A 144179-nucleotide genomic window follows, 5' to 3' on the forward strand; every position below is an offset into this window, starting at 1 on the left:
CCGAAGCTGCTCTGTTCTTGAGGCGGGTTTTCTGATTGTCGTGAGCAGGTTTGCAAGCCAACTCGAGCACTCCGACGGCCGAAACTCTATAATCGCTGTTAGGTATACTGGTGCTCCGGCAGCAATCCGTTCGGCCTAGTTACCCTTGCGGAGCAATCAGTGAATGCGACCAACAGAGAACTGGAGACCTGCACGGTTCGAGTGAGACTTTGCCTTTCCCTTGACTTGTCCTCCTTTGTTACGTCCACGATGCCGATGCCGTACAACCACACGGGTTTACGGTTTGAAAGAAAATAAGATATTTTTTTGGGGTCCGCGTGTTTTATACTCTAGCGGTACACACTCACAGGATAGAGACAAATCGGCAGACTCAGCCAGAGGGGCGAGTCCAACGAGTCGAACGAATGAGCGTTAAAAGGGAGCGATGGCAAAAAACTACATTCATTACGATTTGTTCGCTCGTTGGATTCACATGCAGGCTAAAAAGGGTCCTTTTCAGGATCACAAAATTATCTTCAATCTAAAGAGTTTATTGTTTTGTTATCACTCGATATCCCCATCTTGTTCGGCTAAACCTTTCTGTTTAGCGATTGCATTTGCCACTCGCCTCAGCTTTCACAGTTGGAAAATTTCTTCCCATCCAGCTTGTGACATATTTTACAGTAAATTACATTCAATGCAACGTACCGAAGCGCCACTCAGTGTCGCAGGCGATTTTAACCTGTAATTGAACATTTGCGATGACAGTGGTACAGTGTCGACTTTCAATGTGCGGTCATAATTTGGATCTCTATGTTTACAAAAATGTCCAACTAAATAAGTCGCATTACATGTCCGTCCAATTAGCTAAATGTCGAACTAATTGTAAATTACTGTACTTTCAATCTGGAAACAATTTAAGAGTTGGTGAAAATTGAATAATCTTGAAAGTCCCCAACTATCAATAAGCTCAGAACTACTGCCAAATTCACATACTCATCAGATCCTGGCAAACAAATTATGAAAACATCAATTTGTGTTTTATTATTATTTTGGATAATGTTTTAGAACGCATTGAACTTTATTTCCTAAACTCTTTTTTGGAAGGTTTAATGGCCCTGAAAAGCGCATTGTTTTATGGAATGGTTCCAATTTAGAAAACTTAGTACTCGTGGTTTTGAAAAAAAAACCATTTCGAACGCCCTCGATGCCGCCTTGTTCTGGATTTGCCACCAAAGCAGATTGTAAAAAGAACCAACTTTTTTCTTCTGCTACCTGCTGCCGTTTTGCGATTGCGTTTGCCACTCGCCACTCGCTGCAACTGCCTGTTGTTGTCTTGATGTGTTCTGTTCTGAATGCGGTTTTTCTTATCGTCGCGAGCAGCTTTACCAGCCAACTCGATCACTTCGGCGGCCGAAACTATATAACGGCGGCTAGGTGGACTGGTGCACTGGTACTAACGCGCTCGGCCTAGCTACCCTTGCGGGGAACTCCATATCAACACGGTTCGAGCGGGATTTTGCCTTTCCCTTCACTTTTCCTCCTTTACCATGTCCAGACATGGGTGCTTGGGTTGGTTTGTTGATGTGTTGTGATGCGAACTGATGTGGTGTACGGTTTGAATGAGAATGATCGTTACGGCAGCGGAGCGGGGATTTTTAAGCTGACTGGCTGGCTCGAGAATTACGCATGTGTGAGACTGCGACCAATGTTTCGTTAATTTTTTTCTTTTTCCTTTCCAATCGTGCTTCATTCTATTTCGCTGCTGCTCTGGTTGCCCGTTTTGGTCGGTACGATTTGAGGAGCACAAAATGGACCAATCAAAAATGGGCACATAGTGAATTTTGAGAATGCTTGATATTTCACAATTATTCAATTATTTATCTCAAGAAAAATGAAATGTTATTCGTTATGATAGATGCGTAGATATATTTCCTATCAATTGATGCAAAAACCTTTGCGATCTATTGAGAAATGCTCGAGTTATAAGCGTTCCAAATCTTGCATTTTTTCCTACTTGTTCAGTGCCTAGATTTCCATTTCACCCCCTATTTCTTCCGGTTAGAGTAGTCCTAGAGTAGTCCTACGTCAAAACTTCGTTGCATGTTTAGACGAATCGATTGTACGAATTGCTGCACAACTGTATTTGGTTCACCGTTGTTAATCACAGCGGTAGCGGCAGCAATTCGACTGTTCTGATCACAAAGCGCCTTGCGTTGATTCTGCAGTTTTTTAAGGAGTAAAGCGTTCTGCATTATGGATTGGGTATGGAACTAAAGCTCACGTTGGAATGGATAACGCGGCTGTTGGGTTGGTTTGTGCTGTTGTTGCATTTGTGGTGGATCAGTTGCATTCTCAACGTTGTTTTTTTATGAGCATTCGGCGACTAATCGATTGGCGAGGCCTTGATTGAAGTATCTTCATCGAATCCACAAAGTTCGATTGTGCCCAGGCGAGAGGTATGTCCTGCCGACACCCATTATGACATATGTATCTTGGTGTCGTTGTTCATCTGCACTTATGAAGTTTTTCACAGTAACATGTTGGTTCCGGTTGCTGAACTCGTAATTGCGACGGAACCTTGCTGCAAATTTTTACACATAGAGTCATCTACTGCTACCGGACGGCGGTTGCATAGCAGGGATTTTTTTAATGCCAATAGCTTACTAGTCGTCGAATGGGGCGGATACACACGTGTTGCAAAAAAACTTCTCGTTTTGTCAACCAGAAAACAACTGATAGCATCCATTCAATAATAATGATCAACACTGGACATCCTGATTTATCCATGTTAGGTCTTCTATAATCTTGATTATATCATGTACGGCCGCTTCCTTCTTAGTTCCATCCACGTCGGTCTGCAATTTTCAACAGATTTGATTGTGTCAGTCAAATTTCCCTGTAATATTCGAAGAAATTCATAATTCATAATAATCGAGTGGTATTTGTGTGACCAGACAAATTGCATCGCTGACTATGCCAAATAGCACACAACCCGTTGTCGCCGTCGTTCGCTCACCAAAGTTTTGCATCACGAGCGAACCGTGGTGGAATACATTCAACATATCACCGAGATCGCATTGAGCAACCTTTGGTACTTGCTATCGTTCGTCGTCCGTTGCTGCGGCCCTTCAAATAAAAACAAAAACTGTTCGTATTATAAACAGAGCTACGGAAATCCTACTTAGCCATCTTTTAGGCAAACAAATAGATTGTTCTGTTATCCGCCCGAGGAAATCACTGTCATCCAATTTGGTTAATAGTCGCGAGCGATCTCCTCAAAATTACCTCCAGCGTGACAGATCGCATCAAATCACCCACCAAAATGAAGTCGCCTGTAAAAAAAACCATATACTCTATACTCTGAGGAATCCAAGTGATTGCATTAATTTTGTTTACCCTTGGTTTTACAATATATGCCAACACGTTATTGAAATGGTTACATTCAAGTCGCAAATTCTTATCATCAGTCCACTCATACAATCGTACAGTTGAATTGATGCTAGCTAATACACGACGGTTAAACTCAATGAGAGAATAGCACGCGCCCTTGATTCCCTTCTCGCTAACTTGAGTGAGGGCTCCATCCGCGTAGTGATAGATGATAATCCTTCTTACTTTGAGTTCCGGTTCCGCTTGATGTACCAGTGCTGTGCCGACGATGCAATAAGTATTCTAGTCGTTACCCAACTTCGCCGAAGTCAGTGATATAGTATACTCCGTTTGCATGAATTGATGTGCATGTAGCAACTCGAACGTATTCTGATCGATGATAAGTAGATTGTGAATTTCAACTTCTTTTTTTTTGTTTTTTTTTTCCAAAATATATATTTTTATAAAGGCTCATATGGCGTTAGCCTCACGGGGCCGGGAGTTCAATACAATTTTTCTTATTATCTATGTTAGTAATATGTAACCGATTACTCGCGGTTGGCTCGAGGTTAGTATTACAAGTGTTTTCGTAATTGGGATGTTGCTGTCTCCAATGCTCTGTACGTGTGCCCGACACGGGATACTTCCTATTGGGATGCAGCTGACCATTAATCAGCAACGCCCCCCTAGTCTGTACCTCATATCTAGCGTGGTGCGTCTTTCTCGACTCGAGGAATCCAGGATAGAATGGTCTCTAGCCGGCGCAATCATCAGTTCGTGTAGAGTTGTCATGAGCGGTACAACCTTTGGCTCTTGTTGAATGATCAGTGGACTGCACAACCTTTGGCCCGTGTGTCTGTAAAGAGTGTGTGTATGTATTGCCGCGACTAAGTAAAAGTTTATCGATCGGATAGGAGGGATATGAAACGGGGACACAACGAAGGAAACAATTTCAACTTCTTGACCAAACTCGGCACTACTGGCTCCTGGCTTAAGCAGTGCCATGTTGCTCGAGTAAGTTACATTTGTCGTCTGAGTTGACGCGCTCTGTCTCGAAGGAGTCAGACCACTCGAGTCCTGAAGATCCATTCGCACCGTTATAACACCAAACTATTGAGAAGCTTCCTGGTCCCATTTGTACCGTTCGAATGTGTAACTTTTGAATTTCATTAATTGTACCAAGAATAACTGAATATTCGGTTGCAAGAGCCTAACTGTCCTGATACGCTCCGGCATTAAGTGAGCACATATGATTTATTTCCTTCAGGTTGACATTTGAGAAAACCGCTGCCGAATGGTTCCGAACGGCTGGAGCTTTCGTTCAAGACTGAATGTGACAGTGCTGAGGGAAAAGAATGTTATTATTGTGAACATGTACAATAGGCCGTTTCATACCTCTTGTGCTCCGACTTGCCTGCTTCAATTTCGATATAATGAATGTCGCATGCAGTTACACACGCAAGCTGACATGAATTTCACGCGACTACACTAATGCACTTATCTTCCGGCGGATTCCATTCACATATCACCGATTCGTTGTCACATTGGATCAATCGTGCTGTTATGGAGTAACCTGAATAATTTGGCCATCGATATTCGCACAGTAAAATGTCTGCGGATCACTCAGAAAACCGGAAATTTTCGTTTTTTCCAGACAAAAACTGTACCCAATGTAGGAATCTCAAATGAAAACAAAACAGAAGTGAAAAAATAAAAAAACATCTTTCACCGATGTCGATAAAACAGTTTACCAAAATGAATCTAGTACACAGAAATACGGCCGTAATACCAGGTACAGACATACAGCTGTACTTGCGTTGTACGTGTACAGCGTTGTACAGGTACCATCGTACCATGACAGACATACTTTGGTTGTACATTGTACCGTATGTCAAACTGACAATCAGATATTTTTCCAATTTCCACCACATATTTCAATGAAAAAGGTTTTTATTTAGTGTCTAAACTATCAAACACAACAAAAAAGTTTCCAATCTGAGTTATTAACTTAAAAGAAAGTCAATGAAAAGAACGTTTATCAAGTGATTTGATTCTGCTTGTTCATGCTACCCACCACTAACCGTCTATGGCGCTGCGCACAGTACAACTGTAGCCATGTACAGCGGTAAAACAGGTCGGTACAGGTACAGCGATTGTACCGAGTTGCTTGCATGTCTCTAGCGCTGTACATGGTGACAGACATACAATTTTCGAAGTACAACGCAAGTACAGCTGTATGTCTGTCATAAGTATAAATGAGGATAGCTTTTTCTTTGACGACGTATCGTATCCGACGAATCAATATACGGATACGGCCGTAAATGAGAATAAGGCGGCGGTGACACTGGATGCAGAAAAGTGGTCGTACGAATTGTATGCAATAGTGAAGCTAAACAACCACATTGAGTTGTATTGGTGTGGTTACATTGCTTCCCCCTTGCTTCGTTCGTATTCGTCAGCTTCTATCGAACAAAATTGTTTGTTTCTATTCGTACAATCAAATTTTCGTGCGTACTCCTATCCAAAGTAACCTTAGCCTAAGGGTGTATATACGAACCTCCCACCTTATATATATGATGTCTCCCACCCTTTTAGAGACATCTTAACATTATGTTCAATTTTTAGAGCGTAAATCATCTGTCAATTTTTTCACTGTTTACATTTTCTTGCCACAAATCGTTGCCACTTTTTTCTCTCAAGTTCCACTTATCTTCTCTGGTTAAACCTTTCTCGGCTGCAAAATGTTTCTTCCATTCCAATTTCCGTAAACAAAATCCTCCAGCTGTCAAAGCACATCATGCCACCTAGCATTATTTACGGCAACTACTCATAATCAAGACGGGTCTATGGTACTAGGTGATGCCGTTTCGACACTAATTTGGTTAGGGGAGCGGTATATGAAAACAGTACGGAAAAAAGCAGAAGGGAAATTATTTGCTTGAAGCGTGAAAGAGACAGACTGATCAGGAGCGAGCTTCGGCACTAGCGTTTACAAACAAAACACAGTAGACTTCCAAGATGGCTGAAGAGTGGTTTTAGCAAGTTAGCCCACCTTAGGATATACTTCTAGGCGCCTTGCTCATAATATTAAATTAAATTGGCCACCTAGGCACACAAGACTGAATCAAACACTGAAAAAAATATTATTGATGTTTGAAAAATAAATCATTTCTTCCTGAGTGTATGACAATTGTCCCAATTTAACGAACGTTAGATTGGTCTTGTATGAAAAACATTAGCATTATTGTATCTATCTATCTTTATATAAATTTTTTTTTGTTCGTTTGTGTATGGTTCAAAAACTCGCAAATGTGACAGGGTAAAGCTAGTTGTACATATATTTGTTACGGGTGCAAATGTAATTAGTAAAAATACAGGGGCTTCATCGATAAGGAGGCAACATAAAGGTTACATAAAGGACATACAGGTTCAGTGATACTATGAAGTGTAATTCTTGATGCTAAGTTTAGACGCCATATTCTATCAACAACATTTCATTTCGTTCGACAACTCGCAAGTAGATCGGACAAGTTTTCGAAACGATCCAACAAAGGTGTTTTTTTCCACATTGAATTAGACTGTGTTTTTTTTCATCGGTTGCGCTTGCGAGTAGAGCGAAGCTCAAAGTGGTGCGCGACCGAGACGCTGAGGATACAATTCAGACAGATTCATCACACACGCCACACAGCAACGGCAAGTATAAGTTTATTTTTCTTTTGTCCTCCCATCATTCCTTCTACCATCTGTGCTCGATTTACACCATTGTTCATCTGTGTGTTAACCAAATCGGCAAACGTTGGAATTAGGGGTGTCTATTTTTCCTTGGTTTCATTACCGTTGAAATTTTATTGGAACTTATTTTCATTTTATAATTTATATAAATAAAATAAATTGATATAAATATTATCCCCAGCATAACCTTAAAATATATTTTTTTACTTATTCATTTTGATAATCATTATATTCTGTTCATATCGAACAGTTGGCCGATTTTTCTGATATGGCTGAGGGCGGAAAGGACCCCCCGTTGACACAATTGAATATTTCTGATACCGAACCTCCTCCTGAAGAGCAGGAGGATGAAGCAGAAATTGAGGTAGAAAATTCTGTTTACGAAGTTGATAGTTCCGAAGATGAGGAAATCGACGAGAAACAGGATTTTTCGTCCTAAAGAATACCCTGAAGGCTCCAAAGGCCCATTCATTGTGTACTCTAGACGAAAATCCAAACCTCTCAATGTCATTCGCATCTCGAAGGAACTAACTAAAAAATTTTCTGACGTTACCGAGATTACACGGATGGGGCCAGACAAACTACGAGTTGTCGTCTCAAGCAGGACCCAAGCGAACAAAATAACGCGCTGCGACCTCTTTGCGATTGAGTATCGTGTATACGTACCCTGTTGCAACGTTGAAATAGACGGCGTAATAACCGAAAAGGGTTTGACCCGAAAAGAGATAATCGATGGTGTCGGTCGCTTCAAGAACTCCACACTAAAAACTGTGAGGATTCTTGCATGCGATCGACTGAAATCTGTGTCATATAAAAATGACAAAAGAATTCTCAATCGGACAAACTCTTTTCGTGTGACTTTTGAGGGTTCCGCCCTTCCAAATTACGTTGCAATAGGGGCACTTCGTTTACCTGTTCGGTTGTTTGTACCCCGGGTAATGAAATGCAACAAATGTATGCAACTCGGTCACACGGCCGCCTATTGTTGCAATAAAAAACGTTGCGCAGATTGTGGAGAGAGCCATGATGAGAATCCTTGCGCGTAAGAGCACAAGTGTCTTCATTGCGGCGGGACTCCTCATGATTTTACTCAATGCCCGGTGTACATACAACGAGGGGAAAAACTCAAGCGTTCCTTAAAGGAATGTTCCAAGCGGACTTTTGCAGAAATGCTTAAGAGTTCCGTGCCAACGACACAGGACAATCCCTACTCCATTCTGCAGAACGACGAGCCTGTTGCTGACGCTCCCAATGCCGGATGTTCCGGTACATCGCAGGGTGCCATCAGGAAAAGAAAAATTACTTCTTTTCCATCACTCCCCAGAAAGAATACCGAAACTTCCCAAGTTGGAATGAAGCCTCGAACTGAACGTGCTGAGAATAGGCCGAAGCAAGTACCTCCCAGTTTACGTGGTCATGCTACCAACCAGGGGTCCTCAGCACTTCCCGGAACAACAACGAACACGTCTGTTCCATTTTCGCGGTCGAAGCAACAGCCACTACCTGGCCTGCTTGCGCTTTCAGACCTTGTGGATAACATTTTAAATGCTTTAAATATAAATGATCCTCTTAAAAGCATAGTATTATGTTTGCTTCCGGTTGTGAGAACATTTTTGAAAGAAAAATGTGGCTTTTTAGCAGCGTTCATTTCCCTCGATGTCTAATTCAGCGCAAGAGGTCAGGGATTTGACCACTGTCATACAGTGGAATTGCTGAAGCATCATCCCTAAACTAGACCAATTTAAATTTTTAGTTCACAGTTCTAACTGTGATGTATTTTCTCTCTGTGAAACATGGCTTTGTTCAGCCGACGAGCTGAATTTTCACGATTTCAACATTATTCGCCTCGATCGTAACGACTCGTTTGGTGGCGTACTATTGGGGATCAAAAAACGTCACTCCTTCTATAGAGTCACTATCCCATCGATTACAGGCATTGAAGTTGTCGCTTGCCAGATACAAATCAATGGCAAAGAACTCTGCATTGCTTCGATATATATTCCTCCCAGGACTACGATAGGCCGCCATCAGTTCTTTGATATTATCGAGGCATTGCCGGAGCCGCGGTTAATCTTAGGTGACTTCAACTTCCATGGAACAGCATGGGGGTCACTCTACGATGACAACCGAGCCACGTTGATTTATGATCTGTGCGACAACTTCAACATGACAGTTTTAAATACTGGGGAAGCAACTAGGATAGCCAACCCTCCTGCAAGGGCAAGCATGCTAGACATATCTCTCTGCTCTTCTTCATTATCCCTGGATTGCACATGGAAGGTAATCCAAGATCCCCACGGTAGTGATCACCTACCAATAATTTTATCGATCGCCAATGAATCAAAATCTAGTGAGTCAGTCGATGTTGCGTATGACCTCACGAAGAATATTGACTGGAGAAAATTTGCGGAATTAATATCTGAAGCAATCATTTCGATGCATGAACTTCCTCCCCTTGAAGAGTATAACTTTATATCAAGTTTAATTTACGAAAGCGCACTTCAAGCTCAAAAGAAACGTGTACCGGCTACCACTTTCCGACGTCGTCCTCCATCACTTTGGTGGGACAGGGAGTGTTCAAAGGTCTACCTTGAAAAATCATCCGCTTTCAAAAAATTCAGGAAAACTGGATTAGTGGAATGGTTTCGAAAGTACCAAGCTCTAGAAGCCAAACTAAAAGGTCTGATTAAAGCAAAAAAGCGTGGATATTGGCGGAAATTCGTCAATGGTTTGTCAAGGGAGAGCGCTATGAGTACTCTTTGGAATACGGCTAGGAGAATGCGTGGCTGGAACCATACCAATGAAAGTGAGGAATACTCTGACCGTTGGATTTTCAAATTTGCAAGGAAGGTTTGTCCCGATTCTGTTCCTGCACAGAGCGTCGTACGCGATATTCCGCTCGAATGCGATTATGAGAATTTTTCGATGGTAGAATTCTCAATTGCCCTCCTCTCATGTAACAATTCAGCTCCGGGGTCGGACAAGATTAAATTCAACATTTTGAAGAATCTTCCCGACTTGGCAAAACAGCGTTTGCTGAACTTGTTTAACAAGTTTCTGGAGCTGAATATTGTCCCGCATGACTGGAGACAAGTGAGAGTGATAGCCATACGGAAACCCAACAAGCCGGCTTGCGATCACAACTCGTATAGGCCGATTGCAATGTTATCCTGTATTCGCAAATTGTTAGAGAAAATGATTCTACTTCGTTTGGACAAGTGGGTCGAAACGAACAATTTGCTGTCAAATACGCAGTTTGGCTTCCGCCGAGGTAAAGGGACGAATGATTGTCTCGCGCTGCTATCTTCTGAAATCCAAATCGCATTTGCTCGCAAAGAACAAATGGCTTCTATTTTCCTGGATATCAAAGGTGCATTTGATTCAGTTTCCATGGAAATTCTCTCAGAGAAGCTTCATAATCGTGGACTTTCACCAATTCTGAATAATTTCCTGTACAATTTACTGTCAGAAAAGCACATGAATTTCTCTCATGGCAACTCAAAATCTTCTCGTTGCAGTTTTATGGGCCTACCGCAAGGCTCCTGCCTAAGCCCCCTCTTGTACAGTTTTTACGTCAATGATATGGATGATTGTCTAACTAGAGACTGCACGCTGAGACAACTTGCAGACGATGGAGTTATTTCCATCACGGGTACTAATCCCGTCGCTCTGCAAAAGTCGTTGCAAGATACCATGAACAATCTGTTCACGTGGGCCCTCAAGCTGGGTATCGAATTCTCTACGGAGAAAACTGAAATGGTCGTTTTTTCTAGGAAGAACCTGTACCTGGGGGAGACACACAAACAGAAATGCCAGCAAAGAATCAATTTTCTCCAAACAATAACCGGAACATGGTGGGGTGCCCATCCAGGAGACCTCATTCAGTTGTACAAAACAACGATATTGTCAGTGTTAGAATATGGCAGTTTTTGCTTGCGATCAGCTGCCAGGATTCATATTCTCAAGCTGGAGAGGATACAATATCGTTGCTTGCGTATAGCCATGGGGTGTTTGCATTCGACACATACGATGAGTCTCGAAGTTTTGGCAGGAGTACCCCCGCTTACTCTTCGGTTCACAGAATTATCCTACAGATTTCTCATCCGTTGCAAGATCATGAATCCATTGGTGATTGATAACTTCGAAAATCTACTACAACTGACTCCTCAGTCAAGTTTTATGTCTTTATACCATGAGTACCTACCCACGACGTGCACCCTTTACCAGGCATCTCCAACCAAGTTTGCTTCCCATACTTTTGCAATTCCTCTGTCATTTTTGATCTGTCCATGCGACAAAAAATCCATGGAATACCAGATCACCTACGCTCCAATGTTATTCCGTCGATATTTTCGGAAAAATATGGGAAAGTTGGATCTGATAAAATGTTCTTTACTGACGGTTCATACATAAACGGGTCCACTGGCTTCGGCATCTTCAATGAAAATTCCAGTGCCTCTTTCAAACTCAAAGATCCTTGTTCCGTGTATGTCGCAGAAATGGGTGCGATATACTATGCTCTAGGGATCATTGAAACACTGCCCATCGACCATTATTTTATTTTTTCAGACAGTCTCAGCTCAATAGAGGCAATCCGCTCAATGAAAGTTGATAAACGCTCATCTTATTTCCTAACAAGAATAAGACATCTATTGAGTGTTTTGGTCGAAAAATTATTCAAGATTACCTTCCGGGGAATGAGAAAGCGGACTCGCTAGCTAAGGTGGGCGCTTCAGAAGGCACACTTTTTGAAAGGCAAATTGCCTATAATGAATATTTTCACATTCCTCGTCAGGACACACTCGTTAGTTGGCAGCGTATGTGGAGTGAAGATGAGTTCGGTCGTTGGTTACACACGATTATCCCTAAGGTTTCGACGAGTGCTTGGTTTAAGGGATTGAATGTAGGTCGTGATTTCATTCGCGTGATATCTCGGCTCATGTCCAATCACTACAACCTAAACGCGCATCTCTATCGCATTGGGCTCGCAGCAAACAATCTTTGTGATTGTGGCGATGGCTACCACGACATCGAGCATATTGTCTGGTCGTGTATCCGGTTCCATGCTGCTCGCTCTCAGCTCTCTAGAGCACTGAGAGCAAAAGGCAGACAATCGGATATCCCCGTCCGGGATATCTTAGGTAGCCGTGATCCTGATCTTCTGCTTCATCTATACCTGTTCCTCAGAAACGCCGATGTCAACGTTTAATGATGTTTCCTTCGTTGTGTCCCCGTTTTATATCCCTCCTATCCGATCGATAAACTTTTACTTAGTCGCGGCAATACATACACACACTCTTTACAGATACACGGGCCAAAGGTTGTGCAGTTCACTGATGATTCAACAAGAGCCAAAGGTTGTACCGCTCATGACAACTCTACACGAGCTGATGATTGCGCCGGTTAGTGACCATTCTATCCTGGATTCCTCGAGTCGAGAAGACGCACCACGCTAGATATGGGGTACATACTAGGGGGGCATTGCTGATTAATGGTCAGCTGCATCCAAATAGGAAGTATCCCGTGTCGGGCACACGTACAGAGCATTGGAGACAGCAACATCCCAATTACGAGAACACTTGTAATACTAACCTCGAGCCGACCGCGAGTAATCGGTTACATATTACTAACATAGATAATAAAAAAAACTGTTAAAATATTGAACTCCCGCCCCGTCAGGCTAACGCCATAGGAGCCTTGATAAAAATATATATTTTGGGAAAAAAAAACAACAAATAAAAAAAAAAAAAAACCAGAAAAAAACCTAACTGTTGACAATGAACTCAAAACTGATAATTATTTCAATTTTGCATTAATTCCCATGAGTGCTGAGTGAATGTTAACTGGTTGAAAATTGAAAACGATGCATTTTAAATAAGAACTGCTATTTTTTTTCTGGAGAAGAGGGAGAATGTAAGGTGTACATGAGGCTTGACATAATTGATATCATTCCCCCTCTGTTAGCTGTTTGACGATGTATTCGGGAACACTGCTCGAAGCAACGTTTGTTGACATCCGTTGTATTGGGGCCCAGTTTCGCCACCAGAACAAGTGAGGTAAGCCATACCGAGCCATCGTCTCCCTGTGCATGGTGAACCTTGTTAAATAGGAGATAACCACCAGATACTCTTCCGGGTCATTACGATATTCACAGTATATTATCATTACGATCTATAAAATTTATCTGATGAATAATTTTCACTGCAAAACATGCATAGTCGATTTTTCATTTTGACGTAGGATTACGTCTTTCGGGAACATATTGGGGTACAAATTGAAAATCGAAAATCGAGCACATCGTGAAAATTGTCCAATTTCAAACGCTTATTACTCAGTCGTTTCATGATGGATTGATGATTTTTTTGCGTCAATCGATTTCGGCACTCCATAACAATTTTTTATATTGATGAAAATAATGTATGTCATGAAACTAACTATCGAACAATTGAAAAATCTCAACCCCTTTCCTATCGGAAATACTCTCTTTTGATTGGTCGAAATTGACGACACATGCGTCGGTTCCCTATCAGAGACATTAAAACCAAGCAACCTGGAGGAAATCGGCATTGAAAATACATAAAAGAAGGGGGAGCTTCTGCTCCCACCGAAATATGTTCCCTAACAGAGACATCTAAACCAAGGTGCCTGGGGGAAAACAACATTGCAAATACATGAAAGTAGGGGGAGCTTTTGTTCCCACCGAAAAGTGTTCCCTAACAGAGATATTAAAACCAAGGTACCCGGGTGAACTCGGCATGGCAAATATATGCAAGTCGGGGACATTTTTATATTGCATGTAAGATGAGTGATACGAGGTGTGTTCCCGCCCGAGAACGGGTCGTTCGTTTTAAGCTGTCTGTTTTGTTGTGTTCATTTTCACCCAAGGGAAGTTTATACTACGAGAAAAATTAAAGTCTATATTAAAGTAACAAGTTTTAACTGATGAGAAAAATTGATAATTGTGTACGGTATTGGTAATTATCTTATACAGTGTGGATTCGATTATATACGAAAAAAAAGTTTTTTTATTCGTTTTTTATGCATATATTTTTGGTTTATTGAAAATGAAAGAAGAATTTAATTTTTGATTAATCCCCCTAAAGCCAGAAAACACCTTTTTCACATGAATATTTTTTCCCCAGAATCTCTCAGGAGATGATAGATGATCATATTTGATGAAAAGATCCTTCTACGTGTATGTTCGAATTTCAACAATGACTGAGCTATAGAACATTTTGTTTTGTTTCGGACTCTGTTGCCTTAAACTGGCTCTACACTGAAAAGTACTAGACGTAAGCCAATTCTGTCGCCTTCATTTGAAAGATGAGTAAATTTAGTACAGAATATAGTAGTGGAACATCTGAATTAGTGAGATTAAGTAACATTTTGGAAGTGAAAATTGAAAAGTTAGTAATTTTCATCATATCTCGTTCCACTTCGGCATCTGATACACACCATCCAGAACTGTTTACCATCCTTCTATCATCATCACTCGGTAAACAGTTGTAGAGTGAACAAACAATACCGAACAACCAAACAAAACGGAGTTTACCTATGTAATTTTTCCAACATATCCAAAATTAACAGATAGCTTAACGGAATCCTACGTCAACTATTCGGTCGTGTCTCGGACACAACCCTCCTGTGCCTTTTTTCTATTTAGCTTTAATATTTTCCAAAGTATTTTATCATTCTAATTTGGGTGGAGACAATCTCAACGATATATAGACGACGCAGATCTGATCAGTCGTTCTCCTGTGATGATATGTTATACGTACGTGGGATAAACCTTGTTTTATAAATAAAGATAAAAGATTTTTTGGGTCAATAAACTTATTTATTTCAATCTGTTAAAATATAATTCAATCCTAATGTACCACTGGTTTCTGGATCCCACCGCTGTCACCACTTGTAGCACTGGTTTTGTCACCTGTCATTAAAAAGACAAACGCAGTATAATATTATCCAGCATACTAAGCATACTACCACTGGCCCGACTGGCTCAGTACTTTTTTAATTCATCTTATGTTTACAATGACAATTTCTTATTTACTAACTTAATTTTTCGGGTCGCGCTAGAATCGTACGCACACGTTTCCGTGGTGCTGACTCTGTGCGAACCCCTGTTGTATAACCAAACCGCTATGTTGAACAATCACAATTTCTTATTTACTAACATAAAATTTTTCCGGTCGCGCTAGAATCGTTCGCACAGGGTTTCCGTGATGCTGACTCTGCGCGAACCCCTGTTGTACAATCAAAACCGCTATGTTGAACTTGCCCCTGGAAATTTGACGAATAAACAAAACTAAAGTGGGGCCGGTTCGACATAAGCGGGACTTATAAATTAAATAAGGGCGCTACATCTCCCCCTACTCAATGAGTTTTAGGGGAAACTTGAAGAGTTTTCAACAACAACAAAACAACAAAAAAAAATATTGGCTTACTGTTTACATCACTTTTTTTTTCCTTTTAATTAAAACATTTGTTAAAACAGGAATATAGGAATTTATGGTTCTTTATATCAATTCATACAGTCGTTCCTCTCGTTCCTCAGCTGCTCCCGTCTTCCGTTGTGACTCATCAATTGGTTGGTCTCTGATACTAGGTGTGGGTTGCTGCTTGTCTTCTTCCGCGTTGCGCAGTCTCATCCTTCTTTCTCCACCAGATACGTGTATTTGCGGTCCTTCCCTGAACATTCCAACGGCCCAATAGTTCAACCGACTCATAAAGTTTTATTTGATTTTATTCTCGGTTGTAGTGTTTGCGTTCATTTTATTCCATGTCACCATTTTTGCCCCATTGGGTTGCATCCTTTCCTTCTCCAGCTTTTTCTTCAATCATACTGAAGTTTAGGTATATCGGCAGCAATCTTAACTTTCAATATAATGTTATGTCATCTCTTCTAGTTCAACTTCGATCCTCATTTTAGTATCATGTGAATCGTTATGGAGGTAGTTGTAGTCTTATTGCGTCAACCTTTGCATTACCGAATGCTTATTGTTGTTTTCTTCTCCATCATCTTACAGTACCCGACACCTTCGATCATTGACCTTCCGCATGACTCGTCGTCCTCTTCCTTCCTGTGACTATCCGGCTGGGATGCCGAATCACTTCTCCCCTTTTCAGCGGTATGCTGAGTTTTGACCTTGACTCGCTAGTTTGGGTATTCCTCTTATATTCTTTTTTTTTCTAAAATGATATATTTGAATAGAATGTTCTCTTCCACACATGACCCTTGTAAATTAGATCTGAGTTTAATCTTTTTTTTGGCAGACTTATCTCACTTCTTAACTAGGCGAACCTAGCCAGAATTTTCACCTGCCCCCGGGCTTCTGAATGCCAAAGGGGGACTAGGCTCTGCGGAATGCACGTATCTGCATGCTCGTGCTGTTTTAGTCCTAACCGAGGAATTGTCGGACAATCGCGCAGGTGCTAAGGATGACCGACTTTTGGATGCCGGCCAATTCCTTCTCGATGTTCAACACCTTTAGCGCTTCCAGAAGTGTCTTCGGGATAATTCCAGTTCCAGAGAGAACGACTGGAATAATTCTTGGGACCTCCCTTAGCCCCCACAGTTCCTTGAGCTCCACGGCCAATGGTCGGTACTTGCAGATTTTGCGACCGTGGGTCTCCTCCAGATTCTGGTTCAGTGGAATAGCGACATCGATGATGGTGACTTTGCGGTCGCTCTTGTCGTAAACCATTATATCTGGGCGGTTGTGGTGGATCGAGAGGTCGGTCAGAACAGTGCGATCCCAGTACAGCTTGAAACGGTCATTTTCCAGGACAGGTGCAGGCAGGTACCGGTAGTTTGGTACGTTGTCTTCCAGTAGAGCACATTGGAGCGCCAGTTGTCGATGAACAATACGGGCCAAGTTGTTGTGGCGCTCGGTGTAGGCTGCGTTGGCCAAAACGGAACAGCCTCCCATAATGTGCTCTATGTTTTCACCTGGTTGATGGCACATCCGGCAAATGTCATCAACGTCTTGATGCCAAACGTACCGCCTGCAGTTTCTCGTCGGCATTATCCTGTCCTGGATGGCTATCATGTCGGCTTCTACTACTGAAGAGAGTTCACCACGCGTTAGCCACAAATTAGATGCGGCCTTGTCGACGTGTGGCCGGTCCAGTTGATGGGGGTGGGCACCATGCACTGCCTTCTGCTTCCAAGCTGCAATCTTCTCCTCCACTGTCTGCAGATTGCAGTTTAGTTGGTACTCCGCTTGCGCCAAGTGCAGAGCGCTGTATCCTCTGTCAGCGGCGCAGACAGCCCGGTATAGCGCGTTTTGGTTGGCGCGTTCTGCGAAGTACTCGCGCAGTTGTCGTACCTGGGCAACACACAGTGCAGAAATGTCGACGATTCCAAGTCCCCCTTCTTTGCGTGGTAGTGAAACTCTCTCCAGTGCCGATTGAGGATGGTGCATTCCGGCCTTTTTGAATGCTTTCCTCATCCTCCTCTCAAGGTCCTCTAGGTCAGTTTTGCTCCATTTGACTACACCAAAACTGAAGGTCAGCAGGGGAACCGCGAATGTGTTGATCGCGCGTACCTTGTTCCCCGCGTTGAGGAAAGTCCTCAGGACACAGTTCACTCGACTCAAGAACTTGTCTCGCAGCTCCGTCTTGATGTCGGAGTGGCGAATCCCGGTGAGCTGTCGGAATCCAAGATATTTATAGGATTCGCCACGAACCATGTCTCTTATAAACTCGCCTCATAGACCTCGTAGCCTCCGGATTCGGTAAGTTGTCCTTTCAGCAGGTGGACACAGCGACACTTGTCGAGGCCGAACTCCATACAGATGTCCCTGCTTATTTCTTCGACAACCCGGATAGCTACACCTAGACGCTGACGACCTTGAGATCGTCCATGTAAAAGGTATGGGTCACTTCTTCGTGGGCGCCGTCGCCATACCTTATTTTATAGCCGTGACCGTTTCTATTGAGCGTCCTGCTGAGGGGGTTCAGTGCCAGACAAAACCAAAGCGGGCTGAAAGAGTCGCCTTGGAATATCCCCCTCTTTATCTGCAGCGTTCTAGACTGCAACACATTTTCCCCATCACTAAGGTGCAGAGACGTGCTCCACTGCCTCATCGCATGCTGCAGGAACCTAACGACGACGGGATCAATTTTGTAGAGCTCCAATACCCGGACGAGAAACGAGTGAGGTATGGAGTCATAAGCCTTCCTGTAATCGACATACGCCATGCTTAGGTTCCGCTGGTTATAAACCGCCTGGCCGACTATGGCTGCGTCGATGATGGCCTGGTCTTTGCAGCCATGCGTATTTTTGACGTAGGACTACGTCTTTCATTTCTATACTAGGGTGTAAAATCAAAGTTTCGAAAACGAAAGCGTTACGCCGGAGACCGAGATTTTGAGCGTTAATAGCTCCTAAACAACTGAACGAAATGGTATGATAAACACTTCATTCGAAAGATAAAATGTCTACGCGTTCTATATTTGTTACTTTTTGATCCAAAAATTTGTTTCAATAGTCTTAAAATTGCTTTCAAAACAGGCTATTGAAATCACCAATCGGTATATAAGCGAGCGCCGCTCGGAAATCCACTCAGTTCTAATTGAACAGCGATTGGAGCATGTTGTCGCTGTTGTGGTGAAGCTCTCCGTTTATCATGAAAGCGCGGATGAACGGTGTCACCAAGAGCCTGTTTGTGCACCCTAGGCTAGAAGGGAATCCATCAGGAGGAGAGTGATGCCACAAACGGTTCCCCGGGAAGACATCGCTACATACACATACACGCGCGGAATTCTTTCCGTTTGGATGCCATTCAGCATAGAAAAAGTTCCGGAAAGATCTAATCATTTCTGGAAAATAATCTGTCAGTTCCTCTGGGAATTTAAAAATACATTCATGTGAAAGAGTTTATTTGAATGTTTTCTATCCATGTAACACTGTGACCAAATATGTTTCAATCAAGTACTATTAACAGGTGGTTATCGAGTTAGTATTAACCACTGGTGGGCTTCCAGTATCGAGGAAAATGTGGAAATATCTAATCATTGCTGGAAAATAATCTGCTAGTTCCTCTGGGAATTTAAAAATACATTCATGTGAAAGAGTTTATTTTAATGTTTTCTATCCATGTAACACTGTGACCAAATACATTTGGTTTTGTGATTTTTCAATCAATCGCAAGTAAGATATCACCCATCAGTAAGATATTTCCGTATCCAATATTGTATGCGCCCGCAATCGATTATTGCTCAGTCGCCGAAAGTTCCGAGCTCAGAGAGTTCATTCCCCTCTAGTTTGCCTTCCAAATTACCATCGTAAACCACTCCTTCTCTCGATTCAATCACACACAAAAAGCATACTTTAGCGATGTTCTGGTGGTGAGACACATTAATTTTTCGTGAGGACATCGACAAGACAACATCGTTGCCTAACGTCCTGGAGGAGGTGGCGGCGAAGGATCGACACATACACGCGCAGAATTCTTTCCGTTTGGATGCCATTCAGCATCGAGAAAGTTCCGGAAAGATCTAATCATTGCTGGAAAATAATCTGCCAGTTCCTCTGGGAATTCAAAAATACATTCATGTGAAAGAGTTTATTTGAACGTTTTCTATCCATGTTACACTGTGACCAAATATTTTTCAATCAAGTACTATTAACAGGTGGTTATCGAATTAGTATTAACCACTGGTGGGCTTCCAGTATCGAGGAAAATGTGGAAATATCTAATCATTGCTGGAAAATAATCTGCCAGTTCCCCTTGGAATTGAAAATTACATTCAAGCGAAATAGTTTATTTTAATATTTTCTATCCATAAAATATCCATATAATACATTTGGGTTTGTGATTTGTTAATGAAGTACAGTTAGCAGGTTAGCTTTTGAAGATTATTCTTCAGAACAAGGTTTTTCGTATCCTATATTGGATGCATAAAACCTTGTGCCTCCAACGTAACGCTCTCGTTTTCGAAGTTCCCCAAATATGCATTTATTCATTCATTAAGAATGGATTTTGATTCAACTTCAAACAAATGATCTCTAAATCAACGATAGTCCTACGTCACCCTTGCGGTTATACGATAGATATAACCCACTTCCTGTTTTTCTGCATCCTTTCTGTGGGCAGAAACTTTGGCGGTTATGATGCTGCTTAATATCTTGTACAGACTCGATAGGCACGTTATCGGCCTGTACTTTGATGGGTTCAATGTGTTGCTGTCTTTCGGGAGAAGGAATGTGACGCTACGGGTGGCGAATTCAGGGAGGTTGTGTGGGTCACGTAGCACCTTGTTGAAGCACTCAGCTATCTTTTGATGTGCGACGGTCAGCTTCTTGTGCCAGAAGCTCTGAACACCATCGGGGCCCGGTGCTGCCCAGTTCCTCAGGTACCGCGAGGCTTCGCGGACATCGTTCTCTTCGACGATGATAGCTGGCATCTCTCCAATTTCACCACAACTCTCCTCCTCCCGTCTTAACCACATTTGCCCGTCGCGATGTTGTACTGGGGTCTCCCAAATACCAGCCCAGAAGTTCGTCACATCGCTAATATCTGGCAAACCTTCGCGGTAGTCGGGCTTCTCGTCGCTAATGTGGTCGTAGAACGCTTTTTCGTTATCTCTGAACATCCGATTTTGTTCCTGGCGCTTTGCAGAGTCAGAGTAACGTTTCAGCCGTTTAGTTAAGACGCTCAATTGCTGTACCAGTGTGTCGAGTTTTTCCGTCAGCTGGTGAGCTCCCAGCTGGCGAAGTTCAGTAGGCCGCACGATCACAGCAACTTGGCGACATAATTTCGCCGATCTGCTGCCTCTTTTGTACGCCATCAGTCTTCCAATTGCGGCGCGCTTGTTTAGGATCCGTTGCTCCAATCTCCTTCGCCATGGAGGCTCACGCCTTTCACGGAGATGTTGGAGCAGTCCGCCTCTTGGCCTAATACGGTATCCTAAACTTTTGGCGGTCGCCACAGCAGCACAGTAAACTTTCAGTTGCAGCTCCTCCATGTTCTCAGCATCAACCAAGTGCAGCGGAAGAACGTGCTCGTTCATGAGCTTTACTGCACTTGTCAGCCTGCGGGAATGCTGCTACTTCGGGATCCTGGGGCGCGACAATGGGTCTGTGTCGCGGAACTGTGAGATCGCCTCGTCGTAGTGGAAGACCAGATCGCGTAGTAGTTGTTAATCTGGCTGTGGGTCTTCCGGCTCAGGGGGTTGTAGTACTGTGGCCTCCACTGGTGCTGATTCGCGTGCCCCACTCGCGAATGAATTGCTCAGCCGTACTGAACTTCGTCTCGACACACCGCTTGCTCTGTTTTTCATAAAATCATAAAATCTTACAGGTGTGTGTGCCTCCCCTTTTATTGACCAGGTTGAGGTTTCGGTTGTACGGTCTTCCTCTCCTTCCATTCTTGCATCTCTATCACTCTAGCGCGTTCATTCCGTGTCATGACTCCTTGTCCATTCTGTCGTTCCGCATTCGAATACCTGTAAATAAACTCTGTGGATAGAAAAACTCGCGAAACAAAAAAAAACTCGGAAAAGAAAAGAAAAAAGAAATAAATTACTATTTTTCTCCGCAATTCTGCATAACATTACATCTTCAGTCCCCTTATTTTCCTCTCCTCTTTTCTGCTCTATTCTTCGATTTTAATTATTCTTTGATATTTTTTCCATGTTCATGTATTTATTTTTTTTTTTGTATTCCATTACTCCCATTCCTATTATATATTATTCTTTATCAAGTTACCTTCGATTTTCTCTTTTTTTCTCTTTACATTTATTTTTGTACTCCCCAACAAATAGATTCTTCTTTTATTCATTTCCACCCTTGGTTTTTTTTTCTTCATTTAGTATCATAACCCTTCATCTTTTTTTTTTATATTGTCTTGCTTGTCTCTTACAATCTTTTTTCTATATAATCGATTATTCTTCAATTTTTCTTTATTATCTCTTACTTTTTTCTTCTTTATTCTTCTTCTTTTTGTTTTTACTCTGTTTACTCGTCTGTTGTATTTCCCACTTTAGAATGAGTCCAGTGCCAGCTCTTCGGTTAACTCAAAAGTTAATTGCTAACGATTGGAGAACACATTTATTGTTATATCATTGACTGTAGACTCAAAAGTTATTTGGCTTGTTATTTCCTTTTTTTCTGCCATAATTTCCCCTCTTAATCGTCCCTTAAGCTCTTCGGTTCATTCAAAATTGTTCTGCATAATAATGCCAAATTGATGAACGCATTAATTGTTATAAAATAGCTGTCAAAAATTCATATCCCATAAACCTTTTTATATATATATTTTATTTTGCCTTGTCTTCTTTGTTTGTTGTTAGTAAATACCTATTCGGTTGTATGCTTTTCTTTTCTTGACCTTTTGCTTTTCAGTTTTATACATCTCCCTAATTTTCTTTTCATTATAATTGTTTTGTTCCCTTGCAAAAAAAAATGTTTCATTTGTTTTTTAATGTTTTATCATCAAACATTTTGATACTACTTTTTTTTTTCTTTTATTTTAGATTACACATTTCTAGTTGCTATGAACTAGTATGCAACTATTGAATTTAAGTGTTGTTAGAATCCCACATTTATAAATTCTTGTTATTTTTCATTTGTCATTTATCTTCTTCTGTATAAGCTCGACTTGTCACAAAAAAAACGAAAATTTGGGTTAATTTTTTGTTTTTGTACAAAATATCGTAAAAAATGTGGTTTCAGTTACTGTTCTTTATTTCCGGTTGTAATTAAAAATTAAATTCCTTCAACTCTGTAATCCCCCAATTCTAAATGGGAACAAAAAATGGTCATATCTCCTTAAAGCTTCCCCAAAAGTCTTATCGATCATTATTGATGAGCTTTCACAGCTTCATTAAAAATTTTCTTGGTGCAATATGTTTATTTTCATCATTCTTGCTGAATATATCTCCCTCTCATCATCTTCATCATCATCATCTTCATATTCTTTTAATCTTTAATCTTTCATCTTCTTCAATATTTAGTTTTCTTTATTTATATCTTTATTGTTGGAGGTAAATTCATCTCCCATGATTCTTCTTCGCTTTCGTAGCGCTACTTCGTTTTATTTTTCTTTATCATTCGTCAATATCATCTTCATTTCGTTTTATTTAATTAATTGCTATCATCGGTATATCCCACATTTCTAGTTTCTCGTGAACTTTTATGTAAATATCGATTCATACATGCCCTTACAGGAATTCATTCCTGACCTTCCAGCCCTTCGGTACATTCAAAAGCTATTTTAGCGATTGATGGACTCATTCTCGTTATTAATTGGCTGTAGACATATACGATTCAATATCTTCATTTTTCTAAAAAAATCCCACTTCAAAGCGTGTGTGAAAGAAAGAATCACGCATTTTTTTAATTCGATAAGTACTTTCCCCATATTACCCAGTTCATACAACTAAAGTATGGGAGACATGATTGTGTTTTCCCAAACAGAATAATCAGTGCTTACAGAACTGATGGAATATTATTAATTAATAATTTTTATTTGTGTTTCTCGAGACTTTTCTCTGGTGGGTCGAATAACTCAATTAAGCAGAAGTAAAACCGTTGATTAAAATCAACAGTTTATAGAAGCATTTATCCTTACAAAATGATAACGATACAAACTAATCCAAATATGCATAATATTATTGATTACTTAGGGGTTTATCAAGATATACTGTTTCAACGCAAGAATTAGATTGTACAACTTTCTTTTAGGTACATAGTTTCCCTTCACATACATTTTATCGTACTTATTCTCAAAATATTCTAGTTGATTTAAAAATTGATTCTCCTTCCAACAGTTGATGTGAATTCATTTGGAAAAAGCTTTTTTTTGTTCTACTTTTTAAAATTTGGTTGTTTTGAGTGGAAAAAAAAATAATTGGTCCTATTCAATTTCTCGCTGTTGTCCTAAATTGTTACAATGAAATTAGGTTTTGCAGTCGTCAAAAAAAAAAAGTATTTTTTTTTTGGTTTACAGTAGTCTAACATTTATAATAAAATTTCTTTTTATGTATCCATGTTTTTTTTCCCTCAATTTCACCCAACGATTTGCAAAGTTTTGTTTATCGTGTTTCCACATATGGTTAGTTCTAACATTTTTTTCCGCTCTCTCACTTAATCAATCTTTCATTATAAAATATGTGCTTACCTTCGTTGATATTGTACATAAATGCAAAGAGGAATTCCAGAACCGGAGTTCACTTCTATAACATCCCTCAAGATGTCTGATGCCACATTCGATTCGACGTAAATGAACGTCTCGGAGCCCCAGTCCAGCGAAAACATCGATCGTGAATCAAACTTCTCAGCAGACAACGATGGCTCAACCAAATGAACTTCTCCAACCGACTCCGTGCGGGAGTCATTTTTCTTCAACATGTTTTCCACTTTGCTGTATATGCTCGACAGCATATCCTTATTGTTCGATCGATCCGAAACAAGCGATTCATTACCGGAATTTTCTTCTTTGGAGATCACTACTACAGGGGGAGGGTTTTACTTGGCTCAACTGTACTAATAATTTCCCAGATTTTTTTTCACTACGATATGTTCATTTTCGAACATCACTTCTTGTACCGCATTATGCTGATTCATATTTTTTCGATTTTCTTCTTCTTTCACTACAATCTCTGTCCACGCACATTTTCTCAACTAGGGATTCTGTTCGATTCCCAGATTACCTTCAAGGAAATCAACACTTTGTAAACACCACGATGGGTGGGCTGCTGTCCCCACTTGGACAGCATCCCACCGCTGTCACCACTTGTAGCACTGGTTTCTGGATCCCACCGCTGTCACCACTTGTAGCACTGGTTTTGTCACCTGTCATTAAAAAGACAAACGCGGTATAATATTATCCAGCATACTAAGCATACTACCACTGGCCCGATTGGCTCAGTACTTTTTATTTCATCTTATGTTTACAATGACAATTTCTTATTTACTAACTTAATTTTTCGGGTCGCGCTAGAATCGTACGCACACGTTTCCGTGGTGCTGACTCTGCGCGAACCCCTGTTGTATAACCAAACCGCTATGTTGAACAATCACAATTTCTTATTTACTAACATAAAATTTTTCCGGTCGTGCTAGAATCGTTCGAACACGTTTCCGTGATGCTGACTCTGCGCGAACCCCTGTTGTACAATCAAAACCGCTATGTTGAACTTGCCCCTGGAAATTTGACGAATAAACAAAACTAAAGTGGGGCCGGTTCGACATAAGCGGGACTTATAAATTAAATAAGGGCGCTACACTAAAGCTAAAGTGCACTTACAAATTACTATTATACTAAAGTAGAGCTACGATGGGGATTATAATAACATAATGCTAAAATTAACTGGTTCCTGATAACTAATACAGTAAATTATTTCAGCTAAACTAAAAAATATTAGCTAGAAGGATAGAGTGATTGGTTAATGTGATTCAATGGTTCTTTATACTAAAGTTCACGAAAGATTTCAAGGTGATTGTATATCAGTAAAATTATTTGAAGTAATCTTAACTAAAATAAAAAATAAAAGAAACTAATATAACAATATAACCTGATAATATAGATACTAATAGATAAATTAAAAAAAATCAAATTCAATTTGAAAAGAAAAAATTAAAAAAATCACTGATTCGCGTTTATTGAGTGAATGAAAGGAACAGAGATTTATTATTTGAACGAAAATAATCTCAAAGCGTTATTAATAATTTTGAAATGAAACTTACGGAAATTTGAAAATCTCCTTTACTTTATAAATTTCTAGTATAAATGAGCAGAACAGGGTTAATATTTTTAAATGTTCGTGAAGGTTTTTTCCGTAAGTCATCAAATATTCCCACTTTCCATTCGGTCTTGCTAAGAATGAAATATAATTTCCAATTTCATTCTTTCGCATTGGTAAATCAAAATAGACGACAACACGTAATTTGAAGAGATTATCGCAAAGCACAACTTCTGATTGAATATCGTTAATGGTGATATTCTTATAAGAACTCATTGAATCGGATTTTTCACAATCCACAAATAATACATTGTTACAGAAAACTTGTGCTTCCATGTGAGCCTTACATTCATTACAAATTTTTTTCAGGAATTGAAATAAAATTACTTATATTAGTTAAATTACGATCTTCATCTAACACGTTTATAAATATTGAAAGAAATTTCAAATCTATACTTGCTCAAAATGACATTTGTAATGCACAGATATTGAAGGACTCTCTTTATTTTCTCTGCCAAATAACAAATATTAGTTGCACAGGATACCTGTGTGAGAAATGTATTCGATTCAGCGTTATGTTTATATAAATCAAGCAGAACTTCAAAGTAATTCTGCAACCGGTATAATGAACTCATTATGCATATTGATTTGAATCATCAATGATAGAAGTATTTGCGCTAATGAGTCGAATGTGCAAGCTTCTAATAGCTTCTCTGGCCCCTGATACAGATTCTGTGGCTCTACTGTAAGCACTTTTACCTCGTCTATCTTCATCAATCTCTGCCCTCCCTCTCTAGTTTTCAATAGATTTCATTTCTTCGAATCCATTGTCCACTTCTGAAGATGCCTTCAAGTATTGTAGACAACACGACAGGGAAGAATATTTAATTATAAAATAATCTGCACGCAAATTGGGTTTACCCTCAAAGATACTTGTTTTCATTTCTTTGAATGAGTACTCAACTGCTGCTGAGGAAGCGCATGAATTAAATGACTGGAACGCGTCTATCAAGATTGCTGACCACATAGGCAATGTTTTTAGAAGTTTCTTGAATTCCGTGATACATAATGGAGCATAATATAAATTATCTCTTCCATTATTACAAGGAATGATATTTCGAAATAAATCCTCTAGAACATCATTTTCGTGTTCGTCATCATCTTCGTATTCGATATCTATTGATTCATCATGATCATAAGTGAGATTGTCAATTTGATGGGTTTGTATAGATTGGATCAGAAACTTTAATTGATGCTGCATTATTGAACCTTCTTCCTCAAATGGACTCAATGCCACAATGATTTTTTTTTTGAAGTTTTGGGAATATTTCCGTAAGTTTCATTTCAAAATTATTAATAACGCTTTGAGCTTATTTTCGTTCAAATAATAAATCTCTGTTCCTTTCATTCACTCAATAAACGCGAATCAATGATTTTTTTTCTTTTTTCTTTTTTTTTTAAATCTATTATTATTTATATAATCAGGTTATATTGTTATATTATAAAGTGACCAGATGGTCAAAGGTCTAACGCGGGACACAAAAAACAAAATGTTATGTATATACGTTATGTGAAAATAAACCATAGTTTAGCGAGTATCATTTATTCGTGAAACACTTAAAATGTGTCCTTGCAATTAAACCTGATCTGTATTATTTCTTTCTAAGTATCGTCATTCAGTTGTGATTTTTCGGTGGTTTAGATTTTGTTTACCCCTGAAACTCACTGGCTCAGTTAGAGCATTAAAGCCTGGCAAGCACGATTCAAATTCAACAATTTTCTTCAAATTACCGAATGAAATGCTCGAAAATTTCAATACATTTTTCATCCAATTTAGTGTTAACGTATGCATTAAAAAAACGGACTATTTTTGGATGGCGATGACTACTACTAAAAATAATTTAATGGAACAAATTTTCCTTAAATATTACGTTTATTAAGCCTACAACAAAAATTATTCAAGGCTGTTGATAAGCAGCAGCAGCACTGTTCCGGCCAACATTTGCTTCATTTGTGATACTTCATCAAATAAACATGCCTCTTCCTGTCCAGCATACACTAGTTCTTCCGGCTTATTTAACACATTAAGCCCTGACCGAGCTAGAGGACCAAAGATGAACTTTTCGTTTGACTCACGTTGGTCTCTGCGGATCAATAGGGGACTTTTATAAAAATCATTATAAATCTTTATAAAAATCTTAAAAATAAATCTTTAAAAAAATAAATTTTCCGATTTTGTTGCTGTCGGTTGTTGTTGACACTCTCTAAACAAAAAGTCCACTGTCGGTGCGATGAAACCAGCTCAACGTATTAATCGTTGAATGCATTGGAATCGTTCTTGAACAGTCTGACAAATAAGAGTTTTGTTTTGAGGTTCATCCATTTGAGAAAATCAACATGATCAAATTGTAATACTGAAATATATTAATATCGCGGGACATTTTTGTTCCTTTTGCCAACTGCGGGACGTTTCACGGGACGTAATCGCGGGACATTTTGTTGAAATGCGGGACTGTCCCGCGTAACGCGTCTGGTCAGTTTATTATATTAGTTTCTTTTATTTTTTATTTTAGTTATGATTACTTCAAATATTTTTACTGATATACAATCACCTTGAAATCTTTCGTAAACTTTAGTATAAAGAACCATTGAATCACATTAACGAATCACTCTATCCTTCGAGCTTATATTTTTTTGTGTAGCTCAATTAATTTACTGTATTAGTTATCAGGAACCAGTTAATTTTAGCATTAAGTTATTATAATCCTCATCGTAGCTCTACTTTAGTATAATAGTAATTTGTAAGTGCACTTTAGCTTTAGGATTGAAATATGTTTTAACAGATTGAAATAAATGAGTTTATTGACCCAAAAAATCTTTTATCTTTATTTATAAAACAAGGTTTATCCCACGTACGTATAACATATCATCACAGGAGAACGACTGATCAGATCTGCGTCGTCTATATATCGTTGAGTTTGTCTCCACCCAAATTAGAATGATAAAATACTTTGGAAAATATTAAAGCTTAATAGAAAAAAATGAAAAATCGACTATGCATGTTTTGCAGTGAAAATCATTCATCAGATAAATTTTATAGATCGGAACGATAAAATATATTATTATTTTGCCAACCAAAATATTCTCTAGAAATAATTTATATGGCAGAACAACGTTTGCCGGGTCAGCTAGGATATCATGAGCAATCATTATCAAAATCATTTAGGAAAATATTATTGAATTTTTACATAAGTTTTAAAATAATAGTAATAATTATTATTATAAAGTTTTGGAATTTCACAACATTAAGCTGGAAACTTTTACCTCCCATGTTCTGGATGGCTACTTAGAGTTCCCCTAGCACCAGTCATATATTCAACAGTTATATCATGATGTACATTTGTTTAAACAATTGGGGTGTGTCCCTTTTCTTTAGCTTCCACGTCGATATTTTGTCCTCAAAAGTCTGCAAATAGCAGTTCATAACACAGAAGTGGTTTCCTGAAACCGTGGTTCGCCTAATATAAAGCGCGGTATTTATCGTGATGATTCTGGATTTCTATGTAATATCTTCGGCGCTCATAAACATGTGAAATCCAAAGCGCTTTGCTAATTTCATCGAAATTAAGTAGGTAGGTTGCATACGACATACCAATTCTGATTGGGGATGATCTAACGAAATTTTTTATGCTTCGAAAATATAGATCAAGAAGCTTTTTTATAACAACTCGATATGAAAAACTAGATGATATATTTGGTGGAAAAAATTCATAGAAATTTCATAAGTTCAAATAAAAATTTCATCAAAAACTAACGAGGCACGTTACATGTGACATACCAATTCTGATTGAGGATGATCTAACGTGAATTTCTATGCCTTGAACATAAAAATCGATGAGTTTTTTTCTAACAACTCAGTATGGGAAACTAGATGGCAAATTTGATGGAAAAATTTCATAGAATTTCCATCAGTTCAAATACAAATTTTATAAAAAAAAAACTAACGAGGAACGTTGCATGTGACATACCAATTCTGATTGGGGATGATCTAACGTAAATTCCTATGCCTCGAACATGAAAATCGATGAGTTTTTTTCTAACAACTCAGTATGGAAAACTAGATGGTATATTTAATGAAAAATTTTCTATAGAAATTCCATAAGTTCAAATAAAAGTTTCACGAAAAACTAACGAGGTACGTTACATGTGACATACCAATTCTGATCGGGGATGATCCAACGTAAATTTATAAGACTTGAACATAAAAATCGATGAACTTTTTTCTAACAACTCAGCATGGAAAACTAGATGACAAATTTGATGGAAAAATTTCATAGAAATTCCATAAGTTCAAATAAAAATTTCACCAAAAAATAACGAGGTACGTTGCATGCGACATACCAATTCTGATTGGGGATTTTTTTTTTCCAAAATATATATTGACGTAGGACTACGTCTTTCATTTCTATACCGGGGTGTAAAATTAAAGTTTCGAAAACGAAAGCGTTACGCCGGAGACCGAGATTTTGAGCGTTAATAGCTCTTAAACAACTGAACGAAATGGTATGATAAACACTTCATTCGAAAGATAAAATGTCTACGCGTTATATACTTGTTACTTTTTGATCCGAAAACTTGTTTCAATAGCCTTAAAATTGCTTTCAAAACAGGCTATTGAAATCACCAATCGGTATATAAGCGAGCGCCGCTCGGAAATCCACTCAGTTATAATTGAACAGCGATTGAGGTACCATCGCAGGAATTAATGGATATTTCCCTAACACAGACTTCAAAACCATGGAGCCTGGGAAATTCGGCATTGCAAAATGGATACAAGCCGCGGGTACTTTTGTACTCGTTTGCGCTTTTGCAAATCGGAATATTTCCCCAAAACAGACTTCAAAATCATGAAGTCTGGGGAAACTGACATTGCAAAATAGATGCAAGCAGCGAGTACTTTTGTACTCGTTTGCGCTTTTGCAAATTGGAATGTTTTCCTAACACAGACTTCAAAACAATGGAGCCAGGAAAAACTGGCATTGCAAAGTAGATGCAAGCAGCGGATACTTCCGTACTCGTTTGAGCTTTTGCAAATCGGAATATTTTCCTAACACAGACTTCAAATCGACATTGCAAAATAGATGCAAGCTGCTGGTACTTTTGTACTCGTTTGCGCTTTTGCAAATTTGAATGTTTCTCTAACACAGACTTAAAAACCAAGGGAAATCGGTATTTTAAAATAGATGCAAGCGGGTACTTTTGTACTCGTTTGCGTTTTTGCAAATCGGAATTTTTTTTCCCAATACAGACTTCAAAACCATGGAGCCGGGGGAAATTGGCATTGCAAATTAGATGTAAGCTGCGAGTACTTTTGAATTCGCTTGCGTTTTTGCAAACCGGAATGTGTTTTCCCAACACAGATTGGGAAAATTGGTATTCCAGATCTCGGCAGTACTTTTGATAGCCCCTTGCATTTTTACACTCCGGAATGAGTTTTGCTAACACGGTCTACAATAGCGGGTACAAATGCAACGCTTTGGCTCGGTTATTCAAGACTGCATGCCCCTTCATGTCGCCAGCTTACTGAACTTCTACGCATACCGTTTGATGATTTGGCAAAATGTTGATAACTATTAGCTGCAATAACCACTACCATAATGCATGAATTGACCTAAATTGGGATTTGTTTGCAATTGAATTCGTAAATTGTTTCACTAGTTTAATCAATAATTTAATCAACAGCTCTGCGCAGCGGCGATATCGTACCCAATGAGGGGCATTCGATTTGCGATTATTGCTAATTGAGAAAACACAAATGATTACTAAGCCAACGACAGTCCTACGTCAACCTTGCGGTTATATCATAGGTATAACCCATCCATAGTTTTTTATTAGGGCACATGTGGTGTTTGCCTGACGGGGCCGGGAGTCCAACATTTTGACAATTTTTGTCTTACAACTATGTTAGTAATATGTAACCGATTTCCCGCGGTTGGCTCGAGGTTAGTATTACAAAGATCTCATAATTGGGATATTGCAGTCTCCAGTACTATGTATGTGTGGCCGACACGGGATACTTCCTATTGGGGTGTAACTGACCATTGATCAGCGACGCCCCCCTAGTCTGTACCTCATATCAATCGTGGTGCGTCTCTCTTGACTCGAGAAATCCAGGGTAGAATGGTCACTGGGCGGTACAATCTTCAGCTCGTGTAGAGTTGCCATGAGCGGTACAACCTTTGGCTCTTGTTGAATGATCAGTGGCCTGCAAAACCTTCGAACTGTGTATCTGTAAAGAGTATGTGTATGTATTGCCGCGACTAAGTAAAAGTTTATCGATTGGATAGGAGGGATATGATACAGGGATACAACGTAGGAAACATCATCACGTTGACATCGGCGTTTCTGAGGAACAGGTATAGATGAAGCAGAAGATCAGGATTACGACTACCTAAGATATCCCGGACGGGGATATCCGATTGTCTGCCTTTTGCTCTCAGTGCTCTAGAGAGCTGAGAGCGGGCAGTATGGAACCGGATACACGACCAGACAACATGCTCGATGTCGTGGTAGCCATCGCCACAATCACAAAGATTGTTTGCTGCGACCCCAATGCGATAAAGATGCGCGTTTAGGTTGTAGTTATTGGACATAAACAAGATATCACGCGAATGAAATCACGACCTACATTCAATCCCTTGAACCTTGCACTCGTCGAGACCTTAGGGATAATCGTATGTAACCAACGACCGAACTCATCGTCACTCCACATGCGCTGCCAACTTACGAGCGTGTGCTGACGAGGAATGTGGAAAAATTCATTATAAGCAATTTGCCTTTCAAAAAGTGTGCCTTCTGATGCGCCCACCTTAGCTAGCGAGTCCGCTTTCTCATTTCCCGGAATCGAGCAATGAGAGGGAACCCTTGCTAAGGTAATCTTGAATAATTTTTCGACCAAAACACTCAAGAGATGTCTTATTCTTGTTAGGAAATAAGATGAGCGTTTATCAACTTTCATTGAGCGGATTGTCTCTATTGAACTGAGACTGCCTGAAAAAATAAAATAATGGTCGATGGGCAATGTTTCAATGATCCCTAGTGCGTAGTATATCGCACCCAGTTCAGCGACATACACGGAACAAGGATCTTTGAGTTTGAAAGAGGCACTGAAATTTTCATTGAAGATGCCGAAACCAGTGGACCCGTTTATGAATGAACCGTCAGTAAAGAACATTCTATCAGATCTAACATTCCCATATTTTTCCGAGAATATCGACGGAATAACATTGGATCATAGATGATCTTGGATTCCATGGATTTTTGTCTCGTGGACAGATCAAAATTGACAGAGGAATTGCTAAAGTATGGAAAGCAAACTTGGTTGGAGATGCCTGGTGAAGGGTGCACATCATGGATTAGGCACACATGGTATAAAGACATAAAACTTGACTGAGGAGTCAGTTGGAATAGATTTTCGAAGTTATCAATCACCAATGGATTCATGATCTTGCAACGGATGAGAAATCTGTAGGATAATTCTGTGAACCGAAGAGTAAGCGGGAGTACTCCTGCCAAGACTTCGAGACTCATCGTATGTGTCGAATGCAAACACCCCATGGATATACGCAAGCAACGATATTGTATTCTCTCCAGCTTGAGAAAAACCGTCCATTTCAGTTTTCTCCGTAGAGAATTCGATACCCAACGTGAACGGATTGTTCAGGGTATCTTGCAACGACTTTTGCAGAACGACGGGATTAGTACCCGTGATGGAAATAACTCCATCGTCTGCAAGTTGTCTCAGCGTGCAGTCTCTTGTTAAACAATCATCCATATCATTGACGTAAAAACTGTACAAGAGGGGGCTTAGGCAGGAGCCTTGCGGTAGGCCCATAAAAACTGTAACGAGAAGATTTCGAGCTGCCATGAGAGAAAGTCATGTGCTTTTCTGACAGTAAATTGTACAAGAAATTATTCAGAATTGGTGAAAGTCCACGATTATGAAGCTTCTCTGAGAGAATTTCCATGGAATCTGAATCAAATGCACCTTTGATATCCAGGAAAATAGAAGCCATTTGTTCTTTACGAGCAAATGCAATTTGAATTTCAGAAGATAGCAGCGCGAGACAATCATTCGTCCCTTTACCCCGGAGGAAGCCAAACTGCGTATTTGACAGCAAATTGTTCGCTTCAACCCACTTGTCCAATCGAAGTAGAATCATTTTCTCTAACAATTTACGAATACAGGATAACATTGCAATCGGCCTATACGAGTTGTGATCGCAAGCCGGCTTGTTGGGTTTTCGTATGGCTATCACTCTCACTTGTCTCCAGTCATGCGGGACAATATTCAGTTCCAGAAACTTGTTGAATAAGTTCAGCAAACGTTGTTTTGCCGAGTCGGGAAGATTATTCAACAAGTTGAATTTAATCTTGTCCGACCCCGGAGCTGAATTGTTACATGAGAGAAGTGCAATTGAGAATTCCACCATCGAAAAATTCTTATAATCGCTTTGAAGCGGTATATCGCGCACGACGTGTTGTGCAGGGACGGAATCGGGGCAAACCTTCCTTGCAAATTTGAAAATCCAACGGTCAGAGTATTCCTCACATTCGTTTGTATGGTTCCAGCCACGCATTCTCCTAGCCATATTCCAAAAAGTGCTCATAGCGCTCTCCCTTGACAAACCATTGACGAATTTCCGCCAATATCCACGCTTTTTTGCTTTGATCAAACCTTTTAGTTTGGCTTCTAGAGCTTGGTACTTTCGAAACCATTCCACTAATCCAGTTTTCCTGAATTTTTTGAAAGCGGATGATTTTTCAAGGTAGACCTTTGAACACTCCTTGTCCCACCAAAGTGATGGAGCATGACGTCGGAAAGTGGTTGCAGGAACACGTTTCTTTTGAGCTTGAAGTGCACTTTCGTAAATCAATCTCGATATAAAGCTATACTCTTCGAGTGGAGGAAGTTCATGCATTGAAACAAGTGCTTCAGATGTTATTTCTGCAAATTTTCTCCAGTCAATATTTTTCGTGAGGTCATACGCAATATCGACTGACTCACAAGAACCTGATTCATTGGCGATCGATAAAATTATTGGCAGGTGATCACTACCGTGGGGATCTTGGATTACCTTCCACGTGCAATCCAGGGATAACAAAGAAGAGCAAAGTAATATGTCTAGCATGCTTGCCCGTGCAGGAGGGTTGGCTATCCTAGTTGCTTCCCCAGTATTTAAAATTGTCATTTCAAAGTTGTCGCACAAATCATAAATCAAAGTGGCACGGTTATCATCGTAGAGTGACCCCCATGCTATTCCATGGGAGTTGAAATCACCTAAGATTAGCTGTGGCTCCGGCAATGCCTCAATGATATAAAAAAACTGATGGCGGCCAACCATAGTTCTGGGAGAAATATATATAGAGGCAATGCAGAGGTCTTTGCCATTGATTTGTGTCTGGCAAGCGACAACTTCAATGAACTAAAAATTTAAATTGATCTAGTTTAGGGATGATGCTTCTGCAATTCCACTGTATTACAGTGGTCAATTCCTTCACCTCTTGCACTGAATCAGGCATCGAGGGAAATGAACGCTGCTAAAAAGGCACATTTTTCTTTCAAGAATGTTCTCACTACCGGAAGCAAACATAGTACTATGCTTTTAAGAGAGTCATTAATATTCAAAGCATTCAAAATGTTGTCCACCAGGTCAGAAAGCGCAAACAAGCCAGGTTGTGACTGTTGCTTTGACCGCGAAAAAGGAACAGACGTATTGGGTGTCGTTCCGGAACGTGTTGAGGACCCCTGGTTAGTAGAAGGACCGTGTAAACCAGGAGGTACTTGCTTCGGTCTATTTTCAGCACGTTCGGTTCGAAGTTTCAATCCAACTTGGGAAATTTCGGGCTTCTTACTGGGGAGTGATGGGAATGTAGTTATTTTCCTTTTCCTGATGGCACCCTGCAATGTACCAGAACTTCTCGCGTTGGGAGCGTCAGAGACAGGCTCGTCGTTCTGCAGGAGGGAGTAGGGATTGTCCTGCGTCGTTGGCACGGAATTCTTAAGCATTTCTGCATAAGTCCGTTTTGAAAATTCCTTTAAGGAACGCTTGATTTTCTCCCCTCTTTGTATGTACACCGGGCATTGAGAAAGATCATGGGGGGCCCCGTCGTAATGAAGACACTTGCGCTCTTTTGCGCAAGAAGTCCCATCATGACTCTCTCCACAATCTGCGCAACGCTTTTTGTTGCAACAGTAGACGGCCGTGTGACCAAGTTGCTTGCAGTTGTTGCAACTCATTACCCGGGGTACAAACAATCGAACAGGTAAACGAAGCGCATCTATCGAAACGAAGTTTGGAAGGGCGGAGCCCTCAAAGGTTACTCGAAAAGAATTTGTCGAACTGAGAACTCTCTTTTTTTTATAATAGATACGGATTTCAGTTGGTCGCATGCAAGAATCTTCAATCTTCACTTCATGATTGGGGATGATCTAACGTAAAAATATGTGCCTCGAACATAAAAATCGATGAGTTTTTTTTTTCTAACAACTCGATATGAAAAATTTCATAGAAATTCCATCAGTTCAAATACAAATTTCATAAAAAAAAACTAACGAGGTACGTTGCATGTGACATATCAATTCTGATTGTGGATGATCTAACGTAAATTTCTGTGCCTCGAACATAAAAATCGCTAAGCTATTTTCTAACAAGTCAGGATGGAAAACTAGATGGCAAATTTGATGAAAAAATTTCATAGAAATTCCATAAGTTCAAATGAAAATTTTTACATACAAGGGACGTTGTTTCACTATCTCACATGAAATACGTTTGCTACCATTTACGTATTAACTTTATTTGCATCCAAACTCCATGCGACCTATCGCTTGGAGTGTAACTACAGAACTAACTTACAACTAATTACAAAAGACTTAAGCTAACTTCCAAACAATTGTGTAGAGTTCTTTAATTTGTTGGGAGGAGCCAAGACATAGAGAAATAGCCAATCAATCGAATGCAGTGTTCGATGTGATTGGGGTCATGAATAAAAAATGCTTACTGCGCGTAAGCGCACATATCGCATAGTGCATATCGATTTCATGGGAAATCGTAAAGTGTTACGACTTTGTAAACTGTCGCATTTTTCATCGGAACAGAACTAGGTCTGTTTTGGTTTTAAGTTTGTCGCCATCAACTGCGCGCGTTATGATGTAAGAATGTATTCATATCGCTAGCGCATGTGGCCAGTTTTTATGGGTGATGGATATTTGTGGGAGAAAAGTAATTAACGAAGTTATGCAGTTATGCTTGTGGGAATCGTAAACATTGAAGTGCTCGCGCATGAGTCAGTTGTTAGAAAACAATTAACTGCTTATGGAAATGAGTTGACAATGGAATTTGGTATGGGATTTAGAATGGGTTTTGAAATGAGTTAGGAATCGGATTTGAAATCATGCTACAAAATTTCATCAAAAACTAACGAGGTACGTTGCATGTGACATACCAATTCTGATTGTGGATGATCTAACGTAAATTTCTATGCCTCAAACATAAAAATCGATGAGCTATTTTCTAACAACTCAGGATGGAAAACTAGATGCCAAATTTGATGGAAAAATTTCATAGAAATTCCATAAGTTCAAATAAAAATTCACCAAAAATTAACAAGGTACGTTGCATGTGACATACCAATTCTGATTGGGGATGATCTAACGTAAATTTCTATGCCTCAAACATATAAATTGATTAGCTTTTTTCTAACAATTCGATATGAAAAACTAGATGGTATATTTGAGGGATTTTTTCATGAAAAATCTCGCATACAAATTTCAGCCAAAACTAAGAAGGTACGTTGTACGTGACATACCAATTCTGTTTGCGGAAAATCTATCGTTAGTTTTTATGTTTCGAATGTGCAGTTCAATGAGTTTTTCTTGAATGTATAAAAGCCACATAAAAACCAATTGGTCTTCATAATGAAATTGTAACGTCGAAACGGACTCATAAAAGATTTTTTCGGCGAATTCGGAAATATTGCATAGAACAGGATGAAAATCATTAGAATTGATCTAATCAAACATCTTGTGAGTGTGTCGATTAAAAAAAACAAATTAGATTAATTTAATTGTCCCATTGAAATATTTCAAGAGTACAACATATTTTGATCATGAATACTGTTGTTTTCACTTAAGTATAGACATATATATATATATGAAATCCGATTAGAACTCAACAAGGAATCCGAATCTGTTGTCATATAACGCATATGAATTTTTTTCAGATTTTTTAATAAGAGAAGTATGTCAATTTTTGAAGTAAGTTACAAAACCCACACATTTTCTAAAAGTACAATTTTGGTACATTCGATATTTGCTATTTTGGTGTTTCTGTGTCAAGCTGTTAAGAAGTTATGGACGATCAAAATTTACTCCAGCGCGTACTTAAAATGTTATAGAACTCCGAAACTATTGAGGTACGTTAAAAATCCCCGGAAGTACGCTATGGTACGTTGCGTAAGCTTTCCAAAAAGCATAATATGGTTCAGATCGATAAACTTTGCCTCGCTGGATAGATTGACGTGGATCAATCGGCAAACACTACTGCTAAAGTAATAAGTCTTACAGGCACGAGTATCGTCACCAGATGTCGGCACTGTAGATTCGTCAACGCAGATTGCTTTCCTCCACGGCAGATGTCGACACTGTTCCTTCATCGCAAATTTGCATGTGCGCATGTGCCGCTGTATACATCCGTTATTCGACATTTACATTTTACGATTGCAGAAGCAGCAATCTATTCATAATTTTACCAAAATATACGGAAGGTAATCATATGAAATAATTAGAAAATTTTGCTCTACGGATTTTGGTAGGTATACACAACATTCATCTGAATAGCGTTAATTTTGAACAATTCACTAAGTGGAAGAAACGTACATATCGATTTATTTATTCCATGTAGGTCAAGAAAAGTTGCTGGTTACAAGGCGAAGATGAGTTCAACTGAATTCAACATTGGTATAACTGATATGAAGACATCCAGTCGTGTACTGAAACCACCAGGTGGAGGTCATTCGGATATTTTTGGATCATCTGAGGTTAAAGTGAATCCTCCACGACCTAATTACAATCAACAAAACTCTTCCAATATGAATACCGTAATGGGAACCACTGATCCAAACACCCAAGTTCAACAATTGAGAAACAATCAAACAATAGCTGGAATGGAAACAGATAAAGCAAGTTCCGAAGAGAGTGTTACACAGCACGCTGATCGACCTGAACAAGAAACCCCAATGAACGGTCGTACGCGTGTTCCGCCCGGTGGTTACTCTTCGGGCTTGTGGTGAAATGATGCTATTGTGACAGAACTCGACATAACTATTCTTAATTAAATATATTACGTTTTTATACGACTTTATCTAGGTGCATATTTTATGATTTGAAATATTCATACTGTTACCAAAGAATGAATCGTTCTCGCGTTTTATTAAATTACGTACAATTACTATCGATAAACATAATTTCATTCAAACCTATAGATCTCAAACTATTTATATTAACATATGTATATCGAATGCAGTAAATAAAAATGAAAGCAACACGAATGACGATCATGTGCGGTTCATTTTCCACATCATAAAGGACTTTGGAGCCAGATGGCTGCAAATCTGCTCCCAATGACGAACGTAGTTCGAACTGAAGATCCTTCTACTGACCATCTGCTAACTGGTCCATCTTTAAGGTTAGTAAAATTATAATGTATTGCAGATACCTTTTCTGTGCGGAACGGTAACATGACATCAAATTTGGAAGCAGTGGAAATGATTAAGCTTGGTTCATAATGCCGTGTTGTGCGTCACGTCGCATTGATAGTTTTTCTAGTTTTTTTCTTTTCTAAGGTGTTTCCATGAAGACGCTCTCAATAACGGATTGCAACGTTTGTGTCGTCGTCGACGTTATTTTACGTCATTAACACGTTGACTATCACGTCAGTCATCGATGACCAACACCGAGCTTTCCGTTAAGGCCGCGTCAGTCACCGGTGACTGACAGTATAAAATATGATGATAAAGGTCTCACTGCTTTCGAGCAGAAATAAGTTTTTTCTATAAGAAACAATAGCCCGAATACGTTCAAAAATTTCCATCGATTAAATTCTAATTTTCCAGTATTGCGCTTCGCATTGCTGTACGATATCAGCTTGTGGCCTGAAGGGAAAGTTGCTATAAAACCGCGTGGCACTCAACGTGTTAACAGATGTTAAAAATAAAAGAGACGCATGGCATGAATTTGAATTCGAAATTTAATCGCCGAACGACTGTTTGCTTCGTCATTGTTTACACAGAACACGCTATCTTGTGATAGCAAGTCGAAAGACTGCGTCAGAAGGGCATTATAGCAAGCATTGACGCTGTATTTTAAACCCAGCTTAGGATGATAAAAAAATAATCAATTCATACATAACATGTTCCACCTGTTAGATCGAAAACATAAAGGAAGCATTTTTATTCACTTTTAAAAATCACAACATTTCGGTCTCTACTCGCATTTCTATTTATGGGTTCGACTGTGATCCCAGGCACGATACAGCTGCACTATTTGGGTAATCGCTACAAACACATTGACAGAAAAAAGACCGTAATTTTTCGGAATTATCACCAACGAGTAACGAGACCATATTAAACCAGTAGCAGCTAGAGAAGCTGATTGGGATACTGAAAGCTGATCAGCGGGACGACGTAGATCACTTAAGCCGGCCGCTACCAAACCCTGTAAATATGTTCGTACAGTAACATTTCATATTTAACGGTATTCATCAACTTACCCATTTGAATACTGGAGCCCAAAAGAAGACGGTTTTCGGCCCTATTATTTCAAATATGTAAAAGCACGTTAGAATAAAGTGTTATATGATATAGTGAGTGATTTTTAAATAAACTACACCATTCAAATATCATTTCACGGTCATGACGGTAAACAAGGAGCTATCATGCGTCAATGTTATATAATTTGGAGGATTTGTGAAAACATATGTTTCGATACCTGCTGCATGATTCCAAAGCGGCCTCAGCTTGTTTGGAACGTAACGATCCGTAGTGTTCACTAAACCAACGTATAACTTCGACATCTCACAAAACGTTAGTTAACTAAAACCGTAATGGATATTTTGCGACTTCAATTTCTATAACGAGAATAAATTATTTTGTTTTCAATCAACCAGAAACACCTGAGACCAATCAACAAGTGAAATGAAGCTATGTCAAAACAAAAAAAAAAGAACAGGGAGCAGAGAAGAGAAGTGGAACTTGAGAGAAAAAAGTGGCAACGATTTGTGGCAAGAAAATGTAAACAGTGAAAAAATTGACAGATGGTTTACGCTCTTAAAATTGAACATATTGTTAAGATGTCTCTAAGAGGGTGGGAGACATCATATATAAGGTGGGAGGTTCGTATATAGTGTTGACATCATCATGATAAACACGGCGAATGGGATAGAAATTATGAACTGAAAATTGAATAAAATATACATATAAACGCTGAAACGCTGTGGAAAAATATTATAATGCATTTTTATCGGCTTATGTATAATGCATTATCAAAATAAACCCATATGTATTGTAATCATAACTTGCTGTGCTATTCATAACAACATTTATGGTCGTATTCTTTGTGCACCCGTGGCCGAGTGGTTAGCGTCATAACTAACATGCCGGGTGTTCGGGTTCGATTCCCGTTCTGGTCGGGGGAATTTTTCGTCAAAGATATTTCCTCCGACTTGCACTGTGATCACGCGTATTCTAGAGCTTGCCACTCAGAATGCATTCAAGGCGTGTTATTTGGCATAGAAATCTCAACTAAGTACTAATAAAAATGACGCAAGTAATACTACGTTGAGACGGCGAAGTTCCTCTAGGAACGTTAGTGCCATTGAAGAAGAAGAAGAAGATGGTCGTATTCCACCAATGATGAAAAATGTGTAATTTACGAATAAAGCTTCGCCATAGAAACTGAACATTGAATAAAAAAAATTAAAATGTGGTAAGAACTTCAGTTGAAATATTTTAAAGCATTCTCACGGGATAAATTGAATGATACAATAATTATTCGACTAAATAATGTATGTACGCTTAAAAAACAACATAAAAATATGATTTTTGAATAAATTTCTCTTTTTTCAGTTTCGAACACACTCCGTAAAAAGCCATTTTGACGTAGGACTACGTCTAACCGGAAGATATAGGGGGTGAAATGGAAATCTAGGCACTGAACAAGTAGGAAAAAATGCAAGATTTGGAACGCTTATAACTCGATCATTTCTCAATAGATCGCAAAGGTTTTTGCATCAATTGATAGGAAATATATCTACGCATCTATCATAACGAATAACATTTCATTTTTCTTGAGATAAATAATTGAATAATTGTGAAATATCAAGCATTGTCAAAATGCACTATGTGCCCATTTTTGATTGGTCCATTTTGTGCTCCTCAAATCGTACCGACCAAAACGGGCAACCAGAGCAGCAACGAAATAGAATGAAGCACGATTCGGAAGGAAAAAGAAAAAAATGAACGAAACATTGGTCGCAGTCTCACACATGCGTAATTCTCGAGCCAGCCAGTCAGCTTAAAAATCCCCGCTCCGCTGCCGTAACGATCATTCTTTGTGTGGACACCGACTGAACAACATCGTTGCTGGACGAGCTGGACGGCGAGGGATCGAGTGCCTTTCTCAAGGCAAGAGGGCGGAGGTGGTAGCGCTGGAGTAGAGTAATAGAGTAGAGTAGAGTTTTCAAAGGGCCTTTCTCAAGGCGAGAGACGAATGAACTGCAAAAGTTTAAAGTCTCTATAATACAAGACCTTCCTTCCTTCCTTCCGTAACTATCATTCTTTGTGTGGACACCGACTGGACAACATAGTTGCTGGACGAGCTGGACGGCGAGGGATCGAGTGCCTTTCTCAAGGCAAGAGGGCGGAGTTGGTAGCGCTGAAGTAGAGTAGAGTAGAGTTTTCAAAGGGCCTTTCTCAAGGCTAGAGACGAATGAACTGCAAAAGATTAAAGTCTCTATAATACAATACCTTCCTTCCTTCCGTAACGATCATTCTCATTCAAACCGTACACCACATCGGTTCGCCTAGCAGGCGACATATAGTTTCGGCCGCCGATGTTATCGAGTTAGCTGGCAAAGCTGCTCGCGACGATAATAAAACCCGCATTCGGAACAGAACACATTCGGTTCGGTGGACATCAAGACAACAGGCAGTTGCAACGAGTGGCGAGTGGCAAACGCAATCGCAAAACGGCAGCAGGTAGCAGAAGAAAAAAGTTTGTTCTTTACACAATCTGCTTTGGTGGCAAATCCAGAACAAGGCGGCATCGAGGGCGTTCGAAATGGTTTTTTTCAAAACCACGAGTACTAAGTTTTCTAAATTGGAACCATTCCATAAAACAAGGCGCTTTTCAGGGCCATTAAACCTTCCAAAAAAGAGTTTAGAAAATAAAGTTAAATGCCTTCTAAAACATTATCCAAAATAATAATAAAACACAAATTGATTTTTTCATAATTTGTTTGCCAGGATCTGATGAGTATGTGAATTTGACAGTTGTTCTGAGCTTATTGATAGTTGGGGACTTTCCTGATTATTCAATTTCTCCAATTCTTAAATTGTTTCCAGATTGAAAGTACAGTAATTTACAATTAGTTCGACATTTAGCTAATTGGACGGACATGTAATGCGACTTATTTAGTTGGACATTTTTCCAACTGTGAAAGCTGTGGCGAGTGGCAACAAATCGCTAAACAGGAAGGTTTAGCCGAACAAGATGGGAATATCGAGTGATAACAAAACAATAAACTCTTTAGATTGAAGATAATTGTGTGATCCTGAAAAGGACCCTTTTTAGCCTTCATGTAAATCCAACGAGCGAACAAATCGTAATGAATGTATTTTTTTGCCATCGCTCCCTTTTAACGCTCATTCGTTCGTCTCGTTGGACTCGCCCCTCTGGCTGAGTCTGCCGATTTGTCTCTATCCTGTGAGTGTGTACCGCTAGAGTATAAAACACACGGACCCCAAAAAAATATCTTATTTTCTTTCAAACCGTAAACCCGTGTGGTTGTACGGCATCGGCATCGTGGACGTAACAAAGGAGGACAAGTTAAGGGAAAGGCAAAGTCTCACTCGAACCGTGCAGGTCTCCAGTTCCCTGTTGGTCGCATTCACTGATTGCTCCGCAAGGGTAACTAGGCCGAACGGATTGGTGCCGGAGCACCAGTATACCTAACAGCGATTATAGAGTTTCGGCCGTCGGAGTGCTCGAGTTGGCTTGCAAAGCTGCTCACGACAATCAGAAAACCCGCATCAAGAACAGAGCAGCTTCGGTTCGGCGCTCATCAAGGTAACAATTAGTTTCAGTGAGTGGCAAAGTGTTTCTCCGGCACGTCGCATTAAATGTAATTTACTGAACAACATGTCACAAGCTGGATGGGAAGAAATTTTCCAACTGTGAAAGCTGTGGCGAGTGGCAAACGCAATAGCTAAACAGGAAGGTTTAACCGAACAAGATGGGAATATCGAGTGATAACAAAAACACAACACCAAAGGTTCTTTTCAGAACCATCAACATATTCATAAAGAGTAAACAGTAAACTAATCCATTTTTCAGGTAGATAGGTAGGTATTCACGTAGAAGAAGAAAATAAAACAATATATTTAAAATATATATTTAACAAAAGCTGTCCCGTTTGTATAGTCCTACGTCACTCCGGTTATGTCTCCGACATTACTCACCCGTCTTTTTTATTATTTATAAATAAATAATTGTTTTGATTTGTAAAAAAACAGATACAATTATTAATCACGAAAACAAAATTGATTTTTTTTGCAAGTGCAATATTTTTCCAAAAAATTCTAGGCTTTAATTTGATATATCTATCATTTGAATCGCTCTAGCAGTTCAAATGTTATGAATTTTTTAGAATAGGAAAAAGGGGAAGAAATTAATATTCCGAACTATCGGTTAACTTTGAAAAATTATAACTCAAAAAAGAAAAAAAGAACATATCTAGTTTTGAGTTAAAAATCCTCAGTTTTCAAGAAAAAATATAGAAAAATACAGCGCCGTTTTTCCCGAAACCATGTAAACTATAAAAACGGATATAATCAAGAATTACAAAAAAAAATATTAAAATTTCTTACAAGTTTGATATCTTTTCCAAAAAAGACTAGCTCATTAACTTCAATTTGATGTATCGATAATCTGAATAGGCTTAGTGGTTCAAAAGTTATGAGTTTTTGATAAAAGTCATTTTTGGGAAAAAGTGAAAAAAATCGAATCACCCCAGTAAACATTAAATCGTATTACTTTGCACATGATAACCCAACAAACATTAAATCGCATAACAAGCGTATATATAACATCATATGCCCTGAAATTTGGTTGGCATATAATGCGCCTAACTGGCATATGCATGCAAAAGTGGAGGCCATATACATACAAGGCAAATGCCTACCGAATTTGTTTGGATGAATATGCAACTTTGACCGGCTATAATAGCGATTATGTTGAAATTGAATTGCGATCTAATATGAATATATTCATGAATTGTCAAAGCACCAAATACGACTTTTGCCATACTCATATACGATTTATTACAGACATAGAAAAAAAAACAAATGGCGCAAAATATTTTCGTGAAATGTTTATTATAGCCTCACGAATCGCCATTTTTATATATCAGTATTTATGTTTGTAGACATAATAATTGTTTGATTGACTTGTGTTGGGAGTGGAATATGAATGTTTAAAATGGCACAGATTGATGTTTGGTGAAAACTGCTCCGATGTGGGTTCGTACTCCGGTCGTCCGGATTATCATCCACCAGCTATCTCGCGCGGCTATCTGAAATTTAATTCAACAGCGGTTAAAACTTTCGAATCAGAATTTCATTGACATTTCAATATGATGTAATATGTTCTTTATTAGGATCTAATATGATTTACTGTTTCATGATTTTCTTCAGCATGCAACACGATTTACTACAGTACTAAATCGATTTAAATTATACGCTTATATGACACACAAACTGCATCAGCGTAATATACGCATATGATGCGGATTAAATATATTTTACGACAATGTCCATCACAAAATTGATGTTTATTATACCGAATTGCGACTTAATTTGATAATGGTATATAAAATGAAGTTTTTACATTTTATGCGATTTCAAATATACACGATACATACTTTGATTGATATTATATGCGATTATGATTTATTCGGATTTCTTGTAAGACTTGGCACGTGCAAAATTATACGATTTAATGTTTGCTGGGAAGTTACATATAAATTCGTATCAAATCACAATCGCATAAACTATCAATCAAAATATCGATCATGTATATCTTAACCCACATAAAATGTAAAAACACGATTTTCCATGTCATCGATGGATTGAGTGGTAACATTGTCGGATCAAATCGCATATCAGTCCAAAAACCATCGCATATCGTTATATACGGCTTTATATGCGTACAAAATATGGCATATACGTATATCGCCTCCACTTTTGCGTGTATATGCTAGTTATATGCATCATATATCATACAAATGTGTCTTGGTTGTATGTATATCGCCTCCAATTATAGCTATTCATACGACTTAATGTTTGCTGGGACCCAATAAAAAAATAATACAGGTTCAATATTTTACCATAACAAAAACAAGCTACCTATTTTCACGAAAATCTGGAAACCACTATATCAGTTTGGCATGAAATGGCTGCAATAATACTGCAGTAATACTGCAATAGTTCACAATTTCAAAGTTCGCGTTTTTCTTGTTGTTTTTCATGTCTTTTAGTGCGGTCATAATAATAATTAAGATTACTGCATTTGGATTGATGGTAGAAAATATCATTAACTTCCTTGAATAGTGGATGTGATATAATCCACTTTATATATGTATATATATTACTAAATATTTTCAAACGAATACATTTGTCAAACAAACTGCAAAACTAAATACTTTTATACTGTGCCTTCATTTTTTGAGTTTAACGTTCAAAGACCCTTCAATAAAAATGGCATTGAAAAACTGAGTAAAACTGACATACAATTATGACGGATGATTGCTTCTTGATTGGCGCGTGCTCCAACTGGCGATCTGCCAATTAAAAGGCACTCCAACTAAAAAAGCGCTATAAAACTACTATTAAACTGTGAAAAATATATAAAAAATATACGATCGAAGACTCTTTTTGTCGTTTATGAGTTTGTTTTTTTAAGTTACTACTAGGCATATAAAAAAATAAGGTAAATAAGGCTAGGTAAATAAGTTTAAAAGTTAACAATTGGAAAAAAAAAATATAAAATTCATGTGAATGGAGACGACTTTTGTGTACAGCACATGCCACTGGGGCCTTTTGCTGATTAAACAAGTAAGATTTCTTCCAAAACGTCATAATTTTACAACCATTGAGTCGATTTAAAAAATCGTAATATCAAATGAAATCTTATTCTTCTATGAATCAACAACATTCAAACAAAACAAAACTTACAAAAATTACATACTACATAAAAACTTCAATTATAAAGTTTAGAGAATTTGCGACCTAATTTTCCACAATTCGCTCTTTCACACCAAATTTCTATCTTGTCGCAATTTTAAACCTCTCAAAATGAATTCTCGCGTAACTTGTGAAAAGGTCCAATGTAACATTTTAGTCAACTCGAGAAAAACGAAGTTGAAAACCCGAACATTATTCCGCGAATTGTCTTAAAAGCAATCGATCTTTATCGCTACTCTCACCACTAGCAGTCAAGAATAACTCTGAAAAACCAATCGTAACTGTTGTTCCGTAATTTGAGATTAAAGTTGAAGTTTCGGAGTGAAAAATGTTACTTTGGACGTTTTGACTGCCCGCGTTTGCACATTGGACATATTACGTTGCACGATAAGAATTTGAAACTGACTACTAAACAACAATCCAAATATCAGCATTCCGTTCTTAGGACAGATTATTATTGTTATCACTCGTTGAATTGCACTGAAATCGTTAACAACACCTGTAAAAAAACAAAAACTCAAAATGACCGAAGTACGACATCGTGTTGTTTTGACTGCTTTAGTACATTGGACGTTTCGGGCGTCGGAGGTAAGTTACGTCCGAAGTAACAGCCGGGTACTTAAAATCCCTATGTACAGGATATTTTTTGTATCGGCGATAAAAAGATGTAGAAAATAGATACGTGAACGATTGTTTTTGTAATGCATCCAATGATTGAAAACTAATAGCGTGCATCCATTAACTCGATTTGTTTACATTTGTTACATAGGACCTTTTCAAAAGTTACGCGAGAATTGTCAAAAGGATAGGTCAAAGAACGAAAAGCAGGAAAAATTAACAAATAATGGGGGGTAAATAATAAAGCAAAGGTAATCATGGATTTTTAATAGACGTCTCATAAAAATATTGAAAAATCACATTCCTTTTTTAATTTCTCTTCCAAATTTTGATAAAATTGCACTGAATAGTTAAATAAGGGCAATATTAATATTTGAATAAACTTATGTAATTATAAACATGTTTATATACATCTTCCCATCTTCTCATTCTTCATTAAAGACCTTGCGTCAAGACAGCTAGAAATCCATACACTCTCAAATCAAGTGTGCCTGAAAAAATTATATTCTTCACGTAAACAAGCGATGAAAATGTGGACACTTTTTAGTCAGTGAATTGTATGGAGCAAGGCGCCTAGAAGTATATACTAAGGTGGGCCAACTTGCTAAAACCACTCTTCAGCCATCTTGGAAGTCTACTGTGTTTTGTTTGTAAACAAAACACAATACGCTATTGCCGAAGGTCGCTCGTGATCAGTCTGTCTCTTTCACGCTACAAGCAAATAATTCCCCTTCTACTTTCTTCCGTGCTGTTTTCATATACCGCTCCCCTAACCTACTTAGTGACGAAACGGCCTCACCTAGTACCATAGACCCGTCTTGGTATGGAGTTCCACTGCTGCCCACATTCCGTTTTGCCTGCCAAGATCGGGTCGATGAAATGTCAACAATCGACCTCAAATGCTGCCACCTTGCAATCGAGTTATCGACCTTTCATATGCATTCATCGAACAACTTGACGCCACTTTTTCGCCAACATGTGCAAGGCGTCGACCTGCTTGCAGCGCTGCTTCCAGCACTGCTTGTCGCTTGTTTGTATTGGTTTCCCACAATCCAATCGACGAAAAAAACATCGACCTAACAACGACCGTAACGCTGTTACCTATTCACGATAACGACGATTAGGTATCGACATCTGGATACGGCATTAGTTTGTATGAGGCAAGCTATTCTCTATCATATTAGTCGGCCCGAATCAGTTTATATTTGCTAAAATTTGTATGAAATTTTTTTCTTGGTATAATTTTTTCTACTTAAAGTACGTTGTCATGACCATAACTTGAATTATTTTCTATAGACGTTCGGATATTCTCAAAAAAACTTGTCATTATAATATAAAATTATCTCAAAACATATTTTTTATGACATTTTTTCACCACTTGCAGGCAATGGTGATTTTCACTTACATAGAGTACTAATTTGATTAAGGAAAAATCATGTTCATTCATAATTTTCATTTTAAAAGTGTATTCATTCCTTCTGCAAATCCATACTGTCATGCCTATTCCCCACTATCGCCAACGCGGATAGTTCGTTAGTCGAAAATACTGAATAATTAAACAAACCAAATGGCATCACTGGTGGTTCTTTTTTCCACTCCGCTATACTGTCATCTCAAACAAAAACAAATGGATCATACAACTGGTGAGTATGAAATATATTTCGGCTTTTTAATTATTAATTATTTTATCTTGTCTTATCAGCTATGAATACATTCGACTCGTTTGCTTCCATCAATCGGTAAGTGAGAAAGATGATTTCTCCCATCACCACAGTGCGGATTTCCACTTCTATCACAGCAGCCAACAACATCCGTTTTCCTGCAGCAGTAACCTCCAACCCCTGTTGGCAATGCCGGGGGACAGCATTAACAGCAGCAGCAGAATTTGACTGATTCCGTTGTATAGTAGAATGAAAACAGGCGAGGTAAGCGAACGTAATCGCATGATATTTTAATGTTCGCATTTTTATCCGGATCATACAACTGGTGAGTAGGGAATTCATTTCTGCTTTTCACTTACTAATCATTTTATTTTGTTTCAGCTATGAATACATCCGACTCAATCAATCGGCGAGTGAGAAAGATGATTTCCCTCATCATTACATTGCTTATTTCTACTTCTGTCACACCAGCCAACAGCATCAGCTTTCCCGCAGCAGTATCCTTTAAGACCAGGGTGCTATTCCGGGGAACAGCATCAACAGCAACAGTATCAGGACCTGGCCATCGATAGTATTTCGAGCAATTTTCCCCATCGGAGATCCCGTGCTTCACGCACATTGCAGAATCCTCCTCAGCCACATATCTGTGTCATCAAGGGCAAGGAGGTATTCATCAATGTACTCAGTCGGATTTGAATCGTCAATCCAGACAACCCGGATGCACCGATTCCATTATATACATTATTATTTTTATTATACATGGATTTTTATTATTTTTTTCAATAAAATGATTAAAATCGATCAATGTTTTTCCTTTTCATGTTTCATAACAAACCAATACAAACAAGAGACGATCAGTGTTGGAAGCAGCGTTACATGCAGGTCGACGCCTTGCATATGTTGGCAAAAAAGTGGCGTCAAGTTGTTCGATGAATGCATATGAAAGGTCGATAAATCGATTGCAAGGTGGCAGCATTTGAGGTCGATTGTTGACATTTCATCGACCCGATCTTGGCAGGCAAAACGGATTGTGGGTAGTTTGAAACTGAGGCGTTTGAAATATTTCCTGACAGGGATGCCAGTTCTGTTTGAAAATCAAAATTAAATCCCGCCCTGTGACTTATTAAGTGCGATTCACACACAACATCCACGTTACGTTCACGTCCCGTCACGTCGCCTTACGTCAATTATTCTACCATGCAATTCTTATGAAAATATTCACATACACCGGCAACGTAACGTCCCGTCAGCATACGTTCAACAAAAACGACCGGCAGAATTTGTAGAAAGGAATAATTGACGGAGACGGAAGGTTCGTTGGGTATTTTTCTGGGCTTTAAGACTCGAGTTTTGTTTTGATTTTGATTATCACCCTTATTATAGTTTTCGAACGAATAGGATACGTACGCAAATCCCATCCTTGTTTTCGTACAAGCCATTCGTCGTATTTTCAATTTACAGTCGTAATAGATCAAGTTATTTTTGTATTACATTATCGACATTGTTGACTGTTGGGGCGAAAAAAACGACGATTTCTGTTTCGGACACCGGGTTCTTAGCAGCAATAAACACAGTTATTCTTGGTTTAGCGCAGCTTTAAACTGCAAAATATATTTAATCAAATATGGCTTCCGTGGTGACATTTATAAAATGACTCACACATTCGGTGTTCTCACGTACATGAATTTTAGGTGAAGAAATTCAACTCTTATTCTAGTTAAACAAATTCACTGATGTGTTATACTGAATAAACAAATCTTATGTTTCTAAAAGTCTAACTTTAAATCTACGAAAAATATCCTTTAGCAGTCACCTTTTCACGTTTGAACGTGTACGTTTTTTCGCGTTCGTTGGCGGAAGTAGTTTTTCTCTTTTTCTTCTTTTCGCTAACAGCTCTCACCCCGTGCGTTCGTCGTTGACATTTGACGTCAAGTTGAGTTAGGGTGACCATTTGAAACACATACTTGGAACAGTGAACCCAGCGGCAACATTCTCCCCCCCCCCCCGTAACACTGGCCATCGGTCCCAGTTTTACTTTCATACTCAACCTCCAATACAGCCAACTTCGATCTGTCTTCTCAACATCCCTCTGGCAGTTTGTACAATGTCTTGCCGAACTTCACCATCCTTCGCCGTAACAACCTCCTTAACACGTCCACGTATCCAACCATTCCTATGGATATCATCGACAATCAGGACTAGATCCCCTTCAGCTACTGGCTTCATATCACCAAACCATTTCATCCGTTTTGTCAATATTGGGAGGTATTCCCGGATCCATCTTTTCCAGAAAACATCTAATTGGTACTGAATCTGGTTCCAGGAGTTTTTAACCGCAGATACTGGATCACTGAACAGTACAGTTGGCTGACGAACACCTCTTGAGTTTCCCATCAAAAAGTGATTCGGCGTAAGTGCTTCCCCTTCATCGTCGTCTAAAGGTAGATAGGTCGTCTAAAGGTAGAAAGGTTAACGGTCGACTGTTCACAATACTCTCGGCTTCCACAATCAACGTTTCTAACCCTTCATCATCAAGCTTTCGATCGTTGTTGTACGCAACCTGCATGGCCGACTTTATGGATCGAGCCTTTCTTTCCCACGCGCCACCCATGTGAGGTGCTTCTGGTGGTATAAACATCCATTTAGTATCTGTGTTGGTGAAAGTTGATGCAAGTTCGTTGTGTATTGCATTAATCTGCTTTCGTAACAAATTCTCTGCGCCTTGGAAATTGGTGCCGTTATCGGTATGAATCTCGGCTGGCGCACCACGACGACAGACAAAACGACGAATGCACTTTACGCATGATGATTTAGACAAATTGTAGGCAACCTCTACATGGACGGCGCGATTAGTAAAATAGGTGAACAAACATATCCAACTTTTAGCCGTACTTCGACCTACTTTCACTAACAAGGGATCGAACAGATCAATACCGACATAAGTAAATGGTCGGGTGAATGACGATAGACGAGCAACAGGATGTGGTGCCATCTGTGGTTCTTTGGGCATTGCTTTTATCAATTTACACCGATATTTTGCGACTACTTGTTGCACGACTATCCCCAGTTGAGCAATATGGTAGGACTGACGAATGTTATACACCATTGTTTCCGAGTTCCCTTGACGGAAGATTCGGTGAAAATCATCCGCAATCATCTTGGTCACTGGTTTCTCCGGGAGCATTAACGGAAACTTGTCATCGAACGTAGTATGTGACGTAGCTGCGGTTCTTCCACAGACCCGTTTAACTCTATATTTATCTATTACGGGCGTTAACTGATATAAAGCACTAGTTTTGTGCTAAGTGATGCGGACTCAATCCACTTCATTTTCAAGCAAATTCATGCATGTTTTCAAGCGATTTCTTGCAATAAATTCTCAGACCACCAGAGATGCCAGATTTACAAATATGTTGGTAAATTTACAGACATATCTGTAAAACACTTTTTATTTTTGTTGCAGACTTTTTGGATATAACAATCATTCACAGGTTTTTGAAAAATAAGAAGCTCTATTCATCCCATCAAAGATATTTGACTCACCGTATGACATTTTGTATAGTTTTAATACAGAAAAGTTATTATATTTAGTTTATATCAATACACATGACGTTAGACCAGCGATATTCAATCTGCGGCCCGGCAGACTTTCTGGTTGGTCCATCTGGTGTGTATGAAGTTTGGAACTCATACACATAAGTACTTTTGCCCTGATATCATTGCAGCCTTGGTGGATATCCAAAATACCAACGAAGAAATACTGATTTTTATAAAAATTTACAACACGTATGTATGTATGTGTAGATCGTTGAAACATTTAAACACACTTACAACACATGAGTTATTTTTTATTTTATAACTAACATATTCACTAGAAATATTTTTTATGGCAGAACAACCCAGCAAACATTAAATCACATACGAAGCTTGTATATAACATCATATGCACTAAAATTTGGTTGGCATATAATGCGCATAAAGGTTATATGCATGCAAAAGTGGAGGCCATATACATACATGGCCATATACATGATTGGCAACTTTGATCGGCTCTAATAGCGATTATGTTGAATTGCATTGCGATCTAATATGAATATATTCATGAATTGTCAAAGCACCAAATACGACTTTTGCCATATCATATACGATTTATTACATACATAGAAAAAAAACAAATGGCGCAAAATATTTTCGTGAAATATTTATTATAGTCTCATGAATCGCCATTTTTATATATGAGTATTTATGTTTGTAGAAATAATAATTGTTTGATTGACTTGTGTTGGGAGTGGAATATGAATGTTTAAAATGGCACAGATTGATGTTTGGTGAAAACTGCTGCGATGTGGGTTCGAACTCCGGTCGTCTGGATTATCATCCACCAGCTATCTCGTGCGGCTATCTGAAATTTGATTCAACAGCAGTTAAAACTTTCGAGTGCATCAGCATTTCATTGACATTTCAATATGATGTAATATGTTCTTTATTAGGATCTAATATGATTTACTGTTTCATGATTTTCTTCAGCATGCAACACGATTTACTACAGTACTGAATCGATTTAAATTATACGCTTATACGACACACAAACTGCATCAGCGTAATATACGCATATGATGCGGATTAAATATATTTTACGACAATGTACATCATAAAATATATGTTTATTATACCGAATTGCGACTTAATTTGATAATGGTATATAAAATCGAGTTTTTACATTTTATGCGATTTCAAATATACACGATACATACTTTGATTGATATTATATGCGATAATGATTTATTCGGATTTCTTGTAAGACTTGGCACGTGCAAAATTATACGATTTAATGTTTGCTGGGAACGTTTGCCGGGTATATATACAGCCATTCCACGCAAAACCGATATAGTGGTTCTCAGATTTTCGTCAAAAGTCGTAATTTTGTTCTTTATCGCAAAACATTAGACCCGTATTTGTTGTTTTTTTCATTAGGGTGCCCATTTCCATTTCAGGGTGATCCGAAAAATCACTTTTTTCCACTTTTTCCCAAAAATGACAAATGAAAATTAATAACTTTTGAATCACTGAACCGATTTAGACGATCGACATATAAAACTGGAACTAATGACATAGCCTAATGACTAATGACAAAGCTGATAATTTTTTACATAACATATCTCGATATCAGCGATGCAATTTTTTCATTTTCAAAGTTAACCGGTGGTTCGAAAAATCATTTTTCCCCCTTTGTCCAAAAATGACTTTCTGCAAAAAATCATAACATTTGAACTACTGAACCGATTTAGATGATCGATATATTAAATTGAAGTCAATGAGAAAAATTTGAAAAAAAAATCACACTTGCGGGAAGATTGAATTCTAGTCGCATAGGTCTAGTTTAGTCACATAGGAATATTGATCGAAGACTTAAAACATGTTAAATTTACAAAATTATAACTTAAAAACGATAATTATAGCATCTCCGATATCGAGATATGTTAATTAAATAATTCTCAGCTTTCCATAAAAATATAAAAAAATATAGCGCCCTCTATCTTTAACCTAGAAAACTATGAAAAACTAACACAATCAATAATTACAAAAACAAAAGTTAATTTTTTTCGCGAAAGTAATATTTTTTCAAAGAAAAATAACTCGTAAGCTTCAATTTGATATGTCGATGATATGAATCGGTCCAATAGTTCAAAAGTTATGACTTTTTGTAGTGGGAAAATGGGGAAAAATTGTTTTTCGAACCATCGATTAGTTTCGAAAAATCATATCTCAAAAACGAAAAAAATAGCATCTCTGATATAGAGATATTTTATGTAAAAAATTCAGCTTTCAAGAAAAAAAATATAGCGCCCCCTAGTCCAAAGCCATGAAAACATTAAAAAACGACTACAATCAATAATTACGAAAATAGGATCCATATTCTCTGCATGTTCAATATTTTTCAATTAAAACTCATTGGCTTCAATTTGATATGTCGTATGTATGTGGCTCGAATGTTATGAATTTTTAAAAAAAGTAATTTTTGGGAAAAAGTGGAAAAAATTGATTTTTTGAACCACCCTAAAATGGAAATGGGTACCCTAATGAAAAAAAAAAATACCGGTCTAATGTTTTGCGATAAAGAACAAAATTACCACTTTTGACGAAAATCTGAGAACCACTATATCGGTTTAGCATAGAATGGCTGTATATATATACAAAATACAATGTCACGTGCATCGCGATGTACAAAGTATTAATGAATGTGAAAATTAACGTTAAAAGACATTTCTATAGATCTGCACACTTTTACAGACTTTACCACATTTTTAACAGGCATTCACATGTTTTTACAGACTTTTTTCAAAAATCATCTGGCATCTCTTCGTTCCACTTTTTATCGAATATTTTCAAATCGCAGGAAAAAACATTTACGTGACTCTGACTTCGTTTGTTTTTATTTCGTTCGGAAAAACGTTTTGTTAAAGAAAGGGAACATTAAAAATGCGTAGCTCAGTGAAAGGCTGAGATGCTCTTTCAGGGATGCAATGGTTTATTAAACAATTGACGGAAAAATGTAGTTCGTTCATATTATAATTTTAATTATTTTTGCCCTTGATAACAATACCCTTTTTATAGTGTTGATTATCATAAGAAAAATAACACTCCTGATCGTTGGATCTCTTTTGACATTTCAATTGGATCTTTTTTGACAGCCGTTTTGATTCAGTCCGCACTACCTAGGTTTTGTGTAGCTCCATTTGAGATCGTGATAGCAAGTCTATTTCATAAGGACACTCTTCCCACTGCACTGGAATTGCTGAACTTTGAACTTTGAAGAGCGCAATTTTCCTTCCGGTTGATCCAGTGACTCCGCCTGCTTTGGCCACTCTTTCTCGGGCAGACGAAGAAATTGCGGACCTCTGAACCTGTCACCAACACGTAAGGTCGTTTGCTTCATGTTTTTCTCAGCAGATTTTTGTTCTTCGAACTCTGGAGCTGGTTTTGGTTTCACACCTGCATCTTCCATTGTGAAATAGTCTGCGTTGTATAAATCATTTGCGCATTCACATGTGTGGAAATTTAACCTGTGCGTTGCTTCCTCACTGTTACCACCAAAAATGCTCCATCCTAACCTCGTTTTAACAGCAATGGGCTCGCCCTTTTTGCCTTCTTTCACTTGTAGAGGAATCGTAAGATTTACATTGTTAACTCCAATTAACATACGGGGAACAGCCTTTTTGTAGCTTACTACTGGCAGACCCTGGAGATAACGGTAACGTTGTGACAAATCTTCATAATTGAGGTTCTGTTCCGGCAATGTAAGTTCTTTCATGGTGCGAAGATCGTTGAGGTACAACTGTTTTTGACTATCAACTCCTCTAATCGAAACTCGAACTTGTTTTGAATCCGGCTCGACTCTGGTGACGTTCCCTGTCCATTTTAAACACAATGGTTTCGTCCATCCATCGATACCCAATTGTTCCACCAGGTCACTCTCGACCAGCGACAAATCTGACCCATCGTCCAAGAAGGCAAATGTTTCGATGGATCCACGTGGTCCTGAGATAATCACCGGAACGATTCGGAATAGAAGAGTTTGTTTGTAGCGTTGATGAACGTGATTCTGCACCGTAGATAAACTTTGAATAGACTGACCGTTGGAATGGTTCGAATGTAATAGCGGATGATGACGGTACTGACATCCTTCTATCACGCATTGTTTCGCATTTCTGCAGCTCCTTCTACCGTGTGCGTTTAGGCAACACCGGCATAAACCGTTAGTTTGTGCAAACTTCCATCTATCGTTTATGGAATACGCTTTGAACATGATACACTCAGCTATTCGGTGATCTGATTCTTTACAGCAAATACAAACTCGTACATTGTGGCTGACTGGTTCACTAAGCGACTCTACTTCTCTGGTGTGAGTGTTGACTGTACCCTTCTGGTGCTGCTTCTGTTGACCACTATAGCCTGCACCAACGTACATAGTTACTTTGCTCACCGCTGTGACAATCCCGTACATAAAATCGCTGAAAGTCTTGAGGTTGATAATCGTTTGCTGTTGCATGTACTGCGCCCATTGCATCTTGATGTGTGGAGGTAGCTTTTCAACCAATTCCATCAACAGAGTTGGGTTGGAAAGATGATCTGTTAGTCTGGCAGCTTCCAAATGGTCGCACAGAGTGCGTACTGCCATTCCGAAGTCAATAATGGTCTCCAACTTATCAGCCTTAGGCGGTGCAACACTTCGTACCTTTAGCAGTAAAGCGTGTATCAATAATTCGGGCCGACCATACAACCAACGCAGGGTGTCAATAACTTGCGGCACCGATTCAGGAAGAAGCAACCTACTTTTTACGGATTCGTAGGCGTGACCCTTCAAACATCGCTGGAGGCGCGCCAGATTCTCAGCACTGGAGTACCCACATGCCAGCGTGGTGTTGGTAAAGCTACTTATAAAGATCGGCCAGTCCTCTGGATTACCAGAGAAAAGTGGTAAATCGCGAGCCATCACTTGAATGGCGGCTAACTGCGAGGGGGAAAGACCTGATGCTTGCAATGCATTCGGCTGGATATCATGTTGATAATTATTGGCTCGAGGAGCACATTCAAGTTGGCCAGGTATCGATAAAGGAACCGTTAATGTAGGATGACCTTGGGAAATAGGCTCAGTCCCAATATGTTTTGTCAAACTCATATCGTATTTCGGATAAGTTGACTCGAAATTTGTTATTGGTTCTCGATATACATTTTTAGGTTGAGTAGAAAAGTTCTGATTCATGATGGGACTAACTAATGGCTTACCTGATGGCAGTACGGGGGGCACAGAGGGAAACAGTTTACTTACAGTAGTCGTTACATCGAAATTCAACTTCGGAACCGTTTTGAGAATCGCGCCAGTATATCGCTGCTGATTTCCACAGGGCTGCAAACTATTCGTCGCTCCGTCATTCGGCTGCGTCAGAATGTGCTGTCCACCTGCACAGTTCGTATTATTCCGACTAGTTAAGTTGACTTTGTCAATTTGCCTTCCACTGACAACTGATCTCCTCCGGCCGCTTCTTTACCAGTTGTGCAATTATCCGGTTGTTGTTCCACCCATTTCATCACACGTTGCAGACTTTCCCTTCGGCTCACGCGGCTGCGGTTGCTCGCTTTGTCCTGCTCCTCCTCCAGTTGTTGCTCGAGTAGCATATACTTCTCCTCCATCAGCTTCTTGTCCAAATCGATTGCCTTTTCCAACGCGCGCTGCTGTAGGGCGCGTTCCTCCTCCAGCTTCTGCAATCTCAGAGCGATGCGAGCAGAATTGTTGCTAGATTTTGTGCGAACACTAAGAGGCAGACAGTTTCGGCATGTCCACGGCCTTTCAGCAACCGAATCCGTGACTCCTGCACAACGCATGTGCCACCAATCATCGCACTGATCACACTGCACGAAATTATCATACGTAACGGGGCGCGAGCAATTCACGCAACCTCCCGTCTGATTCTTTGCCGGGGTGCGGTATAATTCATGCTCATTTTCGCGATTTTCACTCATTACGAATGTTTTAAAGATTTGTTGGGGCGAAAAAAACCACGATTTCTGTTTCGGACACCGGGTTCTTAGCAGCAATAAACAAAGTGTACGTTTTTTCGCGTTCGTTGGCGGAAGTAGTTTTTCTCTTTTTCTTCTTTTCACTGACAGCTCTCACCCCGTGCGTTCGTCGATGACATTTGACGTCAAGTTGAGTTAGGGTGACCATTTGGAACGCATACTTGGAACAGTGCACCCAGCGGCAACAGTTGACAATCAGGAGGTGTTGGTCTGTATTTTTCTTCATGACGAAGTAAAACATATAACCGTCTCCGAGGACACACAATAATTAAGGGCAACCAGTTCCGAACGGCTAAAGCTTTCGTCCAAGGGAGAGATGTTCAGACATGTTACATCATAATCTAGTGTGGCAGTGTTAAGGGAAAACAATGTTATTATTGTGAACATGGGCAATTGGCCGTTCCATACCTTTTGTGCACCAACTTGCCTGCTTCAATCGTCATCGTGGTATACTACCGATTCTTATCCAATAACAATTACTCCCCCAAGTGGAGTTGGCATCGGGATCAACATCGTTGCTTCTATCTCAACGTTATACTGTTTCCAGCCGATTTTAAGAAAGTTCTATCCTTCAAATTTATTTTGTGAGTTTTGATGTGTCGTTCCTTCAGATCTTGGTGAATAGCACAATAAGTCGCGACTCGCGAGTGCATTTGCGTTAATTTAAAAAAACACCTTATGATTCACTTGAAAACCTAAAGACTGCGAATCTCAAATCAAAACAGAACAGAAGTGTAAACAAGAAAAATATCTGCCGTCGATAAAACAGTTTACCAAAATAAAATCTAGTACACAGAAATACGGCCGTAAATCAGAATGGCTTTTCCTATGACGACGTATCGTATCCGACGAATGAATATACGGATACGGCTGTAAATGAGAATAAGGGTGATAGTGTCGCAAATATGGAGCAAAATAAAGAGAAAATCCGACATATTTTACAGTACTACTATGACAAAGGCAAAAATGCATCTCAAGCTGCCAATAAAATTTGTGCAGTTTATGGACCCGATACAGTTTCCATTTCCACCGCACAACGATGGTTTCAACGTTTTCGTTCTGGTGTAGAGGTCGTCGAAGATGCGCCACGCTCCGGAAGGCCTTTCGTCGAAAATTGCGACAAAATCGCTGAATTAGCCGAGAAAGACCGGCATAGTAGCAGCCGTAGCATCGGCCATGAGCAGGGGATAAGTCATCAAACCGTTATTAACCATTTGAAGAAGCTTTGATTCACAAAGAAGCTCGATGGGTGCCACACACGTTGACGCAAAAAAACATCTTTGACCGTTTCGACGCATGTGAATCGCTGCTGAATCGCAACAAAATCGACCCGTTACTGAAGCGGATGGTGACTGGCGATGAAAAGTGGGTCACTTACGACAACGTGAAGCGCAAACGGTCGTGGTCGGAGCCCGCTGAAGCGGCTCAGACGGTGGCCAAGCCCTCATTAACGGCCAGGAAGGTTCTGCTGTGTGTTTGGTGGGATTGTCAAGGAATAATCTATTATGAGCTGCTTTCTTATGGCCAAACGCTCAATTCGGACCTGTACTGCCAACAACTGGACCGCTTGAAGGTAGCACTCATGAAGAAGAGGCCATCTTTGATAAACAGAGACCGCATTGTCTTCCATCAGGACAATGCCAGGCCACACACTTCTTTGGTGACGTGCCAGAAGCTCCGGGAGCTCGGATGGGAGGTTCTTTTGCATCCGCCGTATAGTCCGGACCTTGCAGCAAGTGACTACCACCTGTTTTTGTCCATGGCGAACGAGCTAGGTAGTTAGAAGTTAGCCACAAAAGAGGCCTGTGAAAATTGGCTATCCGAGTTTTTTGTCAATAAGGAAGCGAGCTTCTACAACAGGGGTATTATGAAGTTGGCATCTCGTTGGGAACAAGTCATCGAACAAAACGGCGCATATTTGACTTAAAACAGATGATTGTAACTAATTTTATGAACAAATGAAAATTCAAAAAAAAATACCGCAGGACTTTTTTGACAGCCTAATATCATATGCGTTCAGACGCGGTTTACTATGACAGGTCTGGGCGGTTTGCATTTGATTTTCACATTCGTGAACAATATCCTTTACTATGTCCTCGGCCTAGGCCGAACATAACTGACGAAATATCTATTCAGCTGATTTTTCTTCTTTACTGTTAAGTAATTTTACATAGAAAATATGAATCCATGTAACAAATTTCTAAACCACAAAAACGTTAATTTATCGTGAAAATTACATGGACAAATATTTTCCGACTCGGTTTCCTCACTGAAAGACATAATCCTACGTCAAAACTAAATCACCTCCCACAACCCACAATCCGTTTTGCCTGCCAAGATCGGGTCGATGAAATGTCAACAATCGACCTCAAATGCTGCCACCTTGCAATCGATTTATCGACCTTTCATATGCATTCATCGAACAACTTGACGCCACTTTTTTGCCAACATGTGCAAGGCGTCGACCTGCATGTAACGCTGCTTCCAACACTGATCGTCTCTTGTTTGTATTGGTTTGTTATGAAACATGAAAAGGAAATACATTGATCGATTTTAATCATTTTTGAAAAAAATAATAAAAATCCATGTATAATAAAAATAATAATGTATATAATGGAATCGGTGCATCCGGGTTGTCTGGATTGACGATTCAAATCCGACTGAGTACATTGATGAATACCTCCTTGCCCTTGATGACACAGATATGTGGCTGAGGAGGATTCTGCAATGTGCGTGAAGCACGGGATCTCCGATGGGGAAAATTGCTCGAAATACTATCGATGGCCAGGTCCTGATACTGTTGCTGTTGATGCTGTTCCCCGGAATAGCACCCTGGTCTTAAAGGATACTGCTGCGGGAAAGCTGATGCTGTTGGCTGGTGTGACAGAAGTAGAAATAAGCAATGTGGTGATGAGGGAAATCATCTTTCTCACTCGCCGATTGATTGAGTCGGATGTATTCATAGCTGAAACAAAATAAAATGATTAGTAAGTGAAAAGCAGAAATGAATTCCCTACTCACCAGTTGTATGATCCGGATAAAAATGCGAACATTAAAATATCATGCGATTACGTTCGCTTACCTCGCCTGTTTTCATTCTACTATACAACGGAATCAGTGCATTCGGGTTCCTCCGGAGTGGTAATTCAGCTGAGCAAGTTGATAAATACCTCCTTGTCGTTGAGTTTTCGTGTCTGAAGAGGATTTTTGAATGTGCACGAAGCACGGAACCTCTAATGGGGAAAGTTCTTCGCAATACCATACCATGGTCAAATTCTGCTGCTGCTGTTAATGCTGTCCCCCGGCATTGCCAACAGGGGTTGGAGGTTACTGCTGCAGGAAAACGGATGTTGTTGGCTGCTGTGATAGAAGTGGAAATCCGCACTGTGGTGATGGGAGAAATCATCTTTCTCACTTACCGATTGATGGAAGCAAACGAGTCGAATGTATTCATAGCTGATAAGACAAGATAAAATAATTAATAATTAAAAAGCCGAAATATATTTCATACTCACCAGTTGTATGATCCATTTGTTTTTGTTTGAGATGACAGTATAGCGGAGTGGAAAAAAGAACCACCAGTGATGCCATTTGGTTTGTTTAATTATTCAGTATTTTCGACTAACGAACTATCCGCGTTGGCGATAGTGGGGAATAGGCATGACAGTATGGATTTGCAGAAGGAATGAATACACTTTTAAAATGAAAATTATGAATGAACATGATTTTTCCTTAATCAAATTAGTACTCTATGTAAGTGAAAATCACCATTGCCTGCAAGTGGTGAAAAAATGTCATAAAAAATATGTTTTGAGATAATTTTATATTATAATGACAAGTTTTTTTGAGAATATCCGAACGTCTATAGAAAATAATTCAAGTTATGGTCATGACAACGTACTTTAAGTAGAAAAAATTATACCAAGAAAAAAATTTCATACAAATTTTAGCAAATATAAACTGATTCGGGCCGACTAATATGATAGAGAATAGCTTGCCTCATACAAACTAATGCCGTATCCAGATGTCGATACCTAATCGTCGTTATCGTGAATAGGTAACAGCGTTACGGTCGTTGTTAGGTCGATGTTTTTTTCGTCGATTGGATTGTGGGAATTAGTTTGTGTGAGGCAAACTATTCTCTATCATATTAGTCGGCCCGAATCAGTTTATATTTGCTAAAATTTGTATGAAATTTTTTTCTTTGTGTAATTTTTTCTACTTAAAGTACGTTGTCATGACCCTAATTTGAATTATTTTCTATAGACGTTCAGATATTCTCAAAAAAACTTGTCATTATAATATAAAATTATCTCAAAACATATTTTTTTATGATGTTTTTTCACCACTTGCAGGCAATGGTGATTTTCACTTACATAGAGTACTAATTTGATTATGGAAAAAGCATGTTCATTCATAATTTTCATTTTAAAAGTGTATTCATTCCTTCTGCAAATCCATACTGTCATGCCTATTCCCCAATATCGTCAACGCGGATAGTTCGTTAGTCGAAAATACTGAATAATTAAACAAACCAAATGGCATCACTGGTGGTTCTTTTTTCCACTCCGCTAAATTGTCATCTCAAACAAAAACAAATGGATCATACAACTGGTGAGTATGAAATATATTTCGGCTTTTTAATTATTATTTATTTTATCTTGTCTTATCAGCTATGAATACATTCGACTCGTTCGCTTCCATCAATCGGTAAGTGAGAAAGATGATTTCTCCCATCAGCACAGTGCGGATTTCCACTTTTATCACAGCAGCCAACAACATCCGTTTTCCTGCAGCAGTTACCTCCAACCCCTGTTGGCAATCTCGGGGGACAGCATTAACAGCAGCAGCAGCAGAATTTGACCATGGTATGGTATTGCGAAGAACTTTTCCCATTAGAGGTTCCGTGCTTCGCGCACATTCAAAAATCCTCTTCAGACACGAAAACTCAACGACAAGGAGGTATTTATCAACTTGCTCAGCTGAATTACCACCCCGGAGGAACCCGAATGCACTGATTCCGTAGTATAGAAGAATGAAAATAGGCGAGGTTAGCGAACGTAGTCGCATGATATTTTAATGTTCGCATTTTTATCCGGATCATATAACTGGTGAGTAGGGAATTCATTTCTGCTTTTCACTTACTAATAATTTTATTTTGTTTCAGCTATGAATACATCCGACTCAATCAATCGGCGAGTGAGAAAGATGATTTCCCTCATCACCACATTGCTTATTTCCACTTCTGTCACACCAGCCAACAGCATCAGCTTTCCCGCAGCAGTATCCTTTAAGTCCAGGGTGCTATTCCGGGGAATAGCATCAACAGCAACAGCAGCAGGACCTGGCCATCGATAGTATTTCGAGCAATTTTCCCCATCGGAGATCCCGTGCTTCACGCACATTGAAGAATCCTCCTCAGCCACATATCTGTGTCATCAAGGGCAAGGAGGTATTCATCAATGTACTCAGTCGGATTTGAATCGTCTATCCAGACAACCCGGATGCACCGATTCCATTATATACCTTATTTTTATTATACATGGTTTTTTATTATTTTTCTTCAATAAAATGATTAAAATCGATCAATGTATTTCCTTTTCATTTTCAATAACAAACCAATACAAACAAGCGGCAAGCAGTGCTGGAAGCAGCGCTGCAAGCAGGTCGACGCCTTGCACATGTTGGCGAAAAAGTGGCGTCAAGTTGTTCGATGAATGCATATGAAAGGTCGATAACTCGATTGCAAGGTGGCAGCATTTGAGGTCGATTGTTGACATTTCATCGACCCGATCTTGGCAGGCAAAACGGAATGTGGGCTGTTATATCAACTATTTGGTAGAATGACGTTTTCTTTCGACTTATTTAATTTTCGACCAGAAATATGTGCTGATGCCTCCCTTCAAAATATTTTGATACAGTGAATTTACAGTAAACCAATCTAAACTGAAAATATTAGCAACTGGATATTTTTGTGTGCCATTAAATTTTCGCATGTTTCAAAACAGATAGTGCTACTAAAGTAGAGTTTTCGGAATAACTATTTCGGATATGGATACGTCATGCGATTTAGTTGCCGAAGAGAATTCATACATCCTTTTCAAACAGGATAGTATGTTTGCTGAAAGTTTTCCTCTTATGAAAGAAATCCGTAGACAAGGTAAACTATGCGATGTCACTCTCAAGGTGAGCCCTAATAACAGTGTATATGAACATTAGCAATTGACTCCCGTTTTTCGTTTACAGGTCGATAATCATTCCTTTTCGGCGCATCGGATTGTATTGGCAGCGACAATTCCCTATTTCTACGCTATGTTTACGCATAACATGGCTGAAAGTAGGATCAAAGAAATAACTATGAAAGAAATTGAACCTCAGTGAGATTCTATTATTTTGTCATACGAAGTCTGACCAAGAAGTAATGTGTGGGAGTTTTGATATACTTCTCAATATGGTATCACTTTGGCATCTGTGAGATATTCAACTTGGGATTCCCCACAACACCGTTCATCTCATTTATCAAGGGAACATGAACCGTAAGAAAGTATCCAGCTAATTGTGTAATATCATGTACATACTAGACCATCGTACAACTATAGGAACCTTTTTTTTCGAAATTTTGCGCCCCAGCATCGCTTTTCCTTCTATTTTTTTTTGGTTCCATGACATCTAATGAAGTGTGAAAAACTAGTTTAGAAATAGTCGAGAGTTCTTTCTCATGTTGGAAATCGCTACAGGTCTATTTCAATGGTAACCGTGAGACCGTATCGGTTAGTTTGCCTTATCATTACATTTTCGACAGACATCGTTCAAAAATAATGACAAATTATGTTGAACGAAATAACTAATATACATTTCACATTTGAAGTGCTTTGGAGAGTTTGATAAACTTCGCCTACAGTGGAGTGGTTAAAATCGACAACCAAAACGTGCAGGGTTTGATGGTCGGGGCATCTTTTCTCCAACTAAACAAGGTTAGAGATGCTTGTGCAGATTTTTTAAAAACCAGGTAAATTATACTATATTATGATTTAATTTTTTATTGATTTTTGCTTCATTCGAGAAAAATAGTGCTTATGTCACCGCAGTTATAAATAATTCTGTATACTACCTCTGCTTGAAATTTTTGAAACGAAAAAAATATATTTTATGTTGGCGCATTATCAATCGTGCACTTCTCAACTTTCAGATTTCATCCACAAAATGTGCTCGGCATCCGTCATTTCGCTGACACGCTTGGTTGCACTCAACTCGTGACCTCGGCAGATCGTTATATACATCAATATTTTTCAAAGGTCGCATTTGCTGATGAGTTTCTTGCACTGAATTTCGATGAGCTAGTAGATATAATACATCGCGATGAACTGAATGTGCCGTCGGAGGAATACATCTTTGAGGCATGCATGAAATGGGTTAAATCTGATCAGGAGAAACGCGCTGGATACTTGCCAAACATTTTAGCGAGCATCCGATTGCCACTGTTGTCGCCACAATTTTTAGCGGATAATGTTGCAACAGAGGAACTTATTCGAACATCACATAAGTGTCGAGATCTGCTCGATGAAGCACGAGATTTTCATTTAATGCCAGAACGGAGGGCTCTCGTATCCGCTTCACGAACTAGACCTCGATGTTGCGATTATGTTGTAGGCCAAATATTTGCAGTTGGAGGTTTGTAGTCTATTTTTTTTTTGATTCGTTATAAGGGATCGTAATGTTTCCCACAGGGTTGACAAAAAATGGCGAATCTGTGAGTACTGTCGAAATTTACGATCCTGTCACTAAAGAGTGGAAAATGGGCGAAGCAATGTCCATGCTGCGCTCGAGAGTTGGCGTTGCAGTTATGGATGGAAAATTGTATGCATTTGGAGGATTTAATGGAACAGAACGGTATGTGTACTTGCCGTTTTATAATTCTAACCAATTTTAATTCTATTAACACCATTTTTTTCAGTTTGTCAACTGTTGAAGTATATGACCCGGTTCAAAAGAAGTGGAAACAAGGTAAAACATTCAATTAACGGTATATAAAGCCAACGGTAACGGTATATAAAAAATTTCTAAACTTATGAAATTTAGTTCGCTGTTGCGAAATATATTCTTTGTTCACATTTATTGAAATAAACTTCAAAACTTCGAGGTATGTTTAATGAAATGCGCTATATAACAATGCCAATTGGAATAAGCATTGCATAAGCTATCAAACTTTGTTCAAAAGTGAGTTGTGAATTTTAGTTTCCTTCGATATGATTGTGAAGATTTTTGAAGACATTTTTTCGTATCATGTGAAGACATTTGAAATTCATTCAGTTGCTCACGAACACCGATTGTATACGACTATAAAATGGGGACAACAAGTTTGAAGCGTACGAATATCGTGAAGCATCTGGAGATTCTCGTAGGCAATAAACTACGGTCGCTTCAGTCACTGCGAAAGCATATTCCATGCTAGGTTTCTTGAAACGAAACACTAACGATATTTACTGTTTAAAATCGCTGTATTGGTCATTGGTCGTAGTGTGTTGGAATACGGGGTACAGTCCATACAGTCCACATAAATCGGATAGAACGAGTCCAGAAGCATTTTGTTCGATATGCTCTTCGTAATCTCAATTGGAGGGATAGGACGAATATGCCAGTATACGAAAGCCGTTGTATGTTGATTGACATTAGCTGCCAACATTAGCAAAGAAACGAGTACTGCTTCAACGATTACTCGTCTTTGATGTTCTGAATGATCACATCGACTGCGCAGACTTGTTAGCGAAACTTCGCTTCAACACACCACTTCGAGTGACGCGGCAGTCAGATTTTCAGAATGAACAATCCACTGGACGTCTGCTGTAATAAGTTCAACGAAGTGTCTGATATGGTGTTTAGACTTAGACTTAGAACATGAAAATGTCTGTACGATTTTTATATCGAAGATAAATAAATAAATTAAATTAAATGCCTGCACGGCATGTCGGCAGTTACATGAGTGCAATTCCGAATGAAATCGAACTAAAATTCAGATTTTGAGAACTTGTATTTTTGATTCGAACGAAATTTGTATTCCGTTTGGGTTAGAGGAATTATGAGCTTTCCACAGCATTTGGAAATTTTTTGACTCAAGTGTAACTTTTGAAAAGAGCGTATCGATTTTAGTAAGAAAAATCTTTGATAATTTATATCTCAAAAACTATGAGTCCTACCGAAATAGTGTCTTAGAAAGAGTTATAGAGTATTGATGTCCAAACGTGAAAAAATATATACTGAGAAAAAAAGTATTTTTTTATTTACAAAAAACTTTAATTTGCAATATCTAAAATACATATATGTTGAAAATTTAAAAAATTGGTACAGGATGGTAAAACTATTTTTGACAAACTTTGCGGAACATCGTTTTTTTATGAATTTTGGAAACTTCGAATTTTTGTTTATTAACAACCATTTTTAGCCACAAATTATGAATCCTGATGTGATTTAAAATAGAAAAGCTCGTTATTAATCTCCATCTAAATGCAGCCATTCTCGAGATATTTGAAAACAACATTTCTAATTTATTGTTTTTTTTAAATTTATATATGTATTTTTTATTTTTTCATATAAAATAGAAGTCAGTAGAAATCTTAAAGAATGAGTCCATGTTGGTAAAACTATTTCTGACGAACTTTGTGGAACATCGATTTTTTATGATTTTTCGAAACTTCGAGTTTTTGTATGTTAACAATCATTTCTAGCCACAAATTATGAGTTCTGATGTGATTCAAAATAAAAAAAAACTCATCAATCTCCTCCTAAATGCAGCCATTCTCGAGATATTTAAAAAATATTCCTAATTTATTGTCTTTTTTTATAGTAAATAGTAGAGATGAAACGGAAATCCGGTAATTACACGGTATCCGGCCTATCCGGCCAATAATTGCTATCCAGTCGGATCCGGTATCCGACTGGATAGCAAATATTGGCCGGATAGGCCGGATACCGAATATTAGAAAATATGAATAATGTTTCATTAACACAAGATAAACCATATCAAAATAGCCCTTTAACATCATTCATACATTATTAAAAGTAATGTTTGATTGCTGAGATGCCAGATTTTTTTTTCAAAATTAAATTAATATTAATACTGGCAAATATAGATAATTGACGATGCTCCTTAGAATCGCCACTAAATGTAAGAATCGTGATTGCGATCGATTCGGAGTGTGTTCACATAACTGTCGATTTCTTTAGCATCGGAATATTTTTCTTGAACCCTGACCCTGAACCCTGAACCCTGAACGCTGACTATATGTGCAATTTCGTCTTAATCCAAATGTTTTTATGCAGGAAAATGATAAATTACCTCGAATATACAGGAGAGGTTAGAATTTATTATTCTTGTTATTTCGTCAAACGAAATCAGAAGCCAAACGTATTGCTCCATCAAGCTATAAAGCAAGTTTTGCCGTGAAGTCTTTCAGATTATCATCCCTGAAGACACTCCCTACAAAAACCTCATCATTGTGATAGAAAATCAAGGAAATCCTGGAAATCTGGAATCCGTTTTATCACTAGTAAATAGGCTCTTTCAATATGTTTGTCGTGTTATACCGCCATGTTCATGGAATTTTAGAAATTTGCTTATAATTTTCAACAACTTTTCCAAATACATCATTATGGTAAAACTATATGTTCAGGAGTTACGTTGAAAAACATTATCGCTACGTTTTGTATTGACTCAATAATCTTTCTCTTGATTTCTCTATTTGTTGTTGGAAAATATTTTTTTAGGAAAGACAATGAGATGCAAACGGAGCGCAGTCGGTGTTGCTGCTTTAGATGAACTAGTTTATGTATGTGGTGGATACGATGGTGTTACAAGTCTCAGCACGGTAGTATTGTGTCATAGATTCGTTGGATTTTATTTTGATAGTAACGATCTGATAATCGACAGGTTGAATGCTATTCCCCGAAGACTGATTCGTGGACCACTGTTGCACCTATGATGAAATATCGATCAGCAGGTAACATTTCTCTGATATTGCATTTATTCGCATTCGCAGTTGTTTCCTAATTCACTCAACAGGAGGAGTTGCTGCGCTCGGTGGATTTGTATACGCTTTAGGTGAGTGATATTCCCATTGAGTACTGGGAAATTTTTGGTTAGGATATTTTTTACAATTGTTATGCTATTTTCTGGCTATGAAAAGCAGGGCGAAAACAAGTATGATTCTGGATCGCATCGAAGTAGAAGAATTACTTTGTTTTTATATATTTCGTTTCATCCGTTGAACAATTTTCTGAATACGTTTTCATGTTTTAGGTGGTCATGATGGTCTTTCAATATTTGATTCCGTCGAACGTTATGATGTATCGACAAATACTTGGACAAAGGTAAATGATAATTCAATAAAATTTAGTATGGTGCAAAGATCGAAAAAAATCGACAAAACGACAAAAATACCATTCTTCATCGAAAAAGCATTGCTCGATCGTTTGAAATTGGTTATAGAGATGAGATTGGAGATGAATGTATTGAGTCGAACGAAAACAAATATTTTTATTTCAACATTAATATGAGTATTGAATGTTTTGCTCAGCTGAAGCGAATATGGTACTATTCAGCGATTTTCAATAGTAATGTCTGCGTTGTTGATATTTGTGAATGGTTGTCCGCCATAGGGCGCTTGCAGCGAGCATATGTATTGGTAGTTTGTTGGGCAGGCAAAAGTGATCACTGCATAGGATTTATATGGATCGACAAGATTGAGCTTTGGTCTCGATGTGTTTGGATCTTCGTTCGGCCTTGATGAAAGCAATGCAACTTTGGTTGTCTTCGTGTATAACAGTTGCACTCGCCTGACGTTGTCCGAAGTCTTGAAGTAACGATCGAAGCCAAATTGCCTCTTGGCAACCCTCGCTCAAGGAAACGTATTCTGCCTCCATCGACGATAATGTCACGGATGACTGCTTCCTGCTCACCCACGAAATTGCTACTCCAGCGTACAAGAAAGTGAATCCGGATGTCGACTTCCAGCTTTCGACATCGCCCGCCCAGTCTGCGTCCGTGAATCTGATCAAATCACCAGCTCGCCCGTCGTAACTCAACTTCCAGTATTTTGTGCCATGTAAATATCGCACAACTCGTTTCGCTGCCGTCCAATCGATTTGCGTTGGACAACTCACTTGACGACCCAGAATAGAGATACTAATGGCTATGTCCGGTCGCGCGTGCACTGCTATCAGAGCTCCAACCAAATTCCTGTATAGCGACTCGTCTTCTAGTTTTTCTCCGCTCTGCAGTTTCAGGAATCCTTCGTCCATGGGTGTTTGAGCTGGCTTCGCTTCAGATATTCCGAAACGTGCGGCAAGTTTCTCGATGTAACCTCTTAGGCTGATACTGTACTAACCATAGACTCGATCAATCTCCATGCCCAGGAAATATTTCAATTCTCCTATAATGCTGATATCCAATTTGCGTTTTAGCTCCTCAGAGATTGCGGCTGCCACTGATTTGTCCATACATCCAAGCACAATATCATCGACGTACACAAGCAGATAAGCCAGAGTGTCGCCAACTGATTTTGTGTACAAGCAAGGATCAGCGGGGCTTTGTTTGAACCCTATACTCACAAGCACTTCATGTCGACGACGGTTCAGCATCTAGCGCTTTGTTTCAATCCGTAAATGCTCTTCTTTAAACGGCACACAAGATGTTCCTTGCCCGGGATCTCGCAACCTGGTGGCTGAGGTATGAAGAGCTCCTCCTCAAGCTCACCGTGCAAATGCGCCGTCTTTACGTCCAGGTGTATACGTGGCATATTCAGCTGACTCGCTAACAGAGCACGGAAAGTTGTTTGGCTTCTAACTGGCGCAAAAACCTCCTCAAAGTCCACTCCGTATGTCTGCGAAAATCCTTGCGCCACTAGTCTAGCTTTGAACTTTACCTTGTTCCCATTAGCATCAGGTTTTTGATTTTGTACACCCACTTACTGCTTATAGCTTTCCGGCCAGTAGGAGTAGATCCCACGTGTTATTTTTAGAATGATTAACTAACTCCTCTCGCATAGCTTCATCCCATTCAGTTGAACTTGATGACTTCCTAGCTCCCCATAGAGTCCGAGGCTCCTGGTCGACCTCAGCCAAACACGTTGCATTCATCTCATCCAGCTTCCACGCTTTCACCGCGCTTCCAGCATCTGATGCTTCTTGCTGCACGCTTCCGTCAACTTCCAAAGTATCTTCCTGCTGCACGTTCCGATCGATTTTCAGATTGATTTCCGATGTAATCGGCTGCCGAATTTCTCGCACCGATTCCTTCGTGTCCATCTCCATCTCCAAAAACTTCCCATCTCGACTAATCTGCACCTTGTCAGTCATTCGGTCGAGGAAACGATAGGCCTTCTTGTTTCAGCATATCCAACGAATGTCAGCCTGACCGCCTTGCTATCGAGCTTCCATCATTTCTCATCTGATTGAAGATGGCAATCGGTTGTATATGTAACAAGCAGTCATCACTGCTTCGCCCCAGTACTTCTTCTCCAAATTCGCCTCCAGAAGCAAACAACAGGTCATTTCAATCAAAGTATGATTTGCTTTCTCGGATTTCCCATTTTTTTGCGGGCTGTATGGTGCAGTCAGCTGCAAAATAGTAGCGTTCTCGTCCAAGAAAGTCTTCAGCCTCGTACTTGAATATTCCCCGCCTCCATCAGCTTGCAGAATCTTTGGCATTTTCCCGAACTGATTTTGCACAAGGCTCACGTAGTGGCGTATCTTTTCATAGGCTTCCGATTTATTCCTTGAGAGAATACGATCTGGGTCCCTTCACATTGCTCAGTTCCGGGTAATGAGAGAGCTGACTCATTAGCAAAGGTAGGTGCAATTAAAGGCAATATTTATCAGCGTCAAATCGCCTTCAATGAATTTTATTCTTTAGTTCGTAAAAATACCATCGCTAACTGGCAGCGCAAGTGAAACGAAGATGAATTGGGCCGGTGGTTTCACTCGATTATCCCTAAAGTTAGCCTCAAACCGTGGTTCAAAAGTCTGGAATTGAATCTGGACTTTATTCGCACCTTCTCCCGAGACATGTCCAATCACTGTTCGTTAGATGCACTACTTTTCCGTTTCAATCTTGCCAGCAGCAATCTCTGCGTTTGTGATCAAGGTTGTCACGACATCGAGCACGTTGTTTCGTCGTGCGAATTGTAACTAGTCGCCAGATCGAATATAGAAAACACCCTTCGGGCCCGAGGGAGACAACCCAATGTGCCGGTGAGAGATGTATTGGCTCGATTAGACCTTGATTACATGTCCCAAATATATGTTTTCCTTAAAGCTATAGATCTTCGTGGGTGATTGTTTCTTTATACCCTCCTTTTCTTCCTTTGCGAGTAATTGGTCCCCTTGCTATAAACAGTAGAATAAGTTGAAATGTAAATACACTATAGATATAGGGGAAAACGGGGGAAGACCGTACCCCTAAGAAAACCAATTTTCATTTAAACGTTCTTCCGGATTTCCCCTATTTGTTGTACTACATATCATTGAGTATCTAATAATCTACTACTAAAAAAATGTGTAACTTTTTTTCTTTTGGTTTTTTAATTTATTTTTGAAATGATAAAAAATTGCTTTTTATTTCGTTGGCGGGGTAAGAAGGACCACCCGCGGGGTAAAACGGTCCATGACGGGGTAAGACGGAGCGATGCTATTTTCAAACAGTTTAGTCTGGTGAAAATAACAGGAACAGTCTAAGGTACTAAATGTTTAGGGTTGTTTATAAACTACACATAAACTTCTGAAAAGGCCATCAATATTCCACGTGCAGAGTTTTGCAAATATTCGTGAAAAATTTACCAAATTATCGAAATCTATAAGGACGATTATTCGACGGCTTCCTTATGTACTTTCGGGGCATTTGTGTGTAAAAAGACGAGCAAAAATTTGATATGAAAATCATTCAATATCACGACGTATGGCGCTTTTACCCCGTCGAAAGTGGACCGTCTTCCCCCCAGAGCACCTTTTGCATTATTTTGCACTTTTCAGGCATTTTATATTACATTTTACATACCTTTTAACGCAGAAAGAACCGGAACAATCTACTGACGGATTGGGACACTGACAATTAACTGAATACACAGTTTTTGTTGGAAAAATCCTTATTTTGGTTGCCTTGAAAATAAGATCGCTTGCAACCGCAATGGACGAAAACTTTGTTTTGCTTACAATTTTAATATTTCGTGCGCTCAAGTGTTGTATTTCGAAATAACAAAAATAGGCTAATCATGCTTCTTGCGTAACATATTTGCCAAAAAACTGAGGATTTCTTATAAAACTAGAAGTGGCCGGTCTTACCCCGCCGGTAGGTCTTACCCCGTCTTCCTCTACGAATAGATTTAAGAATTGAGTTTGATCATCAACATTTTTATAATCTCCTTATATCCCATCCTTGTCCTGAAAAAAATGTCACCCTTCTAAACTCGAGTCAATCGCGAGTAATCGGTTTTCTACCTTACTAACTATATAATTAGGAGACTGTTTATATATAGTTATAAAAATATAGTTAAGAATTCGGCTCCTTCAAACTTATGAATCGCATTATAGAATGAGAACATTTTCTTTCAGTGAACATTCTGGAGTGAAAGTATGGAGTTTTGACAATTTTTATGTTTTCAAATGACTTCTGTGTTACAGAAAATATTACTAATATTGGTAACAAAGAAATCATTACAGTACTAAATATGAAATGGCAGGCAAAACTACCCTTCAAGGCATTTGGTTACAAGATGCGGAGATTTCAGCATGGTTGATCGACACTAGCTAGGATCCAGGCATCTCCAGGTTGTATTGAAACTGATCATATACTTATGCGATCAGTACCTGTAGTTCAGCTTCAGCCAATTCCTTTCATTTTTTCTTCCTCGAAAACTATCTATGAATGCATGCCTAAAAACCACACTATCAAAGTTGAGATTGAAACTGATCATATACTTATGCGATCAGTACCTGTAGTTCAGCTTCAGCCAATTCCTTTCATTTTTTCTTCCTCGAAAACTATCTATGAATGCATGCCTAAAAACCACACTATCAAAGTTGAGATCCTCGAGCCAACCGCGAGTAATCGGTTACATATTACTAACATAGATAATAAGAAAATTGTCAAAGTATTGGACTCCCGGCCCCGTGAGGCTAACGCCATATGAGCCTTGATAAAAATATATATTTTGGAAAAAAAAAGTTGAGATCCTGTGGTGTCTGGAAACAGTTATGTGTCACAAATCAAACAAGTCTCACAAGACAAATCGACAAGTCTTCAAACAAGACTACGAAGCGGCTGCGGATGGATCTGAATTTAGGATGAAAAAGAGGTTTTAGGATGAAAATGAGAAAGAGTTTGTAAATCGTTACATGACGCCAATGTTCTTGGGACGTTCTCAAGCATCAGAGATCAACGTGCATCTTTTAAAGAAGGCCTGGAAAATATATCTTTGAAGAAACTTCTGGTGTCGATGGACTGCCACGGTGTAAATTGGTTATTTTACGCGAGCTGCAACTGGACTTTTAAAATAGATAAGAAAAACTTTTTTGCTCGGATTGTTTTGCATCTCACATGATTCCAGCATGGACGGATTCAAAAAACTCGCTAAAATTTTACGAATTTTACTGCAATTTCAGCTGGGAAGAAAAATAGCAACAGGTTTGATGACTATGATCCGAAAAATAAACGATTGGATCAATTTCAGAAACCATAAGGGGCTGTCCACATACCACGTGGACAACTTTAGGGGGGGTAGGGGTTACGAAAATGTCCATGCTTGTCCACGGTCAAGGGGGAGGGGGTTTTGATAACACGTGGTTTGATTTGATTGACACGTGGACACGCTAAGTATTTTTTAAAGTAAAACATTCAAGTTAGTAGTCAAAATTGAATGAGATCTGTTTTGTATTTACACGATTTTTTGAATTTCACGCCCGCCCTGAGTACTCAGTATTCATCAACAAAAATACTGAACTGCCTGAGAGTGCTGCTCGGTCAAACATCCATATTTTTTGTCATATGACTGAACCTCTTTCCTGAAAAGTATAGTCTAAAGGTAACGCACTTGAACTAGGGTCCAATTTATTTCAATCGGTAATAGAGGCCCATTAAATCCACCAGGATAAAGACACCCAATAACACAAAGAATATTGGATTTTTGTAGTATCAAACATCACGACTTAAGTGCGGGTTGAGTTCAGCTTTTGCTCTTGATGACAAAACTGTTTGGATTTTTTTTTCGAGAACTCCCAAGGATTTCTGAACATTGAAACGAACAACAAATTCTTCCATGAGTGTACGGGCCGTATCTCTGGAGATCTATTTCTTGCAATGATGTTGTTCTTCATTGATGTCTGGTAATTTTTGTTATACGCTCCTCTTGAGTTGTCTGGAAAGTTCATGCTGCTACTGCTGATTAATTAAAAGAAAATATTAATCTTTCATGCACATGGATTAGTAGATTCGCTACAGATGTCGAAAATCACCGAAATCACAGAAACGAAACATCAAGAAAAACATGTATGTAACATGCAAACATGCAACAATGCTTGGACTACATATTAACCCATATTACGGAACCCGATCGGATTTGAAATATCGCAATCCGAACGAAATAAACTTTTGCATTCTGCATTTCAAGGTTGCAACATTTGTACAATCCGATAGGAATTGACTCGATCAGATGAAGGTGGATAGAGACACGAATTTCGGACGTTTCTTCGTGCTACTAAAAAGTAAAACAAAGAATATTTTTACCATCCATTATATCACTATTTGTTGATCTATCTTTCAACAATAGAACAAAAATTTAACGGAAAAAAATATATCCATAATTAGAAGCTGATCAAGTGAGGGGGTTTAAAAAAAGTTGTGTCATGGTGTACAAGATTCCAGCACTTCTGGTTCTCTGAAACAAACAAATCAAACAGATTCTGAATCAGTAAAGATGCCAACATCGCATAAACCTCGGACAAGTCAAAACGTGTTTTTTTAATAAAATGGGGGAAATTTGAAGAAAAAAATTGCTGTTTAAAACATTTTTTAAAAATAGTAATGTAACGAAATTATGATTTTTTTATAGAAAATACATGTAGCGTTGCCTGAACGGTCTTGGCTTTCTTTCATACAACTAAAACTCGACCAATCGTGTTAGCGTGCAACTCTCGACTCTTTTATTTTTCCGACATTAATTCTACAAACTAATTCTTCTACCTTCGAATTTCTGGGGAGGCGCTTGAAGTTACCCCGCTATATCTGCCGATAAATAATTACGCGCCGAGTAATCAAAAAATGTCCCGTGTGTGTTGAACTGCCACGAACCGAATGGAAACTTGAGATTTGTTTCACTCGCACAAAAATAACAAAATTGATGTACGTAAAAAAATGTAGACTCGGTAACAACATAATGTAATTAGAGAAGTGTTCGATTTTCGACAAGGGTGATGCACTTTTGGATCTTGACGACAAAGCGCAAGTGTGCTTCAATGAAATATGAAAAATGGAGCGAAGCATTCGCCAAGCGTCTCTACATACATATATGGAGGAATTAGGGTCGCTTCATCCCCCCTTACTTACAGAGCTTGTAATAATCTTGAAGAGGTTATTGCAAGCAGATTATACAATAATGTAATAATTAGATAAATGTATTTGATTTTTGATTTTTACTTTTCAGTCATAGGAACTTAAATGATTTTTTTTCGGTTGTTATTAAAATAGAACATACTCCCTCAACTCTGTAATTCCCCAATTCTAAATGGAAACAAAAATGGTCATATCTCCTTAAAGCTTCCCCGAAAGTCTTAGCGATCATTGTTGATGAGCTTGTACAGCTTCATTTAAAAATTTCTTGGTGCAATATGTTTATTTTCATCATTCTTGCTGAATATATCTCCCTCTCATTAATTCTTTAATCTTTAATCTTTCATATTCTTTTAATCTTTAATCTTTCATCTTCTTCAATATTTAGTTTTCTTCATTTCAATCTTTATTGTTGGAGGTAAATTCATCTCCCATGATTCTTCTTCGCTTTTATAGCGCTACTTTGTTTACATTTTTATTCTCGATAATCCCACATTTCAGTTACTCATGAACTGTTAAGTAAGTATTGGGGCATACATGTCCTTACAGGAATTCATTCCTGGTTTTCCAGCCCTTCGGTACATTCAAAAGCTATTATTGCGATTGATGGACACATTTTTGTTATAAATTGGCTGTAGACAAATATGCCTCAACATTTTACATTTTGTTAAAATCCCACTTCAAAGTGTGTATGTAAAGTTTAGAATCACACCTATTCAAATTATCGATAAGTACATTTCCCCATTTTTCCCTGTCCATACAATTAAAGTACGGGAGATATGATTGTGTCTTTCTAAACAGAATAAGCAGTCTTCCCAGAATTGACGGAATATTGTTAAATAATAATTATCCCTTCTTTGGTTCATATTTTGATGCCGGGTTCAAATTTCTCTGCTAAATTAATTCAGTCTGTGTATTACATTCTTGAAGCATTAGAAGAATTAGATCGTACAGCTTTCTTCTAGGTGCATAGTTTCCTTTCACACACATTTTATCGCTCTTATTCTAAAAATCTCCTAATTTATTTAAAAATTGATTATCCTTCCAACAGTTGATTTGTATTGATTAGGAAATAGCTTTTTCTTTTCACTTTTTTAAAATTTGGTTGTTTTGAGAGGAAAAAAAATTGGTCCTTTTCACTTTCTCACTGCAGTCCTAATTTGTTACAATGAAATAGTTTGCAGTCGCCAACAATTGTTTTTCGTTTATAGTAGTCTAGCTTTTATATAAATTTTTCATATATTACATCTAGTTTTTTAAACTTTGAACCAACGATTTGCAAGGTTTAAATCGTTCTCACATTATTTGTTTTACATAATTTACTACAATTCTTTATCCGGTTTCCACACATGGTTGCTATTCTATTTATTTTAGTGTTGGATTTTCAGTACATAATAAAAGATCATGAAACGCGGAATCTGATTTCGATACTTCATGTTAACTATGAATATTTTCCAAATATGACAATCGTCTAAATATTGACTTCTTGTACCGCATTATGCTGATTCATATTTTTTCGATTTTTTTCTTCTTTCACTACAATATTTGTCCTCGCACATTTTCTGAACTAGGGACCCTTTCCGATTTCCAGATTATCTTCAAGGAAAGCAACACTTTGTAAACACCACGATGGGTGAGCTGCTGTCCCCACTTGGACAGCATCCCACCGCTGTCACCACTTGCAGCGTTGCCTGAACGGTCTTGGCTTTCTTTCATACAACTAAAACTCGACCAATCGTGTTAGCGTGCAACTCTCGACTCTTTTATTTTTCCGACATTAATTCTACAAAATAATTCTTCTACCTTCGAATTTCTGGGGAGGCGCTTGAAGTTACCCCGCTATATCTGCCGATAAATAATTACGCGCCGAGTAATCAAAAAATGTCCCGTGTGTGTTGAACTGCCACGAACCGAATGGAAACTTGAGATTTATTTCACTCGCACAAAAATAACAAAATTGATGTACGTAAAAAAATGTAGACTCGGTAACAACATAATGTAATTAGAGAAGTGTTCGATTTTCGACGGCGCCAGTGGTTGTATGGTTAGCGTAACAGCCTCACAATCCGATCGGCCTGGGTTCAATCCCAGCTGGCGTCGTTGGGATTTTCTGAGGCGAAAAATCTCTGGTTACGTCTTCCTTCGGAGCGGAAGTAAAAGAAGTTGGCCCGGCTCATGAGTTGTTGAGTCTGATAGGTAGGAACAGGTGGAGTCGCCTCCCTGATGTCGGTGATTGGCACTAAAGTGGCGGAAATAGGCCGACGAAAAATAAGCGAAGATAAAAAAAAAAAAAAAGTGTTCGATTTTCGACAAGGGTGATGCACTTTTGGATCTTGACGACAAAGCGTAAGTGTGCTTCAATGAAATATGAAAAATGGAGCGAAGCATTCTCCAAGCGTCTCTACATACATATATGGAGGAATTAGGGTCGCTTCATACATACAGATTGTATTCATATAAACATAGATCGGATAAGTAGAACTTGAGATATCGTGTAAGCCAGTTTGAAAAAAACATGTTTCGAGAAAAACGCGTTTGAAGTTAATTGTTATGGCCGTACTAGATAAGATATCACATCACTAAAATAGCTATAACTTGGTTAATAATGAGATTTTCAAAAAGTCTCTTCTATGGTATATTCTTAAATGTCTGAATTAGAGAAATATGAAGAAAAAAAATTGATTTTTTTCATTTCAAGACTAGAATACCCTCTTAAAGAAGGCAACATTGTGCTGATTTCAAATCCGACCAGATTCCGGAATAAGGATTTATTTTACCGAAAAACACTTGAAGGGACTTATCTCAATTTGCAATTCGTTTCATAAACGCGACGAAAATACATATTTGTAGTGAATTGTAAAGGGTAAATCATTTACAAGAATGTTGAGTTAAAATAAATCTTAGCAAGTGAATGGAACCCCGAAGCAGGTTTTCACTTGAAGAAAGTTATGGCTGGGTCTGGTAGGACTGGAAGAAAATCTGTATCATAAGCTTCTACCAAGCAACTAGTTTCGATGAATTCCAACAAGTACTGCTAGCAGCTGAACGTATGAAAATCAACATTCCAGAACGCTTCTAGGGCACTTCTAAAACTCCACCCGACTTACACACTAGATATTGCTTCTTCAGATTATTAACTGTTAAGATTCTTGTAAGAACTTCAACTTACTGCATAGCATAAGGTCTGAGGGGATGGAATTCTCAAGTTGCATGAAGATGCTGAAATATTCAGGAAAAAACAGGAAGTGGGTTATATCTATGGTATAACCGCAAGGGTGACGTAGGACTATCGTTGATTTAGAGATCATTTGTTTGAAGTTGAATCTAAATCCATTCTGAATGAATGGATAAATGAATATTTGGGAGACTTCGAAAACGAGAGCGTTACGTTGGAGGCACAAGGTTTTATGCATCCAATATAGGATACGAAAAACCTTGTTCTGAAGAATAATCTTCAGAAGCTAACCTGCTAACTGTACTTGATTGACAAATCACAAACCCAAATGTATTATATGGATATTTTATGGATAGAAAACATTAAAATAAACTCTTTCACATGAATGTAATTTTAAATTCCCAGAGGAACTGGCAGATTATTTTCAGTAACGATTAGATATTTCCACATTTTCCTCGATACTGGAAGCCCACCAGTGGTTAATACTAACTCGATAACCACCTGTTAATAGTACTTGATTGAAAAATATTTGGTCACAGTGTTACATGAATAGAAAACATTCAAATAAACTCTTTCACATGAACATTCTTTGTGTGGACACCGACTGGACAACATCGTTGCTGGACGAGCTGGACGGCGAGGGATCGAGTGCCTTTCTCAAGGCAAGAGGGCGGAGGTGGTAGCGCTGGAGTAAAGTAGAGTTTTCAAAGGGTCTTTCTCAAGGCTAGAGACGAATGAACTGTAAAAGTTTAAAGTCTCTATAATACAAGACCTTCCTTCCTTCCTTCCTTTCACATGAATGTATTTTTAAATTCCCAGAGGAACTGGCTGATTATTAACTTTCTCGATGCTGAATGGCATCCAAACGGAAAGAATTCTGCGCGTGTATGTGTCGATCCTTCGCCGTCCACCTCCTCCAGCACGTTAGGCAACGATGTTGTCTTGTCGATGTCCTCACGAAAAATGAATGTGTCTCACCACCAGAATATCGCTTAAGTATGCTTTTTGTGTGTGATTGAATCGAGAGAAGGTGTGGTTTACGATGGCAATTTGGAAGGCAAACTAGAGGGGAATGAACTCTCTGAGCTCGGAACTTTCGGCGACTGAGCAATAATCGATTGCGGGCGCATACAATATTGGATACGGAAATATCCTACTGATGGGGAAAAACAATCTTCAGAAGCTATCCTGTTAATTGCGATTGATTGAAAAATCACAAAACCAAATGTATTTGGTCACAGTGTTACATGGATAGAAAACATTCAAATAAACTCTTTCACATGAATGTATTTTTAAATTCCCAGAGGTACTGGCAGATTATTTTCAGTAACGATTAGATATTTCCACATTTTCCTCGATACTGGAAGCCCACCAGTGGTTAATACTAATTCGATAACCACCTGTTAATAGCACTTGATTGAAACATATTTGGTCACAGTGTTACATGGATAGAAAACATTAAAATAAACTCTTTCACATGAATGTAATTTTAAATTCCCAGAGGAACTGGCAGATTATATTCAGTAACGATTAGATATTTCCACATTTTCCTCGATACTGGAAGCCCACCAGTGGTTAATACTACCTCGATAACCACCTGTTAATAGTACTTGATTGAAAAATATTTGGTCACAGTGTTACATGAATAGAAAACATTCAAATAAACTCTTTCACATGAATGTATTTTTAAATTCCCAGAGGTACTGGCAGATTATTTCCAGTAACGATTAGATATTTCCACATTTTCCTCGATACTGGAAGCCCCCCAGTGGTTAATACTAATTCGATAACCATCTGTTAATAGCACTTGATTGAAACATATTTGGTCACAGTGTTACATGGATAGAAAACATTAAAATAAACTCTTTCACATGAATGTATTTTTAAATTCCCAGAGGAACTGGCAGATTATTTTCAGTAACGATTTGATATTTCCACATTTTCCTCGATACTGGAAGCCCACCAGTGGTTAATACTAATTCGATAACCATCTGTTAATAGCACTTGATTGAAACATATTTGGTCACAATGTTACATGGATAGAAAACATTAAAATAAACTCTTTCACATGAATGTAATTTTAAATTCCCAGAGGAACTGGCAGATTATTTTCAGTAACGATTAGATATTTCCACATTTTCCTCGATACTGGAAGCCCACCAGTGGTTTATGCTAACTCGATAACCATCTGTTAGTAGTACTTGATTGAAACATATTTGATCACAGTGTTACATGGATAGAAAACATTCAAATAAACTCTTTCACATGAATGTATTTTTAAATTCCCAGAGGAACTGGCAGATTATTTTCCGGATCTTTCTCGATGCTGAATGGCATCCAAACGGAAAGAATTCCGCGCGTGTATGTGTGTGTGTGTGTAGCGGTTGCTTTTAGATCTTCCCGGGGAACCGTTTGTGGCATCACTCTCCTCCTGATGGATTCATGTCTAGCCTAAGTTGCACAAACAGGCTCTTGGTGACACCGTTCATCAGCGCTTTCATGATAAACGAAGAGCTTCACCACAACAGCGACAACATGCTCCAATCGCTGTTCAATTAGAACTGAGTGGATTTCTTACTTACAACTTAAATGCATTTTTATTCAGATGTTTTGCTATTTGCATACATATTTTACAGTTCAAGTGACACAGTCTGGGCTTTACATCTTTGGTTCAGCTTTTGGATTTAAAATCATACTGTTGAGCAAAAGTTCCTTATTTTTAATTTGACAGTTGTTCACCATTTTAATGGTATTGTTTGAAATTAAATTTGAAAGAGACTACTTATAAACTACTAACTAACTAACTAATAACCAACTAACTAATCTACTATATACAAATTTTTTATCAGGTCAAATTCAGAGGATCTAGATTTCTCAACAAATTTAGCTTTTGTTTCATACATAATTGCATCTAGTTTTTGGATATTAGCCTCTTGGTGTAGATCCGAGATCCTTGTGTCAAAAGGACGATCAAGAATCATCCTCAATGCACGATTTTGCGCCACTTGGAGTTTGTTCCTGTGAGTCTGAGCACATGACCCCCACACCACAATTGCATAAAGGATGGCAGGAGCTATGATTTGATTGTAGACGGCCAGTTTGTTCACCTTTGAGAGACGGGATCGTCGACAGATCAGAGGGTACAGAGATCGAACCAAAGCGGAACACCTATTCAAATTCTTCTCCAAGTGCTGACGGAAGAGGAGTTTCTGATCTATCACTAGCCCCAAATATGTTACTTCAGCGGACCACTCAACCCTTGTGCCATTCATCACCACAACGCAAGATGGAGGAGGTTTGAGTTTGGGAGACTGCCTGTGCAGGAACATGATTGTTTGGGTTTTGGAGGCATTGATTTTAATTTTCCATATGTTAGCATATTCAACAAAGCCGTCAAGGCATCGTTGAAGCCTGTTTGTAATTTCACGAGGCATCCTCCCCTTGACGGCAATTGCGGTGTCATCTGCGAACAGAAAGGACGAGCAGCCATCTCCCAGGGGAGGAGTGTCAGAGTTGTAAGGGCTGTACAGCAAAGGGCCCAGCAGACTTCCCTGCGGGACCCCTGCCTGGATGGAAAATGTGTTTGACAAACAGCCATTCAACGATACCCTGAACGACCTTTGCTGAAGGTAACACCGGATGATTTTCACGAGATAAATTGGAATGTTAAAGGAACAGAGCTTATATACAAGTCCGTCATGCCAGACACAGTCGAAAGCCTTTTCGACATCCAACAGTGCCAAGGCTGTGGACTTGGATACAGCCCTGTTCCTTTGGATGGTGTTCATCACTCTCACTAGTTGGTGGATAGTCGAATGCCCCCGTATAAACCCAAACTGTTCAGGCAGGAGGATGTTGTTGACCTCAACAATTTTTTGCAATCGGAATAAAATGATTTTTTCTAAAAGTTTGCCCAGCGCTGAAAGGAGGCTGATAGGTCTGTAGCTTGAAGGTAGAGTTGGATCCTTCCCGGGTTTGCGGATCGGCACGATCTTCGCTTCTTTCCAGATGCTTGGATAATAGTGCAATTCCAAGCATCGATTGAAGATGTTGCTGAGCAGCGAGTAGACTTTGGGAGTGAGCCTTTTCAGGATCAGGTTGATGATTCCATCAAACCCGGGAGCCTTCATATTCTTAGTGGCCTTCAGCGCTGAGCAAACTTGTTCTGCATTGACCTTATCTTCCCGAGGTATGGCACAAGGGGAGGTATCTAGTTCCTGGACGCACTGCGCAACCTGCTGTTCGAGCGGACTAGCCATATGCGAGCCAAGCAAATGCGACGATGCAATGTGATTGCCCATCGCATTCGCTTTCTCAATAGGCGCAACGAGGAAACTATCACCGACCTTGAGAGGAGGAACTGGTTTCGGATGGTTTTTCAGCACTTTGGCAACCTTCCAAAATGGTCTGGAGCGATCATCCAAGTTTTGTACGGTGCGCCCGAAGCTGTTGTTTCGAAGAGAGACCATCCTGGAAGCAATCTGCCTGTTCAGATCGGCCATCTCTTCCTTTCTGCCGAGATCCCCGGTCCTCTGAAACTGGCGTCTACGCACATTTCGCAAGCGGATCAATAGTTGAGTGTGAGAGTCAATAGCAACGAACTTACCCCTCACAGGAACACGCCGCACACACGCCACATCAGCCACGGAGATGGTGTATTGAAGTCCCTCTAATGCTTGGTCGATGTCCTCCACTGATTGCAGCAGCGGGTTCTCCTCGAGGTGATGGTTCACCATCCTTCCAAACGCCAGCCAGTTGACGTGATGGTAATCCTTTCGAAGGTAGATGGCTGGAACAATGTTGACCCCTACTTCAGCAACCACCGGAAGGTGATCGGAGCTGAGCTCGTTTACCGCCACCGGCTTGGTCAGCATGATGTTTGAAAGGAAGATGTCCAAAGTCGATGGATTTCCCGCAGGTGAGGTGAAGGTCGGCTCGTCCGAGAACTGTACCGCATACTGCCCATGTTGCGCGTGGTCGAAGAGAAGCCGCCCGTTTTGATTTTGTCGGTAGTTCCGCCAATCCTCATGGCGGGCGTTGAGATCACCCCCAACAACAAAGCGAGAAGAGGTGCGAGTGATGGCAGTCAAGTCATTTTGGAACTGACGCGCCATACTGTTGCTGTTCGGACACTGATGAGGACAGTACACGGCAATGAAATGGATGTTGCCGTTTGTCAATGCGACCTCCACACTAATCGCCTCGATGACCGACGTGCGAACGTGCGGAAGTATGTTGAGCTTCAGGCCTTTCCGTACGATGACCGCAACACCGCCCCCCCTAGAGCTGGTGCGATCAAGCCGGATGATGTTGTGATCCGGCAGCCAGAAACTGTCACCGGATTTTAGGTGGGTCTCTGAGAGCAGACCCACGTCGATGCTGTGTCTGCCGACGAAATCGGCAAACTCGATGGCTTTTGCTCTTATCGAGCAAGCGTTCCAAGTGGCAATTTTGAGAGACCTAAGAGCCATATTCAATGATAAACTTACTAAGCACATTCATCTGCTCGGGCTTGTTGCGGCACGCGCGGAGGGCGGTCGTCATCTTGTCAAAAATTTCCAGTAGCTCCGTCGGGGTGAACTTTTCGGAGTTGGTTTCAGTTTGTGGTGGGCGCCAAAATCCAGCGGGGGTGGGAGGCGAGCGCTGTCCGGCGGGCTCGCCGGAGGTACGTTGAGGAGGGGCAGCTCGATCCCGAGCGCTTGGATGAGTTGTTTGCTGAGTGGGGCGAAGCGGAGGAAAATCTTCTGCTCTAAACTTTGATTGTTGATAGACGCCTGCTTGCGGATATGTTTGAAATTTTCGCGTTTCGGGCATTGCCGGTCCGAACCCTGATGAGCGCCGCCACAGTTGATACATTTGTACTCCACTTTACCAGCTTTGTCCACTGGGCAGTCACCAGTGGCGTGGTCCTTAGCACACGTGCTGCAGCACGTGTGCTAATGAAAAAACCACACGACGAACTTGGATATCGTCGTGTGGTGAAAAAACCACACGACGATATCCAAGTTGGATTACCACTGGTGGGGTCCAATCTTAGATCGAAGCGCAGCGAAAGCAAAGTGAACTGGACTGCTCAACAGTTCGATGCCGAATGAGTGGATTTCCGAGCGGCGCTCTCTTATATACCGATTGGTGATTTCAATAGCCTGTTTTGAAAGCAATTTTAAGACTATTGAAACAAGTTTTTGGATCAAAAAGTAACAAGTATAGAACGCGTAGACATTTTATCTTTCGAATGAAGTGTTTATCATACCATTTCGTTCAGTTGTTTAGGAGCTATTAACACTCAAAATCTCGGTCTCCGGCGTAACGTTTTCGTTTTCGAAACTTTGATTTTACACCCCGGTATAGAAATGAAAGACGTAGTCCTTTGATCGAAAAAATGTATGTCTACAAAAATATGCTTTTGGTTTTTTCCTTAGAACCGGTACGAATTTTTCAGGACAATATTTAGCATGGTTTAAAAATTAAGGGTTGTAGGTCAACGGAATCATCGATCACGATGATACTGCAGATGTTTTGTTTTTACTAGGTTCATTATAGCCATCAGGCACTACCGAACCTGTAAAAGCGAAAGTCATTGGTGTTTACACGAGAAAATTCTGTTTTCAAACAAAATACTTGATTTAATTGTCTGATTTTTTGAAAACTCAAACAGCCAGCTAGCTTTAATAAAAATACTCGAGAATAAGCTTACAATCGATAACCGGAGGAATGTCCACGTGGACAACAGGGGGAGGGGTATAAGGAATGTCCACGCTTGTCCACTGAGGGGGAGGGGGGTGTCTAAAATCATGCTTCTTCTGTCCACGTGGTATGTGGACAGCCCCTAAGTCTATGGAACTTTTTGCGAGAAGCAGAAGCTTCCGAAAGATTGCAAGAAAAATCGTTGCTTTAAGTTGCGTTAATTTGATTCGAAGCAAAATGAAAATGACAATTTTGTAATAGCGTTTAAGGATCCTTTAAGACGACCAAATTAATTTATTGGAAGTTACCGACAGACGTTCATAAATTTTATTGGTTTAGCTAATCAAATGTTAAGGAACTACAACTACAGAACTAGTAGAACATTTGATTACTAGTCTACGTCTGGAATTCATCTGAAAAATACCTGGAAAATCAGGGGATTTCAGAGATTTTTTTGGGGGTTTGTGTCAACACTCTGATCATGTCCTTAAATGTTTCGGTTTAGCTACTAAACTCCCTATATTTTCCTTGGTATATGAATAAGTTCATTCAACCTAATGATGAACATATGAATTGATACTGTCGGTCTTTATTTTTATAGGTTCGTTCGATGTTAAACAGAAGATGTCGATTAGGAGTAGCGACGTTAGGAGGAAAGCTTTATGCCTGTGGCGGTGAGTATATGGATGTTCTATAGCTTCACCGGACTTTATTTGTAGGGGTAGTGGGGGCAAATTGGTCATGGGGGGGACAAAGTGGTCACCCGCTTGTTTGGTAGTATAACTATTGACTGTAGATGCCGTATTGATAGTCACCTTATGTCTGAAGAATTTAAAGTCTTTTGAGTCACCCTGTACTTCAGAAGAGCTGTCGCATGTCAAAATACAAATAAAAACATAAATTACTCTCTCGATAGCCATTCGGCCGTAGTTCTGTGCGCATGGTATCTAAGGTGTTTCTCGTGAAATTTAGTTTATTCAATCTGATATGTTGGACAATTCATCAGTTTGGACGACTGTTCACATATTCCAGGAGAGGTGAACAGATAATTTGTTTAATCTCAGCGATTAATTAGCATAGACACTATTTTCATGGTTGGGGGCAAAGTGGTCATAGGTGAATAACAACTTACAATGTTCTGTTTACTAAAGCTGATATACCTCATCACATTCTGCTCTTGAAGAAGATCCTTTTGTGGCTTTGACCCTGGATAAATATGCCACTCCAACTAAATCAACGGAACGTTATGTGTTTCTTACTACGCTTGTGTATGCAAGAGAAAATATAAATTGAGACTCTAGATGAATAGGCCAAGCTTATTTCATACATGTACCTACTATAACAAATATGATTTGAACAAATTTGGACGAAAAAAACGCATAAATCAATAAATCATTTAGCTTGATATGGGCGGGTGACCACTTTGTCCCCACTAGGTGACCACTTTACCTCCAAGCAAAAAAAAAGTTCGATTTTTCACCTTTTTTTTCTTCTAATGATGAAAAGTGTACTATTTTGAATTTTTATAGTAAAAGCCGTTTGCTATCTTGAAGAACAATGAGTTGAACTATTATATTCTTCGAGAAACGGGAATTAAATCGGTAAGTGCGTGCTGGAAATGGGCATATTCCTTAGGTTGACCACTATGCTCCCACTTCCCCTATGTTTTTTTCTGCCAAATAGAGATGTTTGGTTTAACTAGGATATTTCTGTTTCGCAATTAACCCTTTCATTCTGGAATCTTATATCCAAAAATTATATTTATTATATTTATTTATTTTGACTCAACGTCTTTACAATGTGGCCTGATTCAAAATATTCCTCCAATTAACTCTGTTCGAGGCTCTCTCCCATAGATTTGGCCACTTTATGATTTTTATTTTTTCTTATTACATTTTGCACGATTGTTAAGTCTAAAGGTGTTTGTGAAGACCACGAGGGCACGAATCATTCAACTATTCATTTGCAAGATCGTGTATACCAAAGGACAGATAACATGGAAGCCATGACCAAAATAAAAGATTAAGAGCATATCACTCACTGACAAATTTCGGAAAGCTCTATAGAATTACTATAGAACTCGCTTCAGTAAATAATCCACACCGCGGATCGTTCGCTCGCGGATAATCGAAGTTCCACTGTATAACCAAATGAAGGTATCCACAATTTGTGTTTCTGGAAGACATGCATGCTGTAATGCATACATTTTTATTTCATTTGTATAAATTTGTAGAATTGAAGAAACAGTGAAAATAAGGATTTTTGCATAGAATAAGACTGAATCACAATATAGAAAAAGAACATTTTTTTCAGGGTATGACGGGAGTTGTTTCCTCCGATCCGTTGAGGTATATATTCCAGAAAAAGATCAGTGGCAGCTAGTAGCTCCAATGAATGTCAAACGAAGTAGAGTGGCTCTAGCGGCTAATATGGGTAAGTAAGAGTTATATAACATATATATATATATATGTTATATAGAGTTATATAACATATATATAACTTATGTTCTCTTAATTGGGATGATGCTGATATATATATATCAGCATCATCCCAATTAAGAGAACACTTGTAATACTAACCTCGAGCCAACCGCGAGTATTCGATTACATATTACTAACATAGACAATAAGAAAAATTGTCTCAATATTGAACTCCCGGCCCCGTCAGGCTAACGTCATATGAGCCTTGATAAAAATATATATTTTGGAAAAAAAATAATTATATTCCATTCTCGACAATTCTCGCTTCACAATCATAACTAAATGGATTTCCGATGGCTTATATTGCACATTTGTGTGATCTCAATAGCCTCCAAGCTATGTTTAAACTATTGAAACAATTTTTGGAACCAATAAGTAACTAGCATATTACGCGTAGACATTTTATCAATCGAATGAAGTGGTTATCATACCACTCCGAAAACGGCGTTTCCGACTTGTGCAAAGAGAAAGAGAGAGAGAGAGAGAGAGAAAAAAAAAGAGAGAGAGAGAGAGAAAAAAAAGAGAGAGAGAGAGAAAAAAAAGAGAGAGAGAGAGAAAAAAAAAGAGAGAGAGAGAGAAAAAAATAGAGAGAGAGAGAAAAAAAAAGAGAGAGAGAGAGAGAAAAAAAGAGAGAGAGAGAGAAAAAAAAAGAGAGAGAGAGAGAAAAAAAAGAGAGAGAGAGAGAAAAAAAAGAGAGAGAGAGAAAGAGAGAGAGAAAGAGAGAGAAAGAGAGAGAGAGAGAGAGAGAGAGAAAGAGAGAGAGAGAGAGAGAGAGAGAGAGAGAGAGAGAGAGAGAGAGAGAGAGAGAGAGAGAGAGAGATGAGCAGTGGAGCTGCCGGCCTAGAATAGTATTGCGGGTTTACGTCCCTGTCTCTGTCGTAGAAGCGACTAACAGGTGTTAAATAAAAAATGAGATTTTTTTCAATACCTTTCAGTAACTCAAATAAAGAGCGTAAAATTTTCTTTCTCCAAAAACATTGCTCTTTGGGCTCCTTAGAAACAGTAGGCGTGTTTGGTTTTGCTAGTTTGAATTTAGTCAAAGCAAAGATGTCGTCGAAACAGCACGTGCTCCGCGAACGCATTGTACGGTTCTACGAAACGCATTTCCAGCAAGGAAAAAAGTTCACGGTCGCACATTTTAAGGAAGAAAATGTACCTGTCAGTACGGTACTTCGTATCCTGGGTTCCCTGAACGTAGAGCGGAAGGTCGGAAGTGATCGTCCGGTGACGATAATGACTAAGCAGAGGAAGACATCGTTAAAGAAGCTGTTTGACAACAAGGACGCAACCAGCTTGCGTGACGCCGTTCGGAAATATGGCTGCTCCCACGCATTGATCCATCGGACCCTCAAGATGGAAGGAATCGTCTGCAGGAAGAAGACGAGGTCGCCGGAGTACACGGAGGAGCAGATTGAGACGGTTAAATCACAGTGTCGGTGGATGACCAAAAAATACCGCGGGACGTCTTTCGTTCTGGACGACGAAAGCTATTTTCCGCTGCCCAAAACGCATATTCCAGGAAATGATAATTACTACTCCAGCGACAAGTCATCCACACCGCCTGAAGTGAAATACAAGATCAAGCACAAGTTTGAAAAAAAGGTTATGTTGTACATCGCCATTTCCGACCGGAACATTTCAAAGCCTTGGTTTAAGCCGAGCTGTCTGGCAATCAACCAACAAATCTATCGAGAAGAGTGCCTCGATAAAATCCTGATGCCGTTCCTGAACGAGCATCACGCGGATGGGAAGTACGTCTTCTGGCCGGACAAGGCGTCTTCCCATCACGCCAAGAAGACGCTGGCGTATCTTGAGGAGAAAAAGATACCGTTCATGTCGAAAGATCGTAACCCAACAAACTTGCTCCAGTGCCGCCCAATAGAGGATTTCTTTGGCTTTTTTGGTGTATAAAAACAATTGGAGGGCCAAGGACACGAAGCAACTGACTACAAGAATCCGGAATTGTATCCGGAAAATGGACGTAAGTGCCGTACAACGTTCTTGTGAGAGCATCGCGACAAAGTTGCGTCGAACAGCAGACCACGGCTCTTACTCAAACATTCACTGACATTTTTTTGAAGAAAATACATTATGTTATTAATAAAAAATACTGAAATCGATGAAAAAAATTTTTTTTTATATGTGATTGAAAAAATTCTCATTTTTTATTTAAACCCGTTAATCGGGTGACAAAGCGAGTAAGGGCGCGGTAAAGCCTATGGATAATGCACGGGGGAAATACCGTGCACAGGAGCAACGAGAGGAGTGCCGAGCACATCAGGATCGACGCCAGTAAGATCCTGATTACGACATACTGGTATGACATGGAAAACGGCCAAGACACGGAAACGGATAACATGCGACGCTAAAGGCTGACAGTCGTGCTATTCTACTCCCTGAGTAAGGAAGGGTGACATTTTCCTGAAATGGCGTGTGGGTTAATAGTACGGTTGCCCTCGTCCCGGTAACAACTTGGCAAGTCTTCGGGTACGTTCGATGCTCGTTTAGGCTTTGGCACTAGGTACTAGGCATCAGATGTCACATTCCTGACTTGCGCTGATCCGGCTCTGAACACGGTCCCCATGAACACCAGGCTCTAGCGGCAGTAATGGAGGAATACCTGAGACCCAGCAAAGTCGGGGGATCAATCCCCTGTTCCTGCCAAAGTCCAGCGGTAGTTTAACCCAGGAAGGAGGGCTGACTGGAGATAGCATCCTGAACACGATCATGATGAGGGTCAAAGAACTCGACACCTTCGTGCAGGACAAACCCAACGTGCAGAAGTAGATCAAGACCAGGATGTCGGGTATAAGATCTCTCTTGGGACGAGCTTTGAAGGAGCACGATGGACTTGTCGAAAGGACGAAAACCACCGAGAATGTACTCGCAGAAGCGTTGCAGAGAGCTGCAACTGGACAGGTGACGCCAAAGATTCCTCGAAACCGTTCGGGAAAAAGAAAAAAGACGGGTGGGTAATGTCGGGGACATAACCGGAGTGACGTAGGACTATACAAAGGGGACAGCTTTTGTTAAATATATATTTTAAATATATTGTTTTATTTTCTTCTCCTACGTGAATACCTACCTATCTACCTGAAAAATGGATTAGTTTACTGTTAACTCTTTATGAACATGTTGATGGTTCTGAAAAGAACCTTTGGTGTTGTGTTTTTGTTATCACTCGATATTCCCATCTTGTTCGGTTAAACCTTCCTGTTTAGCTATTGCGTTTGCCACTCGCCACAGCTTTCACAGTTGGAAAATTTCTTCCCATCCAGCTTGTGACATGTTGTTCAGTAAATTACGTTTAATGCGACGTGCCGGAGATACACTCAGTGTCACATTGGAGGCTATTTTAACCTGTAATTGAACATTTCCGATGACAGTGGTACAGTGTCGACTTTCAATGTGGGGTCATAATTTGGACCCCGAACTCTATGGTGACAAAAATGTCGCATTACAGGTCCATCCAATTATCTAAATGTCGAGCTAAATATAAATTACTGTACTTTCAATCTATAAGCAATTAAGGAATTGGTGAAAATTGAATAATCGGGAAAGTCCCCAACCTTCAATAAGCTCAGCACAAATGCCAAATTCTTATACTCATCATATCCTGGCAAACAAATTATGAAAAAATCAATTTGTGTTTTATTACTATTTTGGATATTATTTTAGAAAGCATTGAACTGTATTTCGTAAACTCTTTTTTGAAAGGTTTAATGGCCCTGAAAAGCGCCGTGGTTTATGGGGGCTGCTTTTGCCACCAAAGCAGTCTGTATAAACAAACTTTTACCTTCTTCTACCAGCTGCCGTTTTGCGATTGCGTTTGCCACTCACTGAAACTAATTGTTGCCTTGATGAGCGCCGAACCGAAGCTGCTCTGTTCTTGATGCGGGTTTTCTGATTGTCGTGAGCAGCTTTGCAAGCCAACTCGAGCACTCCGACGGCCGAAACTCTCTTTTTTTTTTTTTTTTTTTTTTTTTAAGAGGTGAGGAACGCTCTACCAGCCTTACCTGGGAAGGGTTAACCCAGACGTCGAGTGGGGATCGCACCCACAAAAACCAAGCCCTCTATTCGTTGCCTTATTCCCCCTGGGACCACATCTAGGCGACTACTTCAGGGGGCGGCTGTGCTCATGCACTTCTCGAGTTTTCAACGCTAACTAGCGTTGTCCTTCCCTTTTTCTCAATATTTTTTTTTCTTTCTATTCGTTATTAATTCCACTGCGCTGATGTCCTCTTCGCAGGCATTTTGAATTTACCCGTCGAGACGTGAACCGATTAGGAATTGCCCTCCAACTTGACGCGCAACCCGTCACAGCCACCCTCGCGGGGTTTCTCACCTGTCGAGACGTGAACCGATTAGGAAGCGCCCTCCAACTTGACGCGCGCCCCGTCACAGTCACCCTGCAGGATTTCTCTTCCCAACGGAGCGCCGATTAGGCAGTGCCCTCCAACCTGACGCGCACTCCGTCACAGCTACTCTCGTGGGGTATTCACCATTTTGATCGTGGCTTCATCCTTGATGCTCGTTCCTTCGAGATGTTCGCGGTGTTCCTCCATCCAGGCCACGATCAGGCGTTGTCAGGCAGGCCTTTTGCTGTTCTCCGCGGCATTATCCGTTTACCTGTCGAGACGTGCACCGATTAGGAAGCGCCCTCCAACTTGACGCGCGCCCCGACACAGTCACCCTCGCAGGATTTCTCTTCCCATCGGAGCGCCGATTAGGTAGTGCCCTCCAACATGACGCGCACTCCATCACAGCAGCTCTCGTGGGGTATACACCAGTTTGAAGACGCCCTCCTTGACACTCACTCCGTCGTAGTTATTAAATCGGCATCCGTTTACCTGTCGAGACGTGCACCGATTAGGAAGCGCCCTCCAACTTGACGCGCGCCCCGTCACAGTCACCCTCGCAGGATTTCTCTTCCCAGCGGAGAGCCGATTAGGTGGTGCCCTCCAACACAACGGGCACCCCGTCACAGCTACTCTCGTGAGGTACCATCTCTTGCAACAGCCGTCGCCGTTGTTCACCTTTCACCGTCGGACGTTGTCAGCACTTTGGTCAGCCCTCCACCTTCGCTGCAGCTCCGACATGATTTGTGTGATTGCACTGCTCACGGCATTCCAGATCATCTCGTCGCGACACATCTCCTCCACAATATTCCCGACATGAAGTGCAGACAGCCCCTCGCGCCTTTCGGTGAACCTGGGACAGACAAAAACGACGTGCTCCGGTGTTTCCTCCATATCTCCACACTCCGGACAGAGGGGTGAAACTGCGTGCCCGAACCGGTGTAGATATTGCCTGAAACAGCCATGCCCAGACAGAAACTGCGTCAAGTAAAAGTTAACTTCACCGTGTTTCCTGTTCAACCAGGTCGAAAGTACCGGTATCAGCCTGTACGTCCATCTACCATTTTCTGCCGTATCCCATTCATACTGCCATTTGTCCAACGACTCCGCTCTCATCAATTTCCGGATACCTCTGCTTTCCCGTCGCTTGTAGCACTCGCTATCTTCCGCCAGAGTGATGCAGATGGGAATCATTCCGGCGATTACACACACAGCTTCTGTCGAAATGGTCCTATAAGCACTTACGACTCGCATGGCCATGAGTCGGAATGTGCTGTTCAGCTTCCTCCGATTTCGGTGGGTTTCCAGAGCCGCCAACCAGGCAGGGCCACCATACCTCAGTATCGACGAAGATACACTTGCCAAGAGACGCCTCTTGCTGCTGCTTGGGCCAAAGCTATTTGGCATGATCCTCGCCACCACGTTGATGGCCTTTGACGCCTTCCCACATGCATAGTCGACGTGCTGGTTGAAGTTCAGCCGGTCGTCGATCATGACTCCGAGGTGGCCGAAACTCTATAATCGCTGTTAGGTATACTGGTGCTCCGGCACCAATCCGTTCGGCCTAGTTACCCTTGCGGAGCAATCAGTGAATGCGACAGGGAACTGGGGACCTGCACGGTTCGAGTGAGACTTTGCCTTTCCCTTAACTTGTCCTCCTTTGTTACGTCCACGATGCCGATGCCGTACAACCACACGGGTTTACGGTTTGAAAGAAAATAAGATATTTTTTTGGGGTCCGCGTGTTTTATACTCTAGCGGTACACACTCACAGGATAGAGACAAATCGGCAGACTCAGCCAGAGGGGCGAGTCCAACGAGACGAACGAATGAGCGTTAAAAGGGAGCGATGGCAAAAAAATACATTCATTACGATTTGTTCGCTCGTTGGATTCACATGCAGGCTAAAAAGGGTCCTTTTCAGGATCACAAAATTATCTTCAATCTAAAGAGTTTATTGTTTTGTTATCACTCGATATCCCCATCTTGTTCGGCTAAACCTTCCTGTTTAGCGATTTGTTGCCACTCGCCACAGCTTTCACAGTTGGAAAATTTCTTCCCATCCAGCTTTGTGACATGTTGTACAGTAAATTACATTCAATGCGACGTGCCGAAGCGCCACTCAGTGTCGCATTGGAGGCGATTTTAACCTGTAATTGAACATTTGCGATGACAGTGGTACAGTGTCGACTTTCAATGTGGGGTCATAATTTGGATCTCTATGTTTACAAAAATGTTCAACTAAATAAGTCGCATTACATGTCCGTCCAATTAGCTAAATGTCGAACTAATTGTAAATTACTGTACTTTCAATCTGGAAACAATTTAAGAATTGGTGAAAATTGAATAATCAGGAAAGTCCCCAACTATCAATAAGCTCAGAACAACTGCCAAATTCACATACTCATCAGATCCTGGCAAACAAATTATGAAAAAAATCAATTTGTGTTTTATTATTATTTTGGATAATGTTTTAGAAAGCATTGAACTGTATTTCCTAAACTCTTTTTTGGAAGGTTTAATGGCCCTGAAAAGCGCCTTGTTTTATGGAATGGTTCCAATTTAGAAAACTTAGTACTCGTGGTTTTGAAAAAAACCATTTCGAACGCCCTCGATGCCGCCCTGTTCTGGATTTGCCACCAAAGCAGTTTGTATAAAGAACAAACTTTTTTCTTCTGCTACCTGATGCCGTTTTGCGATTGCGTTTGCCACTCGCCACTCGCTGCAACTGCCTGTTGTCTTGATGTCCACCGAACCGAATGTGTTCTGTTCCGAATGCGGGTTTTCTTATCGTCGCGAGCAGCTTTACCAGCTAACTCGATCACTTCGGCGGCCGAAACTATATAACGCCGGCTAGGTGGACTGGTGCACTGGTACTAACGCGCTCGGCCTAGCTACCCTTGCGGGGAACTCCAGATCAACACGGTTCGAGCGGGATTTTGCCTTTCCCTTCACTTTTTCTCCTTAACCATGTCCAGACATGGCTGCTTGGGTTGGTTTGTTGATGTGTTGTGATGCGAACCGATGTGGTGTACGGTTTGGATGAGAATGATCGTTACGGCAGCGGAGCGGGGATTTTTAAGCTGACAGGCTGGCTAGAGAATTACTTACGCATGGAGAGACTGCGACCAATGTTTCGTTCATTTTTTTTCTTTTTCCTTTCCAATCGTGCTTCATTCTATTTCGCTGCTGCTCTGCTTGCTCGTTTTGGTCGGTACGATTTGAGGAGCACAAAATGGACCAATCAAAAATGGGCACATAGTGCATTTGGACAATGCTTGATATTTCACAATTATTCAATTATTTATCTCAAGAAAAATGAAATGTTATTCGTTATGATAGATGCGTAGATATATTTCCTATCAATTGATGCAAAAACCTTTGCGATCTATTGAGAAATGCTCGAGTTATAAGCGTTCCAAATCTTGCATTTTTTCCTACTTGTTCAGTGCCTAGATTTCCATTTCACCCCCTATATCTTCCGGTTAGACGTAGTCCTACGTCAAAAGGATTCACCAGCAGAAGAAGAAATGCTTAAAAAACACAAGGACGACCACGACAACGACGAGCAAGGCAATAGTGCCGCCCAGGGCGACAGCGAAGAGCTGGGTGACAGCGACGACCAAATCGGCAACGATAGCAAGAGAAACGACTGGAGCACGGTTACGAAAAGAAACAAGAGGGAAAAAACAAAGGAACGAAGAAAAAGATGGAGAGAAAAGAGAAAATGGTGGAAAAAAAGAAAAAAGAGAATTAAAAGAGGCAGGGGCCAAAAGACAAGAAGCCTAATCCTCGGTGGGCGAGAGGCAAAGGCGATGCACTCCTCGTCGAAGCAAAGGGCAACGTATCATACGCTGACCTCTTTTAAAAAAAATGTGAGAGGACCCTGGCCTCAAGAAACTGGAGGAGAGCGTGGTGAAGTCCAGACGCACCCAAAATGGCGAAATTTTGTTCGAGCTGGAGAGAAACCCAGAAATCAGGAGTTCAGCATTCAAGGATCTTGTAGAAAGGGTTCTCGGCGATGGAGCGAACGTAAGGGCCTTATCCTCCGAGGCATCGATAGAATGCAGGAACCTCAGTCTGTTCACCACCGACATAGACCTACGTCAGAAGTTGGAGGAGGAAAACATCCTGGGCAAAGTTCCGATGAAAATCCGACTACGAAAGGCATATCGCGGGACGCAGACCGCAACGATTCGTCTCTCAACGTCTGCTGGGCTCCGGGTCGTTTTAGAATCATTCCGCCTGTTCTCAAGCAACTGGAGCGATCTTTCAAGTGTTTAAACTTCGGCCACCTGGCGAAAGGCTGTTTGGGGCCAGATAGATTCAAACTGTGCAGGAAATGCGGGATAGAGGACAGTAATGATCATACGACGGGAGGCTTTAATTGCCCTGTGTACAAACAGGCGAGGGCAAGCCAACAGTGATGGAGGTAACCCAAAATAATCTCAACCATTGTGGCATCACGCAGCAACTGTTGTGGCAGTCAATAACAGAAACAAAATGTGATGTCGCAATTATCGCGTAGCCGTATCGCGTTCCCCCCGGTAACGGCAATTGGGTGACGGATAAAGTGGGAATGGGCGCCATCCAGGTCATGGGCCGATATCCCATTCAGGAGGTAGTCTCGCGGAACGCGGGTGAACTGACGGAAATGCCAGCAACAGCATGTGATATAATAATGCAAAGAAAAAGCGACCTCCAGCCTATTGGTGGAGTGAGGCACTTGGCGTGCTTCGGGCCAACTGCCTTAGCGCCAGAAGACGCTTCCAGCGGTCAAGCATAAACACCAGAGAAGAGCGGAGAGTGGAATTCAGAGAGGCTAAATTCACTCTTAAACGGGCGATTAAGCGGAGCAAATCTCATTGCTAAATCTTATGTCGGGAAGTGGACGGTCAATCCATGGGGCAATGCTTACCGAGTGGTGATGGCGTAGCTCAGGGGCCCAACGACACCCTCCGAAATGTGTCCCGAAAAATTAAAAATTATCGTAGAATGATTATTTCCGCAGCACGACCCAACGACCTGGCCACCCACTCCATATGGAGAGGATGAGCATCCAAACAGAAGCTCAGAGGAAATCGATACTGCGCAGTGATAACGATCGACGTTAAGAACGCATTCAATAGTGTCAGCTGGGAGGCCATCGCGACTGCGCTCCACACGATGAGAGTCCCAGACTACCTGTGCAGAATACTGAGAAGCTACCTCGAGAACCGTGTGCTGGTATACGAGACAAACACGGGCCAAGCGCAGATTAAAACTACGGCGGGAGTTCCGCAGGGCTCTATCCTGGGCCCATCGCTCTGGAACAGATGCGCGTATGATGGCGTACTAAAACTGAATCTGCCCAGAGGTGTGGAGATCATTGGCTTCGCGGATGACATCGTTATTCTCGTGACATCCTTCGAAATGTCGAAATGCTCGCGACCGAGTCGATAGACATGATCGGAAGGTGGATGGAAAGCAGCAGTAAGAGGCACCTTTTGACTAGTGTCTCCTCATCGACATTACGATACGAGGGTCCAGCTTGGATCGCGGCGTTAGAAACTCAGCGGAACACGAGGAGGCTAAATAGTACGTACCGGCTCATGGCGATGCGAGTCGTGAGTGCGTACAGAACCATATCAACAGAAGCGGTCTGCGTCATAGCCAGGTTAGTCCCCATCGACATTATCTTGTCGGGGGACAGCGAGTGCTACATGAGGAGGGGAACCAGAGGAATCCGGAAGCTAATGAGAGCGGAGTCGATGACTGGGTGGCAGCAAGAGTAGAGTGCGACTCAAAACGACAGATGGACGCACACGCTCATAACGACACTAATGGGCTGGGTGAACAGGAAACATGGAGAGGTGAATTTCCACCTAACGCAGTTTTTGTCTGGTCATGGCTGCTTCAGGCAGTATCTGCACCGGTTCGGACACGCAAGATCGCCTCTTTGTCCGGAGTGTGGAGATGTGGAGGAAATACGTCGTATTCGTATGTCCCAGATTCACCGCAAGGCGCGAGGGCCTGCATACGCTTCATGCTGGGAACATCGTGGAGTGAACAGTGTAATCGTCCACACCATGTCCGAGCTACGGCGAGAGTGGACGACCGACCAGCGTGCGGATAACGCCTGACTATAAAAGATGAACAATAGCGAGATCTGAAGCACCGACTAGTACCTCACGAGAGCGGCCGTGACGGAGTGACGGAGGGCTTGGTTTTTGTGGGTGAGATCCCCACTCGACGTCTGGGTTAACCCTTCCCAGATAAGGCAGGTAGAGCGTTCCTCACCTCTATAAAAAAGATAGAGTGAGAGAGAGAGAGAATCTTAGAATCGTAGTTCGTAGCATGTATGCATAAAGTTATAGAATAATATCAACATCATGTAGTGTATAATATATTGTATGTATGAACAATTGTATATTCTAGGTAAACTTTGGGCTATCGGAGGATATGATGGAGAATCTAACTTATCGACGGTAGAGGTAAGTCAGTTGATTCTAAATGCGTACGTTTTTCGCAAGTCAATTACGTAAATTCGCAATTCGTTGCAACTCAAACTGTGTTTGTTTCACAAACATTTTATAAATGACCGTGTATTCCAGTTTTCCGAATATCCGAAATGACGATAATCAAAAATTTTTTTTCAGGTATATGATCCAAAGACTGATACTTGGACGTTCGTTTCACCAATGCGGCATCATGGTGGAGGAGTAGGAGCAGGTGTTATACCCAACATGGTCAAATAGCTATCTATTTATATATAGTTTAATATGTAGTGTTAAGTTGTTATCATACCACCTAAACGTGAGAGGTTCGGCATTTGATGGAAAATCGATTGCGATAGGATTATATAAACGTTCTAGTCAGGAAATATATTTTGACATATGAGAAATTCACACGTATACTACGACAAATCAATCATTTCGGTGGCTAATAGTTCCAAATTTATATTCATGGAAAAATGAACGCTCATTGCTCATTCATAAACGGTTAAGTTATCCTTTTTAAGTACGCGTTTCTCATGTATTATTTAAATGACTGTATTATATAACTTAGAAATCAATATTTGATGCATTTGAAATACACATCTCAACAGATTTTAAATTAATTCTCAGCAGGTTCTTATAGCCTCTGCTTAAAAGCATTTCGCAAAACATGAATAATTCATTATAACCGAAAGATCCTTTAATCGTTGTCTTTGTTTTTAACCCTTTCAGGACCATAAGGTTACGGTACCTTATTAAATCAATTTAGCTATATGTTATGAATCAATAGGCACCCTAAAAACATAATTTATACTAAAAATTCAAAAAACTTTTACCTTTTTTTTGTTAAATTTATGGCACAAATATGTCCCTATGGTCGCTATTATGTATTGCCAGTAAAAATAATAAAAAGGTACATTCCGAAATATTAAAATAAAAAAATAATTTACAATGGTTACGTGAATATTTAATTAATCCATGATTTTTGCTTGGGACATCGGCGTCCCCGTGGTCGTGAAAGGGTTAAACTAATGATAACTGCTACTGACATGGAAATTTCTGCACAGTGACACTGGACAACAGGATGTCAGTTGTTATCAACGAGCCATGCTAGACAATTTCGTCTACCACTGTTACTGCCAAGAAGGATTTTATTACGATCAGCCCATCCTGTTAGCATGTATTAGACGCATTGATTCCAAGTCCAATCAGCCCTGCTACATGTTTCATGTTTACCATCCACCCGAGGAAAAATACGACCACGTAGAAATACCTCACGTCATCGAAGGCCATCAACAACGCCATCCAGATCCGGTTGTTCAGTCTGGAAGAGTGTACCCCGATGTGTGATATGTGACTCTAACCGGCTAACTGATTTATTATTAGTTCGGAGGCTGCGCACCAAAATCGACGACTCCTTCGCAGCTGTACCATATTACGCTATTATCGTTCTTACCGAGACCGAGATGGCAGTATTTTTTCCACAACTGCTTGGAAACACGTTCACCGTTTATCGTAATGATCGTAATCCACGTAACAGTTTTAAATCACGCGGCGGTGGTGTTTTGATAGCCGTTCCATCCATGTTAGGCGGTTTTATTGATCCAACTCCAGTGTGTGATCCTTTCGAACAGATTTGGGTCGAAATCCGGATAGAAGGTTTGATTGTTAGTATCGGTGTTATTTATTTATCACCCGATATGAGAGGTGATCGCAGCTGTATTGAGAAGCACGATGATTCCACTGGAACCATCATTTCTCAGCTCGAAGCACAGGACGTTGCATTTGCGTTCGGCGACTACAATCAGTTTTGTTTAGTGTGGAACATCTCGTCGAATGCTTCACCTATTGACTGCTCACGATCATGTTTTACGATTGCTTCCTCGGCCTTACTCGATGGATTCTGTTTCCATGGACTAGCGCAGAAAAAAGCTGAACAGGAATGGCCGCTTGCTCGATCTAGTGCTAGCAAATGATGCTGCTTTATTAAGGTGCTCGATCACCGAGGCCGCCGATTCAGTTATCCCGCTCGACACCGATCATCCAGCACTAGAGGTTGACGTGAATTTCCCGTTACCAACTGGATTGGAAGATGCACCAAATCTGATCTGATTTACTGATGTCATGACTAATATCGTTGATGATTGCGTACCTGCGAGGAGGACTGCACAGAAACCAGTCTGGGGCATTTTTTTTTATTTATTCATTTTCGTCAAACAAATGTAGATTACATACTTATATATTAATGTTACAATGTTTTCTTAAGTTAAATATTATTCCTACGTTGCATGTTTTTTGTAGCTGTTTTTTTATTCATTTTTATGTATTGACAATTAATTCGCAGTGCTGATTGTATATACGCATCATGCGAATGATAGAGTGTTTTTTGCATAATTTGTTCTGGATGTTTTGGTTAGAAACAAATTGCTTGTTATTAGAACATAGAAATTTAATTTTTCTAGTAATTTAGCTGATGGTACTCGTTGCAAAATTAGATAATTAACAAAAGAAAGCATTGCAAAATTACGACGTTCCTTTAGTGATTGGATGTTTATGAGCATGCAGCGTGCTTCATATGAAGGAAGTGGAAATGAGGTCCAGTTCAACTTACGGAGTGCCAATAAGAGAAACTGTTTCTGGACTGACTCAATGCGTTCTTCATGTACGACCATATACGGGTTCCAAACGATGTTACAGTATTCCAGAATGGGTCTTACGTATGTGATATACAAAAGCTTGATTGTGTATTGAGAAGCGTTTGACAAAGCTTAACAAACTATTTGTCTTATTGATTACAGAGTTGTAGTGTTCTATGAATGTGAGTTTACAGTCCAGGACGACGCCTAGATCTATTTCAAATTTCTCTACCTTTTGATTTCCAAGACGTATTACAATATTTGGCTTATGATTTTTTCTGCTAAATGTAATGGAGTTGCATTTTTTACATTCAGTTTTAGTAGATTTTTATTACACCAAGTATGGAACACATGTATTTCGTTTTGGTATGCTTCGATGTCGTTTTCATTACCAATTTCCGCGAAAAGCTTCATGTCGTCTGCACACACACAAGTACATTTATACGCTAGGGAACGAAGGAGATGTCATTAACGTACAGAATGAAAAGAAGAGGATCAAGATGAGAGCCTTGTCGGATTCCCGAAGTGACTTTTACTGGATGTGAGAGAGAATTTTGAAAATGAACTATTTGTTCACGATTTGTTAGATAAGAATTGAACTAGTTTAAGAGTCCTTGTTGCATTCCAATTTTCTGCAATTTGAAGAGTAGTAATGGAATGTCGATGCGGTTAAATGCTTTACTGAAGTCAGTGTAAAGAGCTTCTACGTGTTTGCCATTTTCCATTGCATTCAAAATAAAAGTCACAAATGCCAACAGATTAGTTTCAGTTGAGCGGCCTTTGAAGAAGCCATGTTGCATACACGTTATTCTATTCTTTACTTGTTGGAAGACTTTTTCATTCACTATTGCTTCGAATAGTTTATGAATGCAAGAGATAATGGCAATTCCAAGATAATTACGTACGTCAGATTTAGCGCCTGGTTTAAAGATAGGTACCAAAAAAGATTGTTTCCATGTTTCTGGGAATATTCCAGTTTGTAGTGACATATTGAAAATGCAATATAAAGGAAGGGAGAGTTCCTCAGCTAGGTTCTTCAGAAATACAGGTGCTATTCCGTCAGGTCCTGGTCCTTTCGTTCCATCTAATTTCTCAAATGCATGGCATATTTATCGTTGTGAAAGATATTTTCTGATATGTCATTTGGATATTCCGGTAAAAATGAAAAGTAGTCCCGATCGCGATTTTGTTTGAAAAATGCGGTATATACTTCCTGAAAGAAATTTACAAAGAGATTTCGTTCGAAGAATGCTCTACATCTTCATCGAGATGCATCTGCGATGGAAAGTTATTGCTTTTAAGCTTAGACTTTACGTAATTTAAGATTTTTTTCGTACGTGATTTGACTTCTGTTTCGACCTTTCTATTATACTCTTCGTATGCACTTTTAATGGCAAAATTTAGTTCTTGGGAAATATTCTGATATTCCAGCAAATTTTGATTACTTTTGTCTATTTTGTATGTTTTGTTTTCTATTCTTTAAATTTCTTATTTGAGCGTTATACCAAATAGGATACTTGCTGGTTGAACTTCTTCGTCTTCTTTTCTTCGGCACAAATTCTGATATTATGTTATTCAGAATTTCGTAAAGAATATGTACGGATAAGTTGACATCTCGTTCGCTGACCGAGATGGGCAATTTCGAAAATATATAGTGAAGGGTTTCATTTCCCCGACGACTGGAAGTAGAATGCATTCATTATCGATATCGAGAATGAAGTCTACTTTATTCAGATTGAAGTCGCCATAGATATGCAATTTCACTTCTGGTTCTAGTTTTTCTGTAATTCGATTTGCCGTTTGAAAAGAATAATTCATACGACATTTTATTTGCATGTTCGGGTGGGAAATACACGGTAGCAAATATGTGTACTTCGCCAGCTATATCCAGCTAATTTTGCCCAAACATGTTCAAATTCTTTATGCTTTTCGGTTATAAGTTCTCCAGAAGTGGAATTTGCATTAATGGCAATGAGGACCCCTCCTCCAGACTTCTTCTGAGATAACGATAAGTTGCGGTCGTGCCGGAATACATTAAAATTATTTCCAAATATTTCCTCGCTTCTGACACTTTCGTCCCAGCTAGTTTCACTTGCAAGAATAACATTGAAAAAAAGCGGGTAAAAGATTTTGGTAAATTTCTGGTAAATTTTGGCTGGGTTTTTCATGCGATTGAAATTTTGAGAATATATCAAAATTTCAGTCGGATTCTGTTGAGAAGGCGAAGAAGTTTCTTTCATACTAATTCTACAGGGTGGGCCATTTAAAGTGGAAGGATTTGTTTTTGCAATAGCAAAGTAAAGAAGTGGAATTTTAAAATTTTTTTTTTTTGAAATTCATTTATTTTGGTCCAAGGAGAGTTGTTCTAACTACTTTTTGATTATGATATCTCGTAAATGACCGCCTCTGGCCTTGACCGCAAAATGTGCCCTTTTTTCGGCATTTTCCATCACTTTGCCCAATGTTTCGGCCGATATGGCAGCAATTTCTTGTCGGATATTGTCTTTCAGCGCAGCCAGGGTCCTTGGTTTACCAGTGTATACCTTGGATTTTAAATATCCCCATAAAAAAAAGTCAGGAGGCGTCAAATCAGGTGATCCCGGTGGCCAGTCATAATCGCCGTTTTTCGATATTAATCTTCCGGGGAACATTTCGCGCAATAATTTGGTCGTGGCAGCCGCTGTATGGCATGTAGCGCCGTCCTGTTGGAACCAGTAATTGTCCAATTCATTTTCACGAACAAATGACAATAAAAAAAATTGGTTATCATTGTCCGATAACGCTCCCCATTCACGGTTACCGTTGCTCCATTTTCGTTTTCAAAGAAGTACGGCCGATGACTTTATCGGCATAAATGCCACACCACACAGTAACTTTTTGGACGTAAAGAGGTTGCGTTTCGATGAATTGAGGGTTTTCAGTAGCATAAAACCGACAATTTTGTTTATTCACTCCTCCATTCAAGTTGAAATGCGCCCCATCAGACATTATGATTTTTTGCCAAAAGCCACAATTGAGAAGTTATTTTGAATGTACAGCTGAACAATTTCAGCGCGTTGTTTAGGTGTGTATTGTTCCATGGTTAAAATTGTACTGAAATGACGCTTCCAACCAGGGGTTAGACATCAATTGAATATAGGCTACCCAAAATCAATATGGCGTCATTTGTTTATCAACATATCATTTACGAGGATTGAAATCGAAAAATGCGCTGCTTTATTCTAACTGCATGAGCGATTTTCATATTCCGGTTTCATATGGAGGTGTTCACATTTAACATGGAGTTTAAAGTTAACCACTATTCGACTATATAACCGCACCGAGTTGTACACAACAGTAATTGATTGAACCAAAATGTCAGTAAACCGCAGCAATATTGGGTACACTGGCAATATGAGGGATTTGACGTTTTAGTCGTACCCCTGCTTCCAACGCGGTATGACATTTGTTAATCTGACATCTCTGTCAAAAGTTATGTGGTTGCCAGATGCTTCCACTTTAAATGGCCCACCCTGTACTTACTTTACTTTTTCTTCGACTACTAATTCCATGTAAAGGCGCGGCAGCGTCGTTGAAAATTTTGCGGATTGTAGAACTTTGTTGAAATAAAAGTAAATAAATAAAGTGGAGCGCACGTCGCGTCGTACAAGCAAAAAAATGTCCGATTGTTTACTAATTGAAAAAAATATGTAAAAATACACTGGAGCGCTAGTGAAAAGCCAATTGTGCTTAGCTTCTCCATTTCCGACCAAGTCCTGTCGCGAGTGAGCCACATCCGTGACCTTGGAGTGACCCTTTATAATGCGCTCAGTTCGGGATTCATTCTCAAAATTACGAGCGAATTCCGTGATCCACACTGTCTGAGGTCTCTATACTGCTCGCTAGTTCTATCTACACTGGAGTTAGGCAGTTGTCTGGTGTTCGTTTCAAGCTAACAGGATTTATAGGATTGAGTCTATTCAGCGGGAATTTGTACGACATGCTCTCCGGAATCTTCCGTGGCGATATCCACTAAACTTGCCACCGTACAAGACTCGTTTTCAACTATTGGGGTTGGAGACGCTGGAAAGAAGACGTTTCAACGCTCAGGCTATGTTTGTCGTCAAACTTTTGACTGGAGGAATTGACTGTCCTGCGCTGTTAGCGTAAATTAATATGCATGCGCCTGAACGTATTCTTCGTGCCAGAAACTTCTTGCATCTTGTAGTACGAAGTGTGAAATATCCGTTGCACAATCCTGTTCGTTTTATGTCAGTCCGTTTCAACGATGTGCTCGACCTATTCGACTTTAATATCTTATCTGGCACCTTTTACAGGCGATTCACTCGTAGGCGATAATTTTAATAGAGTCTTTATTTTCTTTGATCATTGTATTTAACTTAGTAGTATCGTTTTAGTTTCAAGAAAATTATTAAGACCAAGTCTGGGTCAATGGTTTGAAGAAATAAGTGAAATTAAATGTTCTAGTCGTTGATACAAGTCCGCTGCGGTCGCATGAGTCTTCGTCATCGGCAAAGCAGATATACAGCCATTCCATGCCAAACCGATATAGCGGTTCTCAGATTTTCCTGAAAAGTGGTAGTTTTATTCTATATCGCAAAACATTAGATTCGTATTTTTTTATTTTTTCAGTAGGGTGACCATTTCCATTTTAGAGTGGTCCGAAAAATCGACTTTTACTTTTTTTTTTTTCCAAAAGTGACTTTTTTCAAAAATTCATTACTTTTGAACTACTGGACCGATTCAGATGTTCGACACATCAAATTAAAGCCAATCAATCAATCATACTATACCTGCAGGAAATCTGAATTCTGCGCTCGTTATTATTGATTGTATTGGTTTTTTATTGTTTTCATAGTCTCGGGACTAAAGGAGCTATAGTTTTTTATATTTTTTCTGGAAAGCTGAGGATTTTTCACATAACATATCTCGAAACCAGGGAGGCGTTTTTTGACGTGGGACTACGTCTAACTGGAATATATGGAGGGTAAAATGAAAACCTAAACACAGAACATGCAGGAAAAAATGAAAGATTTCGAATGCTTATAGCTCGAACATTTCGTACTGGATAGGAGAGATGTTTGCATCACTTGATAGGGAATATTTCTACGCATCTATCGCAACTAACAAAATGTTGTTTTTCATTAGATAAACAATTGAATAACTGTAAAATATTAGGCGTTATCTAAACGCCCTAACTGCATCGTTTTGATTGGCCCGATTTACGGTTTCCCTAACACAGCCATCAAAACCAAGCAGCCTTGGGGAAATCGGCATTGCAAATACATGAAAGTAGGGGGACTTTTGTTCTCATCGAAAAATGTTCCCTAACACAGACTTTAAAACCAAGCAGCGAAATCGGCATTGCAAACACACGAAAGAGCCTAGAGGCGAGTGAACTGAAAAGTTTAAACCCTCTTAAAGCCAAAAAGAAGAAAAAGAACACACGAAAGTAGGGGGAGCTTTTGTTCCCACCGAAATGTGTTCCCTAATAGAGATTTCTAAACCAAGGTGCCTGGAGAAATCGGTATTTCAAATTCATGCAAGTCGGGGGTATTTTTGTTCCGACTGGAATGTGTTTCCCTAACACAGACTTCAAATCCATGAAGCGTGGGGAAATCGGCATTGCGAGTTCATACAAATCGGGGGTATTTTTGTTCCGATTGAAATGTGTTTCCCTAACACAGACTTCAAAACCGAGGATTCTGGGGAAATCGGCTCTGCAAATAAATGCAAACTGCGAGTACTTTTGTCATCGCTTGCCTTTGTGCAGAGTGGAATATGTCTGTCCTAACATGATCTTCTAAACTTAGGAACCTGGGAAAATCGTGCAGCTACTAGAAGCGAATGAACTTCCCAGTTTCAAGCAAATTCGAGATTCGAGAAGTATGTACACTTTTGGGATGTAAACTTCAGAGGGAAATGTAAAATAAAATAATCGTTTGATAATTTTAGTTTTGTCTTTATTGGAAAGATTTTCAGCCTTAGGCTGGTTCATCAAACGTTTGATAATTCTTCCGTACATATATTTTGTTCTAGTCATCATACCAAACGTAAAAGGTCCGTCATTAAATTTACTTGTAACGAAGAACAATCAATCACAATAAATGAATTGACTTTACACGGCATTTGTTCATTTTTTTCACTCACAGAGCAAATATATTGAACTCAATTGAATTTGGAAACTGTTTCATTCAATCAAGAATTTAATCAATACAAACGAATGATTGCTAAGCTAAGGTAGTTCCACGTGAACCTTGCGGTTATATCATAGATATAACCCACTCATTTTTTTTCGTTTTTAACTTTTGATCTACTGGACCGACATAGCAAATTAAAGCCAATGAGCTGGTCTTGTTTTAAAAAATATCACACTAGGAATAAAAATGGATTTTGTTTTCGCAATCATTGATTATATTTGTTTTTGTTTATTTGTTTTGCTTACATCGTTTCGGGAACGAGGGCGCCCTATTTATTTATATTTTGACGTAGGACTACGTCTTTCATTTCTATACCGGGGTGTAAAATCAAAGTTTCGAAAACGAAAGCGTTACGCCGGAGACCGAGATTTTGAGCGTTAATAGCTCTTAAACAACTGAACGAAATGGTATGATGAACACTTCATTCGAAAGATAAAATGTCTACGCGTCATATACTTGTTACTTTTTCATCCAAAAACTTGTTTCAATAGCCTTAAAATTGCTTTCAAAATAGGCTATTGAAATCACCAATCGGTATATAAGCGAGCGCCGCTCGTAAACCCACTCAGTTATAATTGAACAGCGACTGGAGCATGTTGTCGCTGTTGTGATGAAGGTCACTTCGTTTATCATGAAAGCGCTGATGAACGGTGTTACCAAGAGCCTGTTTGTACACCTTAGGCCAGAAGGGAATCCATCAGGAGGAGAGTGATGCCACGGTTCCGCTTGAAACATCGGAGCAGCCGACACACACACATACACGCGCGGAATCCTCGTTGCTATCATCGTTGCTGAAAAATAATCTACCAGTTCCCCTGGGAATTGAAAAATACATTCATGCGAAAGAGTTTATTTTAATGTTTTCTATCCATACAACACTGCAACCAAATACATTTGGTTTTTGTGATTTTTCAATCAATCCCAATTGACAGGAAAGCTTCTATTATTTTCCCCCATCAGTAGATAATTTTCGTATCCAATGTTGGATGCATAACATGAAAAACGGAAAAATTTTCACATCGCCAAAATCATGTAATATTCGAGTAATCATTTGCTTCTTACTCATATAATGCTGCGACCAAATACATTTCGTTTTGGATTTTTCAATCAAGTGTGATCAATGTAAGACCACGTCTTTCGGCAATTTATTAGAGGTGCAATGAATCTTGAGGAATTCCCGCTCTACGCGCACTGGCAAACGATGTTTACTCAACAATTTCTCAAGTGAGAAATGTGTGTTGTGAGAAAGGATTAGCGAACGCAAAAACGACAAACGGGAGAAAGAGATGTTTGGAGGTTGAAGAAAATTGGCAGAAAACATCTTCATTTTATCTTTCGAATAATGTGATTCATACCACTTCGTTTTGCCAGAAAGAGATTATTATTGCTCAAAGGAGGAATCGAGTCCTCCGAGGAAATAACCCAGCGCAAATTAGAGTCGCCTATCGATTGCGGCATTCGTACACAAATAATTTTATAATGCAGTTTCATCAAAGTGATTTCTTCGATATGGGGAAATATTCACTACATAATGTCATGTGTTTCATATTCTTCATTATCAAATCCATATCCATGGCCCCTATCGGTATCGAATTATCATTGACACCACGATTTTCGCTAAATGCTCATTTCAGTTCGGCCTGCAAAAAACTTTTCTGAACTCTTATCCATCAAATTTGCTAAGCTAATATAGCACGCTCTCCACGGATACGATGGGCCAGCTGGATGTCCTTGGGCATGATGTGACGCGTTTTGCATGGATAGCACACAGATTGGTATCTTCGAATAGGCCTCCTGCAGCGTCATAACCGCGGAACTTTGGAAGCGCAAGTCGGTTTTGAAGTCCTGAGCAATTCCACGAATCAAATGCTGCAAAGGTAGATGGCGAATCAGCAATTCGGTCGACTTCTGATAGCGACGAATTTCACGCAAAGTTCCCGGTCGATAGCGATGTGGTCACACTCCTCGCGGCTGGTGCACTTATCCGAGCTGCTTTCGTGGTGTCTTACCATCGAAAGACTAACGAGCTGTGTGCTTGGTCCCACACAAACGAGTCCTCACGGTGCGAGAGTAGAGTAAGAAATGAACGAAAGCAAAGGAAGCATCATATTATAAACCATAAAAGTATAAAATGTAAACCCCACCCTCTTTATTATATTCGTAGCTTAGCCTGAGAGAGAAACGAATAACATCGAAGTAAGTATACAGTAATTTATTTGAATCCGGACACTTTGCGTTACATTTAATATCATACCGCAGCCACAACATTTTATGCATGTTGAATTAATACGATTGATTAGTAACTATCAAGTAACTATCAGTAACTATATTAGTAACTATTAATCGCATAAATTCAACATGAAAAAAATGTTATGGCTGTGATATGATATTGAATGTAATGCAAAGTGTCCGGATTCAAAAACATTACTGTAAAAGAGAGTTAACTCGACTGAAAATTTTTCAGTTCGGCCTGCAAAAACGAAATTAATTGGAAGAGTACAGCATAATGCATAAACGTAAGTATTAGCTTCCCCATCTCACATTCCAATAAGATTAATGGGTTTCCAAGAGGGCGCGCTACATACGGATACGAATGATTTCAATAACCTGTTTTCGAAGCTATTATTAAGCTATTGAAACAATTTTTCAAGTCAATAGATAGCAATCATATAACTCTTGGACACTTTATCTTTTGTATGAAATGATCCGAAGCAGAATGAATCACGCTTAAAGAAGGGATGGATTTTTTCTTGGAATTTACTCAGAAAAAATAATCCCCTCGTCCCAACAATTAAAAACAACAAACGGCAAACAGTCTCATCAAAGTGATTTCTTTGATATGGGGATATATTCACTACATCATGTCATATATTTCATATTCTTCATTATCAAATCCATATCCATGGCACTTATCGGTATCGAATTATCATCGACACAACGATTTTCGTTAAATGCTTCTTCAGTTCGGCCTGCAAAAAACTTTTCTGAACTCTTATCCATCAAATTTGGAACCCTGAAAAGGGCCGTTGATTTTATGCTAAGCTAATAGCACGCTCTCCTCGGATACGATGGGCCAGCTGGATGTCCTTGGGAATGATGTGACGCGTTTTGCATGGATAGCGCACAGATTGGTATCTTCGAATAGGCCTCCTGCAGCGTCATAACCGCGGAACTTTGGAAGCGCAAGTCGGTTTTGAAGTCCTGAGCAATTCCACGAATCAAATGCTGCAAAGGTAGATGGCGAATCAGCAATTCGGTCGACTTCTGATAGCGACGAATTTCACGCAAAGTTCCCGGTCGATAGCGATGTGGTCACACTCCTCGCGGCTGGTGCACTTATCCGAGCTGCTTTCGTGGTGCCTTACCACCGAAAGACTAACGAGCTGTGTGCTTGGTCCCACACAAACGAGTCCTCACGGTGCGAGAGTAGAGTAAGAAATGAACGAAAGCAAAGGAAGCATCTTATTATAAGCCATAAAAGTCCAGAATGTAAACCCCACCCTCTTTATTATATAAGCTTACTGTATACTACTTCGATGTTATTCGTTTCTCTCTCAGAGTAAGCTACGAATATAATAAGGGTGGGGTTTACATTTTATAATTTTATGGTTTATAAAATGACGCTTCCTTTGCTTTCGTTCATTCACGGTGCTTCTGACATTCAACCGAGACGGTCATGTTTGTAGCGCCCCTTTGAAAAGAGTAGCGAAAAATAGAAGTTTTCTCCTCATACAACTGGTTCTATGCTAAAGGAAATTCCTTGAGGCTCTAATCAGTCCTAAATAAAGTTTTTTCTCACAGGTGTACAAGACGAGGACAAGGAGGAGGCCACCGAATAGCCTAGACGGTTGGTGGCTTTCGATACCGGCAGTTTTCACTGCCCCTAGCGCGCGTTTTTGCAGCTCACTTATATATACCCCACATTATTGACGTAGGACTACGTCTAACCGGAAGATATAGGGGGTGAAATAGAAATCTAGGCACTGAACAAGTAGGAAAAAATGCAAGATTTGGAACGCTTATAACTCGAGCATTTCTCAATAGATCGCAAAGGTTTTTGCATCAATTGATAGGAAATATATCTACGCATCTATCATAACGAATAACATTTCATTTTTCTTGAGATAAATAATTGAATAATTGTGAAATATCAAAATGCACTATGTGTCCATTTTTGATTGGTCCATTTTGTGCTCCTCAAATCGTACCGACCAAAACGGGCAACCAGAGCAGCAGCGAAATAGAATGAAGCACGATTGGAAAAGAAAAAGAAAAAAATGAACGAAACATTGGTCGCAGTCTCACACATGCGTAATTCTCGAGCAAGCCAGTCAGCTTAAAAATCCCCGCTCCGCTGCCGTAACGATAATTCTTTGTGTGGACACCGACTGGACAACATCGTTGCTGGACGGGCTGGACGGCGAGGGATCGAGTGCCTTTCTCAAGGCAAGAGGGCGGAGGTGGAAGCGCTGGAGTAGAGTAGAGTAGAGTTTTCAAAGGGCCTTTCTCAAGGCTAGAGACGAATGAACTGCAAAAGCTTAAAGTCTCTATAATACAATACCTTCCTTCCTTCCGTCCGTAACGATCATTCTCATTCAAACCGTACACCACATCGGTTTGGTGGCAAATCCAGAACAAGGCGGCATCGAGGGCATTCGAAATGGTTTTTTTCAAAACCACGAGTACTAAGTTTTCTAAATTGGAACTATTCCATAAAACAAGGCGCTTTTCAGGGCCATTACACCTTCCAAAAAAGAGTTTACGAAATACAGTTCAATGCTTTCTAAAACATTATCCAAAATAATAATAAAACACAAATTGATTTTTTCATAATTTATTTGCCAGGATCTGATGAGTATGTGAATTTGGCAGTTGTTCTGAGCTTATTGATAGTTGGGGACTTTTTTTTTTGGGGGATTATTCAATTTTCACCAATTCTTAAATTGTTTCCAGATTGGAAGTACAGTAATTTACAATTAGTTCGACATTTAGCTAATTGGACGGACATGTAATGCGACTTATTTAGTATCTCTATTTTTGTAAACATAGAGATCCAAATTATGACCCCACATTGAAAGTCGACACTGTACCACTGTCATCGCAAATGTTCAATTACAGCTTAATATCGCCTCCAATCCGACACTGAGTGGCGCTTCGACACATCGCATTGAATGTAATTTACTGTACAACATGTCACAAAGCTGGATGGGATGAAATTTTCCATCTGAAAGCTGTGGCGAGTGGCAAACGCAATCGCTAAACAGAAAGGTTTAGCCGAACAAGATGGGGATATCGAGTGATAACAAAACAATAAACTCTTTAGATTGAAGATAATTTTGTGATCCTGAAAAGGACACTTTTTATCCTGCATGTGAATCCAACGAGCGAACAAATCGTAATGAATGTAATTTTTTGCCATCGCTCCCATTTAACGCTCATTCGTTCGTCTCGTTGGACTCGCCCCTCTGGCTGAGTCTGCCGATTTGTCTCTATCCTGTGAGTGTGTACCGCTAGAGTATAAAACACGCGGACCCCAAAAAAATATCTTATTTTCTTTCAAACCGTAAACCCGTGTGGTTGTACGGCATCGGCATCGTGGACGTAACAAAGGAGGACAAGTTAAGGGAAAGGCAAAGTCTCACTCGAGCCGTGCAGGTCTCCAATTCCCTGTTGGTCGCATTCACTGATTGCTCCGCAAGGGTAACTAGGCCGAACGGATTGGTGCCGGAGCACCAATATACCTAACAGCGATTATAGAGTTTCGGCCGTCGGAGTGCTCGAGTTGGCATGCAAAGCTGCTCACGACAATCAGAAAACCCGCATCAAGAACAGAGCAGCTTCGGTTCGGCGCTCATCAAGGCAACAATTAGTTTCAGTGAGTGGCAAAGTGTTTCTCCGGCACGTCGCATTAAATGTAATTTACTGAACAACATGTTCAAGCTGGATGGGAAGAAATTTTCCAACTGTGAAAGCTGTGGCGAGTGGCAAACGCAATAGCTAAACAGGAAGGTTTAACCGAACAAGATGGGAATATCGAGTGATAACAAAAACACAACACCAAAGGTTCTTTTCAGAACCACCAACATGTTCATAAAGAGTAAACAGTAAACTAATCCATTTTTCAGGTAGATAGGTAGGTATTCACGTAGGAGAAGAAAATAAAACAATACATTTAAAATATATATTTAACAAAAGCTGTCCCCTTTGTATAGTCCTACGTCACTCCGGTTATGTCCCCGACATTACCCACCCATCTTTTATTACTGGTTACTTATCTCTGGTGGTGGTTTTTATTTTCAGCTGGTGTTTGATCCTGGATTGCAGAGTGGTGGTGTACCCACACTACCGTTTCTCCGGTGCGGGGGCGCACCCCCCCCCAGCAGCAGTACATAGTGTTAGTGATATTTTAACAGTTTTTCTTTAAACCTCATAGACATTATAGTAGTGTTTCATTGTATTAAAAGTAGTGTTTCTAGTGAAATTTAAAAAACTTTTTTGAAACAAGCTCCGAAACTGTTGAGCCTTTTATTTTTTTTTTATTCTGCATTAGTGCCATTTTTAGTGTGTATCTCTACATCAACCCCCCTGGCTGTACCTCCCGGGTATAGCCAGCCTTTACCATGGCTTCCAGCAGTGCCGGTAAGTCAACAAATGCGCAAATGCGTGGTATCCTGTAGGGATGTGATTGATATGGCAGAAGCCGTACTTTTAAAAGAGCTTGCTGACCAAAAAGTTATTGCCATCAAACGAATTTCCCGTATGGACCCAACCAAGAAGGAATTAATTCCAACTCCAACCCTGATTTTGACCATCAGAGGTACTGTAATTTCGGAGTATAATAACTTTGGCTTCATCCGCGCCCCCACGCGCAATTTTTATCCGAATCCTATGCAGTGCTTCGGCTGCTACAGATTCGGACATACTTCAAAAAACAGGAAGTGGGTTATATCTATGGTATAACCGCAAGGGTGACGTAGGACTATCGTTGATTTAGAGATCATTTGTTTGAAGTTGAATCTGAATTCATTCTGAATGAATGGATATTTGGGCGACTTCGAAAACGAGAGCGTTACGTTGGAGGCACAAGGTTATATGCATCCAATATTGGATACGGAAATATCCTACTGATGGGGAAGAATAATCTTCAGAACCTATCCTGTTAATTGCGATTGATTGAAAAACCACAAAACCAAATGTATTTGATCACCGTGTTACATGGAAAGAAAACATTCAAATAAACTCTTTCACATGAATATATTTTGAAAATTCCCAAAGGAACTGACAGATTATTTTCAGTAACGATTAGATATTTCCACATTTTCCTCGATACTGGAAGCCCACCAGTGGTTAATGCCAACTCGATAACCACCTTTTAATAGCACTTGATTGAAACATATTTGGTCACAGTGTTACATGGATAGAAAACATTCAATTAAACTCTTTCACATGAATATATTTTGAAAATTCTCAGAGGAACTAGCAGATTATTTTCAGTAACGATTAGATATTTCCACATTTTTCTCGATACTGGAAGCCCACCAGTGGTTAATACCAACTCGATAACCACCTGTTAATAGCACTTGATTGAAACATATTTGGTCACAGTGTAACATTGATAGAAAACATTCAATTAAACTCTTTCACATGAATATATTTTGAAAATTCCCAAAGGAACTGGCAGATTATTTTCCAGCAATGATTAGATCTTTCCGGAACTTTCTCGATGCTGAATGGCATCCTAACGGAAAGAGTTCTGCGCGTGTATGTGCCGATCCTTCGCCGTCCACCTCCTCCAGCACGTTAGGCAACGATGTTGTCTTGTCGATGTCCTCACGAAAAATGAATGTGTCTCTTCTTCTTCTTTCTTTGTTTTTAAGAGGCTTTAAACTTTGCAGTTCATTCGCCTCTAGCCCAGTGAAGAGCCACAATAAAACCAGCCCAGAGGGGACTGGCGAAAGGGAAACCAAACAAAATCACTCATCAGATCCGTCCGCTCGACTCTCGGTTAAAGAAGAAGGTAGGAAGGGATCCTATGCTTCATAAGATATTTAATATATGCTGTAAAGAAAAGTAAAAATTTACTGATCCGAGGACCAAAGCAGCAACGAAGCACAAGTGACCTAGCGAAAGGCGTGTTCCAAAGCCAAAAAACAAAACGGCCCTCCTCAGGAGGATAGGAAGGAAAGGAGTGGAAAGGATTTGGGTGGGATTAGAGGAGTGGGAGGGGGTGGGAGTGGTATGGGAAGGAAAGAGGGGAGGAGTGGGTGTGGGGTGGGGTGAAATGAAATGAAATACAGTTTTAATGGATAATAAAATATAGTGGTTTTGAATTTAATGGTATATAGTAGAGCTGAAGAATGGAGAGGTTTATTTAATGAATTTATCCTCCTTGGTGAGTGTGGCTGTAGGAATAGGAAGTTGATTAAAGTATAATGTAATGTATAGAAGATAGATGTGGGTATGAAAGTATATATTATATTATTTGTTATTTATTATTATTGAATGCGTGTATATACATGTATGAATACCTTCCTTCCGACCCGTACATACATGTGTATACACACATAAACACGCATACATGACTGTGAAGTGGCGAACTTTAATAAGCACTTTCCAAGGTATTTAGTATTTCGGTTTAGATTTTACCAAAGAAGTCGGTTTCTTTCAGAAACGCAATTAAATTGGTTTCTTGGGTCTCGTCTCTACTGAGGATATCTCGGAGACTCTGACCTATGTTGTGTCGGACTCGAGCATCTTTGGTATGTTGACATTCAAGTAAAAGATGGCTAACGGAAACCGGAGCTTCGTTGCAAGCACATTGGGGTTTTTCGGCTCTGCAGAACAAGTGTGAGTGGGTGAAGTTAGTGTGCCCAATTCGAAGACGGGTAAGGACTTGCCTTTCCCTACTATTGAGGCGGTCATCCCAAGGGAGAGTGGAATTTTTAATTTTATGAAGATGAGTGGGACGGCTGTTTATCCAGCCTATGTCCCAGCTTTCACGGACTTGCTGTTTTACCCAGCGGACAATGTCAGATGGAGGACAGGGCATGTCTGGGGGATCTATTTTGCTGCCCTTGCCGGCCAGTATGTCGGCGGCTGTGTTTCCACGGATTCCTGAGTGACCAGGAACCCAGCAGAAGGAGATGTTTTTATTTGAAGCAGCCTCTTCTGTTTGCTTAATCCATGGGTGTTTGCTGTTTCCACTCAGAAGATCGTGGAGACAGCTAGCTGAGTCTGAGAATATTGTGGTAGGAAGAAACTCATGGGTGCATTCTTGGGTAGCTATTAAAAGGGCGAAAGCTTCCGCACTGAAGATGGAGCATTGCGGTGGAAGAGAAAAGCTACCAGTGTATCTACTCTCAAAGACTCCACATCCAACTCCATCGGCACTGACTGAACCATCTGTGTATACCTGGTGGTTGATTTGAAAATTGGATGCAACGAGGTTATTGAAGCAGGCTTTGACTTTTGGAGAAGGGTCTCCCGCTCGAACTGTCTTGAGAAGTTCAAGGTTAATGTTCGGCGGTTTGACGTTCCAATTTCTTCCCGTCGCAGATGAACGTTCACATATATCGGGAAGATCTTTGTTCGTGAGATTTTTGAACCATGTTTTAGCTCTATGTATTAATGGGACATTGTGGTCGCTTTCGGGGAGTGACAAGTGACGGATGGCTTTGTTCGTGATGGCTTTTGTTACCAGGTGGGTGAAGGGAAGTTGCCCACTTTCTGCCATTACAGCAAGAGTAGGACTGGTGGGAAAAGCGCCAATTGCGAGCCGAATTGCTTTATTGTAAATTGGTTGAATGGTGTTTAACACCCTGTCCCCTCCACGGCTGAAGGTGCCTATTCCGTAAAGGATTTGTGGGACCAACCAAACATTTACAACATTTAGCAACGTCTTTCTATGACCAGAGGCTAGGTTGCCTGCGATAGACTTGATGATGTTCAATTTCTTTCTGGTGGCTATTTTGGTCTTTTGGGAATGTGATAGGAAGTTGAGTTTCTTGTCGAAAGTAACCCCTAGTATTTTCAATGTCCTCATTGTAGGGATCGGGATTTTGTTGAGCTGAAGATAGGTTCTCCTTCTGAGAGCTTTTCCGATATGTATGTGTTTGGATTTCTCCGGGGAAATTTTAAAACCTGTTTTTAGAGCCCAGTTTTGGATGGAGTCTAAGGTTTTTTGAAGCCTCTTTCTCTGAATTAAGCCGAAGCAGCTCGTAGAGATAAGAGTGATGTCATCTGCATAGACTATGACCTTTATATGGTCCGGGATAATCTCGAATAGAGATTGCATGGCAATGTTGAAGAGGGTTGGTGAAAGTGCTGAGCCTTGTGGGAAGCCGTTTTCTGGGATTTTTAGAGAAGATTGGTGGTTGTTAATAACGGTTTTGAAAGACCGGTTTTCTAGAAAACTTTTAACGAAGAGACCTAATCTCCCACGAATCCCCCAGTCGAAAAGGCTTTTCAGCACTGGGTACCTCCATGCCCGATCGAAGGCCTTGGATAAATCCAGGGAAACAATATCAATGTGGTGTAATTTTTCAGTTGCGTCGTCTAGGATTTTTTCGATTGCTACAAGGCAATCTTCTGTACCTTTTCCCGCACGGAATGCGAATTGTCTGGGATCAATCAGCTTATTTGACTCTAGAAAAGTCGTTAAGCGTCGATTGATCATTTTTTCCAAGACTTTCCCAACACAACTTATGAGGGTGATGGGGCGGAAATTGTCAAGAAGATGATTGTTCATGTCTGGTTTCGGGATACAGATCATTAAACCCTCTTTCCAGCAACTGGGGAGGGTTCCACTGTCCCAGACTTTGTTGAGGAGCTTCAGAAGTGCTTTTTTCCCGAGATGGGGTAGATTCTTAAGCATAGGGTAGCTGATGTCATCAGGTCCTGTGGATCCTTGTTTGACTTTGTTCAGTACCCAATCGAGCTCTTTGAGGGAGAGGTTTTTGTTGAAGTCAAATTCCACATCGGTATGAAAATCGATGGGAATTCTTTCGCATTCCGTTTTGTGGGTTAGAAAGGTTTGGTCGTAGTTTTGATTGGAGGAGGCGGAAGCAAAGAAATCTCCAAACGCCTCGGCGATGATTTTCCGGTCATTGGTGTATTGACCGTTAATTAGAAGATTATATTCTTTGCTTCTTTTCTTTCCATGAAGCCTGCCAATCTTACTCCATAAATCCTTTGTTGACGCGTTGGGATTAATTTCGCTGACGAATTTAACCCAACTGTTGTGCTTGGCTGTGTTGATAGCAGTCTTAGCTTCTTTGCGAGCCCTTTGGAACTCTGCAAGCAGAGTGGGTCTCAGTGGGCTGTCCGGATGGGCCTTTCTTAATTTGCGTAGGGCCTTACGTCGACCTTTGATCGCTGCCTTCAGCTCAGGCGACCACCATGGGACACATTTCCTGCCAGGGATGCCACTGGTTCTGGGGATGTGCACCATTGCAACTTCTAGGACAACTTTGGAGAATTCCTTGGCTGTCCAATCTCGTTTAGCGGAGAGGCGGTTTTCAATGTCAAACTGATAGCCAGCCCAGTCAGCGTATTCAAATTTCCATCTTGGCCTTGTTGAAAACTCTGGAGAAGTTTGGCCGAAGGAAGTGAAGATTGGAAAATGATCGCTTCCGCAAGTATCATCGTGGATGTTCCAAGAAAGTTTTGAAGATAGTTTGTCTGATACTATAGTGAGATCGATGGCTGAAGTAGTACCAGAATAATGGATTCTGGTGTGTTGGCCGTTGTTAAGAAGGAGAAGAGAATGGTCGGATATGAAATCCTCAATGATGGATCCTTTTCGATCGAGGTATGTACCTCCCCAGGCGTATGAGTGGGCGTTGAAATCACCCATAAGCATGATTGGGGCGGGAAGTTGGGCGAACAGATGGTCCAGTTGGCCGCGTAGAGTGTTCGGATCGGAATCATTAGTGATGTAGATGCTAACGACGGTGATTGGAAAGGGGTGTTTAATGCGCACTACCACTGCCTGAAGATCAGTGGTAATGGGAAGAAGATCATGTGGAGTGCCATCTTTGATTGCGATTGCAACTCCGTTTTTTGAGGGGTTGGGACCCTCTTTGAAATATGTGATATATTTTGAGATGAAGTGTTTATCGAAGTTGTTTGGAGTCATAGTTTCTTGAAGGGCTATGACTGTGGGATTAGAGTTTGAAATAAGCATTTTCAGTTCTAGAATATTTCGTCGGATACTTCTGATGTTCCATTGTATCCCGAATTTCTGTGTTGGAGTGAATGTGTTGGTGTTTTTAACTCTAATTCCTAAGTCTTAATTGTGTGTATGTTTGAACTATTCAAAGAGAATTAGTTCGATGGTCCTTTACCCTTGGAAAGAGAAGCTTTCTTTGAGGTATTGGTGTTGTTTTTGTTTGGTGTAGAAGTCTTTGGAGTGTTTGTTGTGTTTGTGTTGTTTTTTGTTGAATGTGCGTTGCTGTTGTTGTTATTGTTGTTTTTTGTTTGATGTGTGTTGTTGTTGTTTTCTGTTGGTGTTGTGTTGTTATTTGTTGGAGGTGTAGTTCTTTGTTCATTCTTAGTTCTTTTCTTGTCCTTGTTTGTTTGGATTTCATCTTCGGATTTTTGATCTGAATCTGAAGATGATCCTTTCGCCATTTTTCTTTTATTTTTATTTTTGTTTGGAACATCAGAAGTGTCCATTGAAATGACTGATTCGTTTTCAGATTCCGTTGTTGAGCTGTCGGTTGTCGACTCTGTCATGGAAGTATCGATTGTAGTGTCAATTGGGGGAGTGCTTTCGCGGCTAGAAGAGGCCGAAGCGGCCGAGGCGCAGTTACATTTGCAGTTGCAGCTGGGTGTTGGCTTTTGCAAGTTGGAGAGTCTGTCTTGCAGAACACTTGCAAAAGTTGGTCCATTATTTTGACCGTTGTGTTTTTCTTTCGCCTCTTTGTAGGAGATACCATAATCGATTCTGATTTTTGTGATGTTGTTCTCGGTTTGCCATACGGGGCATTTCCTATTCGAAGAGGAATGGTCCCCTTGGCAATTCAAGCAAAATGCTGAAGCGTTGCAGGTTTTAATTCCATCCTTTTGTTCTGGATGTTCCTGTCCACAATTTCGGCAAAGCGGGTTCTCGCGTTTGCATCGTTTGCTAGTATGTCCAAATTTGTAACACTTAAAGCATTGCATTGGGTTGGGGTAGAAATTTCTAGTCCCAGCCCGAATAAATCCAAAATTAATGAAATCGGGAACAACAGTTCCACGAATCGTCAAAATAAGAGTGGCAGTTGGTACAACAATATTGTTCTCCTTTCTGGTGATGCGCTTGACATCGATCACACCTTGATCGGAAAGCTCTGTCACCAGTTCGGATTCTTTGATGTCCATGACATCACGACAAGTAACAACACATTTGCGTTGGTTAAGGGTTGGGTGGTAAATCACTTCAATAGGGGTTTCATCAATTAATTTGTTGATTAAGAGGAGCTTACCAATGATATCTTCGTCCTTGGCCGTAAGGATATATTGCGTCCTCTTCTTGTCGTCTCGTTGCGGTCGCGCTGTGTAGTACTTCTTTCCTACAGCGTTGGCGATCGTCTTACTCACGACGAACGGGTTAGCCGGAATCACGTTCTCTCCTGTGGCACGTAGTAACAGGATCTGTAGGTTGCCGTTCAGTGGATCGGCCCATCTTGGAGCAGTACGTTGGGTAGGTTTACCCTCGTACAAATTTGTAGCCCGGCCTCCCGGAGGCCCGGAGCTACTGGAAGCCATGCTGTTGTCAGGCTATCCCCTAGGTATAGCCGACAAGTGGGTTAATCTTCAGATGAAAACACTGAGAAATTTTGTTGGGTCTTTACACTTGGGGATATGTGTCCAGAAATTCGCACTTTTTTAGCAAGAGCACAGAACCACCAATTATCGCGAATAAACTTCCAAAATTATTTTAAAACTGTTTTTCCTACTGTCACTTCACTGTCTGTATGCGCGTGTTATTTCTTTTTTTTTTTTTAATTATAACTAGAGATCACTACAATCACTACAAAATAATTGGCAACACTCCCCGGAAAAAGGGGGCGTGGCGTCAGTGACGCCGTAAAAAGCGCGCGCTTTTCCGGTTTGCCGGTAAGCGCCCGCTCTCCACGGTCGAAACGAGCTATTGCCTTTTCCCGCTCTCCTTCTGCTGCCACTTAAAGATAATTAAAAATAACTCCTTCGGAATCGCCAGGGGGAGACGTCCTAGTCCGCTGTCCAAAACGCCAAACTGCCGAGCTGAAAAAAACGTGACCTTCTCGGTCGGAGGTTAAAATCAGTATATGATGTGTCTCACCACCAGAATATCGTTTAAGTATGCTTTTTGTGTGTGATTGAATCGAGAGAAGGTGTGGTTTACGATGTGCTGCCTTGGCCGAGTGGTTAGCGTCATAACTAACATGCCGAGTGTTCGGGTTCGATTCCCGTTCTGGTCGAGGGAATTTTTCGTCAAAGAAATTTCCTCCGACTCCGCGTATTCTAGAGCTTGCCACTCAGAATGCATTCAAGGCGTGTTATTTGGCATAGAAATCTCAACTAAATACAAATAAAAAAAAAAATGACGCAAGTAATACTACGTTGAGACGGCGAAGTTCCTCTAGGAACGTTAGTGCCATTGAAGAAAAAGAAGAAGAAGAAGTGGTTTACGATGGCAATTTGGAAGGCAAACTAGAGGGGAATGAACTCTCTGAGCTCGGAACTTTCGGCGACTGAGCAATAATCGATTGCGGGCGCATACAATATTGGATACGGAAATATCCTACTGATGGGGAAGAATAATCTTCTGAAGCTATCCTGTTAATTGCGATTGATTGAAAAACCACAAAACCAAATGTATTTGATCACAGTGTTACATGGATAGAAAACATTCTAATAAACTCTTTTACATGAATATATTTTGAAAATTCCCAAAGGAACTGGCAGATTATTTTCAGTAACGATTAGATATTTCCACATTTTCCTCGATACTGGAAGCCCACCAGTGGTTAATGCCAACTCGATAACAACCTGTTAATAGCACTTGATTGAAACATATTTGGTCACAGTGTTACATGGATAGAAAACATTCAATTAAATTCTTTCACATGAATATATTTTGAAAATTCCCAAAGGAACTGGCAGATTATTTTCAGTAACGATTAGATATTTCCACATTTTCCTCGATACTGGAAGCCCACCAGTGGTAAATGCCAACTCGATAACCACCTGTTAATAGCACTTGATTGAAACATATTTGGTCACAGTGTTACATGGATAGAAAACATTCAATTAAACTCTTTCACATGAATATATTTTGAAAATTCCCAAAGGAACTGGCAGATTATTTTCAGTAACGATTAAATATTTCCACATTTTCCTCGATACTGGAAGCCCACCAGTGGTTAATACCAACTCGATAACCACCTGTTAATAGCACTTGATTGAAACATATTTGGTCACAGTGTTACATGGATAGAAAACATTCAATTAAACTCTTTCGCATGAATATATTTTGAAAATTCCCAAAGGAACTGGCAGATTATTTTCAGTAACGATTAGATATTTCCACATTATCCTCGATACTGGAAGCCCACCAGTGGTTAATGCCAACTCGATAACCACCTGTTAATAGCACTTGATTGAAATATATTTGGTCACAGTGTTACATGGATAGAAAACATTCAATTAAACTCTTTCACATGAATATATTTTGAAAATTCCCAAAGGAACTGGCAGATTATTTTCCAGCAATGATTAGATCTTTCCGGAACTTTCTCGATGCTGAATGGCATCCTAACGGAAAGAGTTCTACGCGTGTTTGTGTCGATCCTTCGCCGTCCACCTCCTCCAGCACGTTAGGCAACGATGTTGTCTTGTCGATGTCCTCACGAAAAATGAATGTGTCTCACCACCAGAATATCGCTTAAGTATGCTTTTTGTGTGTGATTGAATCGAGAGAAGGTGTGGTTTACGATGGCAATTTGGAAGGCAAACTAGAGGGGAATGAACTCTCTGAGCTCGGAACTTTCGGCGACTGAGCAATAATCGATTGCGGGCGCATACAATATTGGATAAGGAAATATACTACTGATGGGGAAGAATAATCTTCTGAAGCTATCCTGTTAATTGCGATTGATTGAAAAACCACAAAACCAAATGTATTTGATCACCGTGTTACATGGAAAGAAAACATGCTAATAAACTCTTTAACATGAATATATTTTGAAAATTCCCAAAGGAACTGGCAGATTATTTTCAGTAACGATTAGATATTTCCACATTTTCCTCGATGCTGGAAGCCCACCAGTGGTTAATGCCAACTCGATAACCACCTGTTAATAGCACTTGATTGAAACATATTTGGTCACAGTGTTACATGGATAGAAAACATTCAATTAAACTCTTTCACATGAATATATTTTGAAAATTCCCAGAGGAACTGGCAGATTATTTTCAGTAACGATTAGTTATTTCCACATTTTCCTCGATACTGGAAGCCCACCAGTGGTTAATACCAACTCGATAACTACCTGTTAATAGCACTTGATTGAAACATATTTGGTCACAGTGTTACATGGATAGAAAACATTCAATTAAACTCTTTCACATGAATATATTTTGAAAATTCCCAAAGGAACTGGCAGATTATTTTCAGTAACGATTAGATATTTCCACATTTTCCTCGATACTGGAAGCCCACCAGTGGTTAATACCAACTCGATAACCACCTGTAAATAACACTTGATTGAATCATATTTGATCACAGTGTTACATGGATAGAAAACATTCAATTAAACTCTTTCACATGAATATATTTTGAAAATTCCCAAAGGAACTGGCAGATTATTTTCAGTAACGATTAGATATTTCCACATTTTCCTCGATACTGGAAGCCCACCAGTGGTTAATGCCAACTCGATAACCACCTGTTAATAGCACTTGATTGAAACATATTTGGTCACAGTGTTACATGGATAGAAAACATTCAATTAAACTCTTTCACATGAATATATTTTGAAAATTCCCAGAGGAACTGGCAGATTATTTTCAGTAACGATTAGTTATTTCCACATTTGCCTCGATACTGGAAGCCCACCAATGGTTAATGCCAACTCGATAACCACCTGTTAATAGCACTTGATTGAAATATATTTGGTCACAGTGTTACATGGATAGAAAACATTCAATTAAACTCTTTCACATGAATATATTTTGAAAATTCCCAAAGGAACTGGCAGATTATTTTCCAGCAATGATTAGATCTTTCCGGAACTTTCTCGATGCTGAATGGCATCCTAACGGAAAGAGTTCTGCGCGTGTATGTGTCGATCCTTCGCCGTCCACCTCCTCCAGCACGTTAGGCAACGATGTTGTCTTGTCGATGTCCTCACGAAAAATGAATGTGTCTCACCACCAGAATATCGCTTAAGTATGCTTTTTGTGTGTGATTGAATCGAGAGATGGTGTGGTTTACGATGGCAATTTGGAAGGCAAACTAGAGGGGAATGAACTCTCTGAGCTCGGAACTTTCGGCGACTGAGCAATAATCGATTACGGGCGCATACAATATTGGATACGGAAATATCCTACTGATGGGGAAGAATAATCTTCTGAAGCTATCCTGTTAATTGCGATTGATTGAAAAACCACAAAACCAAATGTATTTGGTCACAGTGTTACATGGATAGAAAACATTCAATTAAACTCTTTCACATGAATATATTTTGAAAATTCCCAAAGGAACTGGCAGATTATTTTCAGTAACAATTAGATATTTCCACATTTTCCTCGATACTGGAAGCCCACCAGTGGTTAATGCCAACTCGATAACCACCTGTTAATAGCACTTGATTGAAACATATTTGGTCACAGTGTTACATGGATAGAAAACATTCAATTAAACTCTTTCACATGAATATATTTTGAAAATTCCCAAAGGAACTGGCAGATTATTTTCAGTAACGATTAGATATTTCCACATTTTCCTCGATACTGGAAGCCCACCAGTGGTTAATGCCAACTCGATAACCACCTGTTAATAGCACTTGATTGAAACATATTTGGTCACAGTGTTACATGGATAGAAAACATTCAATTAAACTCTTTCACATGAATATATTTTGAAAATTCCCAGAGGAACTGGCAGATTATTTTCAGTAACGATTAGATATTTCCACATTTTCCTCGATACTGGAAGCCCACCAGTGGTTAATGCCAACTCGATAACCACCTGTTAATAGCCGCGCGTGTAGGTGTGTGTAGCGATGTCTTCCCAGGGAACCGTTTGAGGCATCACTCTCCTCTTGATAGATTCCCTTCTGGCCTAGGGTGCACAAACAGGCTCTTGGTGACACCGTTCATCCGCGCTTTCATGATAAATAAAGAGCTTCACCACAACAGCGACAACATGCTCCAATCGCTGTTCAATTAGAACTGAGTGGATTTCCGAGCGCCGCTCGCTTATATACCGATTGGTGATTTCAATAGCCTGTTTTGAAAGCAATTTTAAGACTATTGAAACAAGTTTTTGGATCAAAAAGTAACAAGTATATAACGCGTAGACATTTTATCTTTCGAATGAAGTGTTTATCATACCATTTCGTTCAGTTGTTTAGGAGCTATTAACGCTCAAAATCTGGTGGTGTGGATCATTGTGGTTGATACTATTTCTGTCTGAAAATAACGTTCATAATATATGTTTTTCTGGGTATATTCCCCCTCACAGTGTATTGTGTTTGAAGATAAGGTTTTGATTTCTCTGTTGTGTATCAAGTGTTGTAGACTGGTGCAGAATTGAATCTGTTTTTACCTGAATCGAATTCACACGATTCAACATTACAGTGCCTACGCTGTTGTTTTACAGTCGCCCTCGCTGCTTTGTGTTTCTTTGTTGTGACGGTACTGTGTTGTACGAGTTTTGTGGTGCGAAAAACTGTGGTTGTGTCGGATAGCTGTCGGAATCGTAGCACACTAACCGATTAGCTAACAGAAAAAAATTCGCGGTATACATAGCTGGCAATCAGACTATGTATGCCCGTTGATTCTGCTTAGGATAGAGATTGACGAGGTAGGTCGAATGATTATTGAAAGCGGTCCGGCCTCACATTATTTGATTAGCACAGAAACTTAGCGCGGCGCTCGTCATACAGCAGATTCATATTGTATGTGTATGTTATTGTGGCACAGAGTAGGTACTATTTGTTTACATTGTGAATGATTCCACTGCGCGCTTGATCGCATAACTGGCTGAAATCACATGCTTTTATTATTTAACATTATTAACATTATTTATTTGGCTTGTATTGTCGTGACTTGACCTTCAATATGGACAGCGATATCATTTGTGTTGTTTGCGAACGTAAAGAAAATGACCCCATGAAGATACTTACGTGTTTGTACTGTTTTTCTAGTTTTCATTTAAAATGTAGAAATATTATTGGCAATGCTTGTCGTCGTATTCGTGACAAGCCGTTTTTCTGCACTCCTGACTGTGGTAAAATTTATCAACGCATAGTAGAAATGTCCGATAACAAGAAAACGCTGACTGAAACTCTTACTAATGAACTGAAATCTACAGTCAATAACATAATTGGTACTGAATTGCTCAACTTTAGATCTGAGGTGAAGCAAATAACTACAGCTATAGAGAGTTCCCAAGAGTTTTTGTCAGCTAAATTTGATGCTATTTCCGAAGACTTCAATAAAATAAAATTAGAGAACGAAGATTTGAAGCTCGAAATTTCCAACCTGAAGAAATCTTATTCTGCGTTAACTGATACGGTCCACAAACTTGAGCTGTGTAATGACAGAACTAACCGATTAATGAACGAGAAAAATGCCATCTTCATGGGAATTCCGGTAACACAAAACGAAAATACCTTGCAAATCATTGACAAAACAATCAAATATCTGGGGATTGAGTTGAAATCTGGTGCCATAAAGTCTGTTACCAGACTAAAATCCAAAAATAACTCTGATAAACCACTTATTCCAATCAAAGTCGAGTTCGAGGATGTTGCAGATAAAGAAATTATATTTCAAAAAAAGAAACAAATAGGGAAACTGCTGTCAACAGCTATTGATCCGACGCTGCTCTTAAATGGCAGACCTACCTCAGTTTCTGTACGCGATGAATTAACCCAATATTCTTCTGATCTTCTTCGTGAATTACGTGACTCCCAGGAGGTTTTGAAAATAAAATATGTTTGGCCTGGAAGAAATGGAGTTATTCTAGTTAAGAAGAACGACGGCGATAGACCAGAGATTATTAAAAATAGGGACGACATAAGCAAACTAACGACACGTTATCTAAATGCCATGGTTACTCCTTCTCCAAAGAGGAAAAGGTATGTTCATAACAACGACGCTCTCTAAAAAATCCATGACAAAATAAGCATCATCTTACTTGACGTTGTATATTCCAATGACTAATAATAAAGCTATGAATTTTTATCATGACGATATTAATGACTTTAACATTGGATTGAGTACTCTTAACGGTGAACACCTGAGAATTCTCCAATGGAATCTACGAGGAATAAATGACTTATCAAAATTTGACAATATTAAGCTGTTTCTTGACCAATGTAATGTGTCCATAGATGTAATTGTAATTGGTGAGACATGGCTCAAAGCTGAATACTGTTCGATTTATAACATTGTTGGGTATACAGCTGTATTTTCGTGTCGAGAAGTCTCTGCTGGTGGGTTGGCTGTTTTTGTGAACAATTCAATAAGAAATAGAATTATTGACAATCAGACTGTGAATGGATTTCATTTTATACACATCGAGCTGTCTATAAATGGTCAGTTATTTGAAATACTAAGTGTATACCGTCCTCCTTCTTTTGACTTCAACAAATTTCATGACATTTTAGAAAATAAACTAAGTGCCTCAAAGTCTAGACCCCTATTCGTTGTTGGTGATATCAATGTTCCTGTGAATCTGTCACATAATAACATTGTGTTACGGTACACTAGCCTCCTACAATCACTGGGATTCGTGTGTTCGAATACCTATGTAACACGTACAGTAAGCAATAATATTTTAGACCATGTTGTATGTAGATTTGACGATGTGCCATATCTTCGTAACGACACGGTTTTTTCAGACTTGAGTGATCATTCGTTGATAATCTCCTCATTAAAATTATATGGATGTAAAGAAAATACTAAATTGACTAAGACTATTGTAGATCGCAGAAGTCTTAACGCCTGCTTTAAAGCCTGCCTGCTTTTGTCTCAATGCTCCAAAACTATTTCTGTGGAGATAAAAACCAAAGGAAAAAACTGTCCTTGGATGTCTTTTGACCTTTGGAAATTGATAAAAATGAAAAACAAAATTCTGAAGAAGGTTAAGACTCGACCAAATGACTCGCACTTGAAAGAGATGTTAATACACATAACAAGCAAAGTTCTCTCTGAAAAACGTAAATGTAAAAGAGTATATTTCCAACAAGTGTTGAACTACTCAAGTCAAGCCAAAATGTGGAAAACAATTAATTGTTTACTTGGACGCTCTACCCAGAAATCAGAAATTACACTAACCCACAACGGTGCGAAAATTTCTAACGATGAGGAAGTGTGCGAAATTTTCAATAACTATTTCTCGAAAATTGGGCAGGAATTATCGAACAAAATTCCCAGAAATAACGACCACTCACCGCTTACTCATTCTCGATATGTCCAAAACTCGATCTTTCTGCACCCATCAACACCAAATGAAGTTTTAAGAATCATAAATGAACTGAACAGTAAAAAAACTTGCGGCCCTGATAACGTCCCGGCACAATTAATTAAAGAGAACTCGTCAGCTTTCGCTAGAATCTGCTCAGACATGTTCAACAGAATACTAACCACAGGTAGTTATCCTAAGTGCCTCAAAGTAGCTAGAGTAGTGCCAGTCTTCAAATCTGGTGAAGCCTCGAATCCATGCAATTATCGACCAATTTCAACGCTTTCTGTATTCAACAAGATTTTTGAAAGAATGCTTGTGAACAGATTATGCGAATTCTTCGACATAAATAAAGTCTTCTACAAGTTTCAATACGGTTTCAGGCGAGGTTGTAGTACGACAACAGCAGTCACTGAGCTTGTAGATGAAATTATTAATGGAATTGATCGAAAAATGATGGTTGGTGCACTCTTCCTAGACCTTAAAAAGACTTTTGACACTATCGATCATAGTATATTATTGAAAAAACTGAACACGTACGGAATCCGAGGAATAGCCAATGATATAGTGCGAAGTTATTTAACTGATAGGCAACAATATGTAGCAGTAAATAATGCCAAAAGCACATTGTGTTCTATAAATATTGGGGTACCTCAAGGCAGCAATATTGGACCTCTGTTATTTTTGTTGTATGTGAACGATATTGGCAATCTACCTTTAAAAGGAACTGCAAAACTGTTTGCTGATGATACAGCTCTATTTTACCCAAGTCCCGACTCGGGAACTATAGTGTCACATATCGAGTATGATCTGGTTCTTCTTGGGGATTACTTTCAGTCCAATCTACTGTCACTCAACCTGACGAAGACTAAATACATGTTCTTCCATTCTCCTAGGAAGAAAATAACGATAGGTACTGATCCATATATTTTAAATGTACCTATTAAAAAGGTGCATAGCCTCAAATACCTGGGTGTCATTTTAGACTCAACCTTGTCGTGGAGCTTCCATGTAAATTTCGTCGTAAAAAAACTCGCATCCCTTTGTGGTATCTTGAAGAGAGTATCACCTTTCCTGCCTCACAAAGCTCTGATTAACTTCTATTTTGCATGCATCCATTCTCAACTCCAATACGGGCTACTGGTTTGGGGCTATGCATGCAAAACAAGACTTAAAAAAATACAAACATTGCAGAACAGGTGTCTTAAAATAATTTATAGGCTACCGAGTTTGTACTCAACTCTAGACCTGTATCAAAATGAGACTCACAGTATCTTGCCTCTTATTGGATTGCGGGAGCTTCAGTCTTTGAAACTTATACATAACATATTACACAATAACAACATACACCATAACATGACAATCCCCACCGCGAGTCATCATTACGTTACACGACAAGCACAACACTTATTACGAACTCGAGCAACATCTAGCATTGGTCAACAGCGTTTTCTTTTTAATGGACCGTCGCTATTCAACAGTTTACCTTCGCATATCAGGTCGATAACCAGTATAGACTTGTTCAGGGCAAAGCTGCGATTGCTCCTGAAGACGAAAATTAACTCTTTTTTAATATAGATATTTCAATTTTTTATGTAGACAGACTGACAGACAGACATAATTGTAGACATACAGTAGTCTGATCTTAATAATTAGTTTAATTGTGCACTCTTTTTGGATCCCTTAAAAGAATATCACTTCACTGGGATCCAACAGGTACTAATTGTTATGTGTTGTACTCTTACCTCTAAGTGTTGTAGCGTCCTGTGAAACAAAAAAAAGGAGACCAACTCTAGGAAGCTCGAGTAACGCTTTCGGTTTCGAAGCTTTGATTTTACACCCCGGTATAGAAATGAAAGACGTAGTCCTACGTCAAAAATGTAGAACCAAGATCCAATTATGCCGAAACTGTGGACAAGCACACCCAGAACTAGGCAATGAAGAAACAGCCAAGAACTTCACTTGCAACGCTCCTGCCTTCTGTGTAAATTGCAGTGGCAACCACCCTTCTACGAATAGAAAATGCCCCGCATGGGTTGCAGAGAACAATATTACCAAAGTGAGGGTAGACCAAGGAATATCGTACAAGGAAGCCAAACAAAGCTACCAGACCAAAGTAAATGGATCCTCGTACGCAAGCAAAGTCCAAGAGAGACTTAACTTAGTCCAAAGCACGGGATGCAATCGCTGTAAGTGCAACTGCACACAGCCCAACCCTACCCCAATCATCCAAACGGTTTCCACACCGATAGTTAACCAGCCAGACATTGAATTTACCATCTCCACTTCCGATTCCGAAACTGATTCAGAAATTCCCATGGAAACTGAATCAGCGAAATTAAATAAACGTAAGATCAAAAATTCAAAAACTTCAACTTCAGATGATTTCAAATCATCTGAAGATGAAAATTTCCGCGTTAATGATAAAACAAGGAAAAGATATAAAAACCAACAACCAGAAATCTCTCAACCGGCCGCCCCACAACAGGCCGACCCTCAACCATCCACTTCATACAAAACAGTACCCAATACGAATCGAACAATACCAAATTATTTAAAATTTGACCCTAGACTGAAGACCAAGACTTCCAAAGGTAACAAACAGTCAAAATAATTTCTGATATACCTCCTCCCAAATTAATTAAACCCTTCAAGAGCCTCCATAACATTTCTTAAAATTCAACACTCCACACAAAAACAGTACACCTGTTGTCCAAAATTCAACATCCAACCGAAAACTTGCCATTCAATGGAATTTGCGTGGGCTTAGTAGGTCAATGGATGAAATTAAATTAATGTTAGCTGAGGAGAAACATCTCCCACTAACACTTGCATTCCAAGAAGCCAGTGTTGGGGCTGCAGTGGACTGTAATGCGCCGGTCGATAAGGGTGCTCGCGTTCCCAGCGGGAACCGAGCCGGGTGGGAGCAGGAACCGCTGTGTTCCTTCCCAGGAGGGCAACTGGGCCAGACTCCTTGGGTTGGCTTCGCCTCATGAAGCCAACGTCGCAGCTGGACTGGACTAGCATGGCTAGCAGCAATCGCTTGAACTCGATGAGCCTTGAGAAAGGCTTTCTCTTGTAAACTCTATTTACTCTTTTTATTGCGGCAGAGATGGAGGACTGGATGTTCCGGCGGTCGGACGCAAACACCGGAGACTATGACTAATTACACTTTCATTTTTATTTACACTGTTTCTCTTTGTATTTCAAATTTATAATTCACTGTGATCTTCACACTCTGATGGTTTGGTAGCGACTGATGCGCTCCGCTGTGGGCGCATTACTTTTATGGAGTAGCACCGAAACGATCTTCTTCTTGCCGGCGGTGCAACTTCTTACTGCCGACGGTGCAGTTTCATTGCTGCTGCTGCAGCTGCTGATGTTGTTTTCTTCCTCTTTCTGCTGGTCTCCGATTTACACTGCACCACGGCTCACGCAAAACTGAATCCAGTGCCGCGACAAGCATTGCATTTTTATGCCGTCGAGCACAGCGTGCTTTAGCGATGGCTGGCTCATAGTTGCAATGTGGGAGGGGTAACTCGTGGTGTGTGGTGTGGTGTGCAAATTCTGCATGCCGCGAGATGCTGTCACTTCAGTTCGGTCGGTGTGGAACTGAACATTCTCCCCCAGGCAAAAAGTGGAAGATTCGGAAGTAAGGTTATTGGCTATAGGCAAAGGTGCAAGTTTGTGTGTTGGTCATCTTTGGATATCCACTATTCTTAACTTCGATATGGTATAACTGGGTGGATAACTCAAATAATGGTAATGACGTTGAATAGTACACTTCTTCAAAATTATTTTCACACTCTTTACTCCAGCTCATACACTCTTTGGGAGGAATCGTTTTAAGTGGATGTTTCATTTCGAATGGTAGCTGAGAATTGCTGATTCGATTACCTACTTGTAGCAGATCCTTGTCTAGAAACGGTCTCGAATTGTTTAGACGGTGGTTGGACTCTTCTGACACGATACACTCGATCTCCTTCGCAAATTCTTGGTGTTGAACAGTTTGGTGGGGAAGGAACTTTAACAAATCAGGAGGATCATTGCGCTCATCAATTTCACGACGATGTCCGAGTTCCTCGCACTCGTTTTCACGTAACTCTCTGGCAGATTGTTCTCGTGATACGGCATCCGCAGGGTTCTGGTCTGTTCGAAAATCTGCCAGCTGAGAAGCGTTGTCTCTTAATGGAAGATGAACGATGAAACGACCACTGTCATCTCGACGATAGGTTGCAGCAAACTGTGCTTCACATTGCTCCTCTTCGGACGATGGAATATTTTCTGGTGACACACTTTCCACTTCCCAAAATTTCTGAATAAGCTTCTCGACTGGATCAACACTAACAGCACAAGAACGTATCGCTAAATTGGAAGAGGAACTTTCAAGCAGCTTGCCTCCAACCAGCCATCCCAGTTGGGAGTCATAAAGGCTAGGGAGATCGTCCTTCAGTTTCAAACACCCTTGTTTCATGATATCGTAAAACCAATCCATTCCAATAAGCAAATCAACTTGGCTGGGCTCATGGAAGGATGGATCAGCCAGTTGCAGACCTGGAGGAAGTTCCCAATTTTGCAGATTTATTTTCACCGACGGAATGTGACCAGTAATTTTCGGGGAGACCAAACAATTAATGATGAAGGAATAATCACTGCATTTAGAGTGGACGTGTACGGAACATTTTTGCTTAATCGTTGACCTTACACTGCCTATGCCTGTTATCGGGACACTTACTTCTTCCACATCGATGCCAAGTGAGGTGACGAATGATTGGGTTATGAAACTCACCTGGGAACCGCAGTCTAGCAGGGCTTTGCACACACGAGGACGTTGCTGATGATCATAAACATCAACGAGGGCAGTGAGCAACACCACCTGACTTGCTGAATTCTTCGGGTTGTTGGAGTGTGCTGCTGTTACCGATAGCTGGTGATCGGCATTCACGATAGATTCTGCAACCTTGCTTGGGCCCGGAACCGCAGGATTCGGCATCGCTGGGGGGCACTTCACTTCAATGTCTTCATCCGAAGGGCACGGTGAGCTGGCACGGCTCTCCAAATGAAGTAATGTATGGTGTCTCTTGTTGCACTTGAAACACGATTTATTTGAACGGCAGTTCTTTACGCTGTGTCCACGCCTTAAGCAGTTAAAGCAGACATTTTTCTCCCTGACTTTGGACAGCCGGTCACTCACAGTGAGGCTGTTGAACCACGAACACTTGAACGTTGGATGGGCTTCTTTACACATTTCACATCGCTGATCCGACGTTGTTGCTGTGTTGACTCTTGGAATGCTTTGTTTTCCTGTGGGTTGCTTCGCTATCGGTCGATGGAATCCAGATTCTTCACAAGAACCATGGCATCTCTCCAGAACTGAGACGTGGTCCTTCAAAAATTGGATGGTGTTCTCGTAGGTAGGTAGTTCTCCACGCTTGATGGTGGACTCCCACTGCTTCTTTGTTGTAGCATCCAATGCACGGGCGATCAGATGAATGACGATAAGTTCCGATACTCCGGTGAACTGTTGGTTGAGGAACTTCAAATTCTGCACGTGACAACTGATGGACTCAACCAGCGATCGTAGCTCAACATAATCCTCTTTCTCCAATTTCTTCGTTCCGAGTAAACCAGCGATATGAATGTCAATCATTCGCCGCTTGTCCTCAAATCGTTCTTCCAATAGCTGCCAGGCGTGCTCGTAGTTTCCATCGCTGATTGTTTTTACGTCGATCAATCCTGCTGCGTCACCAACGAGAGCTTTCTCAAGATGATACAGCTTTATTCGCGGTACTTCGTTGGTGCGATCCACAGCGTCTCGAAACATGATCTTGAATTTTTCCCAGTTCTCGTACCTTCCGTCAAACGTGGGAATGGCACGAGGAAGGGACTGCTGGATCACGACGGGTTGTTGATTTACAGCTAATGGCATCGCTTGTTGAAGGTGATTCGGTGGAGGTGCGGTCAAATTCTCAAGCCAGGTTTCGAGAATGGTTGACACCTCTTCGTGTAGCGTTTCGAAATGCAGGAATTTTACATCTTGATCCTCTCGCTGGTTGGGTGGAATACTTGCCATAACTTGTTGGTGATATTGGTGGTACTCGGTGTAAGCAGTTTCCACCTTCCTGATGTAGACTTTCACTTGAGCAGAAGTAAGCTCAGTCTGGTCCACTTGGCTCAAAATGTTCTTGATACGCGTGACGTTGCCTTGTGCTGTGCCACGCATATGGATCAACATGCTCAGTGTTGCTTCTGCATCTTCTGCGTCCTTTGCGGACGGCTTAACTGGCGTTCTTTTCGTTGTCATTTTGCTCACTTATTGTCTCTTGGAAATAACTTCACTCACTTTTGTTCAGTTTGTATTTTTCACTCGCTTTTAAGCCTTTGTTTTTGCTCACTTTTTTCGAATTTTCTCCGTGTTTGCTTCCGATCCCTCACATCCACTCCACACTGCGCAGCAACGATGTTCATTCGTCGGATGACGAACCAAAACGATGGTGGATTTTTCCACCAGAACGATGACACATCCGGACACTCGACACACTTGAGAATCCGGTTCGAAGGACCAATTAATATGTTGGGGCTGCAGTGGACTGTAATGCGCCGGTCGATAAGGGTGCTCGCGTTCCCAGCGGGAACCGAGCCGGGTGGGAGCAGGAACCGCTGTGTTCCTTCCCAGGAGGGCAACTGGGCCAGACTCCTTGGGTTGGCTTCGCCTCATGAAGCCAACGTCGCAGCTGGACTGGACTAGCATGGCTAGCAGCAATCGCTTGAACTCGATGAGCCTTGAGAAAGGCTTTCTCTTGTAAACTCTATTTACTCTTTTTATTGCGGCAGAGATGGAGGACTGGATGTTCCGGCGGTGGGACGCAAACACCGGAGACTATGACTAATTACACTTTCATTTTTATTTACACTGTTTCTCTTTGTATTTCAAATTTATAATTCACTGTGATCTTCACACTCTGATGGTTTGGTAGCGACTGATGCGCTCCGCTGTGGGCGCATTACTTTTATGGAGTAGCACCGAAACGATCTTCTTCTTGCCGGCGGTGCAACTTCTTACTGCCGACGGTGCAGTTTCATTGCTGCTGCTGCAGCTGCTGATGTTGTTTTCTTCCTCTTTCTGCTGGTCTCCGATTTACACTGCACCACGGCTCACGCAAAACTGAATCCAGTGCCGCGACAAGCATTGCATTTTTATGCCGTCGAGCACAGCGTGCTTTAGCGATGGCTGGCTCATAGTTGCAATGTGGGAGGGGTAACTCGTGGTGTGTGGTGTGGTGTGCAAATTCTGCATGCCGCGAGATGCTGTCACTTCAGTTCGGTCGGTGTGGAACTGAACAGCCAGAGTGACTAAGATTTCACCTGATTTTAATCTTTCACTACAAGGTAAATACAAATGGTACTTCCGTGAGGGACTAACCTCACGCCAGGGTGGAGTATGCCTTGCTGTTTTGAGCCATCTCCCACATACCCTCATCCAAATTTCATCACAGTTACAGATATGCGCAATCCAACTCACGGGACCGTTACGGTTAACCCTCGCTTCTATATACATTTCCCCAACGCATAGTAACAGTAATTTGGAAGCAGAAATGAACAATGCCATTCAACAATTACCACACCCTTTCATAATCATGGGTGATTTTAACGCCTACCATACTGTATGGGGTGGCCAAAGATGCAATTTAAGAGGTAACATTATTTTAAAAATCGTTGAACAACTTAACCTCATCATCCTGAACGACTTCCAACATACTCGTATGGATGAACACTCTGGCTCTACTTCTTCAATTGATTTAACGATTACCTCATGGGACCTTGCGCCCAGAGTCAGATGGTGTGTCGATGATGATCTAAGAGGAAGTGATCATTTTCCCATTCACATCCGAACACTGACCAGTAATCCAAAAATCCTCCTGCGAAGGAGATGGTTGTACCAATTTGCCGACTGGGATGGTTTCGAATCAACCATTTCGCATCTGTTACCTGCACAGGGTAACTATTCAGTAGAGGAGTTTTCCCAAGCCGTTTTCGCAGCAGCGAAAGCTAATATACCCCGCACTAATGGTATCTCCGGCCGGAAGGCAGTCCCATGGTGGAATAATGATGTCAAACAGGCCATTAAATCCAGAAGAAAAGCGCTAAGGAAGCTTAGAAGACAACTGGACGGTAGTGAGACAAAAGTACTTGCCCTAGCTGATTTTCAATCTACTAGAGCTAGAGCAAGGAAAATTATAGCGGAAGCTAAACAAAATAGCTGGCTTAAATTTCTTGATAGTTTTTGCCCTCAGACAACTTCTAGTGAACTGTGGAGCAAGGTTAATGCAATCAGTGGCAAAAAAAGATCGCGAGGCTATTCCATTATGATCAATGGTACCACTACCGATGATCCCGGAACCATTGCTGAACATTTTGCTAGTACTTCTGCCACCTCCAACTACAAAAGCGACTTCAAAGCTCGTAAAACTGCCGCGGAGACTACAGAGTTTCCCTCGGACTCAGGGGAACCTCATATTTACAATATCAGGTTCTCTATGAAAGAAATGTTGTGGTCCATTAGTAAGTCCAAGGGCAAATCAGCCGGACCAGACGAAATAGAATACAGCATGTTAAAACATTTACCTTTCCACGTCAAAACGTCGCTGCTCCAAATTTATAATAACCTTTGGGCTAGCAAATGTTTCCCCGACTCATGGAAGGAAGGGCTAGTCATCCCCATCCCTAAACCGATGGAGAAAAAACCACTAGCCACTAGTTTTCGACCCATCACCCTTCTCAATTGCCTAGGTAAGGTCTTCGAGAGAATGATCAAACGGAGATTGATGACAAACCTTGAAGAACGTCATCTCCTGGACAACATGCTTTTCGTCAAGGCAATGGTACCAACACGTATTTCAGTCAACTTGATCAACACCTTCACGTGATCACGCGAGACCACCTCCACGGGGAACTCGCTCTGTTGGACATATCCAAAGCCTACGATACAACCTGGAGATATAATATCTTGGACCAACTCCATCAATGGGGTATCGAAGGTAATTTGTTCGAGATAATTCGCAGTTTTCTACAAAATCGTAGCTTCAAAGTTCTTCTCGGAGGAGTCACCTCCACCAGTAAACTGCAAGAAAATGGAGTGCCACAGGGTTCTGTGCTATCGGTTGCTCTTTTCCTGATAGCGATGCAATCATTATTTGATGCCATACCCCAAAATATTGACGCTTTGCTATACGCAGATGATATTCTGCTAATTTCAAAAAACTCATTCCCAGTACTAGCAAGAAGAAGACTTCAGGAAGGAATCTCGTCTGTTAATAACTGGGCGAATTCCGTGGGATTTAGGATCTCAGCTGAAAAATCTCAAGTTCTTCATTGCTGCAACAATAAGCGTCACAGGAAAAAACTACGTTCTTATCTTCTGAACGGTAGTTCCATTAAACGAGTCAATTCTGCACGAATTCTCGGTGTAATGGTGGACAAAAAACTCACGTTCAATAAACATATAAAGAGTACAATATCGGACATTAAAAACCGCCTTAACTTAGTTAGCGTTATAAGCGGTCGAAGCCGAACAGGATCCCGCAAAACTATCTTCAACATTGGAAGAAGCTTAGTCTATTCCAAACTTACTTACGGTATTGAACTCTTTAGCCGTGCCACCTGGAAAACGCTTGAAGAACTGAGGCCTAGCTATCAAAAGATAATAAGACTAGCATCAGGGGCCTTTAGAACTAGTCCAAGTAAAGCGTTACTCGCTGAGTCAGGCAATTTACCCTTCAAATTGTTCCTCACGAGATTCTACAGCACGCGCGCGATACGAACGCTCGAGAAACATCCAACATTTGAATCCTCTCTTGTGAGAGTGAATAACTGGTTGCAGGATACATGCCGAACCACTCTTCCAACGATTGCACCAATTCCCATTATTAACCTTCGACCATGGTATAAACGGGAACCTCAGATTGATTGGTCAATTAAAAACTCTGTGCGAGCTGGTGAAAACAGCAGCATTGTTTTGGCCATTTTCAACAACCACATCCACAGTAAATACCTTTTTCACCACAAGATCTTTACAGATGGATCCTTTGATGGTTTACAAGTAGGTATCGGCATTTTTGCTAATAACCTGCAAGTTAAGTTCCAACTCCCAAGTATCTGTTCGGTATTTTCAGCTGAATTAGCGGCACTTTTTATCGCTACATCAAAGTGCGAACACAACAGAAAGACGGTTATTTTCACCGATTCTGCTAGCGCGCTTCTTGCTCTTGAGAGCGGAAGTAGCAAACATCCATGGGTACTCGCAATTGAAGAGAAAACTGCCCAAAATGATATCACCTTCTGCTGGATCCTAGGTCACTGTGGAATCCGCGGTAACGAAGAGGCTGATCGCCTAGCCAAAGAAGGGAGAACATCCGAACTATGGAGCACAAGCGTCCCATCTGATGATATAATCAGATGGGTTAACTCATCTCTGATGACGTGCTGGGAGAACGAATGGAACATCTGCAGAGATACTTTTTTGAGAAAAATTAAAAACACTACCCACCCTTGGATGGATAGAAACCAAAGATCTTTTCAAGTATGTCTAACACGTCTTCGTATTGGACATACCAAATTAACGCACAGGTTCTTGGTTGAAAAAACCGAACCACCCATTTGTAATACCTGTAACGTCAGACTGACCGTAGAACATTTTCTACTTATCTGCCCACGTTACAACCTTATGAGAACTAAGTTTCAGATAGCTGACAACCCAAGGACAGCCCTAGCAAGAGATAACTTGGAGGAGGACAAATTACTGCATTTCCTGAAGGAGACGGATCTTTTGGAGCTTATTTAACCAATATACAATTATTTACTATATGTTACAGACTTAACCACATCATTCATACTAACACCTAATGCTTGTGAGCTAATATATGTGTTACCAACGTATTACATATGTTAGGTCACACACATTTTATTTATAAAAAAAATTAATAAATATATAAAAAAAAAACAAAAAACAAAAAAAAAACTCGTTCTCAAATTTCTCAAATGTTCTCAAATGTTCTCAAATGGGGATCAACACTAGGGTAGGAGCCTACCTGTTGGTCTCAAATGTTCCTATCTCACGCCTCCACGAAGATCATATGACGACATTTTTAGATCGGGCGTGAACTGGAAACACACACCTGGTCTTGGCTCCGAGAACGGGTGTCGAAAGTGGCTAAGTGAGGGGGTGCGAGCGAGTCAGAGCGCTATATCTCTCCCGGGGAAGGCCTCCCGGGTCATGGAGGCCTTGCCAACCCGCTGTCTCCCGGGCAAAGGAGATACACCCAGAAAATGGAGCTACGTTCACGAAGAATACTCAGAATGCGATCGCCCGAGGAGGGTCCCCGAACTGGAGCTGGTCCTGGAACGGGCGTAAGAGCGAGCGGCCAGCGGCTGGAGGGCGATGTGCAAGAGCGGGCCACCAGCCGGGTTCAACCCGAAGAGCTACCGCCACACGGAAACAGCAGCCATCGACATCACCAACGAAACGCTGCGCCTACGAGGCGTGTTGCGACTGTCAGACGACAGTCGTCCACACTTGTGGGTACTACTAGGCGACGGATCATGTGGACACACGAAATGAACGAATTCGTGATCCGCGCCTATTACATCTGCACTGCTTTGGAGACGGACATGAGCGGTCGCCCTCGAATACTCGCAATGTTCGAGGAAGCGTATCCAGAGTTCGTCGGGAGGCTTGACCAAAACGCGATGAACGCGAGGCGTAGAGCGATTGTACGCAACAATATGCTCTCCCAAACGCAAGTCGACGAGATCAAGCAGCAGGTGCAGAGAGAACTAAGCTCCAGAACAAGCAGAGCAAGCGATGTGTCGAGACGAAGTTCAGTACGGCTGAGCAATTCATTCGCGAGTGGGGCACGCGAATCAGCACCAGTGGAGGCCACAGTACAACAACCCCCTGAGCCGGAAGATCCACAGCCAGATCAACAACTACTACGCGATCTGGTCTTCCATTACGACGAGGCGATCTCACAGTTCCGCGACACGGACCCTTTGTCGCGCCCCAGGATCCCGAAGTTGCAGCATTCTCGCAGGCTGACAAGTGCAGTAAAGCTCATGAACGAGCACGTTCTTCCGCTGCACTTGGTTGATGCTGAGAACATGGAGGAGCTGCAACTGAAAGTTTACTGTGCTGCTGTGGCGACCGCCAAAAGTTTAGGATACCGTATTAGGCCAAGAGGCGGACTGCTCCAACATCTCCGTGAAAGGCGTGAGCCTCCGTGGCGAAGGAGATTGGAGCAACGGATCCTAAACAAGCGCGCCGCAATTGGAAGACTGATGGCGTACAAAAGAGGCAGCAGATCGGCGAAATTATGTCGCCAAGTTGCTGTGATCGTGCGGCCTACTGAACTTCGCCAGCTGGGAGCTCACCAGCTGACGGAAAAACTCGACACACTGGTACAGCAATTGAGCGTCCTAACTAAACGGCTGAAACGTTACTCTGACTCTGCAAAGCGCCAGGAACAAAATCGGATGTTCAGAGATAACGAAAAAGCGTTCTACGACCACATTAGCGACGAGAAACCCGACTACCGCGAAGGTTTGCCAGATATTAGCGATGTGACGAACTTCTGGGCTGGTATTTGGGAAACCCCAGTACAACATCGCGAAGGGCAAATGTGGTTAAGACGGGAGGAGGAGAGTTGTGG

At 40.2% G+C, this 144179-nt stretch overlaps 6 protein-coding genes, 2 long non-coding RNA genes and 1 pseudogene across 13 annotated transcripts; 3 read left to right on the forward strand and 6 right to left on the reverse strand.

Annotated features, from left to right (window-relative positions):
• Positions 1-2756: 2756 nt before the first annotated feature.
• Positions 2757-15734, reverse strand: LOC129766343 (DNA damage-binding protein 1-like; annotated as a pseudogene).
• Positions 15735-21262: 5528 nt separating this feature from the next.
• On the reverse strand, positions 21263-24819 carry LOC129769007 (uncharacterized). Its single transcript, XM_055771012.1, has 2 exons — positions 24213-24819; positions 21263-21537 (listed from the first exon to the last, which is right to left on the reverse strand). The coding sequence occupies exons 1-2, from the start codon at positions 24473-24475 to the stop codon at positions 21411-21413; spliced, it is 390 nt and encodes a 129-aa protein (XP_055626987.1). The 5' UTR covers positions 24476-24819; the 3' UTR covers positions 21263-21410.
• Positions 24820-38513: 13694 nt separating this feature from the next.
• Positions 38514-39250, forward strand: LOC129769008 (microtubule-associated protein Jupiter). The gene is made up of 2 exons (XM_055771013.1): positions 38514-38645; positions 38739-39250. The coding sequence occupies exon 2, from the start codon at positions 38770-38772 to the stop codon at positions 39124-39126; it is 357 nt and encodes a 118-aa protein (XP_055626988.1). The 5' UTR covers positions 38514-38645; positions 38739-38769; the 3' UTR covers positions 39127-39250.
• Positions 39251-40240: 990 nt separating this feature from the next.
• Positions 40241-41113, reverse strand: LOC129769009 (mitochondrial pyruvate carrier 2-like). Its single transcript, XM_055771014.1, has 3 exons — positions 40823-41113; positions 40605-40645; positions 40241-40549 (listed from the first exon to the last, which is right to left on the reverse strand). The coding sequence occupies exons 1-3, from the start codon at positions 40905-40907 to the stop codon at positions 40331-40333; spliced, it is 345 nt and encodes a 114-aa protein (XP_055626989.1). The 5' UTR covers positions 40908-41113; the 3' UTR covers positions 40241-40330.
• Positions 41114-49498: 8385 nt separating this feature from the next.
• Positions 49499-50659, forward strand: LOC129769017 (uncharacterized). The gene is made up of 3 exons (XR_008741787.1): positions 49499-49613; positions 49673-49956; positions 50013-50659. It is a non-coding gene; the product is annotated as an uncharacterized LOC129769017 (long non-coding RNA).
• A 1015-nt stretch (positions 50660-51674) lies between these two features.
• Positions 51675-52815, reverse strand: LOC129766344 (uncharacterized). The gene is made up of 2 exons (XM_055766862.1): positions 52125-52815; positions 51675-52066 (listed from the first exon to the last, which is right to left on the reverse strand). Exons 1-2 carry the CDS (start codon positions 52813-52815, stop codon positions 51675-51677), a joined length of 1083 nt encoding a protein of 360 aa, XP_055622837.1.
• An 8982-nt stretch (positions 52816-61797) lies between these two features.
• On the reverse strand, positions 61798-62838 carry LOC129769015 (uncharacterized). Its single transcript, XR_008741783.1, has 3 exons — positions 62726-62838; positions 62232-62666; positions 61798-62175 (listed from the first exon to the last, which is right to left on the reverse strand). It is a non-coding gene; the product is annotated as an uncharacterized LOC129769015 (long non-coding RNA).
• A 2249-nt stretch (positions 62839-65087) lies between these two features.
• On the forward strand, positions 65088-101628 carry LOC129769000 (kelch-like protein 18). 6 transcript variants are annotated; one of them, XM_055770985.1, is made up of 14 exons: positions 65089-65396; positions 65457-65587; positions 66079-66219; positions 66400-66881; positions 66938-67100; positions 67165-67214; positions 69972-70072; positions 70135-70204; positions 70267-70305; positions 70504-70574; positions 88266-88338; positions 89978-90097; positions 100920-100975; positions 101141-101628. In XM_055770985.1, the coding sequence occupies exons 1-14, from the start codon at positions 65262-65264 to the stop codon at positions 101237-101239; spliced, it is 1731 nt and encodes a 576-aa protein (XP_055626960.1). In that variant the 5' UTR covers positions 65089-65261; the 3' UTR covers positions 101240-101628. The 6 variants fall into 6 exon arrangements, with proteins under 6 accessions (XP_055626962.1, XP_055626963.1, XP_055626960.1 ...); XM_055770987.1 differs by lacking the exons at positions 100920-100975; positions 101141-101628 and adding an exon at positions 89194-89265 and having other exon boundaries at positions 65088-65396; XM_055770991.1 differs by lacking the exon at positions 65089-65396 and having other exon boundaries at positions 65457-65746.
• Positions 101629-135133: 33505 nt separating this feature from the next.
• LOC129766345 (uncharacterized) lies at positions 135134-137779 on the reverse strand. The gene has a single exon (XM_055766864.1). It carries the CDS (start codon positions 137777-137779, stop codon positions 135134-135136), a length of 2646 nt encoding a protein of 881 aa, XP_055622839.1.
• Positions 137780-144179: the final 6400 nt, after the last annotated feature.

This window comes from Toxorhynchites rutilus, chromosome 2 (assembly GCF_029784135.1).
Source record: "Toxorhynchites rutilus septentrionalis strain SRP chromosome 2, ASM2978413v1, whole genome shotgun sequence".
Classification (NCBI taxonomy): Eukaryota; Metazoa; Arthropoda; class Insecta; order Diptera; family Culicidae; genus Toxorhynchites; species Toxorhynchites rutilus.

Excerpts from the sequence above, each read along its gene's own strand:
- LOC129769007 (XM_055771012.1), bottom strand. The coding sequence starts at position 24,475 with ATGCTGTCGAGCATATACAGCAAAGTGGAAAACATGTTGAAGAAAAAT. Across the intron at positions 21,538-24,212 it reads TATGTACAATATCAACGAAG|GTATTCGAATGCGGAACGAC; the intron begins GTAAGCACATAT and ends GTTTATTTACAG.
- LOC129769008 (XM_055771013.1), top strand. The coding sequence starts at position 38,770 with ATGAGTTCAACTGAATTCAACATTGGTATAACTGATATGAAGACATCC.
- LOC129769009 (XM_055771014.1), bottom strand. The coding sequence starts at position 40,907 with ATGTCGAAGTTATACGTTGGTTTAGTGAACACTACGGATCGTTACGTT. Across the intron at positions 40,646-40,822 it reads GCTTTGGAATCATGCAGCAG|GGCCGAAAACCGTCTTCTTT; the intron begins GTATCGAAACAT and ends TTGAAATAATAG. Across the intron at positions 40,550-40,604 it reads GGGCTCCAGTATTCAAATGG|GGTTTGGTAGCGGCCGGCTT; the intron begins GTAAGTTGATGA and ends ACATATTTACAG.
- LOC129766344 (XM_055766862.1), bottom strand. The coding sequence starts at position 52,815 with ATGCTCCCGGAGAAACCAGTGACCAAGATGATTGCGGATGATTTTCAC. Across the intron at positions 52,067-52,124 it reads GTTGATTGTGGAAGCCGAGA|ACGACGATGAAGGGGAAGCA; the intron begins GTATTGTGAACA and ends ATCTACCTTTAG.
- LOC129769000 (XM_055770985.1), top strand. The coding sequence starts at position 65,262 with ATGGATACGTCATGCGATTTAGTTGCCGAAGAGAATTCATACATCCTT. Across the intron at positions 66,220-66,399 it reads GCAGATTTTTTAAAAACCAG|ATTTCATCCACAAAATGTGC; the intron begins GTAAATTATACT and ends CTCAACTTTCAG. Across the intron at positions 66,882-66,937 it reads CCAAATATTTGCAGTTGGAG|GGTTGACAAAAAATGGCGAA; the intron begins GTTTGTAGTCTA and ends TGTTTCCCACAG.
- LOC129766345 (XM_055766864.1), bottom strand. The coding sequence starts at position 137,779 with ATGACAACGAAAAGAACGCCAGTTAAGCCGTCCGCAAAGGACGCAGAA.